General features: G+C 42.8%; 3 protein-coding genes across 6 annotated transcripts; 1 reads left to right on the top strand and 2 right to left on the bottom strand.

The window, feature by feature from the left end:
* Nucleotides 1-14143: 14143 nt before the first annotated feature.
* Nucleotides 14144-18679, bottom strand: LOC147903389 (uncharacterized). Its single transcript, XM_087371602.1, has 4 exons — nt 18548-18679; nt 18307-18424; nt 16940-18216; nt 14144-14617 (listed from the first exon to the last, which is right to left on the bottom strand). Exons 1-4 carry the CDS (start codon nt 18677-18679, stop codon nt 14144-14146), a joined length of 2001 nt encoding a protein of 666 aa, XP_087227728.1.
* A 15126-nt stretch (nt 18680-33805) lies between these two features.
* Nucleotides 33806-92746, top strand: PFC1 (Ribosomal RNA adenine dimethylase family protein). 3 transcript variants are annotated; one of them, XM_087372639.1, is made up of 10 exons: nt 33806-34167; nt 34673-34822; nt 34957-35013; nt 37565-37663; nt 53114-53209; nt 53359-53401; nt 53546-53598; nt 54608-54691; nt 77691-77801; nt 78313-78454. In XM_087372639.1, the coding sequence occupies exons 1-10, from the start codon at nt 33955-33957 to the stop codon at nt 78430-78432; spliced, it is 1026 nt and encodes a 341-aa protein (XP_087228765.1). In that variant the 5' UTR covers nt 33806-33954; the 3' UTR covers nt 78433-78454. The 3 variants fall into 3 exon arrangements, with proteins under 3 accessions (XP_087228765.1, XP_087228763.1, XP_087228764.1); XM_087372637.1 differs by having other exon boundaries at nt 53359-53443; XM_087372638.1 differs by lacking the exon at nt 78313-78454 and adding an exon at nt 92556-92746 and having other exon boundaries at nt 33808-34167; nt 53359-53443.
* A 13393-nt stretch (nt 92747-106139) lies between these two features.
* On the bottom strand, nt 106140-143534 carry LOC147903387 (uncharacterized). 2 transcript variants are annotated; one of them, XM_087373108.1, is made up of 3 exons: nt 143128-143534; nt 126922-127864; nt 106140-106767 (listed from the first exon to the last, which is right to left on the bottom strand). In XM_087373108.1, exons 2-3 carry the CDS (start codon nt 127797-127799, stop codon nt 106602-106604), a joined length of 1044 nt encoding a protein of 347 aa, XP_087229234.1. In that variant the 5' UTR covers nt 127800-127864; nt 143128-143534; the 3' UTR covers nt 106140-106601. The 2 variants fall into 2 exon arrangements, with proteins under 2 accessions (XP_087229234.1, XP_087229233.1); XM_087373107.1 differs by lacking the exon at nt 143128-143534 and adding an exon at nt 140949-141041.
* Nucleotides 143535-144179: the final 645 nt, after the last annotated feature.

The following is a 144179-nucleotide window of genomic DNA, read 5'->3' as shown; positions in this document are numbered from 1 at the left end:
AGAAGTAGACATATGCTCATGCATAAGCATGAGCATATGTCTCTTTTTTCCTCTTTTCTCTTTCCCTCTTCTTCTCTCTTTCCTTTCCCTCTTATTCTCTCTTTCCCCCTTCTCTTATACTCATGCATAAGCATAAGCATGAGCTCATGCTTATGCTTATGCTTAAGCATAAGCATGAGCATAAGAAAAGGGGACATATGCTCATGCTTATGCTTATGCATGAGCATAAGAGAAGTAGACATTCTCTTCCTCTTCTTCTCTCTTTCCCCCTTCTCTTATGCTCATGCATAAACATAAGCATGAGCATAAGAATGCTTATGCTTATGCATGAGCATAAGAGAAGTAGACATATGCTCATATGTCTCTTTTTTCCCCCTTCTCTTATTCTCTCTTTCCCCCTTCTTTCTTTCTCCCCCTCTTTCCTCTTTTCCAATCTCTCCTTCCTTTCCCTCTTCTTCTCTCTTTCTTTCCCTCTTTTTCCCTCTTTCCTTTCCCTCTTCTTCTCTCTTTCCCCCTTCTCTTATGCTCATGAATAAACATAAGCATGAGCATAAGAATGCTTATGCTTATGCGTGAGCATAAGAGTAGACATATGCTCATGCATAAGCATGAGCATATGTCTCTTTTTTCCTCTTTTCTCTTTCCCTCTTCTTCTCTCTTTCCTTTCCCTCTTTCCTTTCCCTCTTCTTCTCTCTTTCCTCCTTCTCTTATGCTCATGCATAAGCATAAGCATGAGCATAACCTTATGCTTAAGCATAAGCATGAGCATAAGAAAAGGAGACATATGCTCATGCTTATGCTTATGCATGAGCATAAGAGAAGTAGACATTCTCTTCCTCTTCTTCTCTCTTTCCCCCTTCTCTTATGCTCATGCATAAACATAAGCATGAGCATAAGAATGCTTATGCTTATGCATGAGCATAAAAGATTCCTCTTCTCTTATGCTCTTCTCTCATTTCCCTCTTCTCTTCCCTCTTCTTCAGATTCCTCTTCTTCTCTTCCCTCTCATTTCCCTCTTCTCTTCCTCTTCTTCTCTCTTTCCCCCTTCTCTTATGCTCATGCATAAACATAAGCATGAGCATAAGAATGCTTATGCTTATGCATGAGCATAAGAGAAGTAGACATATGCTCATGCAAATCCCTCTCATTTCCCTCTTCTCTTCCTCTTCTTCTCTCTTTCCCCCTTCTCTTATGCTCATGCATAAACATAAGCATGAGCATAAGAATGCTTATGCTTATGCATGAGCATAAGAGATTCCTCTTCTCATATGCTCTTATCTCATTTTCCTCTTCTCTTCCTCTTCTTCAAATTCCTCTTCCTCTTCTTCCTCCTTCTCTCCCTCTTCTTCCTCTTCCTTTCCCTCTTTCCTTTCCCTTCTCTTTCCCCCTTCTCTTATTCTCTCTTTCCCCCTTCTCTTATTCTCTCTTCTTTCTCTCTTCTTCCTCTTCTCTCCCTCTTCTTCCTCTTCTTCTCTCTTCTCCTCTTTTCCCCTCTTCTTTCCCTCTTCTTTCTCTCTTCTGTCTCTCTTCTTCCTCTTCTTTCCCTCTTCTTCCTCTTTCCTTTCCCTCTTTCCTTTCCCTCTCTTCCTCTTCTCGTCCACTTCCTCTTTTCCATCTTCTTTCTCTTCTTTCCCTCTTTCCTTTCCCTTCTCTTTCCCCCTTCTCTTATTCTCTCTTCTTTCTCTCTTCTTCCTCTTCTTCTCTCTTCTTCTCTCTTCCCCTCTCCTTTCCCTCTTCTTTCTCTCTTCTTTCTCTCTTCTTCCTCTTCTCTCCCTCTTCTTCCTGTTCTTCCTCTTCCTTTCCCTCTTCTCTCCTCTTCTTTCCCTCTTTCCTTTCCCTCTTCTTCCTCTTCTCCTCCCCCTTCTCTTTTCCCTTTTCTCACCCTCTTCTTCAGATTCCTCTTCCTCTTCTTCCTCTTCCTCTTCCTCTTCTTCCTCTTCTCTCCCTCTTTGCCTATGCCTATGCCTATGCCTATGCTTATGTTTGTTTTTTTGTTTTTTGTTTTCGTGTTTGTGTCTATGTTAGACATAGGATCACGTCGCTCATCCGACGAGTACGGATAGCCTCACAGGAGAAGAGCTCATGATCTATTTGCTCCAGAGGATTTTGATTCCTCTCAAGCGACTACCCCCAGGACTACCCCTGGTCTGACTCCTCTCGGACCTAACACTATGACTACCCCTGGTCCGACTCTCTTCCACATAGCACTGTGACTACCCCTCGGGGAACTCCTTTGCTAGCTGCGCATGGCCTTGTCGGGAGTCCCGACGAGTTTGTAGCGCAGATGAGCGATGAGGAGGCAGCGAGATTCTTCTCTCTGCTATCTCAGAGGACCTTAGCAATTCCCTCCCCTACACCGACGGCTGGCTGTACTCCCAATCGTCCTCTCGTGCCCCTTCGACCGAGGGGTCATCACCTATGCATGCCTCTCATAAGGGAAGGAAGAGTAGGAAGGGCAGCTTATGTTGTGCTGACTCAGGAGATATAGACGAGTTAGCATACTCACGTTCCTACAGGTCTCCACTTGGTCCGGAGACACAATATCAGGCAGGTCCCTTTCCCTCTCCTACTCCCCTGCTACTCCTCGCTCTAGAAGCGCTCGCACAGCTTTCACTTCTTCTGACTCTACTACAATCAGTCCTCCTTACTCATCAGGCGATCTCTCCTATCAAATCACAGCTACCGGAGAGATAATAGAAGATAGAAAGGGCAAAGCAGTGATGGCCACCATGAGGCGGTTGATGAGCCATCACTTCAAGAGCGGCATTGCTACCGATTGGCAGTATCAAGATGGCCAAAAGAAGCAGGCGGTCATCGATGAGTTAAAACAAAAATACCCTAACCTGCCAAATTGGGAGTTTAATGAGGATTATATGCGAGAGCGCATGGGTTTGGTCTTGAAGCACAGTAGATCAACCTTGCGTACTTCCATCACAAAGGGGTTGGCTAAACCCAGCTGGGTAGACAAAGCTGATTGGAAGTTCTTGAAGAAGCAGAATAGGGACCATCCCGAATTGTTCGAGGGTCAGAGGAGGGCTGCGAAGAGATGGCTGGACGTCGTAGGTACTTCGCACTTTGGTGCAGGTGGACGGATGGCGTTCGAGGCAACCGTGGTAAGTCTACTTCTTCTCATTTAATGTATTGTTCTATTTGTTTTACTACATATTACATGCACTTTAGTTAACTCTAACTCTCGTAAATTAGATCCACAGCAAGCTGCGATGGGTCATCTTCCTACAGATGCAGAGACACGACGCACATTTTGGATAAGAATGTTGAGATATCAAGCTCTATCCCCGACATATCTCCTGGATGACTATCATTTATGTCACCGCCTATGTTAGTTGTACTCGTGGTGTAGTTAGACTACCACGTATGTTTTGGTTTGGGTTCACATATGAACCACGTATTCTAGGGTTTGACATATAGGGTATTTCCCTCTTCTATTGTAATGGTTGTTGTGTGCAAAAGTGAAGAAAGGCTTCACCCTCCAACCTTGTGTCCTCTCTCTTTTGTGTGTTGTGAAGAAAGCTGAACTTGAGTCTCCTATCTCTCTCCCTTCTTCTTTACATGGTATCAGAGCCTTGTTCATGGTAAGGAGCTCAAGAAAGCAAGCCAAGTTTGTGGTGTCCTGGTAAGAGGACCAGTGTTGCTTTCCTATTTCGAGTTTGGGAGCAAATCTCTGCAGGTAGCACAGCCAGAAGTGTCTGAGTGCACTGCTTCAGATTGAGAGGCCCTTCGCGGTGTGGCGAGAGCGCAGTATATGCTGCGGGTGATGGCAAAGCCCTTGGTGACTTTATTTTTTTGATTTGAGGCCGTTTCGGGGCCCGTTTTGAAGGCAGAAGTTCTTCGCAGGCACTCAGAAAAAGGCCCTGTTTTTGCTGTGCGACCACTGCGCGCGGCCGGTCGGTGGAAAGGTGCCACAGAAATTGCATCGTATGCCTGTGCGCAGAGATATTGGGAGTTGCAGATTCATGCCTGTTGCCTGTTGATGCAAAATTGTCACTAGGAAGTGACTGTGTGGTGAAATACCACTTTCATCAGTGTTGCAGATCTGCCCCTGTGAGGTTTTTTGCAGAAGTTTTGCTATTTGTCCTTCTGAGGCATTTGCTGTGTTTACAGGTTGCTGTTGCAATTCGTGATTTGTAAAATGTCTGAGAATCTGTCTACCATTGTCAGTGAGAAGCTTGACAAGAACAACTTCCAAGCATGGAAGTTCAGGATGACAAACTTCCTTATGGGAAAGGGAGTTTGGGATTGCATCAGTGGTGAAACTACAGAACCAGTTTTGGGTGCTGCTCCCACTCCTGCTGAATTGAAGGCCTTTAAAGAATGGCATGAAAAAGCCAGAAAATGCTTGTATTGGCTGTCTGTTAGCATTTCAGATTCTATGATTGTGCACATACAGGATGTAGAGACACCTAAGGAGGCATGGGATACATTGGTGAAGCTGTATAGCACAAATACCAAAGCACAAAAGATGCAGCTAAAGCAGGAGTTGCACAATGTGCAAAGGAAAAATATGAATATAAATGAGTATTCCTTGAAGGTGAAAGGCCTTGCAAATTCTCTTGCCTCCATTGGAGCACCTGTTGATGATGAGGACTTAGTGTCCGTGACCTTGAATGGTCTTGGGAAAGATTATGCACAGTTTCGAACATCCATTGGAGTCCGTGAAACATTTCCTGATTTTCAGGAACTTATTGCTCTCTTGCTGAGTGAAGAGCAAAGGAATGGTGGTTCAGCCACCTCAACTTCTCAAGAGACTGCTTTCTACTCGAATACAGGTAGAGGCAGGGGTAGAGGAAGAGGCCGTTTTGGTGGCCGTGCAGGAAATCAGAACCAACAGCAACAACAGGAAAACCAGTCCTATGGAGGAGGACGTGGTAGTTCTAGAGGCAGGGGGAGCCAAAGAGGCCGTGGTTCATGGCAAAGGAACCAGCAAGTAAACAGCAGCACAGAAAGCTATTATTGTGGAAAGCCTGGACACAAGGAGAATACATGCTATAAAAAACAGAATGACATCAAAAGTGGGAAGTTGCAGCAAAGCAACTATGCATCATCAAGTGGGCATGGTGACGACAGAAATGAGCACCTTTTTGTGATGCAGCATATGGTTAACTCCATGTCAGGAGATGCTGCAGCTTGCAATGATGTTTGGTATGTTGATTCAGGTGCCTCTAACCACATGACCAGTCATGGTGAGTGGTTTCATGATGTTAGAAATTTGGATAAGCCAGGTTATGTTGAAACAGGTGATGATACTGCACACCCAATTACGCAGGTTGGTAAAGTGCCATTGGCTATGCAGGATGGCAAAACAAAGTACTTGGCAGAGGTACTTCATGTTCCAAAAATCACTAAGAACCTAGTTTCAGTTGGCCAGATGGTTGAGCAAGGTCAGGTTAGATTTAATCCTGATGGATGCTTCGTTGAGGACTTGAAAAATAAGTGCCGCTTGGTTGCGAAAGGCAACAAAAATGGCATAATGTTCACCTTGGATGTTGATATGCCTGAGGTGAAAGCTGCTATGTTTGCGCATGGGAGAGGTGTCATTGCAGATATTGAGATATGGCACAAGCGCATTGGGCATGTGAATATACAAAGGCTGAAATCTATGCAAACGAAAAACATTGTTGCAGGTTTGCCTAAATTCAGAGTTGAGGGAATGCAAAAGGTATGTGAAGCATGCCAAATGGGTAAGCAGGCCAAACATGCATTTCCCAAAAATGCTAAGGTGAGCAGAAGACCTTTGGAAGTGATCCATTCAGATGTTTGGACAACCAAAGCTGCTTCTATTGGTGGATGCCATTATTATGTGACGTTTATTGATGACTACACTAGGAAGGTGTGGATTTATTTTATGAAGCACAAAAGTGAAGTGTTCAGCCATTTCAAGGCTTTTAAGGCCATGGTTGAAAAAGAGAAAGGTGTGCATATTAAAGTGCTAAGATCTGATGGAGGGGGAGAGTACTTTTCAGAAGAATTTTGTGAATATCTGAAAGAACAGGGAATTCAAAGGAAGTACTCATGCAGGTCTACCCCTCAGCAGAATGGGGTTGCAGAAAGGAAGAACAGGCATATTGCAGAAGTAGGACGGGCGATCCTAAATGAGAAAAACATGCCTTATTATTTTTGGGCTCAAGCAGTAGCAACTGCTGTTTATATTATGAACAGTTTTCCCACTGCAGCTGTCCATGGCATGACACCTGAAGAAATGTATACAGGCCAAAAACCAGATATTTCTCACTTGAAGGTATTTGGTTGCATAGCGTATGTTCATGTTCCTGATGAGAAGAGAACCAAGCTGGATCCAAAGGCAGAAAAATGCATCTTTATTGGATATGCTTAGCACCAGAAAGGGTATCGCTGTTATAACCCTTCCACTCGCAAAATGCAAGTGAGCAGAGATGTTGTTTTTGATGAAATGAGCAGCTGGTATGCACCAACTGTTATGGTAGGAGATGCAGATGCAGGAAATGGGAATGCTGCAATAAATGCAAAGCAGCAATCTCAAGCCTTGAGTGGACCCAGAGAGTCCTCTACTAGTGGATCTAATGCATGGACAGGGAGATTGAGATCTAGTGAATTGTCACATGGCAGTCCTGATAGTGTTGTGCAGGTATCACATAAGGGAAAAGAAAAAGTGGACCATACTCCAGTGTTTGATGTGTCTGCTGGTAGCTCTCATGTTGATGGAGAGTCAAGCGGCTCTGAAATGAGCCTTGATGAGGAACTTGGGATTCCTTCTGTTGACCTGGTGCAAGGAAAAGCAGGCATGATTTAAAGACTCCTGCAAGTGATCCAGTTGTACGGAGGTCCACTCGTATTAAGTATCCAGTTGACAGGCTGAGATATGATGGGTATACAGCACATCACTATGCTTATATGGTCAAGGTTCTAGAGGAGCCAGAGCCCACATGTTTTGAGGATGCAGCAGGGCATAAAAATTGGGAAGCAGCTATGGATGAAGAGATGGCTGCCTTGGATGCAAACCACACTTGGGATTTGGATGCCTTTGCCTCATGATAAGAAGGCTATTGGCTGCAAGTGGGTTTACAAAGTAAAGCACAATGCTGATGGGTCTGTTAGCAGGTACAAGGCAAGATTGGTTGCCAAAGGTTTTGTGCAGACATATGGAATTGACTATGAGGAAACTTTCAGCCCAGTTGCAAGGATGGCAACCGTGAGAGCAGTAATTGCTATGGCCGCTGCAAAGGGATGGTCTTTGCATCAGATGGATGTGAAAAATGCCTTCTTGCATGGTGATTTGCAGGAAGAGGTTTATATGATGCAGCCAGAAGGTTATGAGGATAATGCACACCCCGATTTTGTATGCAGGTTGCGCAAAGCCTTGTATGGCTTAAAACAGGCGCCGAGGGCATGGTCAGACAAGATAGGGCAATATCTTGTCACTATTGGATTTCAGATTTCCAATTCAGATTTTTCACTTTATGTGAAAAGGACAAACAGAGGGATTGTGCTTATAGTCATCTATGTTGATGACTTGATTATTACAGGTGATAGTGATGCAGACATTAATGAAGTGAAGCTGCTGTTGAAGCAGAAATTTGAGATGAAGGATTTGGGAGAGCTGCGTTACTTCTTGGGCATTGAGGTTATTAGATCCCCGAGTGGGATATGGTTGTTGCAAAGGCAATACGGTTTGGACATGCTGTCCAAATATGGGATGACAGGCTGTAAGCCTATTTCTGTTCCATTGGAGCAGAATGTGAAGCTCAATGCAGAGACAGGTGAGCTTCTTGAAGATATTACTATGTACAGGCGCATAGTAGGTAGCTTGATTTACATGACTATAACCAGACCAGATTTGAGCTATGCTGTGGGGCTGGTGAGTCAGTTTATGCAGGCACCGAGGAAGCCACATTTCGATGCGGCTAGGCGCATACTGCGGTATGTGAAGTCCACATTGCATTATGGACTGCTTTATGAAGCTGGGTGTGCATTACAGGTACATGGATACACAGATGCTGACTGGGCTGGTAGTGTCTCAGACAGGAGATCTACTAGTGGTTTTATGTTTTCCCTTGGGAGTGGTGCCATCAGTTGGAGCAGCAAGAAGCAGCCAACAGTTGCCTTGTCGAGCACAGAGGCTGAGTACAGGGGTGCAGCAATGGCTGCATGTGAGGTAGCTTGGTTACGGAAGCTACTTGCAGATATGGGACAGTCAGTTCATGCAGCAGTTGTCATTCATTGTGACAACATTAGCAGCATCATGCTTGCTAATAACCCAGTTTATCATGCTAGAACGAAGCACATTGAGGTGCATTATCACTTTGTGAGAGAGAAGGTTCTAGCTGGTGAGATTGATCTTGTCTATGTCAGCACTGAGGAGCAGGTGGCTGATATCTTTACGAAGGCATTGGGTACCGAGAAGCTTCGCAGATTTAGGAGCTTGCTTGGTGTACGTGAGATGGATTTGAGCTTGAGGGGGAGTGTTGAGATATCAAGCTCTATCCCCGACATATCTCCTGGATGACTATCATTTATGTCACCGCCTATGTTAGTTGTACTCGTGGTGTAGTTAGACTACCACGTATGTTTTGGTTTGGGTTCACATATGAACCACGTATTCTAGGGTTTGACATATAGGGTATTTCCCTCTTCTATTGTAATGGTTGTTGTGTGCAAAAGTGAAGAAAGGCTTCACCCTCCAACCTTGTGTCCTCTCTCTTTTGTGTGTTGTGAAGAAAGCTGAACTTGAGTCTCCTATCTCTCTCCCTTCTTCTTTACAAAGAACAAAGCTGTGGTTTATTGAGCAAGAGGCAATGGGAGCGATGGTCGATTGGGCTGAGGTGGCTGCTTGCATGGTATAAGTTTACTCCTGCTTGTAATCTCACTTTTAAATTGTTTTATTCTTTAAGTTTCAATCTAATTTTCGATTTATATGGTTCACTCTTAGGGTCAAAGCTCAAGCATCCCATCATTGAATAGGGCCAGGGATCAGACGCACGTGACGAGGATCAGGGAGAAGGTGCAGCTCACGAGGACCAAGGAACAGGCCAACAAGATGAGGACGATTCGGATTCGGATCAGTAGTAGTAGCAGTAGTGGTAGTAGCATTTTCTTCGCCCTATATGTCATTTTGTATATCCGCTCCTTTGAGCAATTTTGTATCGCCCTTTTGAAAGGGTAATTTTGTAACAAACACTGTTGTATATGTTCGACATGTATATGCTTTTGTTACTCGATCATTTCATTTGAGCGATTTTGTATCACCCTTTTCGCAAGGGAAATTTTGTTATAGTAATTACCCTTAAAAAAAGGATTAGTGGGGCTAAACAGGGCCATAGCAAGCCCTGTTTAGCCCCACTAATCCTTTTTTTTTAGTTCTGTTAATTATCACTATATAGCAACGTTTACCAGTGTTGCTATATAGCGACGATTAATAGTGTCGCTATATAGCGATGTTTATCATCGTCGCTATATAGCGACGCTTTATAGTGACGCTTTATAGCGACGGTTCTTTCCGACGCTTTTAGCGACTTTTATAGCGACATTTGTGCCCGTGAAAAAAAAAATAATGTAAAAAGTGTCGATATTTTCATCGAAAAATGGCCTATGCCTTATAGTGTATACCAACACCTGTTGGTATTCTCGAGATGCCAAACTCGCCAAGAGAAACATCAAGATTTGACAAAGAACATTGCGCACACAAAAGAAAAGGGAATCATAGTTCATACCAAGAACAATATACAAAAAAAGTCTTGGACACTCCAGTTTTCCATGTATTTGTTGTGGCTCATTGAAATTATTCTCAAAGTTTAGAAACTAAAGACAAATATGGGAATATTCATCCAAGCTAATGGAATAAATATATCGAGCACCCAGTCATCAACTAAGTTTTTATGTTCCCTGTGCTATAAAGATGTCAAGAATGAGAAAGTGCCATTACTATTTTTAAAAAACATGCAAATGGTTGAAAAAAAAATAGTTACAAGCAGTCTCAATGGCATTGAAGCACACTTAGTCTCGATTAGAAGGAGACACCACAAGTAAAGCCCTTAGATGGAAGGACCAAGAAAATCAAAATAAGTTCTTAGATGGAACGTTACATTGTATAATTACTTTGCAAAGAATGGCTATGAAAATAGGGATGCAGTGCCTTTCAGAAAGCAAGCATCTTATGTCCAAGGAAGAATGTGATGAAGATGCCAGTTGCAATATAATCATATGGTGCTGTGGAAAATGGCACCAGTGCCATTCTCTAACCATCATTCTCTAACCATCATCTGTGACAACATTGACATACAGGGAATCATTTGAATTCTATATGAGTTGAAGTTTGGAGAATGGAACTGGCGTCATTCTCTACAATATCGTATGAATATTTGAAGAATGGCACCAATGCCATTCATGCAATTGATTTCCACCATAAGAAAAAGATTTGGCCATAAAACACTTCATTGGTTATCATCATATGGATAAGGTTTTGACCAATTGAGAGAGAGAGAGAGAGAGAGAGAGAGAGAGAGAGAGAGAAGATTATTTGAATATTTGGAGAATGGCACCAATGCCATTCATCAAATGGAGAATGGAGATTGGCAATGGTGCCATTCTCCTCAATCCACGTGTGTCATTCTCCTCAATCCAATGCCATTCATCACATGGAGAATGGAGAATGGCACTGGTGTCATTCTCCTCAATCCAACAATGGACCTAATGATGATAACAACATCCAACCATCACCCCATAATTTCCCAAACTTACCTACAAAAGGCATTGCATCCCTATTTCATAGCCATTCTTTGCAAAGTAATTATACAGTGTAAGCTACTTTAAACAAAATATACAAGATGAGAGGAACTATACTAGCACCTATTAGTATTCTTGAGATACCAAACTCACCAAGAGAAACATCAGGATTTGACAAAGAATGTTGCGCACACAAAAGAAAAAGGAATCCTAGTCCATACCAAGAACAATATACAAAAAAAGTTTTGGACACTCCAAGTTTTCCATGTATTTGTTGTGGCTCTTAGATGGAAGGACCAAGAAAATCAAAATAAGTTACAATGGCCAACCATAGTATGTCGAAAGTAAGAAAAGAATGAAGGGAGCAAGCTCTTAGATGGAAGGACCAAGAAAATCAAAATAAGTTACAATGGCCAACCATAGAATGTCGAAAGTAAGAAAAGCAAGCAAGGGTCAATCTAACTTACTGCAGCTCTGTCTTCATCTCGTGGACCATCGGCAACAATGATTTAGCCTGCCATTCCCTCGTCACTTTTGCAACTTTAATTATCACAATTGCAAGTGTTTCGATCACACTAGATATTGTCAATTTGCCAAAATTGATCATCTCAGCAACCCAAGGAATATATGTGCATGGTGTGTGATTGGGTAGCAAATAAAGATTCCCCTCAAAACTTTTTTTCTTATGATGCATGTAGTAGCATCAATAAGTAGAGAGAACCTGGAAGTTCCACCTTCCATTATCCCTCTTGGCACAATGCTTACTCCCTCTATTCTATAGAACTCCACTTCTTGGAAAGAGTTATTCAATGACCGGCTTGGAGTCTTCCTAATTGGAGAGTTTTTTAGAAAATTTTCTATGAGGTCTACTTGGAGAATCAATCACCAATGGATTTGACTTTGGACTAGGCAGAGATGCACTTTTCTCTATGTAAGAACAAGCACACACTGCAGTGGCCTGTGGAGGAAACCACAGTCATGCATGCAAGAAGCTGGAATAAAGGAGACATAGTAAGCAAAGACATGGACATCCAACAAGGAAATAGAGACAATAGCAACCGCAATGTAGGAAGAAAAAAAATTTAATGAATGTATAGTAGTCGATCAAAAATGAATCGATATATATACGATTCAATTCTACTTCTCCTGCTTCATCGTGTATCTAGTTATTTTATCATTCAATCAATATAGGATTCAATCAACTGAATCGCAAATCATTTTGCATGCCATTCAATTCAAAGAATATAGGATTCAATGTCTAAATCTTAAATTGAATCGCAAATCATTTTACGAGCTATTCAATTTGAACAACGTTTGTTTGAGAAATGGAACTGCAAGCTCGAAAAAATGCAAGTATGAAAATAATTTGTTAATGCAAATTTTTTTACATGCTACTCAATTCAGACAGCGTTTGGTCGAGAAATATAACTATAGATACAAAAAAGACACTGTAAACATGAAAGTAATTTAGTATGTACCGTTGCCACCATTAGCTTCATTGAAATCATTGTCCATATGTTCCACAACAACAAGTTTGCTTGAGATTGGTGGACCGGTGATTCTATTACTTCAGGACATACTTTAGTAAGACCTGTAGACAATGAAAGTCATGAGCCATGAATGAAGGAAGTCCAAAAGGAAGGAAGGACAAATTTGATTAAAGCAAAGATAGTGGTGTGACACCTTTCACAAAGTCTCCATGAAATCTAACGAACCCTCCATAGCGGCCATTCTCAGTATGTTGCTAATGTATATCATCACCACATGAAGATCGATGCATAACGACGAAGATCACCGCTAGTAGAGGATGAAACGTGCATGCAAATGCTTCATTTACGAGAAGGTTTGGTGTGTGGAGAAGAGAACAAAAATGGCATAAGAGAAGTTATATGGATGCTCCAACACAAGGCACATGGCAAAAAATTGGCCAATAGGAAAAATGGACTTCAGTAAAATTTTAAAAATTCATAATTTCTACTTTGGCCAATTTGAGGCATTGCTAAGGCCAAACCCATGGCAGGCCAACAAATGAGAAACATAGATGCAATTTAATGGGCATACTAATTTGGATGTTGCTTCCCAATTCTAAAGACAAATGCTCTTCTCACCTTAAAAAGTCCAAAGCAAAGACGATATGAAATCCATTCTCAATTCAAACTTGAAAAGCAATGTGATCATGATAAGTTATCTCATAAGGACAAAAGTGTTGAGTGGAAATGTTTCTACCAAATAAGTAGGACCTTTGTTAAGTGATGCAGTAAATTGATTGCAAGAAGTGCCTATGTGATCCAAAGATGCACAGTAGCTTCAAAAAATCTGCTGATATTCCCATAACCATACCATTCCTTAATTTCTTTTAAAGGGGGAAGTATATATGGGGAAAAGCCACGTCAAAGAGTTAACAGCTAATAACCACTTAGATGCCATGATGTAGTTTGTCCACGTAATGAATTGTGGTTGTAACTTGAAACTCTAGTTCTTCTTTATCTTTATGTAATGGATAATAATGGAAAGAGGGAGACTTGGAATTCTCGTATTTTTGTAGCTCTCTCTACCTTTTATCATATCTTTACAATTGCTAAGATATTGAGAAGATATTTCAATCTTGAAGAGATTGCATTATCTGTTACTTAGGATTTCAGCTTTGATTTTCATTGGAGAGGAGATGGCAACAAGGAAAATCTAACGACCACATAGATGCCACGTAATTGAGAGATGAGGGACTTTTAGTCAATAATTCTATAGAGCCTCATTTGATAAGGAAGTTTGTTAAATCACTAGTTACACCGTTGATATATTATAAAATAGTCATAACTATGTCAAATGATATCTAGATAGGGATCTAGAATATACATGTCACTCAAGCTGATGTTCATGCTTGGGAGTCTCACAAAGAAGGATGGTGGTTGTAATTTGTAATTCTTCTCCTTAATGTAATGAACAAAACAATGACATGGGGTCCTCATACTTTCATGGTTCTCTAGAACTTATTATCTACTTTACCATATCTTTACAAATGTTAAGCTGTGTGAATCTTAACTAGTGTGTGTCACTAGTATTTTGTCACTTTGCACCCAAATACTCGATCCACCCATGTGCACTAAATGCGGAACACTCGTCAAGTGTAGCATTGATCAAGAGTTTAGGAAAGGGTGCTTGCAGGAATCGACATAGAAACGACACATATTCCCCTAACGTAAAGTGCCCCGGAATGGAAATACCCATTTTGCCTTAAGCAGAAAAAACAACAGCGGTTTACAAATTGGATCCGCGCACTGATCAGAATGCCCGATCTTTTGCAGAACACTCGAACTCGATGTAAGTTTGCCGAGAGGGTGGGACACCCCACCTGCATGCATGCAGCAGCAGACGCAGCGATTGCAAAATGGCACGTTCGTCAGCAAGAGCAAAGAGCGTGAGCGATGCACTATGTGGTCATGTGTTGCTTCAGCTTCACGTAAGCAAGCAAGCCAAAGCCTGCGAGAGCACCGGAAGCCGCTGCCGCATGCAGCGCGTTCTTGGTAGAGCAAAGGTTGTAAGATTGGCCGGGGAAGATATCACAGAGGATCTTCTTGGCGTTCTTCTCGCAGAGGGAGCCGCGGTCGCGGGCCTGGCTGAGGGCGACCTCAAGGTGGGCAGCGATGTCTTTCCACTTAAGAAGCTCGTCCTCCATGTCGCGCAGGCTTTCGGAGAAACCGGAGGAGAGCTTGTGGATGTGCTGTTGGAGCTCGGAATCGAGGGACTGGAGGTCGGAGCGCTCGCTGAGCCAGGAGGAGAGCTGGGATTCAAGGGCGGGGGAGCGTGGCGAGAGCAGCTTGGGCGGAGGGGCTGAGTCTGAATTGGGCGCCGCTGCCCCCAAATGGTGGTGGTGGTGATGCTGGGCGCGCAGCTGCTTCAGATCCTGCAAACAAAACATAAGGTTTCTTAGAAGAATTCACGACAATTGGGAGATTATAATTTCATAAATTTGGATGCAATTTATAACTACGAGTCACCTCGAATTGGGATCATATGAATAAGGTTTTAGGAAATCTCAATATCTAAATGCTTTTAGAAAGTTTTCAAATTGAATCTAGGTAGCATTACATGCATCTCTCTCTCACGAACACAATGATATAAAAACAAAGAATTAAGGCCTTCAACTCAATATGAAAATCAAAATGGTACTCATAAGTGCATATCCATATACAAAAAGATATATTGTAGATCTTCCCTCTACAATATAAGAGCCTAATCAAAAAAGACGTCGTCTACGTAGTACTTCGAGAGTAGTTGGTTGACGTGTATACTTTGGACTTCCAGTGATGCGACTTGTACCTACGCAATTTATAACTATATAAAACGCAGCAGTAGTTGCTCACGCAATAGAGCATTTGCCTCTTAGAACTAGCTGCCCATGTAGACTACTTGGGCAGATATGCCTCTCGTAATGTGCCATGAGTTGTTTTTTAATTAATTATAAGATTTGCTAAAAAAGTGGACTAACCTTCCAAATTTTTCCTTCAAGTTAGAATTTAGTGAATACTCACTATGCCCCCTTGTTAGTTCTTGGAAGTTGTTCTTTTTGTTTTTAAATAGAAAAAATAAAATATTTATCATAAGTGAGAAGAATGGGTCAGCAAAGCCTTACAAATGATTTACAAGTTGGACTAGAGGGGAGATTGCACCAAAAAGAAATACTTAGGTTTTTGGCCTGCCATGGGGAGGCCTAAGTTGAGGTGACGCCCACCAAAGTGAAATTGCTTTTTTTTGTATTTCTTTTATTTTTTCTGCAATTAGTTGGCTGCTCCACCATTTCTTCTCATTTCTATTTCATCTCTCTCTCTCTCTCTCTCTCTCTCTCTCGTTCCCCCCCCCCACTCTCGATCTCCAAGCCCACATTATCGTGATGCAGCCAAGAAGCTGCACCCTTGCTCTAACTCCTTTTGGGTAGGTCTTATGAATGACAAAAGGCATTCAACTTGTTTTTATGTGTTCACATTGATGCTTTTTGTAGCTTTCTACTTTGAAGCTTTACTCCATCCTTAGCTTAAGTGGTTCTAAGCCGTGATATGTGATCAAATCTTCAGGAACTTACCTTTCTTAACATTGGATCTTTTACCTCATTTGAAATGCTTGTTGGCTATTTTGCTTTTTTTTTTGGGTAAATAATATGCCGTCTATATTAAAGGGGGTGGTAACACAAAAAAAAAAGACCTAGTATAAAAATTGGCCATGATTGGGGACAAAACCCCATAGCCTACGGTAACAACAGTCTCACATCTACTCCACCGAGAAGTTGGCTTCAACCGCGAGGATAGCCCCGTTGACCACTGCATCTACTTTCTTCGCAAATAGATCTTAACGATTGCTAGAATTGTGGATGTCCTAAAGCATGCCTGAGTCTTATGCTTAAACACCATCATATTCCTCAATTCCCACACACCCAGAAGAACGACCGCCTTGAGGTATGGCTATTTTGCATGTTAATAATTGAAAGCCTTTTTACTTTGCCAGCACTAGAACGTTTTATGAAACTCTACACTCATTACGAAACCATGTTGCACATTCTAAGCCATTAGATCAATTGGCCTATTATTAGCTACTTACAATATACTTAGCAGCTAGCTGGCCAAGCATTCTAGTTCTCCCTCTTCTCCCTTCAAGGAGAATTGGTAAAAAATCGTGTTTGAGATAGTCCTCCATTTCCATCCCTTAAGAGATTGTAGTTGTGAATAAAACTTTTACTGCAATGTTTTTGGCCTGCCTGAAAGGTAACCTTAGTAATGAAACTCATACTCAAGAAGTGAAATTAAGGTTTTTTATTTCCAACAATACTTTCTCCCACATTTGGACATATTCCTCATGCAGCTAGAGTTAACTCCCACATAACCCCCCCTCTTTCCCTAAAAATTCTCCTATTTTTTCTCCTCTCTCGCTCTCCTTCTCTCTCCTCTCTTTCGCGGCTTTGTGGATAATTTATGAGCATTCATCTTGTTTCAATATTAAGGTAAATAATTCATCTTCAATATGGAGACATCTCAATCTTGGTGGAAAACTTAAGACACTTCAATTAAACTTAAGACGTTTCAATTTTGGAGGAGAGACTACGTAAACATAGTATGATGACTAGAAAATGAACTAAGATGTTAGCACTGTATGTGTACCAGGTGGGACACCTACAACTAGTTTTACGTGGCATAGCTAGAAAGAAGAAAAAGTCAAAAAGGAAGGAAATACGTGCCTGCGTAAGGGCGCGCTCGCGTAGGCGGAGGAGCGCCATCTCCTCCAGCGCCGCTCCGCGGGCCGCCTTCTCCGCCTCCAACTCTTGCACCGCCCGCTGCAGCTGAAACCGAGCGTCCGCCGCCTCCCGCCGAAGCTCCAGCGCCGCCGCCTCCGCCCGCTCCTGCCTCTCCGCCACCTTCCGCCGTTGCTCCGCCTCCGCCGCCACCCTCTCCACCGCCGCCGCCAGCTCCGCCTCCAGCCGCCCAATCTCCGCCGCCGCCCTCTGCTTTTCCGCCCTCAACGCCGCCTGCCCCTCCTCGAACTCTTCCAAGCTCTCCAAAACCGCCGCCACCTCCCTCTCCAGCTTCATGTTTTCGCTTATCAGCCGCTTCTCTTCCTCCCTCAGCCCTTCTATTGTTCTCCTCCCCCCCTCAGCCTCCTCCGCCACCCTCGCCCTTGCTGCCTCCTCCTCCCTCACCGCCTTCCCCACTGCCTCCTTGAGCCTCTCTATCTCCGCCTCCACCACCTCCCTCTGTGCCTTCCCCGACGACACCTCGATCGCCAGCCTGCTGTTCTGCGAGTGTAGCTCCCCCATGTCGTCCTTCAGCATCCTCACCTCCGCCTCCGCATCCCTGCTTTGTGCCCTCAGCCTCGCATTCTCGTCGCCCAGTAGCCTGCTCAGATTGCACAGCCTCTGCACGTCTGAGTCCAACGCGTGCGTCCGCTTGGCCCCGCCCGGAGGTGAGATCTTCTCCACCACCGCTATGGCCGCGTCCTCCACGTCCCTTCGCGCCTTGGCCAGCGCTGCCTCCAATGCCCGCTTCTCTTTCTCCAACGCATGGTTTTCCTCCATCAAAAGCCTCTTGTCCTCCGCCAACTCTGACAACGACCTCCTAAGCGAGTCCATTCCCGGATGATTCTGGAACAATGCCAGGCTTAACGGATCGAAGAACTTGGACGTTTCGTCTGCCATCTTTGTCCTGCTAAAATCGTCCGTCTCAGGGCTAGAGCTAATGTCATATTGGCTTGCGCGAAGCTCCCGAACTTTCTCGTGGAGCGTAGCATTGTCTTCTTGCAGAATATCTAGTCGATTTACAAGGCCGTCATTCAGGTTGATAAGGCTGGCAATCCTGTCGCGCTGAGAGACCGGCTCCTCGTTATCGCTACATGAAGAGTCAGCGCTGCTGGAATTGCTGCTAGAAGTGCTGCATGTGGAAATGCTATTTGCCCTCTTGTTTGGTCCGTCTTGTATCCGGTCCCCAAAATCCCCGGGACTTCCATGACCCAACATATTGCCTGAAATGCATCGATGGGGTTGGAAATAATGAGAAAATTTCTTTTATTGATGAGGGAAGCCTCTCCTATACATGTGCCGTGATTCTTTACCTGTCTGTTTCCCGCTCCCTGTAACCCTCCCCGTATCGACGCTCAGAAACTCTAAAGGCTCAGCAATCATTATTCTTAGCTTCGGACATAGATTCAGAAATAAACCCTCCACGCAATCCTGGAATCATCCGTCTTCTTACGAACAAGAACAGCACGGAGAGAGAGAGAGAGAGAGAGAGAGAGAGAGAGAGAGAGAGAGAGAGAGAGAGAGAGAGAGTCTGCTGAGCGAGTCGCGTAAAACAGTAAGAATCAAAATGAAATCTGTAAAGAGTAAACCTATACGCTGTGGTTGCACAGAGACTCTCTGCTCGAATCGCTCCACGGAATACTCGACGAAAACGTTATTTTCGAGCGCGAGGTCAGGGTCAAGCATTGCGGCCAATTCAGGAAAATGGTTCCCCGTCAACCGCAAGCGACGGAAGGAATGTGAAAGAGAGTGCGGGTCAGCGGACCGAGCGATATGACCTGATAGGAGCCCATATTATGCAAGCAGAAGCGAGTCGACGGAGGAGAAAAGGGTGACAGTTAACAGACTCTGAGAAAAACGAAGGGAGGAACTTGGGAGAGGCGACAGTTAACGCCAACCGACATGTCCCTCCCTTGTGAAGAGATTAACGGTGCTTTAAAATATACTTTTTAAAAAATATATTATATATTATTGTATTTAAAACAAGGGTGAGGATCCACAAGGCCGTGTTTTCTTAAGGTGGCTTAATGAAGAGAATAGGGCCCAAGTTCATATTAGTAGATGGGGAAGGGGGGAAGGGGATAAGGGGCTCTCCATTTGTCCATGTAATTCTAGATAGTTTGAGATCGCGCGGGCAAGCATAAAACAACCACGGCCTCACCCTTTGCACCCAAGCATCTCCCACGAATCCGTCCTCACCGCATGCATCGATGCAAGCTGTTGCTCCCTTTGACATAGCGACTCCCTCCTATTCATATTGATCTTCCCCCCCCTTCCCTCCGTCTGCCTCTTGCACTCCCTGTCCCTTGGGCGATTAGGCAACAACAAGCGCCCCCAGCTTCCACAAAAATGACTACCCAAGCCTACCCCCACTCCACAAGTCTGCAATCGAATTCAGGTCCTTAGTCGAAACTCAAAGCCAGCATGATATCCCACAACAATTGCCCGTCCACCACCACATGGCTCTGCACCACCGCCACCACTAGACAATTGGGACATATGTCCCGCTAATGCATAGAAATGTCTTTGCAAGACGGTGTTGCATCACTGAAATGCATGAGATAAACTCAAATGTATCTAATGGATTCTATTTTGTTGCTGAGAGAGAGGGTGATACTAGCAGTGAGTTTACTTCTTTTGCATGTTACATTAATATGATCGATTTTTGGAGGGGAGGGGAGCTAAATGCGGACCCACAACTGATCCAATGCAATTTCTAAATGTGGAGTGAATTAAAGCACAAAATTATGAAGCTATTGCAACAAATCCCATGAAAATCTAATGCAGGAATGCAAAGATACTGAATTTTTCAATAAAGTAGACCCATTAAACTCTGTCAATCACGTAGAGAGAACACTCTTCCATCATTGGAGAACATCACTAAATGCAAAAATATTCATTCAATTTGGTCCTTCACATACCATGTACACTAGGGAGTGAGACTCAAGAACAATAGAGAACATGAAGAGCATGAAGCCAACATGACGTGGACAAGCTAAAAACACCATTGCATATTATTTGGGTAATATTTCCTCCTTATGAGAAACATTTGGAATCTTTGAAAGATTTTGCATAAAAAAGGGGCCTTTTTAAATAAATTTTAGAAGTGATTTACTCATGACTAAAGAACTTTCTGAAATGACCCAAAAAAACCATATTTATCCAAACTCAAATAACAAAAAAACTCCAAGAAATAACAGGGAAGTAACATGATTTTGAAAGCAAAAAGACTATATTTTAAAAATCAAACAAAATCATTAATAAATGATCATTAATAAGTAACAGCAAGCTTGTCTTCTAATACATTTTCAAAATTGACTACTCTTCATGACTTTCTAGAGCATTGGTTTCATCCCCAGATGAAGTGGAAGAAGCATCTGCCTCTGCAATATCAATAGTAACATTTAAATAAATGCCAAACATCAAGTTAAGCACTTTTAACTCGATGCAAGACATCGACTACAAGCTTGAAGGCGATGTCCAACATCATGTCAAAGCTTCAACTCGATGTTTGATGTCATTAAGTCAAAGCTTCAACTCGATGTTTGACATTTAGTTTAAGCTTGCACTCAATATCCAACATCGAGTTCAAGATTGAATGCACTATCAAATGATATGCTTCAAAGAAAAATAGATGCACTTATAATGACTTGGGGAACTACTGCTTATGAGTAAAGTTATCCTCTATTTCGATGTTTTGCATTGACACAACAAGTCACCTCTTCCAAGAAAAAAGTGGCCGTCACTATTTTGATCAAAACTTTTGACCCCAAACTTTGATTAAGGAGTTTTTTGATGTGTTGGAACTCTTGAATTTCTACCTACAACTTTGTAGAAGAGGTCGAAATCTGAATCCCTCATCTATTAGATTGAAATTTAATTTATGCAAAGGAAAAAAGCAGTAGTCACTCTTTTGATCATAACTTTTGATCCCAAACTTAGATTGAAAACCTGCTTAATGCATTAGAAATATTGAATCTATATCTACAACTTTGTAGATAAGGTCGAAATCTAAATCCATGATCTATCAAGCTGAAAATTTTATTTACGCAATCTGAGTGTCCTCTTCCAAGAAAAAAGTAGCAATCACTATTTAGATCATAACTTTTGCTCCATGATATTTTGGCTTGAAGTTGTGATTTAAACAATTGATTGCTTTAGGGGATGTCCTTAAATGAAAATCAGGTGTGAAAATACTTTATTTTTCACTTTTGCAAAACATCGAGTTGGAGGTTAACTTGATGCAAAAGTGAAAAATAAAGTACTTTCACACTCGATTTTCACTTAAAGAGAACTTTTTGGATGCTTTTTGCCATCCCCTTCTCCACCTTGTTGCACCTCTTGGTTGCAGCATCCCCCTCGCCCCTAGCTATGCCATCCCATGCCTTTCTTGGATGTGCATCCCCTCTTATTTGTTCCATCCCCTCGTCAACCCTATACTAGCCCCTTCTCACTGTCTTGCTTGCCCCTGTCCCCTACGTCCTTGCACCCGCTACGCCCCTGCTCGCCTTGTGCCCTTGTGCCCCTTCTCGCCTTGTGCCCCTAGGCCCCTGATCATCCTATGCCCATGCACCCATACCCCTTATGTACCCTAGCTACTCCTTTGATTGCTTACACCCCCACTAGTTTCATTACAATATAAGCATGGAAAACTAATAATCTCTCTTTGTAAATCAAATTTTGAAACAAAAATTACAATTGAATATTATGTTCATGCTTGAACTTGAGTTTAGACATCAAATTTAAGCTTTGACTTGATACTCAACATGAACTTCAATGTTTTACATAAAGTCTAGGCTTTAACTTGATGCAAAACATCAAATTGAACCTTTAACTTGATGTTTTACATCAAGTCCGAGCTTCAATTTGATGTTTTGCATCACGAAGTTTCAAAATTGTGATGTTTTTACATGAAGTCGAGGCTTCAACTTGATTTAAAACATCAAACTATAAGCTCCAATTTGATGTTTTGCATGGAGTTGAAGCTTCAACTCGATGCAACACATTGAAGCCCTTGTGCCCCTACTCGCCTTGCACATCTCCAACCCTACTTGCCCCTATTTCCCCTTTGCCCCTACACCCCCGTGCTCTACTCATTGTTGTGCCAGGTGCCCCTACGCCCCCTAGCGATGTTGTTGCTCAACCCCCCAATGCACCCCTCCACCCCGTGGCTGCACAACTAGTTTGATTACAATATAACCATGGAAATTGGTAATATTTCCTTGTAAATCAAATTATGATACAAAAATTAAAATTGCATATTAAGTTCATGCTTGAACTTAATCTTAGACATCAACTTTAAGTGTTAACATGATGTCAAACATCAACTTCAATGTTTCACATCAAGTCTAGGCTTCAACTTGATGCAAATCATCAAATTAAACCTTCAAGTTGATGTTTTACATCAAATTTGCATTGAATTGGAGCTTCAACCGATGCAAAACATCGAATTAATGATTCAACTTGATGTAAAACATCGAATTGAAGCTTTAAGTGCATGCCTTTTCAAGGTGATGTATCCAAAGAACAACCTGACCAACCTTTGGATGTTGAAGTTTTTATTGTAATAAACATGCTTTGAGCAGTTACTATTGATTATAATGTCTCAAAGCAGCTTTATAGTATTCTACTTTTGCATGGAACTCTTTTTCTTTGTGATTTAGCTCTTTCAAAAGTTCAACTTTAAGTACTTTAAATATCCATGTAAACTATATAGTATATTTTAGTTCATGAAAATTTATTGAATCGTGTGAAAACTTGCAAACATTGCTTTCGTTACATGGTAGTTTATACATAATAATTTACCATCATGTTTTTAAAATCAAAGCACGATGTAAAAAGCAGTTAGCTTGTGCCATATTCAATTTATTTTTGTATTTAATACTGGTGTGACATAAGGAGAGTCAAGTATTCTTACCATGAATTCAATGAGATAGATATACAACTTCATGTTATAAGTTCAATGTGGTTAATGAATACTTCAATTTTGTTTATTATTTCTTAAATTTTGTTCGTTATCGTGTAAAATGCAAAATTTTTGGGTAATTGTAAATGTTCCCCAAAGCATTTGCAATATGTTGCATATCTCTTTTATGTCAAGAGAAGTACTTTGTTGTGTCTCAAGGATGAATAAGCCAAGCCATCTTTGATGTAGCAAACAATGTAATATTTAGTAATTCAAAATTTTAACAAACTTAAATGACAAATATAAATTATGATGTATATAATAGTTTCATTCCTTATCTTTTAGAGTATGGAACTAAAATTTGAATTGCTGCACTTATCTTATGATCTTCATGATTTCAAGCATGATCATTTCATAAATTTAATAAATTTGAGGCATCATATGTGCATGTAAAAGAAACAATTAATTCAAATTGCAAGAACTTTAGAGAGAATTAAGTGTATGTACAAAGCACTAGAGCCAATTCAATAAAAAAAGTGAAAATTTTCAATAATGTTTCATTTACTCATATGTTCTAATATCTTTTAGTGTATTGAATTACATACTTTTTCATTATAGTTTCCTTGCATCCTAAAATGAGAAGTTCGAGTGTCTAGTTTTAGTTAATATTGTATATTCTATGTAATAAAGTATTTCAAGAACCTAAAATACTGTAGATCTTAGCCTTTTGATAAATTGCTATCATAAAGTTTATGCACATTTTTTAAAAACAACCGAATTTCCCCTATTTTTGAGAGAATTTTTAAGGAGAAACATTTGAAATTTCCCAAACAATCTACAATAGTGTTTAAAGAAGAGGGGGCCTAAGGGAGCTCCTAACATACTAATGGATAAAACATATAAAACGTAAATTAACACTAACGCTAAAAATAAAGTGATTGAGAACGTATTTAGCACTCTAACTACAATTAGAATCCAATGAAATCAACTTGACTAGAAGGATGAAAATAGAGGGCATCAACCCTGATTACCCAATCTCGTAGACCCTTAGCAGGGCAAAATAGGGATATAGCCCTATAAACACTCTTAAAGCAAGATCCCAAGCCTTACTCCAAATCTTCAGCAATCAAAAACAAGATCTCAGATACTACCTCTCTAAAACTATCTACCATTACTGATGCACAGGTCCTTTTGATAGTGTCACCTCGATTTCTCTTCCCATCAGCTTCCTATGCTTGAAAATCATTAAGTTTCAACAAGATTAGATAGAGTACAAAGCCTGTGTTGTAATGCTAAAGAAGGGAACCCCATTATGTCTCCCATTAAGCAATGTTGAAAACAACCTTGCAACAAAAACATATGCGACAACCCTACCCTCCTAACGGCGGCTTGAATCTTCATCCAACCCTCCGTCCCAAAGTGCACTACCAAAAAACATGAGAAACCTTACCCCTACATGAGACACAATGAGGGCCCACATTAAGGAACTTAGAGATACCCTTCCATTGAAGAGGAAGTAAGTAAACAACACTTTCCAATGAAAAATGAAAATTTTGCTAGAGTAGGTGCCTCCCGTAACCACCTTACCCTAGTTTTGGTTAATCCCAACATGCCCCATAGTTTTGGTGAATTTCAACATCCCACCATAGCTAAAAATAAAGAAGGGACAACTTATGCTTGCCCTCCTTGCGCCAAAAGTACAACATGAAGAATACGGACGTGTACATGGCACCATTGATACAGGAGCTCCAGATCCTATGGAGAGGGATATGTGCCTATGAGCTAGTCCTCTAAAGCCACTCGATGAGCTAGTCTTCTTAATTCTTCAAATTCTTTTTGCTCCTCACAGTAGCATTTGCTGCTTCATTTTAACTCCATGTGATATATGTATAGCTATACAATCAATCTCTCCTTTTTAATATCTTAGCAAAGAAAGAGGGAATCAAGCATGACAACCCAAAGGTGGAATTTAAGACCCATGCTATTCAGATTCACATTACTTTTTAGGATAACATCAATTAAAAAACTCTAACTTGTTCCCATATAGATCATTGCATCATGAGGCAACACAAAAAGTGGGTTATGGAGTACTATCGACAAAATATGGTATTCTTGTAAACGATTTCATCGAGGCACAACTTATGAATGCAAACAATCATTTGGAAAAAGGGGCGAGCATCAGGGATATACATCTCTTTTGGGATCATCATGAAGGAGGTAGAGGAAGCTGGGGCATTGTAGTGTACACCGTATAGGAAGATCAAACTTGTCCCAATGACCCCCATGGTGACCACATTCAGCTACAAAAATTGGTAAACACCTTATAATTGACTTCTCTACTATTGGCAAAGTCTAGGTCCAATAGCTCTAGAAGGACTCTTCAACAAGGTGTATATGGCAGGCATCAATGAGTTAAGAGTTATGGACATCAGAGCATTGTTTGATGGGAAAATTTTGGGAAGAATCAACCAAACAATATTCCTATGAAATGAAATCTATCACAAGATAGGTTTAACAGTTGTTATATTTCAAGGAATGAACGTGGATATAATCCACATCTTAGCATGTCAAGTCCTAGCACCTTGTCAACAAACAGGAGTCAAGGGTGCAAAAACTACTTCAAAGCAAAATTAGTCTATGTGAAGGCAAGAAGTCAAGATCTGGTGGGTCCTTCTAGATTAAAACAGAGCATGAGGGATGGATGATCTTCAATGCCTATGGAGGGGTGGATAGTATAAGCTCCAATACAATCATGATTTCTCATAGAGTTGGCAATTTGTTTGAGACTCAGTACCAAGTCTCTAAGATTGATTATGCTGGGTTGTTACATGTAGTGTTGATTTAATGGCTAATGGTATTATATAACTACATGGCTGATTATGTCTGATAGGCTCATAGGGCTGACTACAAAACTATATCAATCTTGATCTTTCTGAGTTGATCCTAGCAATCTATGTAACAATCCTCAAGGCTTTCCCACCACATTGTAGTTGATCCTCATGCAGGTCACATATAGAAGAAATAAGATTTTATCATGAGTTCAACAAAAGGATAGTTTTAAATCATGTTTTTAACCAAATTATATTTGCAAGGGGTTTCATAGAAAGTATTTTGAAAAAAGTTGCAAATTTTATATAGAACAAGGGTGTCTCTTGATCATACAATATTCACAGATAAGGATTTAACAAATAGGCCTTTATATAGGGTTAACATCTAATGACCCCAGAGAGTTGATTGTCGCCATTAAATCTTGCATCTAAGTGAGCTCGAGAGTGAAAATTTTCAATAGTTTTTGGAGCTTTCCCATCATCATGGATGACACTAAACCTAATTTAAGAGCTCAAGTGGCCTCATGGCAAGCAAGCATAGAAAGTATACTAAATTGAGAAAAATGATAATACAAAAGTAACTAAACTTGAAGAAAACAATAATTCAAATATACCAAAATGATGAAGCAGAAGGGTTGAGGAGCAAGTCATTGAGAATCAAGAGGGAAGAGTGTGGACATAGGAGGAGATTGCAATGGAAGGAAGGTGCTGGTGAAGACTTGAGGAAAGAGAGGATTAGTCCATTTCAATAAAATTGAAGTAAAAATCTGGCAGGAGTCATGTACATGGATATTTGAGGGAAACCTTAATCCACTCAACCTGAATTACGACCTCAAACTTTCAATTACCACTAATCAATTATTTCCATTCAAGGAATTAGGATAAGCTATAGAATGACTCGTCTTTTGCAACTATTCTTTAAAAGCTAGAATTCAAAAGAAACGAGGCTGTGGGTCACAAAACCAACCAATGATATGGGTCGAATAAGCACCTTTTAGTTTTAAGCATCAATTGCACATGCAAAATGGCCCACCTTGATAGATTCCATTAGTGTGCATTGCCATCTATCATTTTCATTTCCAACCCCAAAAAGGTTTCGTTGGCATAGGTTGCGACACAATGGCAAATTTTGGTCTTAGTAGTAAAACCCAACATTTAAAACGTTGTCGTAAGCTTTATCAAGCATCTAGTTGGTCAATAAAAGCAATGAAAATTTTTTGAAAAGAAGTTGAGTCAAACAAAAAATAAAGAATTGATCTGGAAAAATTTGGCAAGCGGCACCCTTATAGAAAAAAGAGAAGAAAAAACAACATGGCACAAGATCAACTTGTAACTTGAGCCCTAGTCTTGCAATAATCTACCTATTCATCCTTGCTCTCAATAGGCTCCCTAGGCTTTCCATTTCTAGCCAAATGTGAATACAACTAACACACTTGGCAAAGTAATCATGAGAAAATCCTAAAGTTCCATCTCACATGCAAGTAGTGGATTTGAAAAAAGGGAACCAAAGTGATTTGGCTCTTAGTAGTAGGTAGACCTTGGAAGACAATGCTTAATGTGTAGAAGAGGTTTGAGGTATCGAGATAGAATTGATAGATCCTTGAATTATTTACCTTTGAAGAGATAATGCCCACAAAAATGACCAAAAAAAGAGAGTGAGCTAAAATGTACCAAGGCATGCTAGTTTCCAACTTTCTATGGTAATGGCAATGTCAATCTCAAGATCCCAAAACATATCCATTCACATATTTCTAGTGGGAGATAGGATTTATTATGGAAAAGAATCCAACATGGTAATTATTATATTATACTTGCTAGGTGGCTAATTTTTTTCAAGCAAGACACTCCAAAAACAAAACTTAATCCATGTTATAAAAGAAAACACTAAGTAAAGCTATGCTGAGTCTTGACCATCTCTCTCTCTCTCTCTCTCTCTCTCTCTCTCTCTCTCTCACACACACACACACACACACACACGTGCGTGCAAGCACGTGCATGTGCACACACACATACAAATGCATTCACACATGCACACATGCACACACATGATCCATCCTAATCCCCATGGTGATGGGACTGTCAACAATCACTTTTCTACAAAAAAAAGAGAAATAACTTTAACATTTATCCTCCACACTATTATGCTTTTTCTCTTCTAAACATATAATGCAAAGTGATGAAAATCAAATTAATATATTTTCTTTTTGAAAATCAAGTATTGCAAGCATTTAATGCTTAATAAAATTAAAAGTTGGGATTTTAATTATGAAACATGTGTTCTCTTATCATCATCTATGTGGCAATTTTGTTTTCAAATTTTGTGTAGCATGTGATTGTATAAAGGATCATCCCCATCAAGCTTGAATATTTTCTAGTTTCCTCCTTGTCATTAGTTGAAGTTCTCATGTTTCAGTGGACACCTCTTGGGAGATTTTGGCTAGCATTTCCTCTTGGCACATTTGGAGAGCCAGATGTACTGAGGCCTTGGATGGCACCCAGATACACCCATCACAGGTGTTCACAGGTATTTGGACTGACACGGTTCACACTTTGATAGCCATATGGGCTAGTATGCAGGGCCCTTCATGGGCAGCCTTTTCTAGAAGGACTATATTTCTTCGAGTTTGGAGGGGTTCTCCCTTTTTCTCGAAGGTTTCTACTAGATTGAGATGGCACTATCAGCCTCAATCCTTTCTTTTTGGCTCTTGAGCTTTTCGTGCATTGCATGATGTATCCCGTATGGAGATTTCTCTAACAGTTTTTCTTTAATACTTAATAGAAGTCTCTTTTTGCAATAAAATAAAATAAAATTAGTTGAAGTTCTCATTTGACCACCATGAAGCAATAATTCTTACAAAAGAGATGCCATGTGGCTAGAGATATATTTTAAATCTCAAAGAAACATCTGTTGTACCTATAATTGTACTATAGTATGCTCTCGAATTCTCCAAAAATTTGAAGATGTGATTCCCTTACAACCCTATTATTATGAAAATGCATTTCACTCAAGGAAGAGCTACTAATCATATATCTTCTGCCTTATTGGACCAAAACCATGGACACAATCATCCATTTTGTGGCTACCTTATTGAATCAAGCCCTGAGATCACATCAAAGAGAAAATCTGCTTGGCACCTTTGCAGGAACCTATCAAATTTTCAATTGAAGATGGAGCAATATCTAAGGCGGTGTAAGAGAAGCTACATCGTTCTTTGTGCAATCTTTGGGATCGCTAGTGAATTGAAACTATGTAGGTTAGAATGTTGTTTTAGCATTGTGGTTTCCCCACCAAACCTTTTTATGATCTTTGGGATCGCTAGTGATTTGACACTATGTAGGATAGAATGTTGTTTTGGCATTGTGGTTTCCCCATCAAACCTCTTAAATGTGATCTGTTGATAGTAAAGAAGCATAATCTACCTATAGGTTTATCTAAGAGTAGTATTAGAGAAATGAAAGAAGTCTCAAATCTTGTAAGAAAAGGGCCTGTGATCATAATACAAGAAAGCTAAATGGGGAGTCAATGCTAGGCAACAAGAATGCAATTTAGTTATTGATCTATGAACTTTAAGCATTCTCTATCCGATTGACTATTAATTCTCTTTTATGACCGTTCATGCATAGCATCTATAGTTCACATGTTCTAAAATAAGTTAAATGGCATGTTATGCCAATGCCAAATGACACTACTAATTGCAACATCCTAGGGTGATGGCAATGAAATTGCAAATCCCATGGAGAGATATTGGTCATGAAAATGACTCCCCCTAGAAAAATAGTAAGTTGTAATTTACCATTAGATCCTAGTTTTCATCATGATGGTATTGTCAATCACTTTTCTACCAAAATAAGAGAGAGAAATTTTATATTTATCCTCCACAATTATGCTTTAGCACTTTTAAACTTGTAAGTTGTCATGAAAAGTGTGATGAAAAAATGAATCAATGTATTTTAATTTTTTGAATCAAGTATGACAAACAGTCTATGCATAAGAAATCAAAAGGATTGACTTTCCTTAATGAAACATGTGTTACATTGTCACAATGGCAATGTTGTTTCCAAATTTTGGTAGCATGCTCGTAGCATGTGATCATGTAAAGGAGCCTGGCACCCCATTAAAATTGAATCTAATTTAGTTTCTTCCTTTTCATCAATTGAATTTCTTATATAACGATCATGTAATTAATAATTCTCACAAAAGGGTTGCTATGTGCCTAGAGATATATTGTGAATCTCAAAGCAACATCAGTACTAACATTTTTTTTTCAAAAAGTATAACTTAATAGTATTGAGTACAGGATCTTGCAACATCCAAAGATTCAATTCCCATCATTATGAAGATGCATGGGGGTATACATAGTAATGAATACTAGAAGCACCTATGCTCACTACTTCCCCAAAAAACTCATTTACCTATACAGATGTACCTCCCTTCTAAACAACTATATCCTTTTTCCTCTATATCTCTATTCGTCCTTATTCCTCTGCTTCTTTTCCCATTGAAAGGAAGTTGAAAGCCCTTATTTTGTTCTTATAAATTTGTATATTGAACCTCAAAAGGATACTTATAAGCTTCACTTATGCTTTACATCATAACAATCCACCCTTAGTTGAACATGAGATATGTCCCATTACCCTTGTTTTATTTTTAAGGGAGTCTAACACATCTTCTGAAACATTAGATCGACATTGAGCATTCACAACTATTTCTCCATTCTCTCAACATCTACCTTCTAAACTCAAGCCTTTTAGATATAACCTACATACAGTCACATATAAGCATATGAAAAGTCATGAATGATACCTTGGGTATCAAGTGACTCTATGAGAAAGTAAAGACAACAAAGTTGAAGTGAACCTTACAGGTAATGCCAAGTACTATGACATGAAGTAATAGTGAGAACTATGTACATCATAATAACTAATAAAATATGTTAGGTTCCTATTTTCTTTGATATTTTAAAATGGAACATAATTAGAAACAATTTTCATTGTGCATTTGATTTCACCAAATGAAATTTTCTCACCAAAAGAAAATTTATCACTTATCACAAACAACTAGATAAAGAAAAACTTTAAAAAGTTGTCATAAAAATCTTTTCCTTGCAAGCTATTTCCATTCCATTCCATTATGGCCCATTGCATCTCAAATCATTTTGTGGACAATTATGCAAAAAAAAAAAGCATTTTCTCATGAACATTAAATAAACTGACTCTATGCATCATAACATGTGGATATTCTAGAATGAGACCATAGGTTTCTAGTATTGATATTTAAGCATCACTATTGGTTAATACATGAGCTTTTTAATGCCATTTGTTGTAATAATAATCTCATAACCTTGCTAAGAATTTATTTATAATACGAAATTGATTAAAAATTTTCTTGATAAAATACTTACACTTTTTAATTCTTTAGCTTGGTGATGTTGTATACTTATGTTCTTTAGAATTTTATAAGCATTGAAAAGGTTTCAAATGGGGAAAAGCCAAATTTTAAGACCACTCAATACACAAACATCCAAAATAAAATATCCCATCAATATTCATCAAGGCATTTCCAGGGGATTTGAAGGTCCCTTAATGGATATCCTCATTTTCTATCATCCCTTGCATGGTAGTTGGAACTCGTCTATGGAAATAAATCAATGACCCTTGAGGGATCAAATAAGTATCCCACATTGAATATTTGAAGTCCTTAATAGGACCTTTGGTAGGATAATAGGCCCCAATGGTTCTACATTGGTCGCTCGCTACTTTCATCTCAGGTACATTGCAACCCATAGTCTCATGGAGCTCATGCAGGTACTCAGCGCAGTGTTGACAATCATTTCATCAGATGTGTAGGATTCAACTTCATTGACGACATGCTATCCCTAGAACAAAATAGGAAATGCCCATTCAAAACTCTTGTGAAATGCTACGATGGATTTGTTATTGTTATACACGTTGATCGATTTGCTGCTAGCATAGGCTCTCTTTCCATACAAAATGTCATTATAAAGATTGAAACTCATGTTTATCAATAGCACTTGGTAGCTCTCTTTGCATACGAAATGATGTTATGAAGATTGTAGATCTGAAAACTCATGTTTACCAATAGCCCTTTTAGTATTTTGGAAATTCTTGCACGTTAACTCTATTGTTAATAGGCATTTTAGGTAGCTTTTCCTATGCTAACAAATTATTGTATTTGCTTCATAGTTGATTTTTTCCTTATCAATCAAGATTGTTTGCTACCATCCTTCATATGTTCATCATGTTTAATAGTTGTGGTGAATTACAACATCCCCCATGGTTAACTATAAAGAAAGTACATTGCCTCTCCCTTAGTGTGAAGGTCCATGGCACCTTTGAAAGCACAACCCTATTACCATTTCTTTGTGGCCACAACTCCCTCAACTTGACCTCTAATCTCAAGTACTCTCATGCTCCCCACATGCTCTCGAGTACTCTCATGCTCCCCACATGTCCCTCTCACCATTTAAATGCTCCCAAATGGCACATCCCAAGTTCTTGAAGATATGCAAGTCTAAGAGGTGATTGATTAGCAATTGACCCCTATAAGGAAGCTCATGGAAAATTGATAGCCTCTTCATCCCATTTTTTGATGCACTTTGTTAATCCAAAAAGATTCATGGGGGGGTGTTGTAATTCACCACAACTATTGAACATGATGGAGATGATATTGTAATTCACCACAACTATTGAACATGTTAAACATGATGTCTAGATTCATCCAAAAAGATTCATGGCATCGATCATGAGGCAAGATGCAATTCACGTGGCTCCTCTACAAACTATAGTAATTAATTATATATATGCTTCCATGTGCCACTATATATAGGATTCCTCAAAGTGTCATCAATGGAATTATTCTTAGTCAAGAATGACCACCAAGTATTTACTTGATCTACCTTGACGTAGCAACCCAGAGTGCCCTACTCATCTACCATGTGTCAAAAATAATGTCTTGGAATGCAATTTTCCTAGGCTCCCTTGAGTGGGAACTTGAAGCTTTTTTGTGTGTGTGGGATCTGGTCTCAAGGCTTGGCCCATTAAAGAGTACTAGGAGTGAATTTTTGGGTCAAAAAGAGCACCCAAGCAAAAGCTCCACCTACATTGGAGAAAGATTTGAGAAAAGAAATGGCTAAGAAATTATTTAACAAGCTCTACATCTAGTTAAAGGCATTAGGAGAAAAGTAAGTGAGTGAGAGTGGGAGTTTGCAAGGGATGTGATCTACATGTAAGCCTCTCACTTCTTAATACATGCACTACCAACAACGTAGGACCCATATGGACACCCATATTTTGAACAACAAAGAAATACAAGTAAGAACCACATGGACACCCATATTTTGAACAACAAAAGAAATACAAGTAGGTCCATCTAAAACAAGTATATTGACTAAATAACAATTTCCAATACCACATGTACTTTGATGAATATTCCATAGGGCACAAGAACTAACAATGGAAAGGCTAGGTTTTTCTCCCAAAGGCATCGTTAAACATGGGTTAGTCTATACAACCAATCTAGAGTTAAAACCATTGAAAAATTGTGCCTGGTGGAGCCACTAGAAAATAAAAATCCAAAAGTGGGTGAAGATGTAAAGACAATTCCTTTGGTTTACTACGTAGAGTTAAAGCCATGGAAAACTTGTACTTGCTAAAACCACTAGAAAATGACATCTGAAAGTGGATGAAGATGTAAACAAAGTGACGAGTAGATTAAAAACAACAAAAGTTGGGACTTATAAATTACAGATGTAACAATAAGAGACAAAAGCTCATTTTTAATTACATAATTAAACCCAAGGTCCCTTCTTAAAGATGAACTGGACATCAAGATGACACCAATCCTACTCAAGGCATGTCACTTGTGTTTTTGCTTAAAGACCTGCAAAATTTCAATAAGGTTTTCATTTCAAGGCATTTTAGTTATATCCTTGCTTGCAGCCTTTACATTTTAAAAATATACGATTTTAACGTCAAGGCATGTCACTTGTGTTTTTGCTTAAAAACAACCTTATTATTTTTAAATGTGAAGGTTAATTGTTCAAAATTTGTGGCATTGAATCTTACTTCTAAGAAAAATCTGAACGTGTAAATGCAAGTTAGGATGAGAAATTAGAGCAAGGAGAAAGTGGCATCTGAAGTGTTCATAATGAAATACGAATTCAAGGACATAGCTTATCTTTCACCAGCTGCCTTTGAGTGCAGGACAAATGTCTATTGCCTCCAACCCTTCCCATTGCATTGGCCTCTCCTTTTTCACAGAATTCCCGTCCCCGGCATTCAAATCCCGAGCTGCGTCTCATCTCCCGCTTTGCATTTCACGGGAAGAGTCTCCTTCAACTCCGAGCAAAAATGACGATTTCCATAGCACATTGAAGGCTCTCAAGTCCAAAAACCGGTTTCCTAAGAAATGGCTTGGCCAGGTATGTGCCAATTACACACGCAGCAGCGCGTTCCTCCTGGTTTAAAATGTATTTGCTAACGTAATATCCTCAAGGTTGTCCATTCCAAATTTTTTATATTGAGCACTCCTATATAACCCCCATTCAAGGTCTTTAGTTTGAATGTCTGTTTTACGAGTATCCTCCAAAGTACTGTTACTCTATCTCCTGCAGGATAACTCAAAATTCTAATGACCATGATTTTGTACTGTTTGGCTTCCTATCTCAGAATTCTGACTTATCAGTTTTGAGCTACGGCAGGGAATACTTTAGATCGAATTAAAATTTCTGGGCAGTGCTTCTTTGAAGTTTAGGAATCAGATAAATATTCCATTTAGATTGGGTAATTTTCACTTACTTGAATTGTTTCATGCTGGTGGATCCAAACCTTTTGTGCAAGTATTGTAAGCAATATATGATCTAGCTTTGAAGCAATACCACATTCTTCTTGCTGGCAGGGTTATGACGTACAATTGTTTGCCTGCAGCATTACATGTTGAGTCAAGAAATCAACGAGAAACTTGTGGACATAGCACAAATAGAGAAGGGTGACTTGGTTTTAGAAATTGGTCCAGGCACAGGAGCTCTCACGAGTAGTTTGGTGGAAGCTGGTGCTCATGTGATAGCTGTTGAGAAAGTAAGTTCAACATCCCAAAGTTTGGTGTATCCCTTGTGGTAAGAATGGATTTAATAAACATTCCCTGTGGTGTATGGGTAAGAGGCAACCTGGTTTTGAAATACACTGATTTATCTTGTGCCTTTGCTTAGCAGGATCCTGCTATGGTTGAACTCGTATTGGAACGATTTCAAGGTACCAGCCAAGTTGAGGTATCTATTGTATAGTATGTGCTAGTTTTTTCCTTTGCTATGACAATTTTTAGTCAATCATGATCTGACTGCAGCCTTTCCCACTGCTTCCAGGCCTTTCTTTATACTGAAACTGATGCCATCCTGAGCCCGTTCAACTTTACCGATTCCTAGCGATCATAGTGTTCCTAATATTTTTAAGACATTCATCAGTGTATTCCCTACCCGTACTCTCTAAGTAGTGCAAAGGTTTCCAAATCTTGAGTTCAATGTCTGTACGGTAGACAAAATTATTTCAGTACCGTTGGCTAAAAGTGTCGCTTATTGCTCTCAAATGCTGTTTCTTTATCCCAGGTAAATAGTGATGTCCACCCTTAACCTTTGCCAAACACTAGACAGAATGGAGTCATAGTTTTTCTCCAACAGGAGATTCTCCTTCTCAAGAAGGAGAGCAGTGAGCTGAAGCACATATTTTAGGAACTAGAGGAGAGAGTGAAAGTTGCTGAGCTCAGTTGACCTGATACATTGTTGCAAGTACATCCCAGGCATCCTTTGCAGTCTTGCATGACCGAATATGAGGCACCATTGTCCTCTTTACTGACATTGCAGTTATTGACATGGCATTTGCATTACGCCTATCCGACCTTTTTTGCTCATCCGTGGGCTGCCCAGCAGCAAGGGGGTGCTCCTTGTCATGCCAGTGTTGCAGTGCAATGGTGAGGGTTCGTTGCTCACTTTAGACAATATCTCACAATCCTTTGGCAATCAAGAATTTTCAATCGCGTGAAGCTCTAGATGGGTAGTTGGTGCCATTCAACTTATCCTGGACAGACAATGTAGTCATCGAACTGCTTGATTGGGCATCTGTGAGCAAGCTGATCTCTACACTGATGTTGCCTTGAGCTAAGAGGGTCAGCCAAGTCATGTGCGAACTGAAATTTGAGAGAAATCCAAACTCGTGTGCATGAGACACAATGTAGAGCTGAAAAATCACCAATGTGAGGGCATAACATCAAGCTTTGGTCTAGGAAAGGAAGGGTCTGTTTGGAGGTTCAATGCCCCAAAATTTGGATGCTTTTCGAGGTGCCTGTGTGCAGGACAGTTGCAGAAAGAAATGCCCACAAAATCAGCTCTAAATTTGCCTACAAAATTAACGTTTTTGCCTTGAACTTCATGGGCAACTTATTGAGCAAGAACCACACCAAAAAATGACAAAAAAGGAGCGAAGATTGTTCATTTTTGGTTGTGATTGGGCTGAAGAAGTGCCACAATTGAATTTCGCCTGCCCTAAAGTGAAAAGTGGCCATGTTATGTTGCAAAACGCCCACCAAACTGGTCTTTTTTGTTACAGGTGATCCTGAGCTGCTGCCCCAACTCAAGATCTTTGCCTCGCAAAAAAACGGCCTGTATACTGATAGATTCGGAGTATAACACTTGTCCACACCACAAATGGGCTGAGTGAAGTCAAAAGTGGGCTGCCACAAGCGAAAATGAGGTAGAAAATGAGCTGAAGAAGCCCACAGATCTGAGGCAAAAGACCATCACGAATCTGAGGCAAAAAATGATCTCATGCATCTGAGGCAAAAGACTGTCATGAAATCTGCCCATGGATGTCCATGAGAATGGTGACGAAGCTGCCCACGAAATGGATGAGGCTAAGGGCTCGGGTGACAGAGCAAGGCATGGGTGGGAGCAATAGATCTTATACCAAATGCTGGAAGTTGAATGACGAGAGTGTGCCCACACAAACGAGAGGAGCACACCTACTTCATTCAACAACTGGAATGTACAGAGTACTGAGTTATATATGAAACCCCAAATGGAACATGACTCGACTAACCTAACTATAATGGGCCTACATACCCATACGATTTCAATATTCCTACACTGTTTTATTTCTCTCTCTCCCTTGATTTTCTGTTCTTTCTTCTACCTCTGTTTCAGTACTTTCAATGCTTCAAAACAAGGAAATAGATTTCTTTTTTCAATAAAAGAATGCAAACTAAGCTCACTATGGAGCTTCTTGCATGACACACAACTCAATATGCTTACTGTTGGGCAAATACATCGAATGTATAGAAATGATGCCGTCATAATACAAGAAGAGCGAGGATAGTAGTAGGGCAAAGACACCATGAACCATCTACAATATATGATCAACTATAGTCGAAGGAACTGGTTTATACATTAAGAATGTATGGCCCTATATTTTGTTGACCATCTTTCTTAAAGCACAATGTGTGTGTCATTCACAATGTCTCACCATCAATTGTAAAAGTTATTTTTCCATGAGAGTTAGGGAGAGCTGGCAATTAGTTTGCATAGCTTCAACTGTGCTTGTGACGGCATACCGAAGTTAGTGGTTGGTCTTGGTTTCAAAGTAAGATATTTCATTGTGCTTTTAAATGAAGAATTTGGATTCATCTAGATTACATAGAACTTTAGCTTGATGGCAATGCCATTTACAGGGTTATCTGCTTGTAATACGCATGTGATTGGTGATGGACATTAGCAAGGTATTTGGCTCAAGAAAGGCTGGTTGAACTCATAATTTCTATGTTATAAATTCTAGGTAGTGCATGAAGATTTCATGAAGTGGCCTGTAAGAAATTCCATGGATCGCGTAATGGGGCTGCTTTCTGAAAATGGTGCTCCCTTGAAGTTGCCAAAGGTAATTTGTAAATCCTGTAGATGTTTTTGGATGTCTTTGTATAGGTAGCAAGAGAGGCCATTGCTTCCTACATTCTTCCACCAAAGTGAAGATAGCTGGTCATAAGTCTTTACATATTAATGGACTATGTGTTCTTGAATCACTCGTGTTTTTTCAATGTTTTCTGACTGAAAAAAGGTATTGTTTCCATCTCTGACCCATTTATTGGTGTTGGCCTTTTTGACAACTGTATAATGTGTCTGGTTTTGCAATTGAAACGGGGTCTGCTTACATTTCTGGACAAACAAGGTTTCACAGCCTTCTAGACCTAGATGGCAGCTTGTGCTTGGGTACTAATGAGAATATAAGGCTAGCTTTGCTCACTTAGTAGTTTTCTCTGTAAGCTTAGTTTTTCATATGTGTCCTCTTCTAAAGACCCTCCCTCTCTGCCTTTCGAGACATCACCTTGACATTACCTTTTGCCATACAGAAAGGATGAGGGGCTCTTGACCCATTGGCTCACAATACCTCGACATGTTGTGGCCTTGGAAAAGGACCAGATTTGTCTTGACCCGCATTAGGGCTGTTTTGTAGTCTTAGGTACTTGTGACCTTCATGAAGACATATTGCAGATGTATATCGTTACAGTGCTTGTCCTTGGGATGGGACTGTCAAACATTGCACATGCAGAAGCGTAAAACTCAAGACAGCAAGAGAGAGAAAAAGAGTGCGACTCGGAAATGAGGCAAGAAGCTCTGGTTGCAGCAGGGAAAATGCGCACAAACTCTGTATGCGTGCGCGCAGTGCTTGTGTGGAATGGGACACCTCCATTGGGGGAGGAAGGGCCTATGAATAGGGCTGCCAAATGCCGACCCAGGGGCTACCAAGTGGCGGGGTCAGTCTGTCAACTTAGATCAGGTCGGTTGACCTGACCCAGGTCAGGTTGGCTGATCCGACCTTTGTCAGCCAATTGACCCAACCGGGGCTAGCCAAGCTTGGTGGCCTGGTTAGCTACCACTAGCTGGCCCCAAGACTTGGGAAAACAGCTCCAAATACAGCCTTAAACAAGCCCCAAACTTAGAGCAAATACTACTTCTGTCCCGGGTGGGCACACCCACATAGAAGCCCTCACTCGTGAAATGCCCTAAATTCTAATACCCTCCCTGTAGCTCATATTGTACACATAGTCCGAACAAGAAGAAAGACGATGAAGATGCAACCACGGACCCTCCAGCACGTGACAGCCCGGATCCTTGAAACATAATGCCACCATGAACAGTAAGAGATCTGCTTGACTTTGATTTCCCATAGCAGTGTGCAGTGAATTCCAAGTAAAGAATGATGAGCTGTAGTACAAACCATGCCCAATATCCCCAGGTCCAGGAACACCGAACAATGAACTCGGAACACGTCGTGTCCATTGTCTCTCCTACTTCTAGGCAATGTACTTGTAAAAACATCTAGTTCATAGCTTTGTCTCCCGAGCCTTCCTTGCCTTTTTGAAATCAGTCTGAGAGAAGCTGTAGTCAGCCCGCCCTCCTTGCCACAAGCCTTCTTTGGCTGTGCCATATGGGGGCCGCATTCCTTAGTGCTAGTAAGCAAGTACAATCCAAGTATCCTAGGCAAGGGCTCCCTCGGATCATCAGACTTATAATCAGTCTCGTCTTTGTCTTTTGATTTGCTCTTGTTCTTTGATTGGCAATCTTTGGCCAGGTGATCTTTCTTCCCACAAGCTTAGCACCGGCTCCGACCTTTCTTCTGCACTGTCAAAAGTGTTCGATCACCACCCAGAGTTACCCGTAGCTTACCCTGAGAAAGTAGAACTGATTCCTTCAAGAGCAGTGAGCAGAGGTCATCGAAATCCAACTGATTTGTTGTGACCTTGCACTGTAGTACTTGAGAAATGATATCGTACTCGAGGGGAAGCTTCGTAAGGATAAGGGAAGCCAGCTGAGGAGAGGATAGGGCAACACCCATTGCCACAAGCTAATCATGGATGACTTTGGCCTTAGTAAAGAATGGCGCACTCCGGTGGAGTTTACAAACAATTAAGTTTTCAAAAACGTTTTTCAGTCCGTGTGTTGGACCCAGTGATTGGGACCACGGTTTCCAAAACCGTCTGTCCCATTGCATTCCGGACGCCTAAAAACCCCTACCTATTAGTTCTTGCACGATTTGGTGAAATATTTTCAAAGTTATAGATCTCTGTGTAGTTGATTTCGTCTCTCTGTTATGCATTTTTTCATTCTAAGGTTTTGAAACTTTAGATTTATGCCACATGGCAGTGGATAAGTATTGACTCCCATTTCTCACTCATCGGTTGGGATTTTGGAGTTCGAGCAGAAGAGAGATATTTGCAGATTGTCTTGCTGAGTCTGATTATGCAATGGTGCCCATGTTTTGAGGCGTCTCAGGTTCTATTTTAAGTAGCGGTCATTGCTGTGGGACCATGATTTCTTGAGCATACCTTATGCAGATCACTCTGGTTGCAGTTTGAGCCAGTTTGAGCCGTGTGCGCTCATTCGTGGTGTGCATTGGGTTGCAGTGGATGATTTATAGGCCATTTGGATGCATTGCGATTCTTATTGGATGTCCAAGATTGCCTTGTGGGATGCTATTTGTTATGGATGCTTTGCACATGGATGCTATTTTATGCTGAGGGACAGCTTTGACACATTGTAGTTGATGCATTGATAGTGTTATGCTCTCTTGGATGAGATATTGTTGATGCATATGCCTATGGACGGTGTTTATGCTTGAGCCATTTTGCACTCATTGGCATTTTGGATTGCCATTGCAGTTGGCATTTACTTTTCGGCCATATTTGCTTATATGGATGCATAGTACATGCACATGAGTCAGTTGTATCTTTTGATGCTTTGAGCTTTGAGTTTTGGTGATATTTCACTCTATTGTGGTATATACATTTGGGTGCACTTGGTATTTGGTGTGATTTTCTCTTGCAGGCACTAGCATTTGGGATTTTGCTTTATTTGCATCATGGCATTTTCTTCCATGTCTGAAAAGGAGTTTTTCAGCATTAAAAAGTTTGATGGGACAAACTTTTCTTTGTGGAAAGAACAAATAAGGGATGTGTTTATTCAAAAGAAGCAGATAAAATCCTTGCAAGGGATTGCAGCTAAGCCTGCAGCTATGTCCACAGATAAATGGAATGAGTTAGATGCATTGGCAAAGTCTACCATTAGACTTCATCTTGGGAAGTCAGTTTATTTCATAGTAGTCACCGAAAAGACTACGGAAGCTTTATGGAAAAAGCTGTGTGCTACATATGAGAAAGAGACTGCCTCAAACAAAGTCTGTCTCATGAAGAGATTGTTTGAGCTGCATATGAAGGAGGGAGTATCCATAGCTTTGCACTTGAATGAATTTAATATCATTTTCAGTCAGCAAGCTCAAAAGCTGAATTTCGATGCGGAAATGAGGGCAATATTTCTCTTATGCTCATTACCATCCTCATGGGTACTTTCCGTACTGCTATCAATAACTCTGCACCTGGTGGAGTATTGAACTTTGATGATGTGGTTGGTAGCTTGTTGGCTGAGGAGATTAGACGGAAGTCAATGGAAGGCAACAAGCAGGATGTAGCCTTAAATGTACAAAGGGACAGATCACAGTCCAGGGGAAAATTTCAAGAAAGAGGGAAGTCCCGTAGCAAGTTCAGGACACGGAACATTGAGTGTCACTATTATGGCAAGAAGGGCCACATAAAAAAGGATTGCTACAAGCTTAAAAGAGAGCAAAAGGATAAGAAAAAGAATGCAAATTGGGGTGCAAATCAGAAGGAAGAGAGTCCAAGGGAGGACAAAGGAGGGAGTATCCATAGCTTTGCACTTGAATGAATTTAGTATCATTTTCAGTCAGCTTCAAGCTTAAAAGCTGAATTTCGATGCAGAAATGAGGGCAATATTTCTCTTATGCTCATTACCATCCTCATGGGATACTTTCCGTACTGCTATCAGTAACTCTGCACCTGGTGGAGTATTGAACTTTGATGATGTGATTGGTAGCTTGTTGGCCGAGGAGATTAGACGGAAGTCAATGGAAGGCAACAAGCAGGATGCAACCTTAAATGTACAGAGGGGCAGATCACAGTCCAGGGGAAAGTTTCAAGAAAGAGGGATGTCCCGTAGCAAGTTCAGGACACGGAACATTGAGTGTCACTATTGTGGTAAGAAGTGCCACATGAAAAAGGATTGCTACAAGCTTAAAAGAGAGCAAAAGGATAAGAAAAAGAATGCAAATTGGGGTGCAAATCAGAAGGAAGAGAGTTCAAGGGAGGACAAAGAAAAAGTGAAGATCGAGGAGATCAATGCAGTCACACATGATAGTGACAATGACATTCTCCTCATGTCTAGTTTATCTACAGAGTTGCTTATCACTTCAGATGATGCATATTCCCAGGATTGGATTTTGGATTCTGGTGCTTCATTCCATGTTACTCCCCATAGGGTTCTCCACTTATGACAGTGGAAAGACAGGTTGTGTGCATCTTGGAAATGACTATGCATGTGACATAGTGAGAGTAGGTGACATAAAGTTTCCTTTTGCAAATGGGTGTGCTTTTATTTTAAAAAATGTGAGATACGTGCCTAAGCTGACCAAGAGTCTCATTTCAACAGGTCAGCTAGATGATGCTAGTTTTCAGACCATCTTTGGTTCTGGGAGTTGGAAAATTCAGAAGTGGTCTATGCTTTTGGCCAGGGGTGCCAAGTGTGGGACTTTGTATCCCTTACATGTATTAGGGGTGTTTGATCATGTTGTTGCAATAACCGAGCAGCTAAGCACTTCTTTATGGCATTGCCGGTTGGGCCATATGAGCCAAAATGGGATGAAACTCTTATGCCATTTGGGTTATGTACCGCATTTGAGTTTCTCTGATTTTGAATTTTGTGAGCACTGTCTCTATGGGAAGCATACTAAATCAGTCCATAAAAGAAGGGGAAAGAAAGAGTTTGAAAAGCTTGATTTAGTGCATTCAGATGTATGTGGTTCCATGTCTACACGGTCATTAGGCGGGATTGAATACTATGTGACATTCATTGATGATGCAACTAGGAAAGTGTGGGCTTATGCTATAGCTCGGAAGATGATGTGTTTCAAGTATTTCAAAAATGGCTGGCCTTGGTTGAGAATCAGTCAGGTAGAACGCTTAAATGCCTACGGACTGACAATGGTGGAGAGTATCTCTCTCATGACTTTCAGCATTTTTGTGATACACGTGGGATTAAGAGGGAGCTCACATCCCCTCGTACTCCAGAGCAAAATCCAGTTGCATAAAAGATGAACCGTACAATTCAAGAAAGGTTGCAATATATGCTTTCCAATGCAAGTCTTTCTGGTGGTTTTTGGGCTGAGGCAATGAAGACTGCAGTGCATGTGATCAATAGATCACCTAGTAAGAGTTTGGATGGTGGTATTCCTGAAGAGGCATGGAGTTGCAAGAAGCCCTCTTACTCTCATTTGAGTATATTTGGGTATGAGGCATATGCACATGTGTCAAAAGAGCTTCGAAAGAAGCTAGATCCTAAGTCTAGGAAATGCATCTTTTTGGGTTATGGTGAAAGTGGAGAGATGGGCTATCGTCTCTGGGATCCAGAAGCAAAGAAGATCATACGCAGCCATGATGTAGCCTTCAATGAAAAGAAGATGCATAAGGCACCCATGAGGGATGTGGAAATGAGGAGAATCACTTTCCAAGACGTGAATCCACCTGCATATGTTGATAGACAGCAAGCTGTCCATGCACCAAATGTGCAAGAAATGGTACCACTAAGTACTTCCACATGTATACAATCAAGGGTAGATGATGGATCATCTATTGGTGGAAATGGTGAGCCAAATGTGGCTGATATATGCAGGTGGGACAACAAGCTGAAATGCCCTTGAGAAGATCATCTAGAGTGTCTAGACCGCCTGATAGGCTTGTTTCAGGGGTAGACTATGTGATGCTTACTGATTGCGGGGAGCCTTCTTGCTACAGAGAGGCTATGATGCACGAGGATCAACACAAGTGGGAGTATGCTATGCAATTAGAGATGAGTTCACTTATGAAGAATAAGACTTGAGACTTGGTTTCTTTGCCACATGGAAAGAAAGCATTGCCATGTAAATGGGTCTACAAAATGAAGGTCACAGGTGATGATGTGCCTAGGTACAAGGCCCGTTTGGTCGCTAAAGGGTTCAAGCAAGAGAAGGGTGTGGACTTTGATGAGATATTCTCTCCGGTTGTGAAGATGACCACACTTAGATGCATGCTTGGACTAGTGGCAGCAGAGGATATGGAGCTTATGCAGATGGATGTCAAGATAGCTTTCTTGCATGGGGATTTGCATGAGGAAATTTACATGGTGTAGTGGGAAGGCTTTGAAGAAAAGGACAAAGAGCATTTAGTTTACAAGCTGAAGAAGAGTCTCTATGGTCTTAAGCAAGCGCCTAGAGAATGGTATCAGAAGTTTGATGCTTTCATTCGGTCCCAACGTTTTAGAAGGAGTGAAATTGATCATTGCCTCTACACTAAAAGGGCTAAGGATAATAGCATGATACTCCTTGCACTATATGTGGATGATATGCTATTGGCTAGCAAGAATACTTATTAGCTAGATGCATTAAAGGCCAAGTTGCATGAGGCCTTTGATATGAAGGATTTGGGACTTGCAGGTCATATTCTTGGTATGCGCATCACGCATAATCAAAGTAGGAAACTCCTTTGGCTTTCACAGAAGGAGTATGTTACAAAAGTATTGCAGCGTTTCAATATGGAGGGGGGGAAGGCAGTGAGTACTCCATTGCCTCCATATGTGAAAGTGAGTCATACAGATAGTCCCAAATCAGATGAGGAGAGGTCCATGATGGCCAAGGTTCCTTATGCATCAGCGGTTGGGAGTCTTATGTATGCTATGATAGCTATTAGACCAGACATTGCATTTGCAGTGGGAGGTTTTAGCCGGTATATGGCTAATCCAGGAAAGAGGCATTGGGAGGCAGTTAAGTGCATCATGAGGTATATGAAGGGTACCAAGGAGATGTGCATCTGCTTCGGTAGAGGAGACATGCATGTACTTGGGTACACAGATTCAGACTATGCAGGACATGTAAATAGTAAGAGATCCACTTCTGGTTGTGTGTTCACCTTTGCAGGTGGTGCAGTGTCGTGGATGTCTCGTGCACAGAAGTGCGTTGCTTTGTCTACCACATAGGCTGAGTATGTTGCAGCCACAGAGGGTTGCAAGGAGGCTACATGGCTTGATCGGCTAGTGGGAGATTTTGGGGATTCATACAGGTGTATCGACATTGCATAGTAATTCCATGAGTGCTATTCAGCTAGCACAGAATCCGGTCTTTCATGCAAAGACCAAACACATTGAGGTCAGGTACCATTTCATCAAGGAGGTACTTGAGGACAAGCGCATAGACCTTGTCAAGGTTCATAGAGATGATAACCCTGCAGATATGCTGACGAAGAGTCTACCTAGTCAGCAGTTTGAGTATTGTTGTGTATTGATGGGCATTGGATAGTCTGCTCACTGATTGTTCTCCCTTAAAGGCACATTGTCCTTTAAGTGGGAGGTTGTGGGGGTTAAATGTCACTGTGCCTTTACCTCGGTTATGTACAATACTCAAACACATATATAAATGAATGAAAAAGAAGATTAGGGTGTTTTGCACCCACCAAAAACTTGAGAGCAATCTCACTAGCTTAGTTGAGCCGGCTGATTGATCCAACCAAGGTTAGCCAAACTTGGTGGCTTGGTTAGCCCTAGCTAGCTGGCCCCAAGCCCTAAGAAAACAGCCCCAGATACAGCCTCAAATAGGCCCCAAGCTTAGAGAAAATACTACTCTTGTCCAGGCAGGCACACCCACATAGAAGCCCTCACTGATGAGATGCCCTAAATTCTAACAAGTATAGCCTCTGAGCAAGATTCACCAAATTTGCATGCTGTCCTTAGCCATATCCACATGCTGCCCATGTGGAAGCCCTTAGCTCTTCTCCATGTGCTCATGTGGCACCCTCTATCTGCCCACATGGCACCTCTCATATCCATATCACAAGCGTCAGGCCCCTAGGTTCTCATATGGGGGCTCATAGGAGATATTGACCACCCCTTGTGAGCCATTGAACCTTCTATCCCAACACCAGCTCTCAATAACACACTGTGGGCTGATTCCCATTTTATAAAAGAGATGTTTCATCAGCTCTCATTCGGAATCTCTTAGGAACATGCCAAAGGCATCGTCTTATCCAGCGCCAATCTCTTGCAGCTGTTGTACCTCCATATCCTCTCCTCAATATACATAAACAATTGAAACCAATGCAGAATTCTGGTACCATCATAGTAACATGTGCTAATGGCATTGCCTATCAGCAGTGATCACTTGTAATCCCTTTATCAATACCAAGATCAGCATTCTAGAGCCAATTATTGGAATTTTGGGGCACCCTGAAGGGCTGGAAACCCTAATGGCCAGCAGATTCAGGCTTCTGGAACAAAAATCGCAGTAGAATCTCTCCCGTATGACACTCACACGTGCCAACGTTGCAAGACTGATGCTGGAACAAATCGCAATTTGGTCTGGAAGGAGAAAAAACGATTTGCAGCGTAGAAAGAGCTTCGAGAAGGGTTAAGAGAGAACAAAACACAGCACTAGGGCCCACAAATAAGGGCTGGACCCCCCCGAAGGTCTTTACTGCCACAAAAAATACTTTGTACAATTGGCTCTAAGAAGAGCATGAAGTTGAGTACATTCTCAATACATCTGGGAGGCCTAGGGCCTTACTTTTATAGACTAGGCCTAGCAAAAAGCTAGGACGTGCTTTCTAAAAGCTTCTTTTACAGAAAAGCCAAGCTTTTAGGCTCTTCTTCCTATATTGGAGGCTTTAGGCACCTTTTTTGTCTTGTGGGCCCTCTTTTTAAAGAGGCGACCCCTTGTCCTTGCTTTAGAGCTTTGTGGGACCTACTTTTTGTGCTTTTTGTTAGAATTATTATCATATTCTAGGCAGTGGCCAATGTATTTTAAAGTCCTCTTGTTTTCACAAAGCCAATGTCATAGTAGGCACTTTCGAGGACATTTGCTCTCTCTAATGGTGTAATAGTCAAGTGATGGAAATTTACTTTCACACAGACTTGTTTGCTTTAGAAAGTTGTAATACACAAGAAATGGAACTACAGTTCCACAAAGAATTTTCAGTTCTCTAATGTAATGGAGAAGGGATCAAAATGTATTTCTCTCTCTCTTACACAGACACACTGTGTGTGTGTGTGTGTGTACACATAGCTCTTTTCCCTGCTCCGCTCTCTCTCTCTCTCTCTCTCTCTATGCAGTTGTTGCAGCAGCTAGATCCCCCCCTCTCTTTGTCTCCAGCTCCACCTCCCTCGTTAGGTGCACTTTTCCCTCATTGAGGTTTTTCCCTCTAACCAGAGTCCAATCTCTAACTACAATTAGTGGGTAGGATAGGGTTTTGTCACTTAGACAAAACCCCTCACTCTTTCTTTGTACTCACTTCATTCCACTATTCTATTGAGTACACTTACGTTTGCTCACTCTCATTCTTGCTCATTGCTCTCCATTTGATCACATTTGGTATCAGAGCAGGTTCATCGTGCCCGTCTTCCTGCCACCATCCCGCTCTGTCCTCCAGCTCCAGCTCGTGACCTGCAGCCTCCATTCCGTACAGTCCATGCAGCCCCTCCATGTGGGGGGCCGCATTCTTCAGTGCTAGTAAGCAAGCACAATCCGAGTATCCTAGGCAAGGGCTCCCTCGGATCATCAGAATTATCATCAGTCTCGTCATCGTCTTTTGATTTGCCCTTGTTCTTCGACTGGCAATGTTTAGCCAAGTGATCTCTCTTGCCACAAGCTTAGCACTGGCTCTGTCCTTTCTTCTGCACTGTCGAGAGTGCTCGATCACCACCCGGAGTTTACCCTGAGAAAGTAGAATTGATTCCTCCAAGAGCAGCAAGCAGAGGTCATCGAAATCCAATTGATTTGTTGTGACCTTGCATTGTAGTACTTGAGAAATGATATCGTACTCGAGGGGAAGCTTCGTAAGGATAAGGGAAGCCAACTGAGGAGAGGATAAGGCATTACCCATTGCCAAAAGCTAATCATGGGTGACTTTGGCCTTAGTAAAGAATGGCTGCATGATGCTCTTGTAGAAAACCCAAGATGTAGAGCTGACCTTGCAAAGTGACAACCCACATAGAGGAACCTTGGGCATAGGGATCCTCCACCTTAGACCACACTTTGGAGGCACTAGTCAAGGTTTGTCTTCTTTGTAATGGTCCGTACCCATGCCGAGTGTCCCTTGGAGTCACTGTCCTCCCAATCCTGTAGTTCCTCAAGGAAAGCTTCTTCCCGGTCAGCATCCCAACAGATCGAGGCCTTTGGACTTTCGGGTTTCTCTATACCCTTGAATGATTTCCTAGAGGCCATCATGAATGAACCAATCTCGATCTAGACGCTTGCAGAAGTCGCTTCTCTAGGTCCCAGCTCTGACAACACAGCTCGCTCTAATACCATGTCAAATGTTGCACATGCGGAAGCGTAAAACTTGAGACAGCACGAGAGAGGAAGAATGAGACTCAGAAATGAGGCAAGAAGCTCTGGCTACAGTAGGGAAACTGTGCACAAACAGTGTGTGCGTGTGTGTGGAATGGGATACCTTCATTGGGGGAGGAAGGCCCTAGAAATAGGGCTGCCAAATGGACGACCCAGGGACTGCTAAGTGGCTGAGCCAGGGTAAGTCAGATTAGGTTGATTGATCAAGATCCTAGTAGGTCTAGGTTGGCTGAGCCGGCTGATTGATCCAACCAGGGTTAGCCAAACTTGGTGGCCTGGTTAGCCCTAGCTAGCTGGCCCCAAGCCCGAAGAAAACAGCCCCAGATACAACCTCAAATAGGCCCCAAGCTCAGAGAAAATACTACTCTTGTCCAGGGCAGGCACACCCACATAGAAGCCCTCACTAATGAGATGCCCTAAATTCTACCAAGTATAGCCTCTGAGCAAGATTCACCAAATTTGCATGCTGTCCCTAGCCATATCCACATGCTGCCCATGTGGAAGTCCTTAGCTCTTCTCCATGTGCTCATGTGGCACCCTCTATATCTGCCCACATGGCACCTCTCGTATCCATATCACAAGCGTCAGGCCCCTAGGTTCTCATATGGGGGCTCACAGGAGATATTGACCCCTTGTGAGCGATTGAACCTTCTATCCCAACACCAGCTCTCAATGACACACTGTGGGCTGATTCCCACTTTATAAAAGAGATGTTTCATCAGCTCTCATTCGGAATCTCTTAGGAACATGCCAAAGGCATCGTCTTATCCAGCGCCAATCTCTTACAGCTGTTGTACCTCCATATCCTCTCCTCAATATAGATAAACAATTGGAACCAATGCAGAATTCTGGTACCATCATAGTAACATGTGCTAATGGCATTGCCTATCAGCCGTGATCACGTGTAATCCCTTTATCAATACCAAGATCAGCATTCTAGAGCCAATTATTGGAATTCTGGGACACCTGGAAGGGCTGGAAACCCTAATCGCCAGCAGATTCAGGCTTCTGGAACAAAAATCGCAGTAGAATCTCTCCGGTATGATACTCACACGTGCGAACGTTGCAAGACTATGATGCTGGAACAAATCGCAATTTGGTCTGGAAGGAGAAGAAACGATTTGCAGCGTAGAAAGAGCTTCGGGAAGGGTTGAGAAAGAACAAAACACAGCACTAGGGCCGACCAATAAGGGCTGGACCCCCCCGAAGGTCTTTACTGCCATAGAAAATACTTTGTGTAATTGGCTCTGAGAAGAGCATGAAGTTGAGTACATTCTCAATACATCTGGGGGCCTAGGGCCACAAAGAATTTTCAGTTCTCTAATGTAATGGAGAAGGGATCAAAATATATTTCTCTCTCTTACACAGACACACTTTGTGTGTGTGTGTGTGTACACATGGCTCTTTTCCCTGCTTCGCTCTCTCTCTCTCTCTCTCTCTCTCTCTTTCTCTCTCTCTCTCTCTATGCAGTTGTTCCAGCAGCTAGACCCCCCCTCTCTCTCTGTCTCTAGCTCCACCTCCCCCGTTAGGGGAACTTTTCAGAGCAATGAGCAAGAGTGAGAGTGAGCAAACGTAAGTGTAACTCAATAGAATAGTGGAGTGAAGTGAGTACAAAGAAAGAGTGAGGGGTTTTGTCTAAGTGACAAAACTCTATCCTATCCACTAACTGTAGTTAGGGATTCGACTTTGGTTAGGGGGGAAAACCTCAATGAGGCCTGTTTACATTTGGTATCAGAGCAGGTTCACCTTGCCCGTCTTCCTGCCACCATCCCACTCTGTCCTCCAACTCCAGCTCATGACCTACAGCCTCCATTCCGTACAGTCCATATGGGGGGCCGCATTCCTCAGTGCTAGTAAGCAAGTACGATCCGAGTATCCTAGGCAAGGGCTCCGTCGGATCATCAGAATTATCATCAGTCTCGTCCTTGTCTTTTGATTTGCCCTTGTTCTTCGACTGGTAATCTTTGGCCAGGTGGTCTCTCTTCCCACAAGCTTAGCACCGGCTCCGTCCTTTCTTTTGCACTGTCGAAAGTGGTTGATCACCATGCGGAGTTACCCGTAGCTTACCCTGAGAAAGTAGAACTGATTCCTCCAAGAGCAACGAGGAGAGGTCATCAAAATCCAACTGATTTGTTGTGACCTTGCACCGTAGTACTTGAGAAATGATATCGTACTCGAGGGGAAGCTTCGTAAGGAGGGAAGCCAGCTGAGGAGAGGATAAGGCAACACCGATTGCCAAAAGCTAATCATGGATGACTTTGGCCTTAGTAAAGAATGGCTGAATGAGGCTCCTGCAAGAAACTCAAGATTGTAGAGCTGACCTTGCAACCTTGCAAAGTGACAGCCCACATAGGGGAACCCTGGGCATAGGGATCCTCCAACTTAGACCACACTTCGGAGGCACTAGTCAAGGTTTGCCTTCTTTGTAGGTTTGTACCAATGCCGAGTGTCCCTTGGAGTCACGGTCCTCCCAATCCTGTAGTTCCTCAAGGAAAGCTTCTTCCCGGTCAACATCCCAATGGATCGAGCTCTTTGGACTTTCGGGTTTCTCTGTACCCTTGAATGATTTCCTAGAGGCTATCATGAATGAACCAAACTCGATCTAGACGCTTGCAGAAGTCGCTTCTCTAGGTCCCAGCTTTGACAACATAGCTCGCTCTAATACCATGTCAGAATGAGACAGCACGAGAGAGGAAGAATGAGACTCAGAAATGAGGCAAGAAGCTCTGGCTAAGTAGGGAAATTGTGCACAAACGGTGTGTGCGTGCGTGTGGAATGGGACACCTTCATTGGGGGAGGAAGGCCCTAGAAATAGGGCTGCCAAATGGACGACCCAGGGGCTGCTAAGTGGCCGACCTAGGGTAAGTTAGATTAGGTTGATTGACCAAGATCCTAGTAGGTCTACGTTGGCTGAGCCGGCTGATTCATCCACACAGGGTTAGCCAAACTTGGAGGATCGGTTAGCCCTAGCTGGCTGGCCCCAAGCCCTTAATAAAACAGCCCCAGATACAGCCTCAAACAAGCCCCAAGCTTATAGAAAATACTACTCTTGTCTAGGGCAGGCACACCCACATAGAAGCCCTCACTGATGAGATGCACTAAATTCTAACAGGGTAGCCTCAGCCTCTTCAGGGATCTAGTGAGGATTCACCTCCTCTAGGTAGTCTAGCCTTCTAGTTTTGCAATGAGGTTTCAGCCCTTTCATATAGTTGTATTCAGCCCTTTGGGCATTCATTATTCAGTTGTATTTGAGGTCCACTACATTCTCTACCTCTGATTCTCTCATTCACATCTACAGCTCACTTTGTGTATTGAGTGCATCATCTTGCAGTTGCAGTTAGTATTGAGCAAGAGAGAGAGTGAGGATAGTCTATCTCCCGCTACAGGGGTCCAAGAGAAGCTGCTAGTCAAACCTTTGTCAATATCAAGATCAGCCTTTTGGAGCCTATCGTTGGAATTATTGCTGATCTTAGCATTGTGAGATTCCCTCCCACTCTAAGGAGATCTTGGCGGAAAGATGAACCAGTGCAGAGTGTATCATAGCTTTCCTTTGATCATGACATTAGGCTTAAGTTGGCTTTACTAGCCTTCCCAAGTGGGATGTAAGTTTCAAACCTTGTGATTGAGATGGTGGCTTGTCACCCACTTCCTCTGGTGCATTTATGTCTTTAGAAGTATTAAAAAGTCTCTTTGTTCTAAGAAATCTTACCAATCAAGGCAATTACACCTAGACAAAAGATTTTGAAACACATTACCAGGCAAAATACACATCTTCTAGTGCATTTCTCATTTCTAAAGCAGATACAAAATATGTTGGTATAAAATGCTCATCACCGTATGGGTTATGAACAATGATGTCGAAAAGCCAGGTATGGTGCCTGCCCTACAATTCATTATTACCAATAGATGTAGCTTGATTATCACAAGCCATTCTATTTCTAATTAGCATTCGCTTTTCAGGATTCAAAATATGTACTCTATGGACTTGTAGGTTGTGATTGAAAGTTTTGAAGAACGCTTTGAAAACATTTTCATATCCTTGGCATCACTAAGTTAAGCCAGCACAAACATTGTTAACTATAGCTGGAGCTGGATGTTTTGCATATAAGAACAAATAGATTATGGGGTGAGCTACTGTTTTAAAAGCGTGGGTTGATTGTCCCATGATTGGAGCCTTTTCTAATACCTCAAAGTTCTGGTGTGATGTGTACAAACAAGCTGTGGATCAATAATGAGTTACGTTGCATACTCCAAAGCAGATTCTGCATACTCATTTTCGGTTGTGACAAGATGCACAAACGATTTACACTCCAGATGGGACTTTCTGTCCCTTCTAGTCTTATCTAATCCTTTGAAGCTCTGATATGGTGTTTACACATACCAACTGCCAAACATATTCGATCTGGAAAGGCCAAGGGCCCACCGTAGATCTCCAATTGCAGGCTGTGCAATATGCCGATCCAATTTGACATGTACTGACAGGCCTTTGATGCAAGATATGAGTTATGGCATGTCTCCAAAAAAGCATTTGCTTACTTATTTGGTATAAAGTGATCTGCAAATGATCATCATGTCTTGATGGTCGTTTTCTTTGTTGATTTTGGTCATTGGTAAACTCATATCTGCAAATGATCATAATGTCTTGATGGTTGTTTTCTTGGTTGAGTTTGGTCATTGATTTGAAGTTGTCAATGTCTTGCCAAAACATGATTTCAAACCATGAGGATCTCTGTGTAAATCTTTTCCTAAATGCTTGTTTTTTTCTTCCTGAAATCTTATCTCATATTTTCTCATTTTGATGCGGTGATAGGTATTTTTAAGGTTTCTTTCTTTGCACTTTTACAGACTTGGGTTTTCCTTTGAGTCTTGACAGTCATTGTTAGTGTGGAATAGGTGGTCTCCAATCTTCCATTCAACATAACCACCTCTGTCATCAAACGAATCCTTCCAATGGGTGATCTCTTCTCTCATATGGTTCTTTTAATACAGGTATCTTTTTATTGAAGGTTGCTTGAGGAATAAACTTGATTTATGAAAGTTTCAATCATCAGTCGTAGTGCTATTGTACTGGTTATGGACTGCAAGCTTTGAAGTTGGATAATCTCTCTGCATGTACACTGATTATAGGTTTATAATAGGATGAAACAGCCTCCAGGTTGGTTGATGCTTCTCCACACATGAGTGAGTATCGACCGATGAGTCTTTTTGTTCACTTTTTCTCAGGTGGGCTTCACAAAAGTTTTGTGTGTGATTTGAAAATTTTCAGTGGTATTTCTTCTCATTGGTAGCATAAATTTGTTTTGACCTCTGATTGTGTGTATGCAGATCCAAAGTACAAACTGAAAGTTGAGCGCAGTAACTTTTTTCCTCGTCCTCATGTATGGCATTTCTAAGGGCTGATTAGCTGGATCCCTTTTTGTAATTCAATGAAGTGCTACCTTTGGAAAGATGCTTCAAATTGAACTGCTATCTTGAAAGATTAATTAAAATTCAATTGCATATGAGCTGAACTGTGGTAAAAATGTATGCCTGTTTTGAGTGCTTATTATGGCTTTGCCCCATTTTGTTGTCTCTTTCTAATTGTGGGAGAGTAAATTTGTTGGCACTGCATTAGGGAGAGATATTGTGGGTGCGCTGTAATTTTTGATTTTCTCCCTTGTCATGCAACTAAGAATATGAATATTTTTAGTGCTAGCTTTGCTGTGTGCTGAACAAGCCTGACTGTTTTGTGTCCTTGTTGGCTTGGAAAATCAGCATCTTCCAACTTAAATATGCTCTACCTCTCTGCCAATGATTCTTGATGTTGAAACGTTAGGCAGTGCACTTGAGCATCCATGGTCTCTTGTTTTACTTGGTGGATCGCCATTTGAAAGCTCACTGATCATATTGTCCGTGCTTTCAAAATTTCTTGGCTTGGTGGATATTCATTCTTAATCCCTCAATCCCCTCAAACCTCTGTGTTTTAAAAACCCATGTGTTGAGTGAACCCAGCAGCTTTGGTTTGCCATTTAATCTAGCATCTTGACCTGTTGACTTTTTAGGCATTTTTGTGTCCACATTAGCTCCACACGTTATTTACTCTAATGACAAACATTTGACTCATAAATTTGATTTTCAGTACAATCCTGACACATTACATTTACCTGCACTGTACATTGGTAGTCTTTCACAACTAGCAAGGAATTTCATCTTTGTATTCTTATTTTCTTAGCTAGAAACACATATTCTGGGCATATTGAATCTTTTCCAAGTGCCTCTTTTTTTCCATGATTTTGTCAGAATGTAACAGGACTTTATTAGTTACATGAAGACATGAACTCCTATAGTGTTCCTAAAAAAGGTCTCTGCTTATTGGAGGTGACATGAAGTTATTACCTTTAATATCAGGTGGATGCCGCAGTTGTTTCATTCAGGATCAAACAGGCGTTGGAGTACCCTTCTGTCAATTCTGCAAAATCGTTTTTTACAGTAGTAAGTTTCTTTCCCCCTTAAAGTGAAGACTCTGTATACAAAGGATATGTGCCTTTGAGGTGCACTTTGAACCTGAACTTCGCAATGCTGAGCTGCCCAGGCTTTCTAAGAACTTGAAAAAATTATAGGACGGCCAGTTTAATGAATAGCCCTTTTGAGTGATTTCAAGAGAGGATATAGATAGCTGTCCTTAAACAAAGGCAAATCGGATGTTCATGCTCTACTTTGGTCTCTTCTTTTCAGGTTTTTTGTTGTGAAAAGTTGTGAAAATGAGATTGGATAGGTGTGTGGCCACTCTATTTGTAGACATAGCGTAGTCTTTCTTTTAACCTCGGTTGATACATAGGGAGATCTTTCTGCTTTTTTAAAACACCAATTGAAGGTTGCTCATTTGCTTTACACTACTGGCACCCTTACCAATGTTCTTTTGGAACTCCTTTGTTAGCAACCTCTCGAATGTGGCAGGGCAGTACAGAGGCCAAAATGCAGCATATCGTACTCCTAGGTGTGCATGCCATCACAAAGGTTGGCTTGCGTTGCTTAGAGGCTTGAATGTATCTAGTGTATTCATCCATGAAGGAATAGATGGCATGCCCTGCCACAGTCTCCAAGACAACTGTCAGTAAAAGGAATTGAAATTGGTCAATCTTGGTGTTTGACATTAAGACTTCTTTAATCAACACAAACCCTTAGCCTGCCACTTTGGTTCTTGGAGAGAATGACTATGTTGCTGACTCATTCTGTAGAGTATATTCGATTTATGAGGCCTGCCTGCTCCATCTTCAATATGTTAGCCTTTATTGCTTTGAATTCATTCTGAAGGACCCTTCTACCGCTGGCATGGCATCAGGGTACAAGTTAATACAGTGTTTCGCAACCCAATTGGGACACACTTGAGGTCCTTGCAAGGTGATGCGAAATATCCTTGAGCTCTCTGAATAAATTCTCAGCCTGCCTCTGCTGGATGCGCACACTCCCAAGTAGTCAACATTATATTTTTGGTCTGCATTACAGTACTAATGCCTTGGTATATCCATTCTTCACCATTGAAGATGGATCAAAGTCACCATGCAGCATGCCTATCATCAAGGGGTGATTTTTTTGGTCATGTTTTCTTGCGAAGCTGCTAGGTCTCTCTAAATGCTCCAAAGAGGGAACATGTGCCAAATGTTTGGGCTGAATGAGCGTAGCTGTAGCAGGGAGATAAGCTGACTGACTCTCTCTCCTGTCAATACTAACTGAACTGCAAGAATGATGCACTCTATACGCAAGCGATGCTGTGGATGTGAGTGAGAGAATCGGAGGGAGAGAATGTAGCAGGTCTCTGAAGAGGGAAAAGAAGGGAAGAATCCCTCACTACAAAACTGTAAAGGAACAGGTAGTGAAGAGAGGAGGTGAATCTCACTGCTGATCCCTGTGGGCCAAGGGCTACTATGCTGGTCTGCTGCTGGGGCTCTTTGGCCGGTATTGCTGGGCAGTTGAAGGCCTAAGGCTGGATGAAGAATGAGGGCCAAGGGGCTGCCTTTTATAGGCCCCCTTGGGCCCTGGAAAAAACCCACTGCTGCACCTTGCTCCTTCAACTGCCAGTCTGCCCACTGACCCCTGCACAATCAGTGACCTACCACGTGACTGCTGACGCCACCTGCTGACATGGTGCGTCTGTTGATGTCATCGCCTGTGCATTGCTGTTGACCTGGCCTGTCTGCTGCCTGCATGGCAATCCTGCTCTGACATGGCTGTCAGCATGGCAGCTGATGTGGCTGCATGCGTTGGCTGTTGACGTGGCAGTCTAGCATGTCCATGGGCTGTGGATGCCCGTGACATCCCCTTCTGTTGAAACTCGAACTAGGGTAGGGAAAAGGCCTCCTTGTACGGTGTGAGGAGGTTTGAATAACCTGTGAAGAAATCCTCTTCGACCCATGGTGCTTCATGGATGCCCCTGTGCTTAAACTTGACTGCATACAACCGTTGTTGATTGCCTGTCCCTCTTTTGAACCGACGAAGTAAGATCTGTTTAGGTTCAACGACCTCGGCCTCATGAACAACTTCAGGTTTCTCCACATGTGGTACTGCTGTAAGTGCCGGACCCACATACGGTTTGAGCCATGACACATGAAAAACTGGATGCATGGTCCATGTCGAAGGTACCTGCAACTTCATGTCCACATCATTCACTACTTGGACTATTGGAAAGGGGACAAAGCTTTGATGAGAAGTCTGCTTAAGGCATTTCTTCCTGATCTGAAGAGGGATCCACTGCCCTTCCTTGTAACTCACGTCACGCTTGTGCTTGTTGGCCTGCATTAACACTTTAGAATGTCGAACGATAATTGGTTCTGTCTCGCCGTCTGATTGCAGATGAAAGCTGCTGGAGAAACTGAGTTTTGTACCAAAGTTGTCGAACAGGGCTCTCCAAAAGTGACCTCTGAATTTGGAATCCTTGTCCGATACAATGATATGGGGCATGCCACACATGGGATACCACCATCTGGCGATCGGACGACTGAGCGGCGGGTATGGTCTGAAGCCACCGCAAGGCCTAATAATGTGGGTGGATTGTGAAATCCTGGCCCTATAAAAAATGCTTCCATGTCTTGAGGGCAGCGTACACTAAGTATCTTGTCTCTATTGGAATCAACTTGCGTCCCTCAAATGCGACTGGGTGACCGTTCTGCTCCAGAATTGCTCCAATGGCATGATCGGCATCGGTCTGTACATCGAAGGTTGATCCCATTGTGCCAATGCTAAGCATGACGCTCGAAGGACCACTCGACCGAAGCATGAGGGCCAACAATGATGGTCTCTTTGTGTCCCGGGAACCATAAACTGCATCTCATCTTTCACACATGCATGCGAGCGGCGCATATTCACTGCATTTATTTTCTATTTATCAATGCATCTTTCTCTCTCGAGGCATACACATCGATAGGTATTCGATGCCTGGCATTTTCAACCGCTAAAAGCCACAAGTCAAGGCACTTCTCTATAGTTCTCTCTTCCTCAAGTAATAAACCATGGCCCAAAAGGCACAGCCGAAGGGTATAGACCTGTAGCCTACCTCTACCAAGGTGGGGCCCATACCCACCAACACGAAAGGGAATTTCACAGCAATTTGTGCCTATGCCAGACAATAAATTCAACTAGTCAAGGAGTGCCGATAGCTGAAGATGTAGCTTTCCTACATACCCAGTAAGTAATTCAGACATCCTAAGCTCTTCAGTTGGGCAAAGGCTGAAAGGGCTGCTGGAGTAAAGGTGACAGGTTGCTTCCTGGCTTTACTCCCTGTAAAAGGTCGGTGATGAGAACTGCAATTTCTGCCAAGTCCTTGATATGCTTCTTGTATGGCTGGGAAATGCGCATAAACATCCGAACCTCCTGAGTGTGGTAGGCACCTCCCACTCCAATATATCGTTCACCTTGGTTGGGTCTAGGATAACACCTGTCGGAGTGATGATGTACCCCAAGTAATGTACTTCCTCCAAGAAGAAACTGTTTTGATGTACAACTGGTTGTCCTTCAAAGTTGGAACGTGCTGAATGTGCTTCACATGTTGCGTTGGATCCTTCAAGAAAATCAGAATGTCATCTAAAAACACAAAGACACTCTTACCGATCAAAGGTTTGAAGATCCACAACATCATACAGTTGAAGGACGCGGGTGCCCTTGTGAGATCGAGGGGCATTGTCACGGACTCATATCGGGCTTTCTCCGTGCGGAAGGCCGTCTTCTGTATATCCAGCTCGTGAATCTGGATCTGGTGGTGCCCACTCTTCAGATCAAATCTTTGAGAACATTTTGACTCCGTTCAGGCACTCCAAGATGTAGACGATCCTCTGCATGGGGAACTTGCTCTTGATGGTCAGCTTGTTTAGTGCGCGGTAATCGACACACGTCCCAGCTGAGTTGTCCTTGACGAAAAGGCTCGGAGTTGCATATGGTGAATTACTGGGTCGAATAAAACCACTACGTAGCAACTCCTCTAACTGTTGCTCAAGCTCCTCTTCCATCATCTTATTGAGACGGTAAAGATGCTTACTAGGGGGTAAGATCTAGAAACAAGCTCAAGATGATGGTCCTTCGGGGTAAAGTTGGAGGAAGGCTCGATGTGAAGAAAATGTCCTGGTACTACTGAAGCAAAGCTTCCTGTTCGGGATTCCTGGCTAGAACTTATGTACTGGTCGAGTTGATGTAGACTATGTATGCCTCATCTTCCTTTTGGAACTCGCGTTCCATCTGGATTGCAGAAATCAAAGGGCTAGGCAAATTGTTCTTGAGCCAAGAGATGAGCTTACCCCCGTGATCTGGAATTTTGAGGTCCAAACCCTGGTTCTGATCGTTTGGATGAACTTGAAACTGGTGCCACTATCGGGCCCCCAAGATGATGTCCATTGCTTGAGTTGGTGCTACTCTGACAGTACGGGTATCTAGATGCCCACCCTCCTATCTTCCGAGTGGTTGCTGTGGCTACCATGTGGCTCTCCACCTGCTGTTCTGTGAATGCCCCATTCAAAGCTATGGTATGTGAGGGGTGAGAGACAACCTAGCTCGCTGAGCGGCTTTGGTAGAAATGATGTCCTCGGAACTCCCTGATTTTGCGAGAATAAGTACTTGATTTGGCCATAGACCTAGAACATAGTGGGAAATTGTTGAGATTCCCCCTTTCAATCTTCTCTATAACCACTGAGGAAGTCTTGGCCGGAGTCAAATCTGTACAAGAACCACCTGACGTGGCTCCATCTGCCTGAAGCTTCTTAAAATGCGGGCAATCTTGCTTCTTGGGGGCTCATGGGCGGTTTTCTTTGCCATAGGTAGCTTGGGTTGCTGCATCCAAGTACCCTCGTTGCTATCCTTTGCAGTCGAGTTTTTCTTCTGTTGCCCATTGCCAGATTTCTTCCCACCATCAAGGACAACGGTATCCGGGGGTTTCTTACTATTGACCCGTTTGGCTCCTTGACCCTTGTGCATGAGCTCAAAGTTCTGAGCAAGCTCGTATGCCATAGTCACGTGGCCGAAAACTACGGACGTACCATTGAATGTCGGAATGCAGCCCATGAAGGAACTTGCTCAGCTTTGACTTTACTCCAGCTGCAATTGTACGAACAACTGAGTGAATTTATCGGCATAATGATTCACCGTCTTGGTGTCCCGCTTGGCGTAGCTCGTAGAACTGACTCTGAATTCTGTGATTGGAGGTCTTTCATGAATTTCGTCCATTTGTAAAGAGGTGTCTCCTCGTCTGCATCATAGGGGTCCTTCTGTCACTTGAGCCACCAGGTGACCGCCTTGCCTGTAAGGTGCATGGATGCTAGGATTCACCACACGTCGTCGTTTGTAGGCACTACTGAAAAATAACTGCCAAATTAATTGAGCCACGAAGTCAACACTAAAGGTTCTTGCTTACCACCTTGCCGCGTGAAGTTGAGCTTCACCGGAAAAGAAGGCTTGACTGGCGGTGGGAGTCTCCTTTTCCTCCCCCAATGGTTGGAGTAGAGAAATGAGGAGAATGTGTGTCCTTTCTCTGAGCAAGAAATCCTTCGGATCGCGGACCTCAAGGGGCAAGATAGGCGGCTGTCGCTCGATCTCCTCCTTGCAATATGTGCTAGCTCTAATGAGATATGTTGCTAGATGCCACTAAGCCCTCATTAAACTCTTCTTTGGCATGTGGCCCTACCCAATGAGGGGGCCATGTGTAAAAATCCATGTTTGAGAAGGTTGCCACTGCCCTCCTGTCTTTGGGTAACTTTGAAGGCGGCCTTGCTCCAGAAGGATCTTCCAACCTAGGATAAGGTCCTGCAACATACATATAGATAGATAGATTGGCAGATAGAGGATCAATGTGTGCCAAAGTGATGGAGGATCACTGGTTGCCAAGCCACTCTAGCCTTTGTCACATGTGCCATCTAGTCATGTTTAAGAAAATTGTACCACCCGCCAAAGTTGATCCATGCTTCCTTTGTGAAAGCAGTGACAAGCTGCTATGTACCAAGCCAGAGCAAACAAAACCTAGTTGACCACAATGCTCAACTCACAAGGGAGATTATGGTAGAGATCTGATGCAAAAGGTTCCAGTGCACTCTCTCTAGAGCCAAGGCCATCTGTTGCTTTGCGGAGTTATATCAATCCCAATCTAGCAACCGAGATGTTATGGAGTATGGGAGAGAGCCCTCTATATCTATAAGAAAACCGACTAACTTTTCTAGTTAACTCTGGTTATAGAAGGCAAACATCAGACATCTAGCAAGAGTCTCACCCTCTCTAGGCTATAGAGTAATCCTTCACAAAGATGGCAATGTCATCTACAATGTTTTTCTTTTTGGATGCAATCTATAGCCAAAGATTGCAACCCTCCACCTCATACAATCTATAGCCAAAGATTGCAACCCTCCACCTCATGCAATCTATATCCAAACATTGTAATGTTTTTTTTTTTGGAGGACACCTGCCAAAGATCAACGGCCTTCTCTAAGGCTCTTTCCCTATTTGTATAAAGAATATATATATATTTCCTAAGGCATATTTTAGGCGACCACCTAGTCCCCAAACATTGATCACATTTTTAGGTGACCACTATATGTCATGAGGGAAGGAATCTTAGCCCAAATTCCTAGGTATATTCTCTTCAAAAAATTTCGATAGCAAATTTTCTACCATTAGCCAATCGCTCATTTGCAAACTCTTAGAGGAACTTCTCCACCTTGTTTGGTTGGAAGGGACATCGAGGAGTCTTGCCTCTTATGATTGGAGAAAATATGCCAAGGCTGCTATGACAAAGAGGAACAAGAAAGGGTCTAGTATTCAGCTTAGTGTGTGAGAAAGAAAGAAAGAAGTTCAAAATATATTAGTGCTCGAAAATCTGAATGGTCTATGAGACTAGAAAAAACCACATACAATGGGGAAAACTTGAAAGGGTGGGGCCACTAAGCGAGCATTCACACTCAAGATGAATAAATATCTCAAAACCCATGGAAAAAGAGAGTAGAATCGTGGCATCAATGTGACGGTCCTTTGTTTGAGGAACTAGATCCACCGACCGGCTAAGAATGGATAGGATGGTCTCAGCTAACAAAGGCTCCGGTGGAGGCCGGTATTGCTGAGAAATTAAACCTGTGATAGAGCGTTGCTATTGATTAATTTGCGTGGCCGCCTCGTAGTAGCTCTCTGTATGATAAGTGTTTTTTTTTTTGGCAAATAAAGGAACCTTCTATTAATGCTTGAAAGACTTCATACAAAACTGTCTGATAAGTGCTAATGTCACTCCGGTTGGTTGTGTTCCCATAACAACGAACATGGAGGGAAGATCCCAAAGTCTCATATGTGTAATGTGTTGGTGGGTCTAGGGTATTGTCAAAAGATCGTTTGGGCAGTCATGGTGTTCTACGACAGGGTCTCAGGCAAGGTTCGGATATAGGAGATTGGGAGCACTATTGGGGTCAGAAACATGGTTGTCCGCTATCACCAACGCTGTTTGGCCTCTACATTGGCAAGCTTGAGACCTTCATCGGACACCGGGGGGGCAAGCTTGCTTTCTTGTTGGCTTCTTGATCTAGATTCTCCTCTATGCAGATGATGCGGTCTTACTCTTCCTTCTCAGCTAAGGGCTTCCAACGACACATGGATGTACTCCATACCTTATGCAAGACATAAGATATGAAGGTCAACCTTGGTAAAACCAAGGTTATGATCTTCAACACATTCCAGGCAGCCATGCACATTGAACATCTCACATTGGACGGACTAGTGGTGGAGGTCGTGGCATCTTACACATACCGGGGAGTTCTTTTCTTTTCACATGCGACCAGCGATAGACTTGAGCGGCAGTGCTGGTGTGTCATTTCCCTGTCTGGCCTGATTTTCACGTGTGACTAGCGATAGACTTTAGCGCCAGTCCCCATTTATACAAACCTTGGCTGCTGCATTGGTAAGCAAGAGTTTGACATATGACACATAAGTAGGCCCTAGACCCATCTCTTGCAGAGCTGGGATTAAAATATTTCCATTTGGCCCTTGTCAAAGTGAACTTTAAGGAAGCGTATAACTTAATTTGTATCCTTTGCATACTCACATCCTTCCCGTAAATTTACAATGGCTTTAAGTAGGTGTCTGCCTGTAATGAACCCTTTTTTGCTCTTGAAGAATCCAAGTGTCCATTCTCCTTTGTACCCTAGTGCTAGAGTTTTGGCATATATCTATAGCTGCAGGTCAACATAGTGAGTGGTCTCCAAATTTTATCTCCCTCTTGTTGCTTTCCTCAGGAATGAGCTTGATTAGGCCTCCATTTACAGGACAAGGTAGTTGATGCTCTAGGGATACTCTCTTGCCAAAACGGGCCCTACAAGATTCCAAGAGACCATGTAAATCTTTATGGAACCCCATCCTCCTCAGGAGTCTTTCCATCAGCCATCACGTCAACAGCCTCTTCCAACTCCTTTTTGGGTTAAGGGTTCAAGTAAGAAATTTTCAAAGTTTCTGAAATGTCGTTGTTCTAGCCAACTAACATGTTCTCCTTGCTCTTATCACCTCATCATTTGTCTCCGTAGAAGTAGAAAGTAAGTTCTAAAATATTGATGTATTAACTGCATGTTCTTTCAGAGGATGAGACTAGAGTTGAGTCACTTCTTGAAAGGAGAGGGATTTCCTTATTAATTTTCTTTCTCCTGATGATCTTAAATGTTTCGCTTATTGGTCTGTCAATCTTTCCTAGCCACCAGTCCCTGAAGTAGATTTTGCTCTCATTTAGTTTGATTTGTTCTTGAATTCTAAACTCTAGTAATTAGATCTCCTTGTCTTGCGAATGCCCCCGAATCTTCAATAGTGAGCCTGATGTGATCCATTCTTTTGGACCTAATTTTGGCTCTGTTTTTTCTAGCCTTCCTGAGCAAGGGTGTTTTCAACTGCAAACTGCCAAGAAACAGAGGCTGGTCTGAGTTGCAACAAAGGCTTCTCTCCACACAACTGCTATCTAGTCCTGAATATGTTTTAGCTGAAGGATATGTGAAGGGTACCATAGGATATGGGATCACATACTACACAGGGGTTGACTTCTTTGGATAGTGTGATTCTTATGGGGTTGGATACGGGGACACTCCACATTCCACAAGTCAGTATGAAGCAACCAGCGGTCACTCTTTCATCTATGAGAATGGAGCCTGCATGGCATCATAGCAGTCCTTGTGGCTTAGGTGGATCCTTGAAGACGTGAGGTTCTATAAGAAGAAGCGGTGGAGCACGAAACACATCAGGTTTGACTACAAAAGATGAATAATGGATGAGCTGATCAAGCTCACCTATTGTCCTATTAAAGAAAATGTTGCAGACCTATTTCCATGAGTAGATGGAGCATCTCATTCAATGCTTGGACCACACTGAGTTAGTGAGAGGGGGTGTTAGAGATCATTGAACCGACATGTAAACCTCCATATGAGGAGGACAAAGGGGCAGTAAATTGCAACTGCTGCAGTCCCCAGACAGAGGCGGGTGGTCAATGTCACGATCTGTGAGGTATTCCTTTCTCTATATCTAGACTTATGGATGGTTTGATGAATGGACACTTGTGGAAGGGTATGCCCTTTCGACGGGACACTTCCTATGAGGCACAACCCTTTCACAAGAGACATTCTATTGAAGAGACACTCCTATTGTAATGCACCCTCTCATCAAGGGTCACACCCTTCACAAGGGGTACACACCTCTTCATGCACATACACTTTGGAGTACACACCTTTTCATGTGTGACTCTTCACTCTCTATATAAGAGAGGCCTAATTGTATGGATGACACACTACAGATACACTACAAACACTCAAGCAATACAATTATTCCTTGTTCTCTGCTATTTCAGTCTCCTTTCTATTCCTTAGCACATTTCTAAATATAGTAAATCTAGGATTTCTTACAGTGGTATCAGAGCAAATTTCGCTCCTGCCTGTAGGAAATGCCCCCCACCTTCTAGCGCCGATCTGATACATTTCTTTCTGCTAGAAGGATATCCGTGCACGTTGTGCATGGAAGAGATGGAGAGAATGAGTGTAAAAATTTTTAGCGCCTACCCTGCCTAAAGTCATCAATGGCCTCTCCATCTCCCACACATCACGAGTTGATGTGAATGGACACGATAAAAATCGTGTCTTTTCATGTGCTTGGGCTGTCCCAAAACCAAGGGACGCACCTTTTCCACCATCGGACACACCTTTTGATGAAGAGTTTTGACTCCTCACCAAGGGACACACCCCATCGTGGAAAAAAGGACACACCTCTTCATGTGGGGACACCCCTTTTGAAAACAGGGTCACGCCCCTTCATGAAAAGGTACACCTATTCCAAGGGTCACACCCCTTAGAATAGGCACACCTTTTGGCACCAAGCACCTTATATAAAAGGGTGCTAAAAAGGAAAACCCAGCCCCATACCTTAGGTCTTACCCTAGACTACCCACGGGTTCACACTTTAATTTTTGGCAACCACCCAACCTAGGCAGCCACACACAAAATGATGATTCACGTTTGACGCCGTACGGAAATTCGTCATTTTGGCTCGCCTCCCTACGCAGCCCTCTTTCCATGCCATACGCAGTCCCCCCCCCAGCCGGTTTGCTGCCCTGGGTTCCTGCCAGTCCTGCAGCGCCAGATCACTGCCTTGGCTATCGCGATTCAGCCTTGGAAGCCCGCAGCCTGTTTCGCCATAAGCAAGCAGCCTGCCCCCTTTTTTGCCACCATACCTGCCTTTTTGCTCAGCAGCGGTTCAGCCCCTCTATCGCGATGCAGACAGCTTATGAAAAGCGCCCTGTTGCTGCCTTCCAATCCTGACCAGCCAGGCTGAGATCTGCTCCTCGCACCCCACAGGCACTTTTCCTCTGAAATCAACGCAGGAAATCTGCCTTTTCTGCACCCAGCCTCTGCCAACGCCGCTATCTGCCTCGAAAGTCTTACCAGGCACCTATTTCTGGTTCACACAGCCACGTGGATTTGCAAGGACAGCAACATGGACCTCCGGACAGTGATCTGCAGGCCTTTTCTACGCAACTAATTGGCAGATTAAATCTATGCGAGGTGGATTCTTTCCATTCTATTTCTAAGGATTCTCTTTCATATTGTCATTTGATGCTTATTATCAAATTACAGCAAATGAAAGCCGCTTCCTTAAAGCATGGAAACCCCTGGTAATTCACCCGTCCCTTCAAGGACATCTCAGGCATCATCTACCACACAATATCGTGTTCAGATTGCACAACCAGCCCATTTCGGAGCTTTGGCATCGTGAGTCTTCTGTGTCACGTGCCCTCCTAGTGATTTGGACCACATCCTATACCTTGTGCGTGAGGCACCTCAGTTACATTACTTCCTCAGCATAGTCCAGGTTGTGTTCCACGAGACACGAAGATACCCAGAACCCGATATTCCTTACGAGTTTGCTGTCCATCTTTGGAGAGACTTTTACCCCTCAGCTTCAACATCTCCAGGGTACTCTCGACCTCCTTCAGCTCCCAGATATCCTCCTATACAAGTTGTACCTTCCCCAAGACATTATTTACACTCTGAAGGCACTCCTTCTCCTGGATATCCTCCACTTCCGACAGCAGCTCCTTATCCCTTCTCAGATCCGTGGACTCTGCAACCTACCCCTGTACTCTCACGAGCAGTAACACCAATTTCGGCATCACCAGTGTTATCTCAGACAGGACCTCTTTTATCAGATTTCCACACCTGGTTCCATCCTGCTTCTCCTGCCCCCTCCAACATGAGCAACCTCAGGGAGCAGCCCGAATCTTCTTCCAGGAATGGTACAAACTAGAGCGCAGGTTCGTGCTTTTCTCACGGGGACCTCAGATATGTCGCAACGCTTGCATGCAGCCTCTCCGGAGATAAGCGACTCAAGTCCAAAAAAGACCCCTGAAGTCAACTTAGAAGGCAAAGCACTACTTCAACTTCAAATTTCCCCATCTCCGACTTGCTCCAGAAAGTCCAACAACTCGAAGATTCTCGCAGTACCACACATACAGAGGATGACGTGACGCAACCAGACGACTATGTGGACTCGTTCCCACCAGAGGTAGAAAACACTGAACTCCGTGCCCTCTACCGTTTACTCCAAGCTTCCAAAACTAAAAGACTTGACATTAAACTTCCAGAAGCCTACACTGGTCAACGAAATCGCCGAACAGTTGACCAATGGCTTGCAAAACTGCGCATGTACTTTGATACTGTTGACCTCACTGAAGGCAAAAAGATTGCCTTGGTAGCCTCCCTCCTCAAGGATACAGCTTTCCTATGGTGGCAACGACGCTTAAAGGACGGCAAAAGTGTGTTAACTTGGGAACGTTTGGAACACGTGCTCCGTAAGCAGTTCGTACCTGCCAATGTGGACTTTCAAGCACGTTCAAAACTCCGGCAGTTGGAGCAAACAGGCTCCCTGTCTTCCTACATCTCTCAGTTCACCACATTGGTGCTGGAGATTGATGGTTTAACTGATGATGATCGCCTTCATGCTTTCATCTCAGGCCTAAATCCCTCGTTACACATTGATGTCCTTAAAGCAAACATCACCACCACAGCTGGCGCTATTGCTTACGCAGAGCGCATAACAGATTTCCAAAACACAGGGAAGCAGAGTGCTAATAGAACACAGAACTCTACTATGGCCAAAGGTGCTCGCCCTCAAGATAACCCCAGGTTTAGAAAAAACTCGGGTAATCAAGGTCAACGACAGTCTCAAGATCCCCACAAGTCTCAGAAATCATATGCTGGATTCCGACAGAAGCACCCCTCCAAGGATCGCGCCTCTTCTTCTTCACAAAGTCATCACCGTCATCCCCAACATAAAGGTGCGGCCATTGACAAGAAGAACAACTCTAGCACAAAAGGACTTTGTACCATCTGTACAGGCGACCATAGATGGTTCGATTGTCCCAAGCGACCAAAGCAAAATTCCAATATGGAACCTAGCACTTCCCAAACAGAAGATGCTACCCCAGCACAAGACAAGAAAGGCAAAGCTGTTCGAATGGCAAATACCATCCACCTGAGCCTTGCCAGCAACCCCGAACCTTCCCTGGCCACTCAAGTATTTTGTGTTCAAGGATCGATTCGTGGAACAACGGTCACTATCCTCATCGACAGTGGCTGCTCTCATAACTTCCTAGCTAGTTTTATGGTCGACAAACTTCGGTTGATCACCAGTCCTAGTCTCATGGACTATCAGATTGAACTCGCAAATGGAACTACCTTCTTGTGCAACACCAGGATCAAAAACTTGTCTTTTCGCATCCAACATTATACGGACAAGTTGAACTTCGACATCATGTCTCTTTCTCGGTACGATAGATAAGAGTGGCTCTACGACTATGATCCATCAATCAATTTTCGCAGCTATACTATCCAGTTTGTCCACCAGGGAAAACTTATTGAGCTAATTGGTTCTAGGGACTCTCCTTCAACCCCAGTTGCCTCTACCCTACAAGTAAAGAAGTGGGTTCGTAAACGTCAAGTAAAGACTTCACTTCTGTTGGTTACGGCAGTAGAGGAGACACCAATAAAGGATCCTCTTGAATACCTCAACCAACCTTTTTTCCAACCCTACCTGGATATTTTTCCACAAGAATTGCCAAAGCAGTTACCACCTCGACGACCAGTGGCTCACTCAATCGAACTTATTCCGGGCAGTAATCCACCGTCGAAACCTCCTTATCGGGTTTCTTACACTCAAAATGAAGAAATCCAAAGATAGGTGACCGAACTACTCGACAAAGGTCACATTCGGCCCAGTCGTAGCCCTTTCGGATCTTCTGTACTACTTGTGGAAAAAAAGAATAGGTCAATGCGCCTCTGCATCGACTACCGCGCCCTCAACAAGCTCACTATAAAAAACAAGTATCCATTGTCTCGCATCGATGACCTCTTCGATCAACTTCTACACGCAACACAATTCTCAAAGATTGATCTTCGTTCAGGTTATCATCAAATTCGCATACGAGAAGGCGATGAGTACAAGACAGCTTTTTGAACAAAGTATGGACACTATGAATGTTTGGTCATGCCTTTTGGGTTAAACAATGCCCCGGCCACATTTATGACACTAATGAACGACATCTTCAGGCCTTTCCTCGATAAGTTCGTCATCGTTTACCTCGATGACATCCTCATTTTCAGCAGATCCCTACATGAGCACAAACAACATCTTCACCAAGTTTTTGAAGTTCTCCGCTCAAATTCTCTCTACATCAACATTGAGAAGAGTGAGTTCTTCAAGACCCAACTCGAATATTTGGGACATGTTATTTCAGCTCAAGGCATCTCTGTGGATCCCAAGAAGGTCGAGGTCATCCGAAACTGGCCTTCTCCTAAGAATGTTCATGATGTCCTAGATTTACTATATTTAGAAATGTGCTAAGGAACAAAAAGGAGACTGAAATAGCAGAGAACAAGGAATAATTGTATTGCTTGAGTGTCTGTAGTGTATCTATAGTGTGTCATCCATACAATTGGGCCTCTCTTATATAGAGAGTGAAGAGTCACACATGAAAAGGTGTGTACTTCAAAGTGTATGTGCATGAAGAGGTGTGTACCCCTTGTGAAGGGTGTGACCCTTGATGAGAGGGTGCATTACAATAGGAGTGTCTCTTCAATAGAATGTCTCTTGTGAAAGGGTTGTGCCTCATAGGAAGTGTCCCGCCGAAAGGGCATACCCTTCCACAAGAGAAAAGAATACGTCACAGATCGTGACATCCCCTCCCACTCAAAACCATCCATAAGTCTAGATATAGAGAAAGGAATACGTCACAGATCGTGACATCCCCTCCCATTCAAAATAAGACCCTGGTGGAGATAATGAATTGATGTAGAAAATATCACGTTGAATTCTGAAAATACTGCTGTAAAATGTCAGGGTACTGCTGTAAGTCTTCATCAGATTGCCAAGTAGCGTCGGAGTTGTCCAGATCTCGCCAAAGAACAAGGAATTCTGTGATAAGTCGATGTCGAGTCTCTCGCTATCGATGGTCCAGAATACGCTCAGGAATAAGGAGAACATAATCGTCTTCGATTTCTGGGACATAATCACCTGCAGGAGAAACTGCTTCATCGCCTGGAATGTACGTCTTTAGCCAAGAAATATGAAATGTCGGATGGATTTTACCCCACGATGGTGGTAATTCCAATTTGTAACTTAAAGGTGAATTTTTCTTGATGATCCGGAAAGGTCCATAGTATCTTGGTCGCAACTTATGAAACACAGACTTAACCGTCTTATAGCGATGTGGGGCTACAAATAATAGCACCATGTCACCAGTGTCGAATTCCAGGTGACGTCTATGTTTGTTGGCAGACCGTTGATACGGCTCTTGCGCTTTTCGCATATGATCCCTAACTTGGAGTAGAATGTCTTGCATTTCTTGAACCAGTTGATCAGCTAGAGCCACTCAATGTTGAAGTACAAAATTTGTTGGTACGATCGGAGTGTGTCCATAAGCTGCTTGGAATGGAGTCATGCTGATGGCACTATGGAAAGAGTTATTATAAGCAAACTCAAGGAGTGGTAGATACTCTTCCGAAGCTGCTAGGCGTGACTGAATATAATGTCGAAGCATTTCTTTCAGAACTTGGTTGACTCTTTCAGTCTGGCCATCTGATTTTGGGTGATAGGCTGAACTGAACAGTAGAGTTGTACCCAAAGATTCGAACAATGAAATCCAAAAGTGACTGGTAAACTTAGGATCTTTGTCGGATATGATATTCTTGGGTAATCCATGGTATCGGAAGATGTGTTGTATGAAGAGTTTGGCGATGTCCGGAGCCTGTGCACTGCTTTTGCAAGCAACAAAGTGTGCCATTTTGGACAATCAATCAACAATTACCATAATCTGAGTGTTACCTCTGGAGGATCGTGGTAGTGTTGTAATGAAATCCATGGAAATACTTTCCCACCTTTTAGTTGGAACTGGAAGAGGCTGAAGAAGTCCTGTTGGAAGTCGTCGGCTTGCTTTCATTTGTTGACAAGATAAGCAAGATGTAATCATTTTGATGACGTCGCTTTTCATCTGAGGCCAGTAGTATGTTGCACTGAGTAACCTATAAGTCTTGTTGATGCCTGGATGGGCAGCATAAGGAACTACATGATGCTCTTTTAACAAAAGACGTCGAACATCCTTGTCATGTGGTACCCAGACGCGATCTTGATAATACAGAAGGTCGTCCGTATGAGAATAGGATGAGAAAATCTTCTGTTCAGAAGTCGAAGGTTGATCTTTTGAAAGAACTTGTATTGATGTGCCGAAGTCTTTATCATTGAAATACTTCCCTTTGAATGAATTCAGAACATCCATAGATAATGTAGAGATTACCATAGCTGATGCTAGAGTTAACCTGCTGAGAGCATCTGCAACTACATTGCGTAGTCCTGGAATGTACTCAATGGTCATGTGAAAGTTGGCCAGAAACTCAACCCAGCGTGCTTGTCGAGCGTTCGTGATTGGCTGAGTAAAGATATACTTTAAAGAGTGATGGTCTGTCTTGACCACCGAGTCGGCTCCCATGAGATAATGTTTCCAAGAGCGATAAGCATGTACAACAGCAAGAAACTCCTCATCATAAACCGGGTATCGGGTTTGGATATCATAATGTTTATGGCTGTCAAAAGCAATAACTCTGCCTTCTTGCATCAAGACTGCTCCTGTAGCGATGTCAGAAGCGTCGGTCATGACCTCAAATGGAAGGTGGGTCAGCAATAGCCATAACTGGTGTGGTAGTGAGTGCTTGCTTGAGTTGTTGGAAACTATACTCTGTTTCGGGAAGCCACTGAAAAACTACTTACAGTAGTACCTTGACATTTTACAGCAGTATTTTCAGAATTTACCGTGATATTTTCTACATCAGTTCATTATCTCCACCAGGGTCTTATTTTGAGTGGGAGAGGATGTCACGATCTGTGACGTATTCCTTTCTCTATATCTAGACTTATGGATGGTTTGATGAATGGACACTTGTGGAAGGGTATGCCCTTTGGACGGGACACTTCCTATGAGGCACAACCCTTTCACAAGAGACATTCTATTGAAGAGACACTCCTATTGTAATGCACCCTCTCATCAAGGGTCACACCCTTCACAAGGGGTACACATCTCTTCATGCACATACACTTTGGAGTACACACCTTTTCATGTGTGACTCTTCACTCTGTATATAAGAGAGGCCCAACTGTATGGATGACACACTACAGATACACTATAGACACTCAAGCAATACAATCATTCCTTGTTCTCTGCTATTTCATTCTCCTTTCTGTTCCTCAGCACATTTCTAAATATAGTAAATCTAGGATTTCTTACAGTCAATGATATCTTGCCGTGGCTAGTTCTCTCTCTCTCTTTCTAGCATGGGTTAGGATGCTCGCTTAGTAGCTCCGCCCTTTTGCTCATTGTATCGGGTTTTCTATTAGTCTCATAGACCCATCGGTCTTTAGTAGACTTTATTAAAGTTTCTTTCTTTCTTTCTTTCTTTCTTTCACACACACACATACACAGACACACACACACACACTCTCTCTCTCTCTCTCTTTCTCATGGTATTAGGCCATGGGGGGTGGCCTTGGCGTGGTCCTAACCCCCTCGTGATACCTTGGAACTAATGTGGGTAAGGAGGGGTATTTGAGGCTCCTTGGTGCGTAGATGACACGTGGATTTTGAGGGCTACAAATCCCATAAGCAAGTGTGTTAGTGAAAGGACCTTGAATATAGTATGGTGGTGAAACCCCTCTCCAATGTCATTCCAGCTTTTTTTGGACCTTGAGAGGGCATGCGTGGTTAGGATGGGACCCTCATACTCAGCGCCTCCGTGGCTGCCATGTGGCAGCATCTGGCAGTGGCAGGCAGTTTTCTATCAGTGACAATGGTAAAAGAGAACGATTGGGAGAAGCTTCATGGAGTAATCAGCATCAAAATTTTAGGTGGTCTCAGAGATTTTTAAAGGAATTATTTGCTCCCATGTAATCATACAAGTGAAGAATGAGACACTCATATAGGGTGTTTATCTTATCCATATAGGTAACTTAGTATAGCTGCTTATGCTTGGGCACTGATGATGACATAAGTGTTGCTTTGCTTGCTAAGTATGTCTTCCTTTTGTTTTTTATAAATGTTTTTGTTTACCTCGTTTTTCTTCTCTTTCATTTTCTCTTTTATTTTTTGTGTAGTTTTTTGATCTTTAGAACAACAAAAAATCTAAATTTGTATGATTGGACTTATTCTAGTCTTACAAAGGTATATTTTTCTATCACCTTAGCGGACATGCAAATTCTTTGAATTTTCGTCCAAGTGGTGATCAGCTGTACTACATCGTTTTATCTCACGCGGGTGCAGAAGCCCCAACAGCTAAACTTATTCTCGTTTATTCTTATTATTATTCTTTTCTTTTTGTTTAATAATTTCTCTTTTGATTTTTATATTTTTTTAAATTTTTATTTCTTTAAAAAGTGTGCTTTTGCGTTTTGTTTTAGTTGCTCTCCTTAATCGCCAGTTTGGGGGTATATTGGCTTAGTGATACATGCTATGATGAATTCGCCTTTTGGAAACCAACAGGGTGATCTCCTGGGATGTCATCTGGCTCCTATGACATTCCCTTGTAGTAGTAAGGGAGGAGTTACCTTGGGACGAGTAACGACTATGCAAACAAGCCCCCTCTTAAATACTAGTCTCGCTCCTGCTAGATTTACTCGTTACCTTGGAAACTGCCTTGGGATGGGCAGGGAGAGTGCAAGCAAGTTCCCCATACGTTGGATTGTTTGACCTCACCGAACAACATTGGAAATACTAGCGATGGTCTTGTCTCTTTGGTAGGTGATTCAGTTGGGTCTAGCTCGGTAAATCAAAACAAAAAAGTTAGAAGAAACATATATAGAGAAAGGTTTAACTTTTTAGCCTGGTCAAAGATGAATAATCTTCATGGTTTTGGGGAAGGTAACATTAATTGGTGTAACTTTAAGGCTTTATTAGTTAGCACTCATTATACTAATAATAAAATTCTTAATAAACTAAGACGTCTTAGAAACAAGCATCTCAAGACTTCTGTTTCTATTAGTCCTATTCATGCCAGGCAAGTAATTTATGTTGTCTATAACATACATAGTAGTAATATGCTTTATGTAGGACAAACCTATAGGACAGCTTTTATTCGTTTTCAAGAACATGTTAGGGAAGCTAGAAAAGTTCATAGGGTGAATTCCTTAATTGAGAATTCAAAACCCTTATATGCGGCAATGGCAAAGCTTGGTTTCGAATCTTTTCGTTGCTTTCCCATTGAGCATATAGAGGGCCATTTTAATAATGCCAAGGATTTTTACAAGGCTGCTCATCCTCATGAATTGTTTTGGTTGAGAACTTTACACACTTTGTTCCCAAGAGGTTTTAATTTGGAAGGAAAATCAACTCTTCGTAAAAATAAAAGAACCTCTAAAAAGAACCCTTTGATGTGGAGAACTCATATCAAGCCCTTTAACATTCCTCAATACCAACATAGTCATACATCTAACATCGTATGGAAACCTAAAGTTATGTTACGGGATTGTCCTAGCTCTCCTGCAATCTCACATGTTCGTGAGTTGCCTCCCTCACTTTCTCTTCCTCCACTTCCTCCTTCTTTAGTTCCTTTAACTTCCTCAGTACCAAGAGAGTTTTTGCTTCTCGAGACTATAAAAGAAGACTACTCTACCTAGAGAGATTAATGTCTCTGGTCTTTTTTCAATAAAAGTTTTTGAAAAATATAATGTCAAAGTTCTTTTTAAACTTCAATACTCCTTGGAAAACTTCTCTTTTGAGGATTTGAATTTAAATTAGCTCCAATATATACAACTTAAAACTTTGTTGGATCGCTTCTTAAAAGTAAAAGCTTCCTTTCAAAGCAAAGAAGTCTATCTAAATAAGGAAATTTGTATTTTTACTTCTCCCTCACTTGACAAGGTAGGCTTAAACTCAATTTTGAAGTCTCTTGAAGTAATGGATTCTCTCCCTCATTTTGTGAGAAGAATTTGGAAGCATCCAGTAGTAGCTTGGAAGTATGTAAAAACTTTAGAACAAAAGGCTTTCAACTATGGAGAGATAGGTAAAAGGCTTTCGGAGCATTCAAAATCTTCTATCCTTAGAGAACCTTATTGTTGTAAAAGTAAGAGATTCCAAAGCTTTATTGATGCTGATTTAGGAGATGTAGTCACAATTGATACCTCAATTTTGCTTTCTAGTAACTTAAGAGACCTTTTCATGAAAAGCACGAAATTTTGATTGTACTTTTTTAAAGAGTCCTGCCTTTTGAAAGCTATCGATAAGGGAATCTCAAAGTTTGTTTTGCAATTAGAAGAATGTTTAGGAGTTTAAAATATCTTATGAGAATGGAAAGGGAAGATTTTGAAGAAAGTTGCTTTGAAACTAGAAGAAGTCCCTTCGATTAATTGCTCAAAGCAAAGTAACCATCTTTCTAAAGAAGATGAAACTCTTCTTCGAAAATTCCATAGGAATTTTGTCATTTCTTATATGGACAAATGTTCCAATAACTTTGTTTTTATTTGCAAAAAGTTTTACTTAGAGTGTATTTTGAGAGAAGTGAACTCGTCTGCCCAAACTTACGCCCCTGCCTTAGTTTCTCAAAAGGATTTGATCTCAAAACATCATAGTTTTTGCAAGTCTTCTGGGTTTGTTTGCAATCCAAGTATACCTTTTCTTTGTGCTACTTGGAAGTTTCACAAAACTTCAAAAAAGCCAAGATTTATTGCAGCTGCTTGTGAGACTACTTTGACGGATGTCTCTAAATGGCTAAGCTATTGCTTCAAAGCCATGCTGCCTATTGTCCATGAACTTTGGAGGGACTTATTAAAAGAGGCAGATGTCCCCGTTCACTCAAGTTGGATTTTAAATGACTCTGTAGGAGTGGTTCTTGTTGTAAAATTTTTAATTCCTCTCGAAGCATTCAGGAAAAAGAGTCTCCTGTTCTCCTTCAAACCTATGATTTTACCACGCTTTACACAAAGATCGAGCTGGAAGACCTGAAGTTTAGAATAAAAAAGCTAGTGGCTGAAGTTTTCAAGCTGAGATTTGGCAAAGATGCAAAGTGCTAAAAGTTGAGAAAACAGCCTTATGCTTTGACTTTTTGTGGCTAAAAAATAAAGATCATGACATAGGTTCTGGAAAGAAAAGATACATAAAGGTAGTAAGTGTGGAAGATGTTTGCTCTTGGATAGATTTTCTTTTAGATAATCTTTAAATCACAATAGGTGATTCTTTCTTTCAACAAATTATAGGAATCCCCATGGGCACTAATTGTGCTGTCTTTTTAGCAAGCTTTTATCTTTTCACTTATGAATTTGAGTTTATGCAACGCCTTATTTCTATCAATACGTGCCCATCATTTTATATAAGCTTATGCCCTATCATTTTACATAAGCTTAGCCAAGTTAGGCTTTTTATAGATTATTTATTTGTACTAGATGTTTCCAACTTTCAAGACTTTATGTACAAAGACGCTAGTGCTTTTGGAGAAGGAATCTATCCTGGTGACTCTTGTGAATTGAACTGCACTTCAAGAGGGGATTCTTGTGTTTTCTTAGGTCTTAGACTTTCTCAATCTACCATAGGATTAGAGGTTGATATATACAATAAACGTGAACAACCTGAATATAGTGGTTTACACATTATAAAAATGCCTCACATTGACTCAAACATTTATGATTTGGCAAAATATGGAGTCATTTCTTTCCAATTTCATAGTTTTTCCTACCTTTGTCTAACTAAGGAGTCTTTTATCACTCAATGTAGTAATTTGATCACTTCACTATTACACAAGAGGTATAATTAAAGGAAAATAATGAAAAAAGTATGCACAATCTTAGATATGAAGTCTTTTATCTATGGTGTATCGGCCTTGGTCGTGTTTAGAAGGATTGAACATAAGCTGAAAACAAAAAGCGGGGAGCTAAATAGCCCGTTTTTCTTTTAGTTTTAAAAGAGAGTTTGTTTGAGTATGCTTGTGCTTTCTAAGCTAGAAATGTATTTTTGCCTCTTTGTAGGAAACGATACATAAGTGTTAAGGGCCATTTAGCTTTTTATGTTTTAAATAAGAGAGAGAGAGAGAGAGAGAGAGAGAGAGAGCGATATTCTAGCTTTTTGGAAGATTTTGTTTCTTGACTTGCTTGTTTATTTTTGCTTAGTCATCTGCTTCCTTTCTTCTTTATTTTTTGTTTTCTCTCTCTTTTGTTTATTTGACGTATTTTAGTCCGCACTAGGTTTGCCCAAGAGACTCCGCGGATCTTTAGAAACCCAATATAGCTGCTTATGCTTGGGCACTGATGACGACATAAGTGTTGCTTTGCTTGCTAAGTATGTCTTCCTTTTGTTTTTCATAAATGTTTTTGTTTACCTCGTTTTTCTTCTCTTTCATTTTCTCTTTTATTTTCTATGTAGTTTTTTGATCTTTAGAACAACAAAAAGTCTAAATTTGTATGATTGGACTTATTCTAGTCTTACAAAGGTATATATAACTTAGTATAGAATGTACATATCATCTTGAGACTGTGTATTGTTTGGATCTAGCTTGCTGCCTTAAAAATAGTGTCCTTGTTGGTAATTTATTTTTTCAAACTGCAACTACATGTCAGGATCCTTGAAGTATTTTTTTAAGTTTGACAGTCAAATTTTCATTTTTTAAATTTAGGAACTCAAGTTGTAAAATCTTCGAAATGACTATGTAATGTACTGTCAGAAGGATATTCTGGAAGGATGAGACATGAAGATGTGGCTTAAGTCTCTCAGAATGACACCATCACGAACACACTTTTGTGATGTTGTGACCTCACTTTGAATCACATTCCCATACAATTAGTCCATTAAAATGTTCTACTACTAATTTCCTTGTACTACTTGTCCAAAGAAAGGAACACAGTGTTAACCCCACATTAGTTAATTGGAAATGAGAGAAAGATTAAAGTTCATACCTCTATTTGCAGCGTTCACCCTGTGGATTTGATTATGTAGGTAAATTCTGCATTTGGTGGAAAACGAAAAATGATACGAAATTCGCTGCAGCATCTTTATGTCTCCACAGATGTGCAGAAGGCATTGAAGTCATTGGAGCTTCCTGAAAGCGTAAGTTTGCTCAAACGTCCTTCTTTTACTCTGGGTGTTGCCTCGTAAGAGTCTCTCATATAGGGGTTGTAAAGCTTGTGGAAAGTGACACCTGGAAGGGGAAATGTGAAAAAATATAGGAAAAGCACTGGACATCCAGGCCAATGCAAAATGACGTGAATCTCCATTTTGTGACGTAATTATGTGCAAGTTTATGATTCGTTTATGTGACCCTTTGCAGTCAGAAAGATGCATGTGTTTTTGAATAATGCTGTGTGTAGATGGCTCCTATTACTGTAGTATATGATTCATTTACGTGACCTTTGCAGCCAAAAAGATGCATGTGTTTTTGAATAATGTAGTGTGTAGATGGCTCCTATTACTGTATTATAGGCATACTTGACTGTCCATACAACACAATTTGCTAGGTGGTCATCAAACCCAGAAGCAAAAAGAACTTTAAGAAGATCCAAACAGTCTTACAGGTTTAGATTTTGGGACAATGTTTCAAGTAAGTCAGGATTTTTGGCAGGGATGGCAGAGAGTGACCGTGACACTGCTACATGGCACTTTATGTCCACTCTGCTGCCCCAAGATTCCCTCAGATGATGTAAAATCACATCCGTCTCAGATCTCCTATCCATGTTGGTAATGCACTCGAGTAGTTCCTCTTAAGCAGCAATGATTGAAGGGGCAAATTGATGTGTGTGTGTGTGTGCCTATGGGCTTGGAGTCCTATGCAAGAAGTGTGTGAGTGTAGGTGTGCTAGAAGGTTCTAGTTAGGTGTGTCAGGTTGGTGTGAAGTGAGTGATCATAGGAGGTGATTGATTGAGATAATCTGGGAGATGATTGTGGATCTGGGATCTACCTACATGGAGGCAGTTGCCTATATATGTAACCACTCTATGAATAAACATTTTACATTTGTGTCTCATTGTTTCTATATGGATTTACACGTGGTATCAGAGCTTGGTTAGAATCTGAGTGCAAAGAATGAGATTCTTAGAAGATTCCAACTAGATTCCTCCTTCTTCAATGCCTCCATGTCTTTCCTTCTTCTTCCTTGAGCTTTGACAGCTCTGTTCTCTCCATCCACACAATATCTTGAGAAGCCCTTTCAGCCAGAGGTTCCCTCCTTTTGGGCGACCCTTCTGACCAGTGGGATCTTAGAAATACGTCGCCATGAGGACACACTGTCTCTCTTTCCGTGCCACTTCTGCAATGCTGCTCACCTCAGTCAACAATCTTGTAATTCCTCTCAGAGGAAGTTGGGCGACACCAAGAGCTATCTAAAGCACAAATCTGAAGGCAAATGCTTCAGTAATTGAGGCATATAGACGAAAAAACCAGTCGACATCGGAGCTTCTGGCTATGGTGATGCGATGCGACATTTCGCCCAAGCTTCGTACTGGGTCCTCTCTAGTCCTATATCTTTGATTGCGCAACAAAAGCCCTCAAAGAGCTGCTCTCGTCTGGTTGAATTTCATCCTCCAAGTTTACATGTACTATGCAAGTATTTCTAGTATATTTTTTTGGAGTTTTTATGCTACACTAAATGCTTGAGAAGTAAAACACTCAGTTCAGAGATTATCCTTCCAAAAATCAGTTCAAAGTATGTCATTTCAGTTCAGAGAATGTTAGTTCAGTTGGTGCTAATCTCTTGACAACATGCCATTCTCAAGTTCTCAAAGCTGTTCCAAAATCAAGAAGACTACAAAGACAAAATACAAGATGAAGAAGACTCCAGTTAAGAGGTTGTGGGAGAAGCCAATTGGTTATGATTATGCCAAACAATTAGGTTTTTCAGAATTCTTATCTTGCAATTTGCATCTATATGGTGAAGGTGATTTTTTTGTTCAGAAAGATTAACCTTTTGTAAAGGGATAAGACAATGCCATTAATTTGGTAAGACCTTCCTACATGGCTTCCAAACTGAAAATAGATAAGTTTGAAGGAGAGGGGTTCCACACTTGGCAAACAAAACCGAAGTTTATTCTCATGAAAAAGGGAATATGGAAGGTAGTAGATGGCAAAGAAACTAAACCTACAACTAGAGAAGGAGAAGCTTCATGGCTTCCAAAAGATGAAAAAGCTCTTGCTATCATTGCTCTTGGTCTGAGTGATTCCTTTATTCATCACATTGATAGATGTGAGACTGCTCATGCTACATGGACTCATCTTGAGCATGTGTTTGGAGCACAGGGAAGATGCTCTAAGTATAGCTTGCTTATCAAGTTCTTTGACTTAAGATTGGATAGGGGGGAGTCCATCTCTTCACATCTAAATTCAATGAAGAGCATTTTGACACAGTTATCTGGCATCAAGTTTAATCTTGATGAAGATATTGTAATTGCCATCTTACTTAGAAGTCTCAATGAAGAATATGGCATTATTGTAACCACACTCACAAATATTCCAGAGATAAGTCTGGTAGAAATTGAAGCATCACTCTTGGAGGAGGAGAGAAAGATCAAACAAAGAAGTGATTACAAAGAAGGGGCATATTTGGCTAGAAGCAACTTAAGCAACTTCAAAGGAAAGAGCAAAATGCAACTTTTGTGGCAAACCTGGACACTTTGAAAAGGAATGTTATGCCAAAAAGAGATGTTAAGCCAATCTTGTTGAGGAAGCAAAAACTGAAGAAGAAGAAGAACCAGAGAATATCAAAACTCAAGCTCTCACTGCTTACAACACCCAAGTCAAATCTGACAAGGATAAGGATCCATATGTTTTTTGAGTTATGTGTGTATGAGGTCAATAATGGTTCTTTGCCATGGATAGTCTATCCTTAAATGATTGTTAGTCTTTTGAGATTTTTCCTTGTTGGACTCATTGGGCTTTACATACATAGTCTATGTCCATCTCCCAGTTGTAAACCAAGAATCCTATGAGTGAGTCACAGGTTGGGGCCATGAGTCACATACAATTTAGTGCACATATCGAGTTCGATAGCGTACCCATTTGGCCCAATCGCCCAGGGGGGGATCATCCTCTTGCTACCATATGGCATCCTGCTCTAGCAATGCATCAGGAATTGGCACCCCGTTCTGAGGGAGTCCTCGTGGGGGCTACTTCAGGTCAAGCGCAATCACGCAGTGCTCAGACATCCTCGTGCCTAGCAACATGCTCATGGCTCTTTGTGCATAGCCCAATCCCCCGCATAAAATCAATGGTCTTTTGAGGAGCGTGTCATGACGCCATTGGTTGAAGGAGCGACGAAGGCTATGTCTAGAGAACTTTGCCTCTCACTAGGGATCCCGCCCACTAACCACACAAAGATAAGATGCTCCCATTTGTTGTACTTTGTCAAAGGAATCATCGAGAAGGAGGTTTCCTTGTGCTGTTCCTCCTCGAAACTCTAGGTTGTTGAAGTCTCCTCGAACAATCCAAGAGTCTCCAAAAGACGTTTCCAAAAACGTGCATGTTGCTAGACGACATGCGGCTGCATAAATGCTGATTCTAAATTTTGGAATCTCCCATCCTTAAGCCTATCCACATAGCCTATCCTCTTATGAGCTCACCCTGATTAGAGTACCTATGGGGCCAAGGCCTAGGCTATTGAAATGCACACCTCCGCTCTTGCCTATAGCTAGAGACCATATCTCCCGACCTCTCTTTGAGAGAAGATGGCACCGTCATCTAACATCCAAAATTGAAAACATATGCTCTTGTATCATAAGAAGGTCAATTGGCCATCTCACCAAGGCTTGCTGTAACTTTTGTACTGTTGTGGCTGCTGACGTGCAAGATCGTGTAGGCCATGCATATCCTAACTCACCATGGTCCGACTCATTGGGGGAGGGGGGGGGTGAGCGCTCTCCTATGAGTGGAAGCTTGTGTGATAGTGGTGAATTTCTAGAACTTTGGTGGGGGTTTGGAGAGGGAGTAGTCTGTGTCTATGTGATGGCGTGCCATAGGCATGAATAGCTCAATGCCCAACTTTAGGGCCCATTGCATTAAGAAAGAGGTCTCTCTCTCCTAGCTTGCTAACGCATTGGTTTACCAGCCAGTGTGTAACTTGTTGGAGCTATTTATTAACCGAATCGGATCATAACGATTGCTAAACCTAAGCCTTGTCCGTCTTTTGAAAAAGTGAGCTAAAAGGTTTGGTTTCACATCATTAATTTGAGGAGGGGGGGTTTTCACGGCTCCTCTCTTGTGGCCTGCAAAATGAAAGCTAAGAAGGGACGAGAAGTGCTCCCAACCGCTCCAACAGTACCTCCTTTGTGAGGCTACAAGAGAAAACTGAAATCTCTAGCGCGATGGGGTAATCCTCTAGAATGTCGATATGTATAGTTCTAGGGACCCAACTGCCAGAACTCTCTGGAGGAGGTGCCCTGGCGAGGCTTTGGCCTCGTGGACCGAGAGAAATGGGGGGGAGTCTCTTAGTCGGCACCATGCAAGCCTTGACTTGGACGATGAAGGGGTGGGCTAGCACTGATATGGGAAAGCCGAGCTTTGGCTAGAGTGAGCCGATGGCCTAGGCAAGCAAGGGTGGAGAAGGCAAAAGAGGGGAGGGAGGTGGAAGTCGGAGCTGGGGGGGGAGGAAGGAATAATTGGAAGGAAGGTCGTGAGGGTGATCACTGCTATGTTGAAGAGGTAGGGGGAGGTGGCAGAAGAGGAGAGGGAGTGAGTAGTGGGAGAAGTAGAAAAGGGTGGTGGGGCATTGAGAATGGGGGCGGAGGGGGTCTAGAGGCTGGGGGTGGAGGGGGTCTAGAGGCTTTGTTGTTGGGGGGGGGAGAGGGATGATGGTAATAGGAGGAACAATGTAATGAAGAGGGAAAAAGGGCTATTTTAGAGCCCTTTAGAGGCCTTTTAGGTGGGAAGTGTGGAGGGACTATATAAATCTCCATCCCCCACTCAGTGTACACTTTTTGGATGTGACATCTAATCCTATCTACTTCCTCCTCCTTCCTCCTACATGCTGCATCCACTCTCTCTCCCAATCCCCCTCTATCTCTCTCTCTTCCACTCACACTTCTCTCTCTCTCTCTCTCTCTCTCTCTCTCTCTCTTCCTCTCCCTCTACCCCTTTCCTCTCTTCTCCCTCCTTCTCCTTCTCCCCCTTCCTCTTTCTCCCTTCTGCGCAATTCTATCCCCCTTCCTCCAATCTGCCCTTGCCTCCTTTGCCACATTGGTATTAGAGCCCAAGCCCCTGGCACCTTTCTACCTCGTTTCTGCTAATCGTTGTACCATTGTTGGGCTCTTTCATTAGTTTCATGAGTGGTGAATTGTGTTGCTTTTGACTGAGCAAAGAGCAGCCGACTGAGCTGGGACAGCGGAATTGATATGTGCTTTGACCGACAAAGGAATCCAATGATTTGACGTCAAAGACAGCAACAATCTAGACGTGAGCGGGTGACGAGACAACTGCGTGTTGGGGTAGAAATGTGTACATAAGGCTGACGGGATTCCCCAAACTATCGGGACATCGTTTTCTTATACACTAGATGCACAACAGTAGCATCTGCCATGCAACCTTTCACTCTGATCATGTGTTTCCCGCAAAGCCATTGTGGAGTTAGTGCCCTCCAAAAGCACGGATTCTTTCTGCAATCCCGTCTAAAGGACACTTGCGCCAAGACAACTAGCGGCAAACGCCCACTCTTCACCCCTCAAATAACACACAGGAGGGAAATGGAAGAGAAGAGGTGAACGACACCCATAAAGGAATTGCAACGGACAAGTCCATTCAACAATACGCCGCACTATGAGGCATCGTTGAAATTCTGTAGATGCCTGTCCCGTCATAAATTTTGTCGTCACCCTCTCGTCCCCCTGCCACCAGTGTTAGGCCTCGCCGCTATCCATCCATATGTTGCTGTCCGTCCCCTTAGGTCTTTCTTAGGTTAGTCGAACTGGGGTTTAGCAGGTAGCTAGATTAGTTAGGTCAGCGTTAGGCCTCGTAGCCATCATCGTTGTGTGTCCCCTTAAGTCTTTCTTAGGTTAGTCGAATTGGGGGTTAGTAGGTAGTTAGATTAGTTAGGTCAGTGTTAAATATGCTTTTAGATACCTTACGCTCTTACCGGGCTTTGCCTGAAGATGTATGTGATGAGATGCCTTTTCCTCAGCATGTGAGCCTTACGTGTGAGGATGCTCAATATTTTGGTGGGTACAACAAGAACTAATGCAGCCAAGGATGTGAAGGATAAGCTCTTAGTCCAAGAGTGTGCTCAAAGCGAGAAATTCCATGCATACTCTTCATAAGGACAGCCATCTTATCTTCATCATCAGGGACACTTTTCAAACTTGAGAGTTGCTGAACAAGAGATTGAAACTGGGCTGGATGATCACTGAACTCATCACTCTCTTCCATTTTCAGATCATAGAATTTGAGCTTCAAAAAGACTTTAGAGTGGTGATTTTATTACCAAAGGTCTTGAGGCGACTCTAAATTTGCTTAGCTGTTGACTTGAAATCCACATGGTGGATGAGAGAGTTAGCTATGCAAAGACCAATGAGGGCAATGGCCTTAGCATGCTGCTTCTTCCAAATCCTTTGCTGTTGTTGATCAATTAACTCAACCTGGTCATCCTCAACAACATCCTAAACTCCTTCACGCATAAGGAGAAGCTGCATTTTGGTTTGCCATGTGGGAAAACCTTCCCCCTTAAACTCCGCCATGAGGATAGAACTGGAAGACAAGGAGGTCATGATCGAAAATAGCTTCGTGAGAGTGGACAGCAGCCTGAAATGGATAACCAGCCTTATATAGGCTACTCACTCACACATTAGCACCTAGTGCATATGGGATAAGTCTCATGATGACACGTGGCACTCACACAAGACACACACACATAGACTAGTACTAGATCACCTAGTAGTGCACACCAACACTTCATACTAACACACTCTTTGACTATGATATCTCCAACAAGGAGGAGGTCGGGAGTTGGGCTTTTGGATGAGACTCATAGCATGTCAAACTGGTCAGAGCCCAAGTCATGTATTAAATGCGCTTGTGTAGGGTCATGCTCGGGGGGGGGGGGGGGGGGGGGGCGGGGGGGGATTAGATTTTGAAAGACTAAGGTGTGATGTAAATAAAAAAAGAGAGAAAATTGATTGGGGGGATAGGATAGAATATTCTTGAGAGCGTGGAAAAAGGAAGGGTCGAACACGCTGGAGGTTTTTGGGAGGGCAGGATCATGTTGATTGCACATAAGGTAGATTTCGTGTGAATGTACGTGTGTATAGTTTTTGGGCAATGGATGGAGGTGTGTCGATCTCTTCCCTCCTTCACCCTTGCTTGCATCCTGTGAACGAAGCTCTAAAACCCAAAAAACTGGTGAATGACCTAAATTGTCTCCGAGGTATTGTAGCCCATTCACAATATTATACAGGATTGATGAGATTTCTTACAAGTGAGCCTTACCAGAAAGATGTAGAATGCATTCAGTATTTCATGCCAGTCGTTACAAAAAGCAATTGCTTGGAGAAGAATCTCTCAGAGATTTAATTGACCCTAGTGCTTTCACTTGAACCGGAAAGAATTCCTGATATTAAAGACAGGTGTACACACGATAGGATTATTCAAGAATATTTAGTAAAGTGGAAAGATAGTTCTTACGAAAATGCTCCATGGGAAAGTGAAGGAAAACTCAACCGTTAGATTAATTATAGTATGGTTGACACTTGACAAGAGGCTATGCGTAGGTAGGAGCCTTCTAGGGTCAAGGGGGCCAACACGCAGGAGAAGAGTAGTAACGTAAATACACAACCAGTGTACTGAAAAAAGAAAAACAAAAAAAATGTCGACCTGCTTGTGTGTTGAATTTGCTGGGAGACAAATTGCCTTTGTGCACCTGTGTTTGTTCAATTGTAGAGAGGGAGTCGCAGGTCAGATGGAGTATTGAGATGTTGGGATTTAACATGGGGCAGGGGGTGGGATGGGTAGGGGGAAGAGGGCTTTATATAGGCCCCTGCTCCCAGGTCTGTTAGCTGACTAGATAGCCAATCAATCTGGTTGGCTGGTCGACCTGCTGTTGGTCGACTGGCCCTGCTGCCTATATGCCGGGTACTTTCGCAGACAAAGGGGGCTGCTCCTGTGCTTCTACTGCACCGAAACAAGGGCAAACACCCTTCTCAAAACAGGCTCTTAAAAGAGCACAAATCTCCCTTTTTCAGGTGCCTGCCCAAAAATTAGGCCATAATAACACCTCAAATAATCATCCGTGGGCAAGCCTAATGTCCCCTGACGGGGCTCACATGCAGGCGCAACCCTTAACGGAATATTTCGATACCCCCTGTCAGTGCCTGGCTGTGGGGCCAATAACCACACGCCGAAGAAGATACTCCAGCTGCTTCTGAGAAAGCGTCTTTTTAAGGTCAGCTACGTTCTCCTTTGTCGAACAATGAAAAAGCTCCACCACCTCATCCTCAATCAGCTTCCGGATGAAATTACAGTCCACTTCAATATGCCTCGTGCGATAGTGGAACACTGGATTGTGCAATAGCGATGCAACTTTCGTCTCACTCTCGACTGATGAAGGATCATCTTGAGTGTCTCCCAAATCTGTTAACAAATTCCTGAGCTAGACAGCCTTGCATGAAGCCACTCTCACTGCTTTGTTACTACTTGTGTCGACAAGAGAGCCACCATCTGCTATTTCTTGCTTGACCAAGAAATGAGACCTGGTCCAAGCAAGAAACAATAACTTGTAGTATACTAGCGTGAATCAATGTCTCCACTCCAATCTGAGGCACTCTATACTTAAAGATCAGTTTCCCTTAAATACTGGAGAACACTGCAACTGCAAAAGAAATGTCAGGGCATATGTTGGTGAGATAAAGAAGGCATCCCACCAATTGATGATACAATGTACCATCAACCAAGCGGAAAGGATCATTTTTGGAAAGTCTACTCCCTAGATCCATTGGAGTAATTGATGGACTGCTCTCAAGTCCTCCAAGAAATACTTGTGTTGATTGAGAAAGCTCCATCAGCTGTCCTTTGAATCTTCCTACCAAGGAAGTAGTGAGGCTCTCCTAGATCCGTCATCTCAAACTCATTTTGAAGCATGACTGTGTATCTCTTACCACATTACAATGATTTCTAGAGATTTAAGGTCATCAACATCAACTCATTGAGCATGATAAGACCATCTTGTACCAATGTGTAGAGGTTGGCATCTTAAGAACTGTCTGTGAGCCCCATAGTTCCTTCTTTAACTTGTACACCAATTACTTCCCCTTAACCTGAAAGTGTGGAGGCTGCTCAACATAGACATCCTCCTGTAACTGGCCATTGAGAAATGCAGACTATGAACTTCCTATTAGCTGGTCGTGGAACAAAGTTCCAAGACTTACTCATACCTTTTGCTTGCTTTGTTATTTGTTCTTGGGGGTTTGAAGGGGAATCGATTCTTGAGTCGTCCTTCGTTATTATGACTGATTCAGCTTCTTATTTGGAACTCTGTCTACTTTCGCCTTTCTCAATCCTTTCTTCTTCGTTGTCTTCGGGAAATTTTGTACTCGAGTTTGAACTTTCCACTCTTTTCTCATTTCTTTCATTCATCTATTTCATCAAATCTTCTCTTTGCTGTTGGCATGTTCTTGCTCTACTTGTTCTCTCATCTTCTTATACACCTGACATACATATTCTTTATTGATTGATTCCATTACCTCAATGATCAGAATTCTCATTGCTTACGAACATTCTTTCATCCAATCCCTGTAATCATGTATTTCATCACGAGTTTTTGATTGATTTTTTATCTAGGCTGTCGTTCCTAGGAACATCTGAATCATCTCTTTTCTTTCTTCGTCCACTCCTTCAAACACTTTCTATGACAAGGTATTTTTTGTGCGTATTCGATTCATAGGTCTTTGACACTTTGTACTTTGATTGTATTTGAACACTAGCTTTGCTTTATTTTGTATCTCCGCATTGATGCATTGTTGTAATTCTTCAGGTAAGTCTTGGAACATTTCATTACCGCCTTCCATTCACTACTTTCTCTATGTGACAATGTTGCAAAGCTTCCGTCCTCTTTTAATTTTCTTTCCTCATGAGCACATCTAGTGCATCCGCAACACTATTGCACAATTTGATGCCGAAGAACTTTGCCTAGCTCTACTTCACCAAGCATTAAGGCCTTGGCATTTGCTTAATCTCTCTCTAACCTATAGACAGCTCTAGGTTCTACAAAGAAAGTAACTTTATCTAAATGTGCCCTTCGTCATTTGACAACTATAGGATCATGACATTTCTTCAAATGTCTAAGATAATCTACTCTATCTTTTCATAACTTCGTCTCTTCGGTTTTCCATTATGCACAGTGATGCAGATTTAAAGCTAGGATGCTCAACGAAAATAAATGACGACACAACACTATATTCATAGAAAGACTAAGAAACATTCCTTGGGTATTGCATTATCACAACATGTACAAATTGGTTGCTTTCTCCTTTAAACACTATTTTGTTGTCACTCCTTGTCTTCTCCTTCGATCTTTGTCTATGTGTCGTATCTTTTTGTGTCAAGAAAGAGAATCCAACCATCTTAGACTAGTTCCATTTTCCAATCGTATTTTCGTTCATAAGTCTATTAGTTATTCGGGAGCCTTTACACTTGTCCTTGTCGGAATAATGGTTCTTCGTTTTGTTGTTTGATTAGCAATCCTTGGCCTTCGACCCTTCACCCTTCGTTTGTTGAACTAGTTTGGCAGTTCAACAATCTTCCCAGTTTGTTTCCTGGTGCTCTTTTGTCTTAAGACTACTCTAGTCTTCACCCATGACCATTCCCTTCCATGGGTGGGATATCTCGTTTCTCTCAGTTTGTCTGTTTGTTTTTGGCTTTAGACAATTGATGAATATAAACGCTGACACAACACTATACTAATAGAAAAATTGCGAAACATCCCTTTGGTATTTCACCTTGACACTACCCACACATTTGGCTATGTACACCTTTACGACTCTCAAATCATTGTTTGTGTGTTGTATCTCTCGTTGAGAGAGAGAGAGAGAGAGAGATTTTATTAAACTTTGCTAAAGACGGATGGGTCTATGAGATTTAAGAAAAACCTGATATAGTGAGCAAAAGAATGGAGCTATTAACCCATGCTAGAAAACTGTGTAGACATAGTCAGTGACATCATAATACATGCCCACAAAAAACCTAAGCAGCCATCCTAGCATCATCATCACAGTTTGATCCAATCATAGTGCACAGAAACGGCATTTCTGGGCACTTGAAACGGTTTGCCATTTCCGAAACCAAAAATAGCATTTCGAGTAGGCTCTTTTTTTTTTTGGGGGGGGGGGGGGGGGGGGGGGTTTGTGCTTTTGCCGTGCCTCTGGAATTTATCCAAGGAAATGTATATATAGAGCAGCAATGTAAGAGCTTGTAGACACCAATGCTGAGCTATAGAAGCAAAAGTACACACACACACACACACACACACACACACACACACACGCACGCACACACGCATGCACACATGCCTCAACCACAGAGTAAGAAGTTAGAACCCCATCGGCGGGTAGGCTGGTTTTTGCCCTCCCTTTCCAGCCTCTCCTCTTGCTCTCCCTCTCATCCTACAAGCCCCCTCTCAGCCCGCTACCCCTCCTTGCTCTCCTCTCTAGCATATTCTCCTTGCTCTCCTCAGCCCTTGCCCTCTCCTCTCCTCTCCTCTCCTCCTTGTTCTCCTCTCCAACCTCTCCTTCTTGCTCTCCTCAGCCGTTGCCCTCTTCTCCTTTCTCTCCTGAGCCCTTACCCTCTCCTTTCCTCCTTGTTGTCCTCTTAGGCCTTGTTGTATGACACATGTATTAATAATAATTACATATAAAAAATATATTTTATTAACCTTATAAATCAAAACTCCATGTCCACCGTTTCTTCTGGTGATCGAAACTCCAAAACACAGTTTCTTACTCGTTTTTGTCTCCCTATTTTCGAAACTCTTGGGAACTATGGATCCAATACAATAAAGAACATCAAGATACACCCGACGGTGGATTAGGTAGTGTAGACAGGAACCTAGTAATCGATCGTTGTTTGCAATCTGGATGAGTAACTTGTCGTGTCCTCGTGGTCGCTACTCAACGTATGACGAGTGCCACTATAACCTAGTCGGTTGTTGCATCCCAAGCCTGAAGAGAGATGTCAGTGAATGTGATCTATGCGTCTATCCTCTGCTTGGTGTGTCGCGTCTCGGTCCTAGGATATCTCCTCTTCTACTAATCGTGATAGCAACCTGCCCTTCGTGGAAGAACTCTATGATCGTACTTTAGGATGGGTCGGTCATGGTCCCCTGCTCCTGTCTCCTCGATCTGATGAGATGCTCTCTATGTCGGACTGCCTCCTGAATAAAAGCTACTAGGCATCTCTGTTCTGGGTATAGGAGTCGTCAGGAGAGGCCCTTGAACCCGTCTCTGAAAAAGGAAATGGTATCGTCCACGAATCTCATAGTAGACTGGGCAACAGAAAAGAAAGTGCTCCCCTAACTCCACGTCATGGCGCTCACACAAAGTGCAGATGGGACTCTTCCTAGATATCCCCTCTGCACGCGTGCTCTTGATACGAAGCCGGTGTGACGACACACGTATCTGTCTAAGAGCAAGAGTGAGTGTGGTAGGTGGATCTGGGTGCATCCTGGTGGAATGATGAAACCTTCTGCTGAAATGTGCAAGTAGTGGTCGCGATAGAAGCTAAGCTTCACAGGGAGCTCTGCCTGTGCTAGCTAGGTCCTGAATGTGTGCAGTTGTGGGAGATCCTCCCGGTGGATTGGGTTGAATTCGTTGCCCTGGAATGGGACAAATGGAGCGTCAATGCTGTATTGGAAGGGTGACATCGTGTCTATGGAAACCCAATCTCTCAAACCACCTGCATGTGCTTGCGTACCAACATCTCTGATAACCCTGAGCTGCTAGTGCCATACAAGATGCTAGTGCCAACCAAGGTAACTTGCGTCGCCTTGTGGTACATGAGCAGTATGCACGCATTCGGAAGAGATAAGTGATAGTCTGGAATGCCACATCTAACTACAGAGGAGATGCCTCGAACTCAGCCTGGATGATCTGATGAGGGGCAAGTGGCTGTTGTGTATCATCTGTGAGAGAAGGAGAACCTGTAATCTCTCCACTCAAGCCCACTCTGCCAGAGAGGTCTGGTCCCCAAGAAGTGCTACCGTACATGCCCGCGGGTCGGACGAAGGAGTTGAAAAGAAGAACCTTGGTCTGTGGGTCCTGAAAGTGCGAGTGGAAGCACCGTCTCTCTAGTCGGGCCAATGAAGCGTAATCTCTACTTAGGTAGGTCTTGAAACAGAACCCCCAAGTATGTGTAGGATGAAACGATCTCAATTGGTGCCTCGTCAAAAGTAAACTGCTCTCTGTGTGCGGTTGCTTTGGAGGTGTTGAACATCATAACCTTGGCTTTAACCAAGTTGACCCTCAAGCCAGTAGTGCATCTAAATATCTCTAGAGCCCCTCAGTAGACAAGGAGAATAGCACCACATCATCAGCGTACAAAAGGATCTGGAGCAAGTAACCGGCGAGAGAACAACCAACACCTCCCAGTTTCCTCATAAAAGACTCTATAGAGGCCAAACAAGGTCAGTGAGAGTAGGCAACCTTGTTTGACCCCAATGAAGCTCACGATCTCATCCGTTCATCCTTGTGTGAGTTTGTGGAGAGAGAGAGAGAGAGAGAGAGAGTCAATCCTTCTTTTGCTTTTGACCTCGGTCGATATGTTGTATCTCGAGTCCAACCTTCTTAGACCATTGTTTTGTCCTTCTTGGTCTTCCAACCGTCTTTCGATTTTGCATAGTTATTTGGAGGTCGTCACAACCACCCTTGCTCGAATAATGTCTTCACCCTTCATTTGTTGAAATAGTCTGGGGGTTCATAGTCTTCCAAGTTTGTCTTCCCTGCGCTCGTCTTATACTACTTGCTTCAGCCCACTACGGCTTGTATGAGTCATTTGGTGGTTGTACTTTGTCTCATAGGCCTAATATATCTTTCTCTCTCTCTCTACACACTCACACGCACGTGCGCACGCACGCGCACACACACACATGTAGTACGTACGTACGTACCATATGTATGGATCCCTCGTGGTCTTCCTACCACAGGTTCTTCTTTGCCGGTTGCAAAGATTTCTTGGTTGGAGTCTTCTCTTGGTTTGTCAGCCTTAAAGAGACATTTACTGCTTCCTAGAATTTTCTTTAAGTTTGCTCATTCTTCTCATTGAGGAGTCCGGGTAGTTTCGAGTCTGTTACTTGCCCTTGTTGGTTCTCTAGCTTTTAGACTGGCTGCATCATCTTGGGAGTTTTTTGCATGGCAACGTCTTGGTTGTCCATGTCTGCTTGGCCACATTTGAAGAAAGTGGCATGTTGAGATGCATATCGTTGCCTTATTCTCACTCATCGCTCATGAGCAAGATGCATTTTCAGAATTATAGTGGCATGAATTTGCTTCTCCGTCCATTTATTTGTGCTCAAGTAATCTAATGTGTGCCATCATACAATGGCATGTGACCTATACTTGAAACCTTTATTTTATGTATGTTTAAATGTTTTTTGAATATATTTGTTTATTACAAGTGTCTTGTTTTTTAGAGTCTTAAGAAAATGCCCGTCTCAATCATAGCTAATGAGCTATGTTTAGCATGTCTTAACAATCATGATATATACTTGTGCCTAGATGGAAGCATTTCTAGGTCTCCTAGCCTTAAGGATGAATATATCAAAATTTTCCTTATAAGGAAGTAGCATGTGTCTCTATATATTTTACTCTTGCCTTCATACTAGCTCAAGTGTTCATGTTTTTGTTGCAGGCAAGGCCAGGCGAACTTTCTCTTGATCAATTTGTTGCATTGTACAATGCTCTTTCCCTCTGTAGCACAGTGAGATGATTTTTTTTTACACGACACAAAGAAAGTAATCTCAACACTCCGTCAATATACTATCGCTCAAATTGTGTGACTTGATTTTTGAGCTACACTTCACACCATTGAGTATAATCAAAAGAGGGTTCACCTTCACATGCAATGCTATTATAGATACATCTTAGCCAACAAAAGTGGCGTATCATTGGCATCAATAGTTAGTCATAAGGCTATTAGGGGTACACATATCACAAAGCATATCTTAGGCAAACAAGAGGATTTGTAGTATCTGTCTATGAGACGGTCAACATATTAGTAATTAGCAATGAGGTAGGTGGTGCTCTAAAGGTATCATACAATCACTCTAGCAAATTAGAATCCACCATACCTAGCCATTGCAACAGCTCTCTAGCGTTGTTCCTCTTAGAGTCAGGTATCTTGCCATCATTGGAGGATGAGAGGCTTCAACTAGAGGACCCACTAGCAGAGGATAACGGTAGTGGGAAAGTTGGGCAAGCGTTGGGCTATCCACCTAGGTACCAAGAGGGACTTTGTATTGTCGTGGCTCTAGTTGTGGGATGTCCCTTTGTTAGAAAGGTGCAATGGGACCTTGGAGAGTCATCTTTGCCTATCTAGATTAGAAATTCTATGTGGACAATCGTGTTGCCCTTCTTCTATTAGACCACTTGCATTTTGATAGGGCTTCAACAAGCGGCTTCTCTTTACATGAGAGGAATTAGCTTGAGGGGTAGGTATTGCACATAGTCATATCCAATTGATGGTCACTTATTTGGACCTATTACAAGCCACAAAAGATTTGCTATGCCTTCTAGTTGGTGGCACATTGAGGGCTTTATGACTTGAGCAGATGAGGGATGCTACATGTCCTTGTCACACTATAGAAGTTCAGGAGTTGGTTGTACGTCGCTAATGGAGTTGCTGTTGGGATCATGGAGCTAATATGTCCACTTAAAGAACCTCTCTCAAGTTTACAATGCACATGGAGTGGTCACTTTGGAGATGAAATCTTGGCTCATAGAGGGTACATCCCTTGCGTATCTAGTATGTGTAGAGTTAGCTGCATGCTAGGAGGCCCAAGATGTCACACCGATTTGCAAGAATACCCCTCAAGGCAAAGGATGATGTCATACTTAGGTCAGCATTACAAGTCCATACTCGGGTTGGATGATTGTCTTGTGATCAATTGATGCATGTTCCATATGAGCAACCTTGAACACGTGTGGAAATTTATCTCATCTAGACCTTAGACTAGATTGATGACCTCTTTGTCATTTGGTAATCTCACCACTTAGTGTTTACTTCTTGATTGTTTTCCTTATACTTGGAAATTAAAATAGCTTGAATTTCTAATGATGTCCTTTGAGCTAAATGACTACATAGGTCTAATCTAGAAAGACAATTCTTCATATGACATTTTAATTAATGGCATGTCCTTTGCACTTAGAAATTATGGTGGCCACTCTATAATAATGTCATTTGGTCTAGATCACTACATAGGCATCATAGTATTTTGAGGTTAGCAATAGTCCAATAATGTCATTTGGTCTAGATCACTACATAGGCATCATAGTATTGTGAGGTTACCAATGGTCTAATTCATAATTTACAAATTGAAATTTGTGTTCTTGATTGTTTCATTTCTTTCATTTTTTCAGATCATTGCCCCTCTCGCCCCCTACCTGTTCCTTATGAAAGCTTGTCCATATTTGAGTTCAAAAGGTACTACTACACATAATGAGGGTCTTAAAGTACATCTATAAACCTCTCTTCAAATTAGTCATCTCTCAAGTACATCTATGTATTTCACATCAAATTAGATTTGGGCTAAACAAGAACAAGAAAGACTACTTGGTCTATCAAAATGAAAAGAGAACAAGAAAAGATATTTGATGTCACGTGGACCTACTAGGTTGACAACACATGTTTCCTATATTTCATGCACTTGCCACATCTCCCCTCCCTCTCGACCAACACTCACGCACGCACGCGAGCATATGCGTACACAAATGCGTATCCTTTTCAAACATGCACGCATGCACGCGGGCATATCCATCCACACACATACATACCCTTTTCAAACAGTCTAGGAACCACATGTAACTCATTGAAGGGTGAGAAATAGGCATAAAAGACTAATGTGATCATAACTTGGACGAGTCTTACTTCAAGACTAGTTTTCCTCCTAATATTCTTGGCGATTAGGCTAGGAAAAAATTAGCCTTTGGGTCCAAATTTACGTTATGTTTAAAAGTTTAGTTTTTTTCTACTTGCATGCTCGAACTTGTGCATGCACTCATGCATGCATTCGAGCATGAGCATGCCCATGAAAATGTGTGTTTGAGCATGTGCAAGGCCACATGCATTTGTGACAAAATATCAAAAGAGGGGAGAGGAGAAGAGTGGAGATGAGGATAGCACACCTAGAGAGCACACCACAAATGACTAACTGTACACTAGATTTAGTTGAAAATGTAGAATATATACAAACTCTTTTATTTAACCCTTTTCTTTATAGCATTGGGTTAGTGCTATGCATATATGAAACACATGATGTTGGGATGGTTTCTCAACACCATCTTTTAAGACCAACATCATGAAGTAGGCCTTCTCTCAAGATGATGATTATGAGGAATCGAAGAAGGATTGATCATTATATTTCATCACACCCCACTAATGGGAATCTCCTTCCTCTGTGTCAAACCAAAAGCTTGTCGGTGTGTCTCGAAAAGCTATTTGCCAAGTGGTTTGTTAAAGATGTCTGCAACATGTTCCTTGCTATCACAATGTTGTAGTGTAATGTCACCAAGTAACACTCTTTCTCTGATAAAGTGCTCTTTGACAATGCTTGAGCCGATTGATTATCAGAGTATATTGTTGTTGGCTTTGATTTATTAAAGTAATCTATTTCTAACAATAGTCTTCTGAGCCATATAGCCTGACATGCACTTGGAGTGAGTGTTCTATATTTTGCTTCAGTTGAAGACAAAGAAACAATTGGCTGTTTGTTTGATAACCATGATATAGCACCTTAACCATGGAAATATGCATATTCCTATGTGGATCTCTCAGTGTCATGATCTCCGGCATAGTCATTATCACAGTATCATGACTTCCTTTGTATTCTATTCTAAACTGTCTTGTACCTCTGATGTATCTCAAGACTCTTTTGAGTGGCTGTAATCTTGCAATATGCCATATGAAACTTCTTCAGGAGGCTGTCAAAATATTTTAGCTGACTCATGAAGGTGCTATGTGTGTTTCTCCAGAACAGAATACCAAGATACTAGTGTAGAAGTCCAAGATCTTTCATGTCGAACTCTGCAGATAATTCTTGTTTTAGACTTTTGATGAAGCTATCATTGCTTCCAGTTATAATCATATCATCTACGTATAGAAGTGTAATAGTAATGTCTTCCCCTTGAACTTTGTAGTAGAGAGTATGATCTGCATTGGATTTCACATATTCTAAATTAGCAAAATATTTATCGATTCTGCTATATCAACTTTTGGGTGCTTGCTTTAAGCTGTAGAGACTTTTCTTGAGATGGCAAACCTGATTCTCTTTTTTTTGGTTCAACATAACCTGCTGGTTGTTGCATGTAGACTTCCTCATCTAAGTAACCATTGAGAAAAGCATTCTTGATATTGAGCTGGTACACAGTCCATCTGCTGAGTGTCGCTAATGATGTCAAGAACCCTATGGAATCCATCTTTGCTATTGGAGGCAATCGATTGCCATGTCAACATTTCCAAGTCAACTAGATACATCATTAGTTTGACTGTTCAAGGTACCACATCATCAGGCCATGTCATCAAGCCACATCATCAAGTCCATCTCAACAGTGGCACCTCAGCACACTACTCCACTAGCACACCTCTTGGCAAACACACCCCTGAATGTGACTCTGAGTGCCATATCATCATTTTACATCCTTTTTAGTCCTCCACCTAGAGTAAGCCGTATCTCTTAATCTAGGAAGAGTTTGAGGGCGCTCCAACAAGGGAAAACACTGGATTTTTTGTGCTCTACGTGCTCATCACATCAGACAAACATTTCACTGTAAGTATCACACACTTTTGGGCCTCAGCAGTAGTAGCGAGACGACGACAAATCCACTTCCTTCACGCACATCAGCCTCTACATCGACGAATCTGACCCAGCACCTAAAACGAACAAAGAAAATGAATTATTTGCTGCTTTTACATCGCTCGATGGTTGATCTAGATCTAGACTAGAGTAGATTAGATCATCCTTACACGAGAGAATCCACAAAAGCCAATCAAAGCCATGCCAAAAATTCCTAAATAGTTCCTACTCGGAGTCAGTTCCTTCACTCACATGCGGCTTCACATCATTACATTTCATAAATCCGACATTCCATAGTTCAGTAAGCAGACTTCAAAGTAGTCATAGGCATTGACCGATTCATCAGAGGGCAGATTGCACATGATTTGATTTTTCACACACACGCCATCATTGTAAATCCTTGTAACTTGGCTATTTTTCAGCATTGTGTACTTTATTCAAGTCTTGTAAAGCCTCTTGGCTATTCTCGGCATCCTTTGCCATAAGCCTTGTAACAGATTGCATTATATATTATAGTTCTATCTTCACTGATAGTTTAGACTTCACTTGATACAGTTAGTGTTTTGCAGTTGATTCTGATAGTGATTTCATAGACACTTTGAGCACACTTTCTTGCACCATGTCTACGACTAGCAACCTCAATTTGGAGGCATCTGCTAAGCTGGACAACTCCAATTATGCTTACAGCATATGGAAATACCGAAAGGAGACCATTCTTGTACTTCAAGATAAATGCGAGTATGTCGATGGTTCTATACCTAGACCATTGGACGATCCAACCAGCGGTAGCTCTACTCCACCTGTTGCCATAGCACTAGTAGCAGTAGGATCTACATCGAGATCTACAACTGCACCAATAGTGATTGCACCTGTAGCAAATCCTCCCATTTCCCGAGTACAAGCAGAATGTGCATATACTTTGATCAAGCAGAATGTGCAAGATGACATGCTAGGATAGGTCAACATAGTCAATACATCAAAAGAAGCATGGGATATGTTCACAGCTCTTTATGAGTCCAAGAACACTTCCAGGATTCTCACACCAAGAAACCAAATCAACCAAATCTTCTGCAACAGTTGGAAAACCGATCATGCTCACGTACTCAGGATCAAAGATTACAACAATCAACTCAGCAGGAGCGACCATGAATCCTGCAGAAATGGTTTAAGTCATCTTGAATAGACTAGGAGAGGAATATGAGAATTTAGTCCACAGTATTGCCATTCAATGAAAAATTCCAACACTTGAAGATCTACATTCAGTTTTACTTGGTGAAGAACTCAAGACTCAAGCCATTCATGCACATGCAAAGGTCATTCCAATGATCAAGCATTTATAGCTTCAGATAAAAGCAAAGACAGATCACTTCAGCAAAGTGGTCATCATCAACAATAAAGTCATCAGCAAAGTCAGCATCAGCATCATCCTCAACAACATCAGCATCAAAATCCAAGACGAAACTATTCCAATAGAGGAAGATTCCAAGGACGAGGGAATGCATCCACCAATGTGTCAAACATTTAGTGCAACTACTGTCAAAAGTTTGGACACTATGAAAGAGATTACCGCAAGAAGCAGTACGACCAAGGCAGCCAATTCAGCAGCAAGCGAGGGAATTTTTGAGGAAGAGGAAATCATTGCGGTGGACATAAATGTCATATTCATTATGCCAATGAACCAGAGAATATGTTTCTTCCAAGCGAGAAGATGCAAAAAACTGATATAGTGTATTTTGACATTGATTGCAATTCAAAAGGAAAATGCAGTTACCAAGTCAACCAAGTAGATCAAGATCCTTGGTACATCGACAATTGTGCATCATCTCACATAAGAAACTATCATGAATGGTTCACATAAATGAAACCATTAGAAGGACTGAAAAACATTATCTATACTACAGATAACACATGAAATCCAGTTCAAGGAAAAGGCATTGTACCTATGAACAATTTCACTGGTACGAAAGGATTGGTGAAAGATGTACTGTATGTTCCGAAGCTCAGCAAGAACCTCTTGTCAGTTTGTCAAATGACGAAACACAACTATCGAGTCATCTTCGATGAAGATGAATGCACGATCAGAGATAAATCCAAAGGATATTAGCTAGTAGGAAAAACAATCAAGTAAGGACACTTGTTCAAAATGCTAGCTTTAGTACTAGATTTGCATGCCATGTCAGCTCAACACTTTTCCTTTTGCGAGCGTGTGCACATTCTTCCTAGATTGCAAGTTACGGCTTGTCGAAGTTTTTATGATGAAAGAGTGGGCATGATAAGGTGGCACAAGAGTCACATGCTGCTTACAAACCAATGCTTAGCAAGGTACTGTGTGCTTAGTATGGAACTTTGGTTGCCCTCCAGTGCTGAAGCTTGGAGCTTGGAGGTCCATTCGTAAAGCCAGTTTGTTGGCTGGAGCCTCTATAGACACTGACTCATAGAGGGTGCTAGCTCTGTATAAGTGGCCACCCGAAAGCTCACGGGCATAGTTGATGGAGTTGTAGATGTAGCCAAGTCGTGATAGACTAGCTCGTTGTAGGAGAAGCCAATCGGTTTGTCTGTTGTTGAGTTGGCTGGTGACAACGCTGGATAGCTAGAGGCATGGAGGCTCTTAGCGGTGGTTGTGTCATCCAAGAGAGTTGGCCATTGAAGGCACATGGAGCTCGTACGGTTGTAGTAGAGGCTTGCCTTGCATGGAGTTCACCTTTGATAGGAGGGGTTGTAGGATAGGACTTTAGGTCACAAGCTTGTAGTAGATGTCGTGCTTGCAAGTAGTTCTCATCAGGAGATCGATGGGATGCTCTGTTAGGCCATGTGCTAGCTAGTATCCAAGAGCTGCAAGCTCTAGTGAAAGCTTTCGGGTCATGAGCGACGTAGTTGCTCACCTTGTTGTTGATGCGCTATTGCCTGGAGGCTTGTAGAAGGCTTTGCGACAAGCTTGTTTGCTATTGTATGAGCTGCTTGGCTCGTAGTTGTAGTGCCAGATCTTTAGTAGTCAGCACCTTTGTAAGCTTGATAGACTCAAGCTCTTAGATTGAGTGTAGAAGAAGCTCTTTCTCTTGGTTTTCTCAATAGATAGATTGAACTACTCAAGAAAATGAATGAATAGAATTGAACACTCAATGAACGAATGGGAATTTTCTTTTAGGGGATGGAATCCTCTCTATGGAAGTGAGTGGAAGGAACTCATGATCACTCAAGAGAACTTTCAATCTCTCAATGACTCTCACGCTCTCACACACAGATCACCATGTCTCAGCGGAAGACAGGGATGCTCTGATACCATGACAAAATATGAAGAGGGGAGAGGAGTAGAATGGAGATGAGGAGAGAGGGCACAGCTTGAGAGCACACCACAAATGACTAATTGTACATTAGATTTAGTTGAAAATGTAGAATATATACAAACAACTTTAGGGTTAGGGTTAGGGCATCTAACCCTTTCCTTTATAGCACTCTATTGGGTTAGTGCCATGCACGTATCTAACACATTATGTTGAGATGGTTTCTCAACAATTTGTGCATGCATGTGCACACAGAATCTCTCTCTCTCTCTCTCTCTCTCTCTCTCTCTCTCTCTCTCTGTCTCTCTTTCTCTCTCTCTGTCTCTCTCTCTCTCTCTCTCTCTCTCTCTCTCACTCACACACACACACACACACACACGCACGCATGCATGCATGTTTGCATGTGCTTGTGCATACATACACATGGGTGTGCATAGTCACACACACAAGCACACAAACCAGCATATGCAAAGGCTAGAATACCTTTTTAGACATTGTGGGAAACCCTAACTCTTGTAAGTCATAATTGAAGGATGTGTGAAGGGACCATCTTTACCATAGTTTGATGAAATTAGCACACTTAGAAGGATCTATTCCAAATTATAATAATCACCGTTTACATAATTAATGGATCATTACTCATTTCTTTGTATGGAATTGATGGTATTGCAAATGGGACATGTGCACAAACATAGTATGATACAAGGTGATGTTGCTTGCGTTATGTTTAGAAGTGCAAAGATGAAGTTCTAAAGAGGAATATATGAGGACAAGATAGAAGGGGATTAAAATGGAAAAGAGAGTTGGGACAAGGAAGATACAAACAATAATAGCAAACGATTTGTAATGGCATCACTAGTTGAACCAAATAGAGTGATTCACCATAGAATGGCATGTGTCTGACGCTAGGTAGGATACTTATTTTTGAAAATCAAATGATTATGAAGAGTTTTTGCAATAGAGATTTGTTTGTCCTTAATCAATGCAAAGATGTCCAATTTATAGGAGATTGACAAAAGTGACATGTGAGATGAATGAAGAGGAGAAATAATCACAAATACTATTTTTGGATTTTCTAAATACAGTTATGCTTCTAGCTAGATACAAAGTGACATGCTTTGTAGGATCATGGATGTGAGTAGTGTACACCAATGAGAGAGTAATGGAAGGCAAAGAGTTCTCATGCCTTTTTCATTGGGAGAAAAACATGCATCATTACACCAAAAAGTATTCCGACCCCTTGTTGTTGTGGTTGACCCTTATGCCAATACACTACATATTAGAGTAGTTGAACAATTCAGCACTTCTCTCATTTCTTATGACTCAATTGCGGTGCACCTTACTGCAACATGCTTCTAGGAACTATGGACAATCCAAAAAAATTGTGCACAGTAAGACAGGCTCATGTCCATCAATTTCAAAGTTCTAAGTGCTAACGCTATGATGTATAACGTTTTCGTGACATAGTTTGTTATGAAATGTCTTGCTAGGATTTAAAACTCTAGTGGCTTGAATGCATAAAGTGGTTTCTAGATATGCCCAATAATCTTTCGTGATTAAGAAATTAGTAAACCACCTTTCGACCCTCATGCTATGATGTATAACGTTTCATGACATAGTTTGTGATGAAATGTCTCGCTAGGATTTAGAAATCTCGTGGCTTGGATGTATAAAGTGGTTTTTAGATATGCCCAATAATCTTTCGTGATTAAGAAATTAGTAAACCACCTTTCAACCCTCATTAATGGCTATCCCAGAGAACCAGATCTTTATGTTTTTATACCAATCCTTGAGTATAATTTCAAGACAATTATGACACAATAAGGCCCAAGTAGTGGGACATTTTGAATTTAATAATTCTCTAGCTTTTCTACAATTATTTTCATACATGATGACTAAAAAGCCCCAACTCCTTAATTACTTTACCCAATGATTCGATAATATACTCTCCTATCTTTGCATGTCCACTTGTATCGATGGAATGATGGAAAGATTTTACTTTGAAGGTGATGAACAATCATTATAATTAGAGTTCTCTTCGACATGTTTTTCCATTTTTCACTCGCAAGCTATCTTGTCCATGCCATCATAGACAACTTGATGCATGTCTACTTTCATCTTGTCATAATACATGTCCAACATGTCATTTTGCATGTTATTGTAAGATGGCATAGTAAAGCTAGCACCCACTCTTACACAACATAAGACATTTCCTTTTTCCAATAGCAGGTTTGCACCATGTTCAAAGGATAGCCGATGCATGTGTTTTGAAAGATCCTTCCAAGGATAGTTGATGGATTTGTGCACGTGGATGGGATACACGATTACATTATCCATGTTCCATAGATGCATTCATGCAACTCGATGTCTTTTTGGCTGCGGCCAAGGGAGTGCAATCGAGGACATCTTGTGGACAAAGCATCTAAAGAAATAGATATCTCAATCTAGGATTCTCCAAATGTGGTATAATTCATCCACCCTTTGGAATGCTCCATGTACTATATCATCCACCATGCTATTTACATTTCTTCATACTACCCCATGCAACCTCCTTGGCTCATGGCACATTACACATTTTGATTTGCTTTATTGGTGGATCTCCAAAAGTGCATACAAATTCTTGTGCCTGATTTTTGTGAGCTCTCTTCCATAAGATTCCACTTATTACGAGTTTTAGTTGGAGTCACCTATTGGCACACATTGTCTGGTGCATCACCCTGTCTCTATGGAGGCATGATTGCTATCAAAATAGCAAAAAGAAAATACAAAAACAATATTAAAATTTTAAAAAAATAGTATGAAATATTTGCCAAACAACTTTTGATTCAAGACGTTCATGATCCAAACTTTGTTTTTAATCCTATATCATTTTCAACCTATGGTAAAGCCCTATGGATCACAGATAAAGCTGACTTTATTTGCGATACTTTCTACATCTTATACATTTATAACCTCTCTCTTGTCACATCCTAGGCAAGCCAGATAGACCTTAAGATAGAGAAACCATTCAATTGTATCCTCCCCTCTGACATAATAGCATTAATACATAGAAGGATGTAAAGCAAACCGATGTGAATCACTCTTCGAAAGCAGATGACCCAAGCAAACGTGGATAGCTATCAGGGAAAATGGACTCCACAAGCCTTCTCCCTTTCAACAATTAATTAAGGGGTGAGAAAGCTAGCTAGATTCATCCATTACTAATACATAGAAGGATGTATAGTGACCCAATGTGAATCACAGTTGAGAAAGGAGCTGACCCAAGCAAACGTGGATAGTTACCATGGAAAAGATGTATTGCATAAATGCACTTGATGAAACTATTTTTGTGTTTTCTTATAAAGTCCAATTATCAAGCATATGTCATGGGATTGTGTTGCATCTGTATACATAACAACCACGTATAGCAGATCAACATACTCCGTGGTGATTTATAAAGAGACTCCTTAGATTGACTCAAAGTACACGTATGTGTTTTAATGAAAGAGGATGTATTTTTCCTTAGCTATACAACTTGGAACATATACTCATGGAGCTTCCTACTCATTGCATGCCTTGTATGCCAAAGTATAGAAACCTAGTTAATGCGCATTGCCTTGTTATTTATATGGAATTTACATTTTCACAGTACTATGATATTATCTTTAGTTTAAATGAAAGAGCATAATTTCTAAAACTTGAAACCTGTATGGTTGTGAAATGTACTCTCCCTTAGCTAGATAATGTGAACCTATAATATATAAGGCTCATATAGCCACATGCCTCTCATATGGCTAAAATATGCAAACCTAATTAATGCACATTTCCTTGTTATTTTCATTACCACTGAATGCGATTCAATTTCCTGTGCAATTTCAATGAAGAAGTATCACTATATTATCCTTACACGCATCTAATTGAATTTGGAAGCAAACAATACTTGCAAACTTGCAAGCATAACCTACAAAAAAGGCTAATGCACACAAATTAAGAGTATCGTGGTGAAATTTGAGTGCTTAGAGGAATAAGGGACCATTGTTATGTCAATGGATAAGTCATAGTAGACAACTATATCAACACTCTAAAATCAATTGAAGTAATCTAGGCCCCTTTCCGAATCCAAAAAGATGTGGACATATGGTAAGAGCAAGCCATGCATCAATGTCATGCATCATTAATGTGGCATGCTTCAATTTATACAATTCATAGCACAATATCTTTAAATTGATCATACAATGTGAACAAAGTAGAAAATTTGACAAAACCAAGTGTGAATGAGACCATCGACCCCTTGAAACCTACCACCAATGTTCTAGAGACTGTCTCCTTCAAATCTAGCAAAGTCCATCAAGCAAGAATAGCAAAAGTACCTAAGATTGGGAATATTTCAAGAACAAGGGAATCATCCAAAATGTGGCAAGGGATGCAAGGCTCTTAAGTTGTTCTATGTGAGAGTCACAAACAATAAATTGCAATAAGTTCACGTACACAACAATCTTCAATATCGTTAATCTTAGGACAAAACTACGGAAGTGTAGACAATCTTCTAGCCAAAGTTCAAAGCGTATGCAAGTCTACATCACAAGCAAAAGTGCTTGAGCTAGAGACAAAGGGTACTGAAGAGCTATCACAATTATGAAAAGAATACTTTGTGGTGGCTACCACAAGAAAACTAGCAAAGCTTGTATGTTGTATTTTTTTCAATCATTTCATTATGTAGCAACTCAATTTTGATTACACTGATTTAACTAAGGTTTCATACAACCAATCTCATTCATTTAATTTTCTAGTTTTGATGAGCAATGACCTGTATGATGTGCTAGTGTCGGATCTCATCTAAAACTTAACTCCCTTTTAGGTTCGAATCACCACTTGAATGGGTTGCATGGGGGTGTGATTACGTTGAAGAATACATGCAAGTCAAATCCGTAATATGATACAAAAGACAATGCAATCAATATGATCCTTAATCGAAGAAATATATATGCCCCCCCCCCCCCCCTCTCTCTCTCTCTCTCTCTCTCTCTCTCTCTCTCTCTCTCCGTCTGTATAAGCTGTCCTTCCCCACCAAGTTTTGTAAAACCGACATGGGTCTTGGTGGCTAATGTTCATGTCGTGGTGTGTGTGTTATCGACTCGGATGAGTCAATTTGGTGCCTTGGCATTGTTGTTACAAATTAGAGAAACCTCTCTTTGTATGTATAAGCCATATCCTTCCCCACGAGTTTTGTGCGTGCGTGCGTGCGTGCGTGTGTGTGTTTGATTCCTAGGAATCACTTCGGATGAGTCAATTCAGAGAGAGACACTCCATACATATTGCTTCCATTAAATTTATATAACGTATCAATTACATAACAATGCGCTGTTGAAGCATAAAGGCTATATACAAGTAGCAATTGCCATAATGATGCATTGTTGACACACGAACCAAAGACTTTGAAAATAGTCACCCGCTTCAAAAGGACTAGCACAATCCCCACCACCCACACACCTACTGACCCCATGAATACAATGGCGAGAACATGTGCAAGATCCCTTATCCCCTAGAAAACACCCCTGCTATTGCATACGATACCCATGCACACACACATGTGCATTCACACGCAAGAGAGATCTTTTAAAACCCAAGGGGGGAAAGAGGTAAAGAGAAGGATGCCCGAGTGGGTTCAAACAGGTAAGCAAAGATTGTACCAACAAACTTACATACTGCAGATCAAATAACATGAACCATGTACTATTTGCATGAGTGACATTACACAAAAACTCACACAGATTAGCAGATGGGGGACCTGGATACTGGAACATTTCTCTGAAGGAACCCCCACACACAGGTCTACCGACAGAGTGCCATATCAGTCAGAGGGTCAACATTGTGCAATGCAGAATAGCTTGACAGACAAACACCACAAGTATACCACACCATGCTTACGAAGTTCAATTTCTAAGCAAGGTTGAAAACTTTATGCTTGACCGCTATCTGTGAAATATTCAGGAGTACCTTATGGGATGTCAAGCAGCCAGATTTGCAATCAGACAATAGCTCACACCTGATATAAAAGTAATTTTTTACCAAACAATATCAGAACACATACAAAACCAATCCTTGATTCAAAAGGAGTGAAGCATCTGGTGGCTTTGCGCCTACATTAAACATAAGATCCTTGATTCAAAAGGAGTGAAGCATCTGGTGGCTTTGCGCCTACATTAAACATAAGAAAATGTAGGTGCGCATTTGCAGAGCCATATTTTCCCTTGTGGCCTTTGCATCATACTTCTAGATCAAACATAAAAGAACATCTGTGTAGCCATATTTTCCCGCACAAGTTCCAACATGCAAATGAAAGTGACGACAATCAGTGGACCTTCAAGTGGTATATGACCTTTCTCAGGTCATTACCTTAAAGGCGTTTCATGTTTCTTCACAAGCATCTACATTACAGCTGTTCCTGAGCAGAAATGTCTCAATCAAGCGTTCATTGGCTAAGCAACAATTAGCTCCCAATACATTTCATACATAGCAGTATCTTCCTTACAAGAAAGAAACGACATGAATTAAAAACTAAGCACTTCAGAAATGCTGCAAGAACCATTGCTTTTTATGTGCCATTGCAGTAGCTGCTTTCCTGCATCATGATTGCTTGAATAGCAACCTGACCTGTTGTTTCATGGCTGCCAATTCTGCCTCCTTCAAATCAAGCTGGGCCCTTAACCCATCATTTTCAGTAAGGAGTTCAGCAACTTCTGCTTCTCGCTTACGCTTCCCAGCTTCCAGACTAAGAACATGGGCAGTAAGCCTGTAAAGTAAGGGAAAATGTTTTGTAACTTTATTTTTAAAAGTATATCATTACTTTTTAATAAAAACTGTAGTATGGAACAAACTCTGGAACCACCACCCTTAAATTGATCAAAAAAACGCACAAAGTGATTTTAAAATGACCTTTTCGAAAGAGAGTTGAGAAGGACGTCTAAGATACCTGAAGCAGAGCCGGTACTTGACTACTGTTGCACGCATTAATTATACGCTAAAAGACAATACATATTGGCAAACCAAATTCAAGATACCCAGCTAGCTGGAGGCTAAGCCCCATCTCATAAGACTACTTCAAAACCGCTCCCATTTCTTAAGAAAAATGCTTATGATGTTTAGATTACATAGTTAATGCACATCTCCAACTACTACACCACAAAATGAAGTGACTCATCCCAATCAACAAGTTTACCAATGTCCACTCAAGGTCCTAAAATGGTAGATACTCTACTATGGCATAACCCAACATTGACGCCTAGTTCCATATGCAACTACAACAGCAATTCTGCCGCATTTCCTGAATCATATAAATGTGACGTGTGTGTTGGAGCTTTAACATGGAATCAAGATGGATCAAGAGATATATCTAGATGAATCCAGGAACCTGCCCAAACTCATCGTCAAAAAGTCAAGATGGATCAAGAGATCACTATAGTTAAAGCAAAGGGAGGTTCAAGCGGCGATTCTTCTTCTCAGTCACCATAATTTCTAAATGAGCTAGTCAAACCAACATGCATAACAAAGGAGCTAAGTCCGTTCAAGATAATGTGGTTATAGCAGCTCACAGTGAAATGGATTGAAGGTACAAGGAGGCTAGGAGCATGGGCCATGAAGGTAAAAAGGAAATCTAAGGAGCAAAAAAAGAGGAAAAGGAAAGCATTCAAGGTCAGAGTGGGAGGCCCAGCCTGAGACTCCAATGCGAGGGCATGGGCACAACCCAAGAAAGATCTCATAATGAAAGACCCCTTTGAATGGGCGAGGTGTGGACAGAAGGATGAAGATGTGCCAGGATGGTGGTCTCAATAGGCAAGCATTTGCCCACCCTCTCAAGCTGTTTCAATTTACAAACAAGCTTTTTCAAACATGATGTGTACTGACACAAGTACAACTCCAAAAAAGATCAAGAGTATTAGATTATCTCGTCACATCACACACACAGTCCATACCATTAAAAGTTTCAAAGTTGATGCTAAGATGCTAGAATTTGATCATAGATCGATATATTTCTCAATGGATGTGGCATGAAAAAAGGCTGAGGTAACAAGATCTTGCAAGATAACCCCTTGTCTAGAGATAGACTACAACAAATCCAACATATACAAGATAGCATCGAAGAGATCTTAAATATTGTGACAAGCGAAATAGTCGCACAGAGATGAACCAAAAACTAGTAAAAGTGTTGCTAAGAACAGCAATGCCTAAAACTAGTACGGAGAGATGTTAAGGAATGCCATACAACATCTGGTACAATGTGGAATGCAAAACAACGTGAAACATATGGAGACTTACATAGGACGAGGAAAATAGGCAAGAAAAATTGTCTTGTCTTTCTTGCGGCTCTAGAGGAGTAGATTTCGATCTCTGGAGATCTTGCCATTTTCTGAGAAAGATCCTTTTTTCTATCTTCCCTCACCGTGCAGTATTACAGTATTATTGACACGTATTAGGTGAGGATGAAGAGTCATTCTTCAAATATACTACTTAGCCTGAGCTTCAAATAACGTATTCAATATGTACTTAATAACTGAGTCATCAAGATGAGTAATTTCCTTTTCAAAAGACTCGACTTTGGGCTCAATCTACGGAATTCACTACAAGGAATTCCAAGAGTAGGATCCTCTTGTGAAGGTTCTAGACTATGCACTCAAGATTGGACCATAGCTGGAATCCAGGATCTGGATTTTGTTCCATAATTGGCCTCTTTTTTGGCCCGGACTGTCCTGGACTTAGTTTCCATTGTCACAGATCTGGATTGGATGGCTGCAGGTCTCAACGTTGTTAGATTCTGAAAAGAACCTTCAATATTTGACTGGTCTCTTTGTTCGAGTGAACTGCAAATGGCTTACTAGTGTGGCAACTCCGACGAAGTCTCTGACTAGTACGATTAAACCTTCCACTACCCAAAATGATTACAAAGCCTGCACTCCGAATCTACTCAGCTGATTATGCCCATCTCCTGACGCATTCACAAACGGACATTAGACTCAGCCTACAGCCACCATTGTCGCACGATATCACCTACACGCTGTGGGCCACTTGGGAGTCAGTCACTAAGAGAATTAGTTAGACTGCCGAAAGGGCGGAGCGCTTCTGCAAGGAATGGTCTGCAGACATTTTTAACTGTCATGGATCAAGAAATCCACTGGTTGTATAGCACCCCACCCTGGTTATTGGCACCAGTTTCCAGGACACTCCAGGGAGTGAGTCAAGGTTCTGAGGAGCACGTTGCATAGCAGCCAGCTGCCCCCTTTTGATTGGTCCGATGGATTGCTGAACTGCATCATTCTCACAAATTTTCCAATAGACATTCGCAGCATCAAGCTAGTCTGTTGTTGCATGAACGATTGTTAGATTTTCCAGCCTTGTCAAGGATGCAGAAAGGAGACGACTTAAAAGAGGAACTGCTTCAATGCTAAGGGGAGTAGCTTCTAGATCTTTCTATCGATTGGTTGGAGGGGTCCACCCCATTTGCTGCCTAAAGTGGCTATGCTGCCCCACCTTACAATCATTCGTTTTCTCATTATATATAATATTTTTTCTCATTTCATATCCTGAAGCAAAATTTCTTTGCCTTTGCTCCTTGTTTTGTGAGGTTGATTGGATCTTTTAACAGCCATGACAATTCACAGATTAGCGTCTTCTTACACTTTCCAAGACTTAATCTTAATTTCAGTTACCACAATGAATTTCATTACTACCAGGGCTCCCAAATAGCATCTGGCCAGTCATGTCGTGGGAACCATACTTTCACAAAAGTCTCAAAATCCGTCTTCAGCAGTAACTCGGAATTATAGAATTCCTGATCCAAAACTTATCCAACAAAACTTGGTACAGCAGTTGATGATGATCTTCACTGCATGGCTTTGTTGAATGGTGGCACCTGCACTTGCCAGGACACGGTTTATGCTACAACCCATTTACAGCTTCACCAAGCCTGGGACACCTTGCTTACAAAAGCTGATGGGAAACTGATCAATAGATATGCAAATTGTAGCGCTTATGACTGTCCCACCTTGCTTACAAAAGCTGATCGCAAACTGATCAATAGATATGCAAATTGTAGCATTTATAACTGTCCTACCTTGTTTACAAAAGCTGATAGGAAACTGATCAATAGATATGCAAATTGTAGCGTTTATAACTTACAGGTGGGAGATTGGGCAACTTAAATCAGTCAAAACTGTTTAATTTGCGCTAAATTAGCATATGGTCCAAGCATTATTGCTCCAATTTTCAGAGACATGGACAAGGATTATGCAGCAATTTTCCAGAAACCTCTGGAGATCAATTTTTGCACTATATTAATATATGGTCCAAGCATTTATTGCTCCAATTTTCAGAGACAATGGACAAGTTTTTATGCAGTAAATTTCCAGAAAAGGACTTTGATACCAAATGAAACAGAACTACTACTACTAACTGGAACAGCACAAGAAATAGAGAGAAGGTAAAAGAGGACACTCCTACTTGGTGAGAGGGTATGTGGCCAATGGTAGCTCACATAAGGCCAGCTAGTATTAGCTATTATTCCTTCTTGTATGTTCAACCACAAAGAGAGAGGGAGAATACTTTGAAAGTACAAGCAAAGATAATTGTCAATGATAAAATGTCCTGCCAAGTACCTCTGAAGCCCTTCTTATGTCATTCAAGTGAGAGGGCCAGCATTGTTTGTACATACATGGGATAAATGAGCTGCCCTTGGTATGCTCAAATTAAATTCCCAAATAACTACAAAAATACATGAGTATTAAAAGAACTGACATATTACAATGAAGCCCCTTGATGGACAAAATAGGAGTCCACTACTGAACCTAACATTTGATGCACAAGTATTTCTTTGTGATTTTGTTCATGTTGATGAAAGTTCTTTACATCCGTTTGAAAATAAGTATGAGGAGGTTCAATTTTACTTCTAAGAATTTGCTGATTATTTTCCTGTTGATCCGTAAATCATAGGATAGAGTTGGTGCCAAGAGCTGATCCAGAAGAAATTAAAGTTACTCTAAAATGGCCAAGTCTGGCCACTATAGAAGAGTTGCGAAAATTGCTTAGTCTCTCAGGCTTTAGAGGTGATTTCTCAAGAATTATGCAAGAGTTGAGGTACCTATGATGGATCAACTTAAGTAAAAGGGAACTACCTTTAGCTCAATTGAGGAGGCTGAAAGAAGTTTCATTTTATCAAACAGTTGATGGCAGTATAGATCCAAATGAACCTTTCATACTTGAAACAGAAAGAGTGGAGGAAGCCATGTTAATCCAAAGCAAATAACTAGTAGCTTTTTGGATGTAAAAAGCTATATTTCGTACAACTAAACTATTTGGCACATAAGAAAGAAGTATATGCCATTATTCATGCTTTGAAAACATGGAAGCACAATTTGTATGGTGCTCAGCTTGAAAGCTCTTTAACCAACAGGGTGCCAAGTCGTTAAGTTAAAGACCAAAAGGCCAGATGGGCAGAAGGGTATCCAATTGAGATATCGTCAAGGAAAGGTAGCCAGCCAGACCCATGGTTAATGCGTGGAATTTCACAAAGCAAATTGAGGTTCAGAACAACTTTAGAAGAGACAAGACCAGCACAAAGACGTCAGTCTTACCTTTCATCCAACCAAAATGGATGCAAACAAGAGACACATGAGTACGTGTTGAGACTACTTGGTATGAGAGCAAAGCTGTAGTCAAGCAATTGGACATTGAAGGGGGTGTTGAGGAATCAATGCTCCACCCTCTACACATCTCGATCGTGTATGCTGGTATGCAATTTGTTAATGCAGAGTTCTTCATGCAAACCCTACCCATGGATTGAGATCCAGTTCCCACCTGGACCAAGACATCCTAGGTCCCCCACCAGATGCTTGGGACTCCCTATTGGCTCAAATACACAGCATCCGGGCCTGTCAAGCAGAGCTAACACATTACACCCAGGAGCACGCCCGATACACCCAAGAGCACGCCCGCATTATACACGAGCAGGGCACCCTTATCCAGGGACTCAGGCACGACATCACACAGCTTCGAGAGGAGCTCGAGACCCTCAGAGCAGCGCTTGGAGGGACCCCAGTCACAGAGATGGAGGCACAGATAGCCACGATACAGTCGGCTATAGCAGAGACGACTAGATGGGTGGACGTGGCGAAACGGGAGCCCGCAAAGGCAACCGTTTCAGCCGCCATACAGGAGCAGCAGTAGAGGGCTTCGAAGGCCCTCAACATCCAAATACGAGGGATCACGCAAGACAGCACCAGCACCACTGCGACGCCCATGGAGACGACGATCACCTTTGTGACCACTACCATGGGGTTCCCCGACGCATAGAGGGAGCATGGCGTGTTGGGAGAGATCCCAACCGAGAGCAGCCCCTAGTCATTCGCTTCAGAGATTCACATGCTCGACTAGCGACACTCCAACGCCGAGCCGCTCTACGAGAGCATCCCACCCTCTTCATGGACGAGGATTTGACACCACTACAGATTGAGAAGCGACGGGTTCTTCTGCAGCAACGGAATGTTGCCCGCAAGGAGGGGAAATGGGCCGTGGTCCGAGATGATAGGTTGTTGACCGACACCCGTTGGGCTCCCACCCGTACCCCTTAGGGGGACCGGGCCTATGAGACTCAGGTTTCCGAGACCCTAGATTGCACCATTTGGAACTATAATGGTACCTTATGGTCAGACCCAAGGAACTTCTCGGAGTCTTATACAGGACGAGACATAGTCTTTTACACGGAGAGACACCAGAGCCCAGAGCGTCCACTACCGATAGTCAGTGGCTACACATGGGAGTCAGCCTTCAGGGATGAGACGAGGGATACAGGAGGAGTCCGAGGATCAGGCGAAGTCGCAGTATTGTACAGGTCTTCCCTCGCTGGAGCCATCTCCATTGAGAGGAAGGACGCACACTCCCGATTCATGTGGATCCGGATCCGAAGCACAGACACCTGTGACCTTTTCATAGCAATATGCTACTTCCCGCCAGACACATCCCACTTCGCCAAAGTGGCATGAGAGGAGGGTGAGACATCGCCATATGCACCCTTACATCAGGATATCCCAGACATTTCAGCCCACGGGGAAGTTCTTGTTGGGGACTTCAATGCCAGGACAAGCACGCGCCACGCACCACTCCTGGGCTTCCGAGACGACTCTATCATGCTACCAGACATTGACCTAGATGGAGCAGGTATGACCAGGACCTCGTCGAACCGACACGGGCTTGTTACACCATATGGACACGCACTCCTTGATCTGGGCAAGATGCATGATCTCATCATCTACAACGGGCTTGACCTATGGCCCTCCTCAGGTGGATTTACTTGCTTCCCACACGGGGAGGGCACTAGTGTAGTGGATTACATCATGGGATCCCCTACCTTCACTTCATGTATCACCAACTTCACCGTAGCACCACTCCCTCCAAGAGCTGATCACACATACCTCTTCTTCACTATCGCCACCCCACGCTTAGCCACACCACATAGGAAGCACGACACCTACCACGACATACACTTTGATCACACCTCTCACCGGCCTACTCTGGACAGCTAAACAGACTCCTAACCTACATCAATCACATACCACTCATAGAGGACCGTGCTGCCCTGATTAGTCGCACACTCCATGAGGCTGCCCTCCAAATCTTTCCCCGCACCACACGGTCCACTAGACCACCACCTCTTGGTTATGTACCCTGCAACGATTGGTACGATGCGGAGTGCAAGGCTTATCGCCGACAGCTCCGACTTGAAACCAAATGTCACCTCCCGAACACACCAGACACGGTACGCAAGTACCAACGTCTCGTACGTCGGAAGAAGCACGCATTTCTTCGTCGAAATGAGGGAGAGCTACTGCACATCTTATACAGCAACAACTCTAAGGATTTTTTGTGAAGATTCCTTGAGCATAGGTCTCCATCACCCCTCACCGACACGAGAGTCTGGCACACGTATGCACACCATCTTTATGATGTCCCACACCAGCCCACTCCAATTCTCATACACACACGTTGCCCCACCACTTGCACGTTGTTCACCAGAGGGGGAGTCAAGGACGCGACATTGAAACTGCACAATGGCCGAGCTAAGGATCACGAGGGGCTATGCACTGAGTTTATCGCATATGGGATCAACACGTTAGCCCCGATCCTAGCAAAGCTATTCAATGACGCTGTTTGCCTTGGCTTCCCCCGCACCTGGACACTCAACACCATCACCCCCATCCACAAGGCAGGGGATCCCATGGACCCGAGTAGCTACAAGACTATCATGATTGGACATGTGATGTCCAAGATCTATGCAGCTGTATTGGATGCGTCGGTCAACCTGTTCGCAGAGATGAGAGGGCTTAGAGCAGAGGGTAAGGCCGGTCTCAGGCGAGACCATGGGACTATGGATCACATACTCACACTTAGGAGTGTCATTGAGGAGGCCAAATCACGGAAGGAGAGGGTATATTGCTGTTTTGTGGATTTTCGCAAAGCCTTTGACACAGTACCTCGAGCTCGCCTCATCACACGCCTACAGACACTGGGATTTGATCAGGAGATCATCTGGGCAGTCATGGCACTGTATGAGAGAGTCTCAGGCCGAGTTCGGACAGGCGCAGGTTGGACAGATGAGATCTTGAGTACCATAGGAGTCAAACAGGGTTGTCCCTTATCACCGACCCTGTTTGGCCTCTACATCGATGAGCTTGAGACTTTCATGGGGGCGTTCGGAGGGACCGCTTGCTCACTTGCCAGGAGCATCATCAGAATTCTTCTTTATGCAGATGACGTGGCACTCTTGTCGTCCACACCCGAGGGGCTCCAACAACACCTGGATGCACTGCAGGCTTTTTGTTTATCCCATGATTTGGAGGTCAACCTTGGCAAGACCATGGTCATGATCTTTAACACCTCTCAAGCAAACAGCAATTTACTTTTACTTTCGGTGGGTCACCAGTTGAGATCGTATCCTCATACACTTACTTAGGGGTCATCTTCTCCAGCCCGATCTTCACGATGAGACCAGTGATGCAGGCTAGACTAAGCAGGGGATACCCCTCACTGGCTCGGCTAGAGAGACAATGCTTCCACTCCCACTTCCAGGACCCTCGGACCAAGGCTCTTCTCTTCGACTCCTTGGTCCGACCAGCCGGTATGTATGGCAGCCCTACATCATTCAGGCCGAGTTTGGTGCTTCTCCACTCCAGCTAGATGCAGCCTTTCAGACCATTATATATCTACACCGGGTTAGATCATATGGGGACTGCACATCAGAGAGACAGAGGTTGCCATGTTTGGCTCTCGATTCCTCCATGAGGTTGGCAGTAGAGGGAGACGAGCGATGCTGGTATGCACGGACTCACAGATGGTTTGTGAGACTAGGGTTCCACATCGATAGATTACCTCCTTTTCAGTACAGTTTAGATGCCCCTCCGGTAAGTCCAGGAGACCGAGACGTACAGCACCCCTTGACGGGCACCAGCGTCCCATCACCGGCTATGCACCAGCTAGGGCGACATGACATACGGAGGATTCCGCTCCACTCCAGTCCTTTTCTTTTCATTGTTACATCCAGATGTATTTGATTTGATTATGTATGATCAAACTTAGGATTCAGCATGGGTGATGATGCTCATTTCAGTAGCTCCACCCTTACTGTGATTTGTATCAGGTTTTCTTTCAGTCTCATAGACCCATCGGTCTCCCGAAGACTCTAATAAAATTTCTTTCTTTCTTTCCTTCTCATGGCAAAGATGAGTTTCAGCCAGCTCTGAATCTGAAATAGTATATGCCTCAATAGAAAGTGCAGTTGAATGATAATCAAGGTGATAAAGCCCCTTTTGCAAAGTGCAAGTGAGAACTATGGCATTGTCATCACCAAGATCATATACGAGGCATCTGTAGTCATCAAAAAACACTATGAAACCTGAAGTGGCAATTGCTGAAATTGAAATCAAGTTGACTTCAATTCCAGGCACAAAAAGAACATTGGTCAAAGTGACAGGATGGTCTGATATGGATGTGAGCTGCACATCTCCAATTCCTTTTACAGAATAAGAAGCATTATTGGCACATGTGACAATCCCCCCTCGAGGTGCATCAGCTAAGGAATGAAACAACTATTTGCTTGGAAGCACCGCTATCAAAATACCAAGACTGAGCATCATTAGCAGAAAAGAATGCATCAACTTTGGAAGGATCAAAAGAACAATGGACAGCCCATGCCCACTCATCCTGGACAGCATGTGCATGCGAGGCATCTACTGGCTCATGTGTGTGTGTGTCCTAGCAAACTATCTATCCTACTACACTACTAGACTAATTTACAATATTTAAGTAAACCAAATGCAATAAAATACCATTGCCCTTCTCAAATAACAAGTGGGCGTAATCCATTATTATTCAACCTCTTCAAGCTGAGTGTCAACGTGGTAGTCAACTCAAATACTCATATTCATATTAGTAAACTATACAAAATATAAAACGAATTAAACGAATTAAGACTAGTCTCCAGCAAATAGTTCATTCCTGTTTTACAATGGTTAGAGATAATCCGCCATAGAGTACTACTCGAAGTTGCCGACACTATATCGAGAGTCCATCAAATCACGCCAAAGATCTCATAATGCAAATCCGATGGAGAGGTATGTCGACTCAGTTGGCATCATCACAATACAAGAAATTTAGAACATCTCATTCATGTTGCAGAAGACAAGCTTCAATGCCAGCGTACAGTTGTTATCCATATCACCCTATATAGATTAGCATTAATCAAATCTTGAAATACTCTTATTTCAAAGATAATTAAAGGTCATTAGTCAATTTTGGAATTCCAATATTCCAAAAATAGTAAGAGGTTGTCATTTCCAACTTAAAAAAGGAATACAATAGACATGGTTAAGTTATGTGGTTAGTTAACTATACCACCTCAGCCAACTAAGCACACAGTCCCTTCACCAGCACACTTTCCATGCAGCATGTGAATTCCTGTGCCACATCATCAAAGGCCACCTCTTCTTCATAAAACTTCGACAAGCCGTAACTTCCAATCCAGGAAGAATTTGCACACACTCTAAAAAGGAAAAGTGATCGCCTTTTGGAGCTCTACGCGCCTATTAAGTCAGAATCATTGTATGCAATTAAAGTTTCTTCAACTGGTAAGACCTTTGCAATGGCGAGCACCCCAACTGTTGAGAAGTTCACTGGGGAAGGATTTCATACTTGGTCTACACATATCTCTTGATGTATCAAAAGCTTTGGAAGACCATAAATGAAGACATACCCACTGCACAAAATGACGCCTGGAAGGAAAAAGACGAAGCAGCATTATCACTCATTTATTTGCACTTGGGTCCAAACATAATTCATCATATAGACTCCAAGGATCATGCCAAAGATCCATGGGATGAGTTGAAAAAACCAAGAAATTCATCTTAAGATTGAATTCTATGGTTTGCACATGAGCTTCAATGAGTTGATGGCACAATTTGTCAACAAAATCAAAAGCATTATGACCCAACTAGAAGGCATAAATGCAAAAATGTGTATTTGCAATCCTCCTTCAAAGCATGCTCGCAGAGTACAATACACTGACAACCACTTTGAAGAATCTCCCAGATCCAGAGATTGAGAAATGTGTATCCTCTCTTCTTGAAAAAGAAAGAGAGCATAAGGCATCGACATCGACATCTGATGAAGTGGTGCCTATTGATAAAGTGCTGGTCCCATCTGATTTGCTCCAGAGTAGGAGTAGCGACAGGAGTACTAGAGGAAGAAGAATCAGGAGGATTCCGCCCACCAGCAGTAGGGGCAGCCACTTGAACATTGGCTGGCCTCAAATCAATACCTGAAACAATATTCTAAAAGTTTCTTGCAACTAGAATATGCTTCATAAGGTAGGACCACATAGGATAGTTGGTGCCATCCAACTTATCATCTTCACGGAGAACGCCAAATAAATCACCATTGTTGCCAGCCATTGTAAATAGCAAAGTAAAAGTGCACTGACCAAGTGATGCAAAAATACCCTCAAGCTTTCAATTGCAAAGAAGTTGTCCTGCAAATTCGCCCAATGCAAATCTGAGTTGAATCAAAGGAAGATCACTGCAAATAGAAGCTAAGGCAAAAGCCCCACAATTTCAAAGGGCAAAATGGCCAAAAAGAGGGCAAATGTGGAAAAGCCCCAAATTAAGCTGCAACTTTGCAAATGTGACCAAATGTCCTGCAATGTCCTGCAATTTCTTGTCAATTTCACTAAAAACTGTCAATTTCAGATCAAAGTATGTAAATGTCACTACTATTTGAGCAAATGTGGCAAAATAACCTGCAAATCTGATAATATCCTGCAATCTGCCTGCAATAGACCCAAAAGCCCCAATTTCAGAGGGGACTTCTACTCAAGGTAAATGCGCCAGCCCGCAATTTCTTGTCTCCTACAAATTTGTAGCCCAAATGCAAAAGCCCCAATTTCTAGAAGGGCAAAAAATGCAAAATCTGTGCAATCTTCGTGTAATGTCTGTCAGTTTATACAAAATGTCCCAAATTGTGTTTGCGCAGGTGTCTAACACAGACTGTACGGACTGCAGGGCGATTGTGACATGGGAATTGTATGGACGATTTCAGGTACATACGATGGCACTTGTACGTTGACGTAGGTACTTACATTGACGACGTGCGGCAGATGAGTGGCACCACAGGCGCATCGTACGGTAAAATGTAAGTTGTACGGCAGCGCAAAGTTGTGCGGTTGTCCAGACAAGCTGATGCAGGTACGGTTGTACAGGCGAGGTGTCTACGCAGCACAACAGTCTGGGATTTGAACCAACAAACAGAGTAAGGTTTGGGTAGCTCCATAGGCAATGCGGGATAGTCTCCAGGACACCATCGGAGCAACAATGGCACTGCCCCTCCACTCGCATCTGCTCCAACCACGGTCCAATGGGCAAGCCTCCGTGGGCGGCCAACCAAAAGAAGTATGGGGTCTTCCTCGGCCGCAAGCTAGACCACAACCGCATCCAGAACCTGGAGCGCACATCTCGAGGCACTCTTTGGGTCCATCTGAAGCCTCCTACCAATCCATGTGGTGTAGGAAAAGAAGGGCACCTCATCCACCTACTCAGCTAGGCCGCCCCTGGAGGGCCAAAACCACTATCCCGGATCCCACTGGACGTCCCTCACGGGTCTACCCTCCCACAACCAAAGGCGCCATCTAGAGGCATCCTGCTCTGAGATACTGGGAGGGTCAATGTGCCACTCCTTCCCCAAACGTCTTACCACTCTGATCATCTGCCAATGTATCCCATCGAGACTCCCATCCATCTCAGGGTCCCTCTCAGTGAGTGGCTGAAGTAGGCCTCCAGGTCCTACACAGAAGAAGCCGGGGTGCGTGCTGCCGTGCTGCATCAACATCCTCAAGGGAACACCAATACGAGAAAACTGCCCCAACCATCTGCTCTCTCCAAACATGAAGTCCTTCCCACCAGGACTCAGGAATGGCTAAGTCAATCTCGCCCATCCGCTGCCCTGCCCCTCGTAGATGCGCTAGGGCGTCAAGCCTCGTTTTTGTCTCCATAGGTAGTCTGCTCCAACGGCCAAAGAACCCTGCTGGACCACTGTCCCATTGTGCCCAACCAATGTGAGTCCGTTGTCCGAGCATACGTCCCTCCTGATCTCTGATCTCTGGGTGCCACATAAGGGACTGGCGCTCAAAGTCCTCTCCGCATCTGATCGGAGCACGGATGAGACCCCCTGCCAATCTCTGTCATACCCTGTGAAGACTCCTCATCAGGGGGGAACCCTTCCCCGTAAGGGAGGCCTCTAAGAAGATCCATCTATGTGAAGGCTGCCTCTGTCCCCCAACGCGTGGAGTGTTCCTCAGAAGCCCTCGCTCTAAGAGGAGCTTCCAAGGCTCTGCACCTGGGGTGAGGCCACGAACCACCAACTTGCCCAAAAGGGCCCTGCTCTGCATCTCCGGATCAATGATACCCAAGCGTGCGGCATGATCACTGTCTGCCAAGCTACTTGGGCCTTGGTGTTCCTCATGCTGTCTGAACTTGCCCAAAGGAAGTTCCGTACCAACTGTCGGAGCTGCCCAATGCATCCTCTGTGAAAACACCAACAGGAGGCGATATACCAGGCCGTGGCAAGAAGGACCTCATTTGCCACTAAGGCGTGACCTACTAGGGAGAGTTTGGCCGAGCTCCAATAGAGAAGCTTGCGCCGAACACTCTCAAGGACCGGACAATCTGCTGCTCTGCTGTAATGTCAATATCCACTTGGCATCCGATATATCTCGCTGTCTGGCTCCACAGTATCCATCTGAAGCCAAAGTCACTCCCCCACTCACAGATCTAATGTGTCTCCTCAAAGCCTGTGAAGAAACCTATAGATTTCTTCCAGTTGATCCGTGCCCCCGAGGCCTCACAGTAAATAGCCAAGGCGCCTCTGACTCTCTCCAAACTCGTTGTGGTTCCCTCAACATACAAGGCCGTGTCATCTGCAAACTCCGAGTCAAGTAGCTCCTCCTCCTGTCTGATTGGGAGCCTCAACCCTGTGAGACCCACCACCTGTGATCTCAAATAGTAGCCCAAAGCCTCTGCCACAAACAAGAAGAGGAAGGGAGCAAGTGGGCAGCCCTGGCGGACCGAGTGAGAGAGAGGAAAGGCCTCGCCTATGTGTCCTCCGATAAGCATCTGACTAGAGCTCCCTGCATATAGCGCTGAAATTCCTCTGACCCATCTGTCTAAGAAACCCAATCTCCTCATAGTGCCCTCTAAGAAAGACTACTTCACCCTATCGTAGGCCTTCTCAAAGTCCAAGAGAAGGATGGCCAGCGACTATGACTCCTCCCTGGACCAATCCACTGCCTCCCATAACGTGAAGATGTTGTCCAGGATGCTGCGCTCTTGGACAAACCCGTCTGTGTGTCATGGATGATGTCGGTAAGATGGAGCCGTAACCGCAAACTCAAGACCTTGGCGAGGATCTTGTACGCAGTATCAAGCAGAGTGATCGGCCTCCACTGTCGGATGTTTGACCTATCTCCCCCTTTCGGAAGCAAATAAATCCACCCCCCGCTCAAAGACTGACGGAGAAGGCCTGTGTCAAAAATCTCCTCACAAGCTAGACGGAAACAGGTAGAGATAATCTCCCAGAAGTTCAGGAAGAAGGCCGGAGTCAAGCCATCCTCACCCGAGCACTTTTGGGTCAGGAGAGCCTTGAGGGCTTCCCAGAGCTCCTCATCTGTGAAAGGCTCCTCAAGTCTACTGCATAAGTCCTGCGAGACTACTGTCGGAACGTGATCCCAAACTAGCTCTCGGGCCACAAGACCAGTTGGGGTCATCCTCTCCGTCTGAAAGAGCTGGCTGTAAAAACTAGTGGTCATGTCCAAAATCTCATGCGGGTCAATGTGCATGATGCCCTGCGAGTCCCGTAGACGTTGTAGCTGTGTGCCTGCCGATCAGGGCCCAGTGGTCTGAAAGAACTACTTCGTCATCCTGTCCCCCTGCTGCGCCCATCGGGCCTAGGAGGAATGATAGGAGAACTCATCCCGCCGCACCTCCGTGTCCTGAAGCTCAAGATGAGCGCTCTCAAATCTGTCACTAAGCCACTGAGAAACTGGATCCTGCTCCCTAAGCCTCTCGATGGAGGCAAGGTCTCTCCTCAAAGCCCGCTCACGCTCCTGAAGGGTCCTCCTCCGCCTAAGGGCATGAGCCTACAGCTCCTCACTGCTCCTCTAAATCGCATCGACCACCCACACAGCCCAGCCCTCACATGGTGCCGTCTCTGACTGCTCCCAAATCCCTGCCATGGCCTGTTGAATCTCCTCGTCCTGCAGGAGGTCCTCTGAAATGTAGACCCCCTTCTGGAGGAGACCTCAGTGGGGCTGATCCAAGTGAAGTACCGCTGGAGAGTGGTATGACATCGTGGTACCTGCCAGAATCCCCATATATCCGCCTCTGTGTAGTGTCCAGTCCCCAACATAGAAACGGTCTAATCTCTCTAGCAATCCATCGCGTCTCCTCTGTCCAAAGGAGAAGAGAAGGCTGCCAGGTGTCCTCTTGAAATCTGGCTCTCTCCACGGGTCTCTGCCACTAATCATGAAAATGAACTACTCCCAGAAACTCCAGGTTGTTGAAGTCACCTCCAACAATCCAAGGGTCTACATCCGGAAGACACTCTGACAGCCTCCTCCAAAAGGTCGGGCGGTGCTGTCTACACGCTGGGGCATACACGTTCAAGATCCCAACCCTGGACTCTCCCGTCCGAACTCCCATCCCAACTGCCCGTCTTGGAATGAGCACTTCCTAATCGTAGACCTATGAAGCCAAAGTCTGTGAGACTGAGATGTTGACCCCTTCGCTCCATCCTACCGCAAGGGACCACTCCTCTAGACCTCTCCCTGGAAGAAGGTGATGGTGTCGTCTGATGTCTAAAGCTGAAAACATGTGCTCTTGAATCATAAGGATGTCCACTGCCCGTCCTACCACTGCCCTCTGCAACTCCTGCCGGAGTATCAGGTACTGCGGCTGGCTACGAGCACGATCGTGGAGCCCGTGTTCGTTCCAACTCACTATGATCCAACTCATGAGGACGGGGGAGTAGGAAACAAGGCTCTCCTGTGCGTGGGTGCCTGTCCCAGAAAGACTGCCTTGTGTGATTTTGCCGAGGGTTTAGAGAGCGAGTAGTCAGTGTCTGTGCGTCGCCGTACTAGGGTGGATACCGGCTCAATACCGATCTTCCGTGTCCACTTCATCATGAAGGAGGCTTTCACCCCAAACAGCTCCACACACTTCTAGAAGGGCTAGAAGTGTGCATGCTTCGCCTTTGCCTCCAGCGGCAATCTGATAACTCCTATCACCAAACCACACACCGGCTCCTCGCACGTGAAGCTCAACTGAAAGTTCACCTCCGCACCATGGGCGTACCAAATGTCTAGTCCATGTGGCCCCATCCACTCGTCCATCATGAGTGTAATCTGATTCCCCAAAATAGCATCGAACACCTCCGAGGACCATTTCTCCAACCCTGTGGAGGCAAACGAAAATCTCCAAATGGGGTGTGTCGGAGATCCCACTGCACTAATCAAACCCCCCTTTCGGGGCTGAAGGACCATGAGCGTTGCCTCCAACGGTAGAGGATATGAGTCCGGAATCTCCAGATAGTTCCAGGGTCCTAACCTCCAGAAGTCCCGCGGTAAGGGATGCCCAAGCTGGAGGTTGGGAGCCGCTGACTGGGAAGACGAGCCTCGTCCCTCAGGATCCCTCCCTGAACGGACCTGCTGCTGCGATGAGGAAGCAGAAGGGGGAGTCATCGTTCCCTTGCCAACTGATAGGGGTGTCGAAGCGGAAGAACCTGTTGCTGAAGTGGAGAGGGGGACGGTGAGAGAGGGAGCGATAGGAACGCGGGGGGTAGAGGGAGGGGGGCGGGTGGTGAGGGTGACCATAGAAGGGGAGGCTAAGGGGGAGAGAGGGGCGGAGGGAACCCTGGAGAGGGAGGGGGAAGTGCAGAGCAAGAGGGGGAAGGGGAGGCTAAGGGGGGGAGAAGAAGGGATAAGGACAACCTCAAGCCCCCCTGCTGATCAGGCTCGCCAGGGCTCTAGATCGGCTCCTCCGCGACCCCCGTCGGGCTAGCGTCTACGGCTTCCTCCATCGCCGCATCTGAAGCTCCTGGGGCTCACTGCAGCTCCAAGGGTGGGTGCGGAGGCTGAACCTCCGAAGCTAGAGGACCATCTGGATGGGCATTCGCCCCTACCGCTAGAGGAGGTGGCTCCTGCTGTTCCTCCTTTGAGGCCTCTCGGTCAACCCTGTCCCTCTCTCTGCGATTGGCCCCCTGCCTACGACGCTTGCCAACTTGCTTGCTTGGTTTCTTTTTCTTTTTAACCTGGGTCCAGTCCCCTTCTGAGGGGTAACCCAAGGGTTCTGAGACTCCTGCTGCTCTTGCCTGAGAGGACGCTGGGCTTGGGCCTGCTGACTCTGTCTACTTTGCGGAGGGAGGGGGGAGGCGCACGAGAAAGGCCACGGGGGCAATCTCTGGCGAGGTGACCCATCTGTTTGCACCGAAGACACTGGCCTGGTAACCCAAAAATCTCCATCCTCTGGCGAAGTGTGCCCCTCTCAAGGGTCTCGAAAAGAATCGACTCTGGGAGGGACTCTGGGCTCTCAACCACCAGTCTGATCCTGGGGACTCCATCATCTGCTAGAATTGAGGCGGCCGACTCTAACGGGGACTCCAGCACTGTGCCAAATGCCCGACCAATGGAAGGGAGGATGGCTCGATACTCCTTGGGGAGCCCTGGGAAGCGGAGTGTAACCGGAAAACGTGGAACATCATGGTGTGTCGTATCCATGTCCTCCATTGTGAACCCATGATACCAAGGAAAGAGGTAAACAAGATGTGGGCCAAGGAGGATGGGACTCTACTCCACAAGTGTCGAGGCAGTGTCGAGGGAGCTCAACTGAATGAGAAAAACGCCTCGTCCATAGATGGTGACCTCCTGGATGTAGTCTCCCTCTAATGCCAAGCTCACCTGGATCCACTCTCGCACCTATCTCCGTGTAGGCGTGAGGCCCACAATTCTGCCCACAAGCGCCTTGTCTTGTAGGGACTGAACTGCCCGCTGTACCTGTTGCTTGTCAACTGGGGAAAGAAGAACCTTAACGGCCATGGGGTTCAAGGGTGCTGCCAATCAGCCCCTCTGGCCAAACCAAGGGTCACCACCAAGGTTTTATTTCGCCTTAACAAGCGCAAATGCTCCCGCTGCAGGGAGGAAGAAGAAAAAAGAAGAAAAGCACCAGAGGGGGAGGCAAAGACGAGGCGGGGTGAAGGGGAGGTAAGGACAGAAGAGGGCAAGGAGGGAAGAAGGCGGAGAACGGGGGGGGGGGGGGGGGGGGGGGGGGGGGGGGGGCGAGAAGGCGAGGAGGGAGAGAAGGCGGAAAGGAAAGGGCAAAGAGGAGGCGAGAGAGGGGAGCCGGCAGGGGGGGAGGACAAGAGAAGGTGGAGAAGGTGGAGGGGGGAGGTGGTAGGGGCGGCAGGAGTGGGCAGAGGGTGGGAGGAGATGGGGAGGGGAGGGCGGAGAAGGTAGAGGAGGAGGTCGGGGGAGGAGGAGGCGGAAGAGACGGGGGAGAAGGGGAGCGATGGTGGAGGAGGAGGCGAGGGAGGCTGCGGGAAGGAGGAGATGGCGAGGAGGAGGCAGCAGGAGCAGCCAGGTGCAGCAGTCCTTCACCAAGACCTAGTTAGTATCATCCTCATGTCCTTTTAAATCTGTCACATTTACCATTCTACCCTATGGAAGAAGACCTTAATGAGCCCTGGTTCCACACATCACGAAAGAACATATATCCGAAATTTATTGTATTATATATACCTAGATGAATCCAGGAACATTCCCAAACTCATCCTCTAAAAACACAATATAGTGCAGTTTCAATCTCACAATAGTCACTCATAAGATTGAAAACCATAAACTCCATCACGAATAGCAGGGACTAGCTACTATGACATCCCACTGACGTCATCAGCGCCCAACAGTGGGGGTAGACCATAGTATAAAAATATGCTCTCGCACATACAAATCCACACACCCACACATACTTGAGCATCCATTTCTTGTATTATATATTCTACATGTTGCACAAGGTTATGGGCTTCTACATGTTACATGAGGACACACCCAACTCATCATGTACAAGCAAACCAGGAATTCCAGAGCACACTATACCTATTCCCGAGTCTCTGTCCAGTGTTGTATGATATGTTCTACGTGTTGCACAAGGATATGGGCTTTTACATGTGGACACACCAAACTCATCATGTACAAGCAAAACAGGAAGTGCAGAGCACTCCGGAGTGGCTGTCCAGTGTCCAATGTACTTTTATTGTGCAGAAAAATTCCTGGCTTCTCTCTACGTGCATGTTTAAAAACTTTAATTGCAGAACATACATGAGTCCTTCCATAGTGTAACAGTCATGTCAGGTAAAAGCAGATGCACTGAATCCAACACCTAACTAGAGTTTTGGCAGCTATCTACCTATACTTATTACTTGGTAGACTATATTTTCATCACACAGACAGCGTGTACTTGAATAGATACTGTTTACACTTGTCTGAAGGTTCGGGTTCAGGATGCATGGTGGCTGGCTCTTCGTCAATCCTTTTTCATACACGTTCTCACAGCTACTAATATTTGACAATTGATCTAGGAATAGTTTGCCCCTATAAATTTAGGATAAGAACTAACAATTCAATTTGTAATTCCCTTCGTTGCTTGCTCCACAATATTTAAATCCCTGAAAGGTTGCCCAGTTGAGCTGCTGCTCTCCCATCTTTACTTTAGTAACGGGTCCCAATTCTTTTGCTCTCTTTTTCATCTCTTCATGTCTATCATGCAGAGTTTTGAAGCTCTTCTATTTTCGAATTTGAGAATGTGGCGACAAATTACACTATGTAATGTGCATATTCAAATGCTAATTTCCAGCTAGGACAACCCGTACACATCTTATAATCAAAGTTACAACTACTCAATAATCCAGCCCCTACTAAACATATAGGTAGGTAGATACAGGAACCTGTCCACCATCAGCATGTCAAAGCGGTATTAGTTAGCATCATATTTCAAAATGTCCCATTCTCTATAAATCTGGACTTTGGTCTGGTTTCATATTATATTTGTCTTGCAATCCACGGCAAAGCTCAGTTGCGTGGGAGAGGAGTGATAGGAGGAAGTGAGACCTTTGCTTGGGCCTGAGAAGGAATTTATTAGAAGTCAATAACACCCACAGGATCAGGAAAACTTCCTCAGTAAGCAGACCAATATCAATGGCCAACCATCCAAATACAAGGATACACCAGCATGACACTGAGTACACAAATTTGATATATGAACTTTCATTGCTAGATAAAAATCTGACATGTCTTTCCAAAAAAAAAAGAACTTACCTTTCAGAAATGCTCTCCATTTCTTGAACACGCTTCTCAAGAGTCACAATCGTCTCTCTTGCAGTGATAAGACTATCTATGCTTGACCTTAAAACTCCAAAATCGTGTCTCACTTTTGAAAGCTCCTGCTCATTTTCAGCAGCACGCTGCCTTTGCCTTGAGGTTTCTTGTTCCATATCCTCAAGCTTTGACTGCATTTCTTTCAGAACACCACTTGTGCCAATTGCCACTTTCTCCATTTCTTGCACCCTAGTCCACATACTTTCCAGCTGTAAAGTCTTCTTCCGGACCTCATCTTGACTGGATTTTGTCCTCTCTTTCTCAGCATCCATCTCTGCCTCTGCAATAATTGCCCTCTTCAGTAGCACTTCCATTACATCTGTAACCTGCATGACTGCTCTGGCAATGCGCTCAATGTACTCGCCATCCTCCTGATCTTGAGAGCCGTGCTTCTCAGTACTTTCAGCTCCCGGACTTGTGTCAGTGCTAAGACCTGATAGCTCTGGATAGGAAGGCTTCATATCCTTCTTCCATTGTGTCATCGGCACTCCTCGCTTGTCTACCAGGCCGACTCCTTCCTGCCGTTTAATACCACATGAAGTATGTGCAAACCGTGGGATAGCCATAATCCTTGCCTTTGATTTAAGATAGGAGAGAAGAGTATCAGCTGTTTTAACCCTTCGCCTTAGAAGATCTACCTCTCTTTTGCCGCTCTTTTCAGCAGTAGCAAGAGAAGCTTTCAGTTCAAGCAATTCTGACTCAAGAAGAGCCTCTCTAGCCTGACTCCGTAGTATGTCATGTTGCCATAGCTTCTCCAAATGCTTGATCTGAGTTCGCAAAACCCCTGTCTCATTTTCAGCACTTGCCACACTCTCCATGATCCTTACAAGCCACAAACCTTGTACTACATGAGCTCTTACAGAAGACTTTGAGATCAGAACACCTGGCGTATCACAGAGTATTAAAAAGTAAGCTTCTGTCTTTTTTTAAAGCACCAAGTCCAAGCATGTAGCAATTAATAGGATAAGAACCTTGATGCTGTGGTAACATTCCCTTTTCCTGAATGAAATGAATCCTCCACAGCCCCCCCCCCCCCCCCCCCTCACACACACACACGTGTGTGTGTGTGTGTGTGTGTTGGGGGTGGTTTGGGGGGGGGGGGGGGGGGAGAGAGAAAAGGGGGGGACTGTGTGTGTGTGTGTGTGTGTGTGTGTGTTGGAAGAAAAGAGTCTCTCAGTAACTGGCTGAAACAAAACCCATGTATATGACAATGGGCCAGAGAAACAACATCTTTTGGCTGAAACAAAACCCATGTATATGACAATGGGCCAGAGAAACAACATCTCCTTTTGTATAGATGGCTACAAGTCAAGAAACCAGAGAGTTTAATTGGGAATTAAAACTTCCTCTACATAAAAATGGGAGAATTGCAATGATTTTAATGGTGGAAAGGAGACAACATGCTACCAATCCTCTTAGTGAAAACAGGAACACTTGACAGTTAAAAGATTGTGCCAGTAACATATTCCAATGATAGTAAGACAAGGATTAGAAAATGGGAGGCAGGTGAGATATGAGAGGCAGATGATGGGGAAATGGGACAACAAAAGTCAACCAAGATTTGATGACTACATAAACTCAGAATTTCCCACAGCAACCCCCAGTCGACCGTTTTGAGCGGACTGGGTCGGTCACCCAATTGGGTCTAACAGCAACAATCACGAGAATCCAAGTTCACAATCACCACCAAAAATACCTGGAAACCATGAAGGCATCCATAGGCTTGTGATGTGCTGCACAAGCAACAGTCTAGGAGATAGATTCCTAGTTCAGCATAGAGCAAATAGGGCTCATCTGAAATGGCTGTTATTAAATGTTATTCAAAGTTATGGGTACAAGGTACAGCAGGCCCCTTTTATAGGCATAGGCATGCACACATCAACTTACCATTTTGCTTAGGGGATGGCTGTCCTAAGATGCCACGTGGCAGTAGCAGACCATCCTACTAAAAGTAGGACTATTTACAAAGCCAATTAAAGGTTAATTAGGCCAAAAATTAACTAAGTAAATTGGCCATTGTTACAGTCCACCCTGCCCAAATGAAATTTTTCCTCAAATTTGCATTGCTGCTGTAACAAGGCATTACAACAACAGAATGAGGAAATGAAGCTAATATCTGGCCATAAAATGCATGTAACAGTGAATCCAGTGATTATTTTCTGCTGCAGCTGTCAACAGTCCCAACTAGCGCATGCTAAACTGTAACATGGCTCTTTCTCGCTGCTATGTTTTTTTATCATTATTTTTACTTTCTTGAGATTTCATTTTTACTGACCACACGTGTGTATCCTTCTATGTGAGTTCTTGTGTCAGGATTTCACATCCCGTCCAGGCATCTTCTGCTACCATGTGAGTACCATGTGCACATCTTCATCGGCAGTTCAGAGTACTCTCTTTACATGCCTGATCACCATGCATTGCTATCTCCAATATAGCACTTGTCACCTTCAGTGTGACCCTTTCCAGACATCAAAGCTCTTACCGCCTTCAGTGCGGCTGTATCACCTTCAGTGTGATCTACCATCTCCAATACGGTCTATACTCTACCATCTCCAGCATGGCATGTCTCTGTGATCTACAGTATGGCCTATGTTTACCATCTTCAATATGGTCTTTTGATACCGTCTTCAGCACGGTCTCTCTCTTTGCCATCTTCAGCATGGCCATCGATCTTCGGTATCCATCATAGTCACATCCAATGACAGGATGTTGGAAGCTAGTGTATATGGTGGACTTCACACCAGTGAAGTTAGGAATCAAATGACTATCTTACCAGATCACCCTCCCCCTAGTATTAAATTACCAACATGCCGTACGAGACTAATGACGCTTCGCACATCCACAAGGGTTCTCCATACCCGATTGTGCTACTCCTAATACCTTCAATGGCTTTGGGGGTGATCCTTGGTGTGTTAGGCTATGATGCTTAGTCAATGGGGCAGATCTAGATCACATAGTCTTGTGAGTTGGAAATGTCTCAAAAACCAGTCCATGAGTATCTACTTTCTAGGGCTTTCCGAGAGCTAAAAGATAGTTCCAATTTGGTAGAATTCTGAGTTTTCTAGAGCTAAATTTGAGCCATTTAAGTTCAAGGGTTAATTGAGTCCTAGGCCCCTAGATTAATTAATTATTGTCTATGGGTAGAGTGGTATAAAATAAAAAGTTAAATTATTTTATTTTCTTGATTTTCTAGTATTTAAGCTTTATTCTATTTAGAGTCTAACTTTTCTGCTTTGGCTTTTTCTCCAAGCTTTTCTTATTCTTGTAAAGCTTTTTCTATTCTCAACCCTAGCTTTTGAGTTTAGGGAGGACTAGGAGCTCAAGCTCTGAATGAATCCTAGAAGAAGGCTGGCCCTTAATTTATAGAAGAGCTCTCATTGAACTTGCTACTTCACCACACGAACCAGAATGAATTTTAGATAGACAAGAAAAAAGAACAAGACATACCATATACCAAGAATGTATGGTTAAGTGGAAAGATAGACCTGAAGAGAGTTCAACGTGGGAAAGGGTAAGAAATCTCCAGAGTAGGTTTCCCAATTTTATTTTCGAACGCTTCAGCCTCTCCTGCCTGCTGCACATCCATCGCATATTTTCACCCGCACCTCCTGTTGCTGCACATCACCTATTCCTCCCACCTCTCTTGTTGCTATTCATCACACCATTCCCAGCCATCCTTGCCAAAAAATTTTGGGGTATTGTCTCAAGATCGGGCCTCCGACCTTCCTTTGTGCCTTCCACTCCGGCTCCTTCTATAGCTAGTGCAGCTGTTACAGCCACCTCTCGATGTACTCACTCTTCTACTACTACTCCAGCCCCCCCTCCCACACCCGACCAGGCCAGATGGGATGGTAGAGATGCCCAAGCACATTCTATCATTGCTTTTACAGTCAAGAGATACATCATTCCTCACATTCGGTCTTCTAACACATCGAAGGCTGCGTGGGACATCTTGGCTAACCTTTACCAGGTTCGCTCTTACATAGGCAATCGGAGAATGTCAAGATGGAAGAGGGGGACAGCATGGATGCATACATCAAAAAAATCAAGGATTTTCAAGAGCAGCTCATTAATGTGGATAAAATTATTCTAGATGCTCAGGTAGTGTCCACGACACTTAATGGACTTCATGAGTCCTACCAAGGGGTTGCTACTACATTGAGGTTGGTTGCCATGGGCTACCAGCTTGTTTCCCTTTTCTTGCAGGAGGAGCAGAGTCACTGTCTCTCAAGTTGCAAATCGGTCTTTTGTCGCTAATCACAAAAATAAGGGAAAGAACGGGCAAAATTACAGCAAACCAAAGCCTTTTGGAGGCTCATCTACTACTAGACACTCATCTAATTCTACCCCGTCTGATGCAAAGAAGAAAAACAGCAAACGCTATAATTATTGCAAGAAGCTAGGACATGACATTTTTGAATGTCGCAATCGCATCGCTTCTGAAAACAAAAAACAGCAAAAGGGATTTGTTGTCACTACTATTGCTGCTGCCCCCGATCATGGTCATGAGGCAACCACCATTGCTCACCACGGGTGGGCTTTCACGGTGACATGCCAATACCATCCACAAAAGCATGCTACATCCTTGTCTGTCTTAGATTCCAAGTCACATTGGTGCTTCGACAATGGTGCTTCCAAGCACATCACTTCTTGCAGATCACTCTTTCAAACATTGGGGGCTGCTCCACATGGTGGCACAGTGACATGTGCCAACAATACATCATATCCCATGAAAGGGATTGGCCAGGTCGAGGTCACTTCAGTTTCAGGTGATACGGTCACGCTCATGGACGTTTTGTTTGTCCCAAGTATCAAGAAGAACCTCATCTCCATTGCAGCCTATCCTTGAATGGATTTCGAGTTCTCTTTGATGGTTATCGATGTGCCATGTATGACAACCGGTACGATGAAAGCATAGTACTTAAATGACACGACCCCGCAAGATCTGACCCTATCACTGACCTAGAATCTTGTCCTCAATCCAACTAGAATCATAACGCAGGTGCCTCGAACCTCCCGACCACCCCCGAGTCCGTGGCTAAAGCTCGACTCATCCATGGATGCGTCAATTTTACGAGCAAAAATGTATGAGCAGGTTTATCCGAGCGTGTTTTTCAAGAGATTTTTAAAATGTTTTTCTTTAGGAAACATGGTTTTTACACTTTTATTTTCACTAGAACTAGATCCCTTTATCATAAAAATATACAGACTAGTCACTCATTCATTTTTACACAACATAATTTTCTTATTTAGAGACATCCCTTTGTACCCCTGTTATTACCTTAAAAAAGTGTTGATTCCTTTAAGAAACATTCCTCACAATCACTCTCAATATAATAATACTATGCATATATAATTACTTATTAACACATTTATATCATATGGCAATATCTTGTTAGTGTTTTTATAGCATATTTATGGACATGTTTCTAAAGAAGTTTAAATTACTATAAATAAGTATTAACTTGGGCTTATATATCACTCTCATAAAATACATGTAATATTTAATACTATATATGAAAGATTTTCCAAAATATAACTCCATGGATGTGCTCAAATGGGGTGTTCCGATCAAATTGAGTGGTTGAATGACTATATTTGGACATTGGATATGAAAGTTATGTCACTTTTAAAAGTGCTGTCCAAGGTAGTTTCGCCAGCGAAACTACCTTGGGAGACTTGCTTCAAAGGGGTTTCGCTGGCGAAACTACCTGGATGGCTTGCTTCAATGAGTTTTCTTTGAAGAAACTCTTTCATGAAGATAGGTTGAGAGAAGGTTTTCAATGTCACCCCCTATTAAGTAAAAGTTGTAAGAAGGATCATAAGGGAATTTTTATAGAGAAGTCTACTCTACATGTGGGTTTCTTCAAAAGCCATCCCATTATGCTCTCACCATTCCTACAGATTCACCTAAAGATTTTTGTATAAAATAGGCATTGCTATAATACTTTGCATATTTCTAAGTGAAACTATGTTTTCTTCTGATCGATTTTTGCCATATTTATGCATAGTTGGAAGTTTTTTTTTTCCTTCGCTCGGACGCTCGGAAGATTTCGCTCAGAAAATGCTCGTCCCCCTCATCCATAGACCCGTATCTAACCCAGGCGTCCCATACCACCTGAGCCCGTCCAAAGCACCTTCGATACACCACCTATGATCCTCCATGTAGATGGCCACAGTCCTGGCCTGGGTCCAAGCCCCATCCATCAGTTGAGGAGAGCTCAACTGAACTACACAATAGCACTGGCCCTCCCTCTATATAGAAGGAGACCCACTATAGATAGCACAATGCTATGAATAGCTCCATATAAAGCGAGCACTATATATGAATCAATCTCTATATATAGCAATCTCGGCTATAAATAGCCATCCAACCCTATGCTATCCCGTAACCCACGTTCACCTGCTATCCAACCCTAGGTACACCATGCACATGACATACTCCCCTTCCTCTAAGAACTCACTCCTGAGTTCACCAAAAAGCCCGAAAACTCTCTATGAAGATGAGTCAATGCCAATAACTATACTCTGACTATCAGTTTGAGTGTGCTATACTTTCCATGAGATTCAAATCAAAGAGAATCTAAGGCCAAAGCCACAAGCTTTGATAACCAACCCAAGGACAGTAAATCTCTCAATCTCAACAAGGTTACGTATCATCGAGCATTCTCCTCAAGGAATTAAGTAACGCCTAAATCCACAAAGTTAGTTCCGTTGACATATCCGTACACAAGCATGGTAAAATCCGTACCTGAAGGTAAATGATTCTATCAACCTTATCTATTGAGTTCTAACTCAGAATTCGCGAAAAATATTCATCATGCTGAATACCCTTGAACTCAAAATTCTTAGGTTGAGATAAAGGAATCATTGTTCAAACAACCCCATCAATTGAGCCCCTCAAGGTCAATTTCTGGGTTGCAACTCTATCAACCCTAATGTCTTGAATTACTTAGTATTCAGAAAATCCCTCAACGGAATACCCTTGTAATTCAAATTCTTGGGTTCAAATACATGACAGACTGTCCATCGCATAACAATTAGGTATCCGTTCATAACTCATGATGGGAGAATCTTCATGGAAGTATCAATGGGCAAAATTCTGACCAAAGATATGGTCCCTTGATCTATCCTCGAAATGCCCCTACATGAGGATAATCAGTAAAAATTCAGTTGGCTATATCTAGTCAATGGTACTATTCTAGACATGTATATAGTCAACCATCATAGGAATAACATCCTATGTGATCCAAAGACTACGGAAATATACAATCCGAAATCTCTTAAAACAAGATATATCCTGTATAAACTTGTGCACAGTAAACCGCTCCTATCACAAGATCATCCAGTTCTTAGGATCCATGAGAGCAGATATAGAAGGTGTCTATCCTTGATCACATGACTTCAATTATTCCCCCACTACCTGGCCCATCCCACACGCCCAAGGTGGGAGATAGTATCTTCCATGCGTGCATATTATATCAATACATTTAATTGGGTGTAACAACCTTGGCCTCATTTCCACACAAATCGAAACCCATTTCCACATAAATTGAAACCGAATCCCCACAGTCAAGATAGGATGACTCACCTCCTTGGACCTTTCCCAATTTTATAATGGTCCAATCATATCGCCCCTGTCTCTGATGCCCGAATCTCCTAGACAAGCCTTCTCTAGCTTATGAACACCCTCTCTTTCCTCCCGCTTCCCAACTACAACAAATCTAGGTTTCTAGGGTAGGAATCTCATCCTTGAGAACCTAGAGCAAATTCTTTCCCTAACCAGCCCACTCTTCCCCACACAGCCAATCACATCAACAACCCAAGCGTGGGAAGTTATAGGTAAGAAACAACACATGCTCATATCTCTTACTGAAACATCAAATCTTCTCATCACCTACCCTTCTCAGGGAGTCTCGATTTCCAAACACATAGCAACCGAGAGAGAGCACACAGCCTATGGACGTCTATTTCTTCCACAACTCTCCCAATCATAAGCGTGCATCATCAACCAACAATTCAGCCCATACATGAGTGGAAATTCAGATTTGCAAGAGCAATCTCAAAAAACGTACCTCGAGGACATCTTTTATGCATACCTCGCGTTGGATTCAATTGTGATAGGACAGCTCTGATACCAAATGGCACGACCCCGCAAGATCTGACCCTATCAATGACCTAGACTCTCGTCCTCAATCCAACCAGAATCATAACACAGGTGCCTCAATCCTCCCGACCACCCCTGAGCACATGGGCTACAGCTCGACTCATCCATAGGCCCGTATCTAACCCAAGCGTCCCATACCACATGAGCCCATCCAGAGGACCTTCGATACACCACCTATGATCCGCCATGTAGATGGCCAGAGTCCCGGCCTCGGTCCAAGTCCCATCCATCAATTGAGGAGCGCTCAACTGAACTACACAATAGCACTGGCCCTCCCTCTATATAGAAGAAAACCCGCTATAGATAGCACAATGCTATGAATACCTCCCTCCATATAAAGCGAGCACTATATATGAATCAATCTCTATATGTAGCAATCTCGGATAAATATAGCCATCCAGCCCTGTGCTATCCCGTAACTCACGTTCACCTGCTATCCAACCCTAGGTACACCATGCACATGACATACTGGGTCACTTCCTTCTGAGCTATATCATCTTGATGTTTATAACAAACAGCTTGCTATAGAGGCAAATTTGGTGGCTGAATCTGTAATTTCAGATTCACACTTATGGCATGCGAGGTTGGGTCACCTCAACTACTGAAGCTTGGTTAACATGCATTCACAGGACATGGTATCCCACCCATGCATGCACCAGTTAAACATGTTTGTGAGGTATGCTTGTTGGGCAAAATGCACCGTTTCTCATTTCAAAAGGATGGGACAGTTGGTACATCCAGGAAGCTTCACCTTGTGCATAGTGATGTGAGCGGGCCGATGCGGACAGCATCTCTTGGGGGCTACCTTTACTTTTGTACCTTTGTGGATGACCACACCAGATTCACTTGGATATATGGCATGAAGGCCAAATCTGATGTGTTCTCATGCTTTAGACATTGGCTTGCCATGGCTGAAAACGAATCTGGGAACAAGCTCCTTACCCTACGCACTAGCAGAGGGGGAGGGGTACATGTCCTGTGAATTCTCTAATTTTTTGGCAGCTCGGGGTATTATTCATCAATATATTGTGCCTTATAATCCACAGCTGAGAGCCTTATACTCACAATTTTCATTGTGAAGTAAAATCTGACCCGAGGGGGGGGGGGGGGTCTAGCCGAGCAAGAAGTTAGTCATCATTTCTACCGGTGAATTGTAAAACGTGACCAAACATCGTCAGTGAATTGTGTTGGAGATTGGATTGTATTAGTATCAGAGCAAGGCTTGCTCTTTTCTTCAACACAGCATGGTCCTACCATGGTCTGGACCCTTCCCGGCCATCAACTACAAGCGCAGTTAGGATGAAGAGTCAGAAGGCTAAGAGTGTAACGTTGACGCTTGTTTGTGTATCTCTATGGGAGCTGCGAATAGCTTGCGGTGGAATGGAAAAGTGGAGTTAACTGGAATGAACCGATTGATCGAGCACTAGACTGTGCCAATCCTCAACAGGATTTGGAAAGATATGATTGCATAAGTGCATGGCAGACTGTCATTCGGGTTATGCGTACAAACATGTCATTGTGGGTATTGGGTTCCAAACATATGCAATAGCCGATGAACCAATTGCTGGAGCTGTGCACTAGCGATTGGAGTTTAAGGCACATACGTTACCAGAGATATATATAGACGCAAAAAAGTTGCCACACTGGAAAAAATCCCGCTAAAGTTAATCGGTAAGAACGCAAGCTCGCGATGTGGTCTAGTAACCCAACATAGTAAAGTAAATCTATTGATGATTGTAGCAAATCGTACAGCAATTCAACTAAAAGGGCGCTAATCATCAATTCTTATCTATGGTGACGTAGCTGGCTCTGATATCTTTGTCAAAGGACACCCCCATCATCACACTTTGACATTCTCTTGTAGGTTGGGGCCATGTGTTGCATCAGACCACAGTCAGGGTTTGGCCCACACCTGCAACAAGCCCTTTTTTTGGGGGGGGAAGGGGGGGGTCCTAGAAGACAGCAGACCTGAGTGCTTTACTGCCCAAAAATGGCAGGTCCAAAATGCTAAGTCAGGGAGATTCTAGTGTCTAAGAAGAGTTGGGAGATTATGCCTTGAGCACGAGCAGACAGAAAGTTTTGGCACGAGGGGGAAATTTTGCCAAAGCAAACTCTAAGATGCAATATACCTCTTGTTGAGGCATTCTTCAACTTGGACTGAAAAGATTGTGTGATTTGGGCTGACGAGTTATAGACCAGGGTTGCACTGATGACCTCACAGGATCCTGCTAGTTCAACTCATGAGGGGATTGAAGACACTGATAAGGTCCGGCAAGAAGAAGGCATGCAGCCTGATAAAGAAAACTCCTATAGGCAGTTGCTTGTGCAGCTAGAACAGGCAAAAAGGGATCCTTTGTTTTGCATATTAGAACATCCCCTTCCAAAGGAAGGGCCAAGGAAGGAGCAACCCAGAAGGAGATTAGCAGGAATAGTCATCTTCTCTTCTTCCTCAGATGATGCATCCAGGAAGAGTAAGAAGCCTCGCCATGAGGGCAAGAAAAAGAGGAAAAGAGATGATCATGAAGAGAGATCTCATTCGAAGAAGAAGAGGACCAGGTATCATTATAGATCCTCAAGTCCTTCTTCCTCTTCTTCCAGTTCTACCTCTTCATCTTCATCTACTTCCTGAGTCACTTGTGTCCAAGGCTAAAAAGAAAGGGGTGATTAAGCACAAGCGAGCTGCAGCAAAGGCCTGTAAGCTTAAAGAGTTTGAAGAAGGTGGTAAATCTGTCAAATTTGTCACCTTTAATGGCCAGTATGGTCATACAGAGAAGGCTATGTAGTTTATCAGGCAGTTTGATGCCGCATTTGGTATAGAAAACTTTTTGGAGCCTTCCAAATTGCGAGAGAATTTGTATCCAAATAAAACGAGATAGAAACCCTAGTGTCATTATTTGGATTGGCACATGTACCACGGAAATAACAAAGACGGACCTAGAAGGCATAGCACCCAAGCTAGAGCATGGTCAGCTTGCATTTGACAGAGACAGCCAATGCATGGTGGAATGCCAAAACTATAGATGGCTCAGCGCCAAAGAAATGGAAGGGTCTTCAAGAAAGCCATCTATAAACAGTTTATGCCCAAACAATTCAGAGACTATATCCTCCTTGGTTGGGAGAGCTTGCATATGGATGCAAGGGACACAGTGGCTGCCTATAATCAGAAGTTTTGGGATGCCTATTTGCAGGTCGCTCCCTTTAAAAAGATCTCCAAGAGAACCCAACTCAGGAGGTACAAGGCTGGTCTCAATCCGAGGATACAGGCTGTGGTTAATACCCAACGTCTAAAAGGCATACATAATATAATGCACTCAGCCAATCATATGCACATGCAAGACCCTACCACTCTACCATCTTCGGAGGCAAGGACAAGAACCAGGTAGTTTTGAGGATGTGCAAGGCAACCTGATTTTTCCATGTCTAAAAGAAAGAGTTCCCTAAGGCTGAGAAAAAGGGATTTCAGCCAAAGAAGCCGAGGGGTACTGAGCTTACAAGGGCAAGTCCCAGTTTATACCTGAACAGATTGCTGTTTTTTGCAAAGAGGGGAATTGTTTCTGATGCGGCATGTGGCTGCCCAGTGCCCTGAGAGGCCTTCGTTCTCAAAGGAGCAGAAACAGCCACAAGGACCTCCGAGGCCAATGGCGGGAGGAGTCCTGCATGTTTTGGGATGAGTTAGTGACCCTGAAGCGAGAGAGCTATGCCTTCAAAGACTAGCAGGCACTCATTTTGTTTGACCCAGGGGCAACATATAATTTTATATCAAAGGACTTAGCTCTTAGACTAGGTGTTAAGACTAAAGACTTGGGCAAGGCCCTAGATGCCGATCTCATGTTTCATGGGGCCACTATGCAGATGGATTTCCTCCTACTGGGCATGGGATGCACCCTTATCTTGCAAGGCTTCTCTTTGATACCCTAACTACTCACCACCTCAATTCAAAACTTGTTATCATGTGCAGGACATGATACAAAGAGCCCGCCCATGTGGATTTTTTATATGAATCCTAGCACTACAACGCCAATAAGGAAAGATGTCACTGAGAATGTAAAAGGTGAGGCATGCTTCTTGCATTACAAATATCAATTCATTGTTTTGGCCTTTGGATGGAGGTGGATGGTGAATGGATCAAAGGCCTAGGATGCTCAATGGTGGGAGACTTAAGGGAGGCACCTTTGGTGGGTCCAAACTGGCAAACTTTGACAAATAGGAGGGGTATTGAAGAGGGAGAAGGCGCCTTTAGTTATGGATGATGGATCGTATCTTCAGTCCTTACGAGCATTTCACTAGTACCTTCTTTGATGACATCATAGCCTTTTCCAAGTCTGAAGAACACAAGGAACACTGTATTATTGTCTTTCAAGAGCTGCGTAATCATCAGCTCTATGCCAATAGCAAGAAGAGTGAATTTTTCATGAAAGAGATCCATTATTTGGGACATACCATTTCCAAGAATGAAATTCAAATGGATCTTGCCGAAATTCAAGCCATTTAAGAATGACCTGAGCTAAAAAGTGTTCATGAAGCACACATCTTTCTGGGTCTGTTCTCGTACAACAGAAGGTTTATCAGGCATATTGCTGATATAGCTGCTCCACTTCAAGACTTGACCAAAAAGAATGCAGCCTTCAGGTGGCATGAGGCACAAAAGACAGCATTTAATACTCAAAAGCAAGTTGACGACAGAACTAATTCTTGTAGTCCCCAATTTATACAAGTTTTTTGATGTGGATTGTGATGCTTGCAGCGAATGTGTTGGGGCTGCACTCCATCAGGATGGCCATGTAGTGGCTTATGAAAGCTGGAGACTACATGATGCTGAGAAGTACCTGGGAATCTTTGAGAAAAAATTGCTAGCTATGATTCATTAATACATGGAAGCACTATCTATTGGATACGTCTTGACACAGACTAAGCTCTCAGATAAGCACATGAAATGGGCAAATATGCTGTCAATGTATCATTTTCAGATTGTCCATACACTCGAAGCTTAGAATAGAGTAGCCGATGCCTTGTCTAGAGGACCCCAGTCAATAATGTGACCATTGCTTATCATAGGGATCTTGAAGAAATGAGAGAACAGTATGTCAGCAACCCAGACTTTGGAGAGATAATGCAACAAATGCAAGAGGGGTAATCAACAAGTCAAAATTCCATAAAAGATGGCTATTTCATGAAGGATGGTTGCCTATATATCACCCGATATATGAGCCAAAAGATTTTAGAGGAACGCCATGCACCTCCATATGCTGAGCATAGGGGAATTGCAGCTACTACTCAAGCTTTGGAGGTTATTTTATTGTCCAGCCATGTGTAAAGACATACACAAGGTTGTTACAAAATGCCTTACTTGTCAAAAGGTCAAGTATGATAGATGGAAGGCACCTGGCCTATTGATGCCTCTTCCTGTGCCTCAGTCACCATGGGAAAGCATAGCAATGGACTTCATTTTTTATTTGTCATGATCAAAGACTGGAAATGATGAGATATAGACTGTTATTGACAGATTCAGCAAGTAGGCTCATTTCATTCCAATACGGAAGACAATCCAGGCAAATCATATGGCTAAAGTTTTCCTAGCTCAAATTTTCACGCACCATGGAATGCCTAAGTCCATTGTTGACAAAGACCCCAAGATGACTAGCCTATTATGAAGAGCCTTATTTGATAATATGGGGACGAAACTGAATTTTTCTTCTTCTTTCCATTCCCAAACAGATGGTCCAAGTGAAATAGCAATTCAACAATGCCTGATCTTTCGAAATGCTACCTGGCTGACCAAAAATCAGATTGGGAAAAGTACCTTCCACTAGTGGAGTTTGCATACAATAATATAGTTCGTACGTCCACAAGTAAAGGTCCGTTTGAGGTCATATATGGAAAAGTGATTCTACCACCAATCTTGAGAACCAAAGACGAGATATTGCAGCTGAACAGTATGGTAGAGACTCCAAACGGCATTCAGCCAATGCAGACAGCAGTCTTTAGGAGGAAAAAAAGAACACTGAATAAGTCCATTGCTAGCGACAAAGATCCCAGGATGACCAGCCTATTCTGAAGAGCCTTATTTGATAATATGGGGACGAATCAGAATTTTTCTTCTTCTTTCCATTCCCAAACAGATGATCAAAGTGAAGTAGCAATTCAACAATGCTAGATCTTTTGAAATGCTACGTGGCTGACCAAAAATCAGATTGGGAAAACTACCTTACACTCGTGAAGTTTGCATACAATAATACAGTTCTTACGTCCACAAGTAAAGCTCCATTGGAGGTCATATATGGAAAAGTGATTCTGCCATCAATCCTGAGGACCAAAGACGAGATATTTGCAGCTGATCAGTATGCCAAAGACTCCAAACAACATTCAGCCAAGTGCGGACAGCAATAGAGAGGTCTCAGGAGAGAAAAAAGAACACTGCAAATACGCATGGAAGGAAGCTAGACCTCAACAGGGGCGATTGGATACTTTTGAAATTTAAGAAAGCCAGGCTTCATAACCTTAAGGGCAAAGAGAGAGTGTATGCCAAACTGTCTACCACCCTTTCCGAGTCACAGATGCAATTAATGATGTGGCATACAGATTACAATTGCCAGACCAATGGAAAATTCATAATGCTATTCATCTGGTACGCAAGGTGTAAAGTTCAAGAATTATTCGGCCCCCTTGTCCTCCTGTGTTGAGGCTCGCATGTGGGGAGTTGACCCATCTATTCCAACATAGCTGCCCTGCCATAGCAGTCCTAGGCAGAGCATGACTGTCGTCTTTGGACTGAACACAGGTGACAGCAGTTGCTCCTAAGTTAGCTCAAACTCGCTCTGGTAGCATTCAAGCCATGGCCGCAAGAAAGAAAAAGAGATGGCTCTCCATCCCCCCCCCTCTATTCACACCAGAATGAGTTGCAAAAGAAGTGCATCAACTCTGGAAAAACAATACATAAGTGGACAGATTGGATGCCAGGATAAGGGCCCTGTATAGCTGTCTCTAAAGATGCATGGGCTACGAGGTGATGCCAGGCCCATGTCACCTGCCTCAAGTTCCATACAAGAGTATGGCCTGCTATGCTCAGAGCTAATAGCTACCCAGGCATCTCTTCTTGAGACACGGGCTACAACCAGATTCCTTTTCAACAGCAAGCCTCCAAGAGCTGCACGGCTCCTCAAACTTCTGGGAGCTGCTGCATGGAACTCTATAGAGGCAGCAAAGTCACCTCGAAGTAAGCACCCAAGATGCACGGCTTGGTTGGACACCCATGGGCAGAACCTTGAGATGACCATCTCCTTCTGCCACCAAATTGTGTTTACTAAACTGGGTGCACAGCACTCACAATGCCACCACTTGTTCTCCCAGGTCATTATGAAATACCACCTGATGTGGCCCCACGGCTAAAAAGTCGTTTCAGCCCATTTAATTTTCATCCCTTCCCAGAACAACGCTCTGCATTTTTAAACATTCTGGCATCAGGGTATTGTAAAATAGTCGATGTACCATGTTGTAGTGACCCCACAATGTTGCTGGACGCTCTCTCGTAAAGAACCTTAAGGAATTCCCGCAGGATTGACACCCTAAACGCTTGAAGGCACTATGGAATTTATTTATGATGACCAGGTGCGATTTTTAAAATGCGGATACCGTATGCCCGCCGACAAAATTCTCTTTTAGTTCACCTTGGCAATACGTCTCTCTCTCTCTCTCTCTCTCTCTCTCTCCAACACACACACACACACACACACACACACAGAGCAGCCGTCAGGTATGATTACGAACAAATAAGCGACTGTCTTGATCCATATGGATATAAAATAAAACTTACAGGAAAATGTTAAATTTCGGGTTTTACCACCAGCAGAATTATATTCGCTTTGCGAATTCCAAAAGGAGATGAAAGAAGCAACGCTCAGACTTGGGGTACAATCATCACGTAAAAGGATGAAAGACCCACGCGACAAAACGGGAGAGAAGAACGAAGCCGCAGTACTGACCGGCGGCCCGCGAATCAGTTGTGCGAAAAAAACAGCAACTGCGCCGGCAAAAGGAAGACGTCCATGGAAGCCGACGGAGCACGCTGCATGATCACCAAGGAAGGAGGGGAAGGAAGGAAGGAAGGAAGGAAGGAAGGAGGGGCAAAAGGGAGGAAAGGAAAGAGCTAAGGATGGCAAATTCGGAATTGTTGTGAAGGGAAAGGGATCTGGAGCGCCATAGCCATAGCCATAACCATTGAAGCTTTGAGCCCTGGCTCTATATAATATATTTCGCTCTTCTTCTTCTTCCCTCTTTTACCTCCTTGTATCCCATTGCCAACCTTACCTTTTATTTCATTTCCCCCACAAGCCACTTCTCCCTTTGCTTGGACTAGTCTCTTCACATCATCGCCTCCCCACCAATTAAGAACACCTCCTCACCTTCCTCGCTCACACAGATGAATCGGCCAGCTACCCAACTCGTTTTCCCGGCCCAACGGCAAGTTGCCAAGTGGTCGGAGATGGAGGAGCTGCAATGTAGACTAGGACAGAGATCTGGCCACTCTGCAGGCTGAACACTCACCTATGGTTCCTTTACCCTCCTACTTCCTTTCAATGCCTTTTGTGTGCTCTCAGCTCCTCTTCATGCAAGCCCAGCTCTTCCAACTGGTCCCCACATAGAGAAAGTTTTCAGTAATTCCAAGGTAACAAGTGTGGACTCTAAAACAAGCATGTTTTTTAGTGTGGTTTTACTTATCTTTGTAATCACTTGTCAAGGCTCTAAAGTGTGTCATAACAACACCATGCAAAAGGATTAAAGTGAAGGGGGAGGGTGAAGGGGCAAGGGAATGAGGAGGATTAAAAAAGATTAGGGCGAAAAAAGGGAGCCACATGGGCTAGGAGGGGGGAAGGGGGCTAGGAGGGGGGCGGGGGGGAGGCAGGTAGGGGAATGAGGAGGATTAAAGGGGATTATGGTTAGGTGAAAGATTAGGGCTTCCCTTTACCCTCCCTCTCATTCACACTATTGCTCCATGGTTTGTTTCACATAACTCCCAATTCAAGCTACGACTCCC

The sequence above is a fragment of the Dipteris shenzhenensis genome, chromosome 3, assembly GCF_047967505.1.
Source record: "Dipteris shenzhenensis isolate YYH24624 ecotype China chromosome 3, Dip_SZ_1.0, whole genome shotgun sequence".
Classification (NCBI taxonomy): domain Eukaryota; kingdom Viridiplantae; phylum Streptophyta; class Polypodiopsida; order Gleicheniales; family Dipteridaceae; genus Dipteris; species Dipteris shenzhenensis.
This window is presented reverse-complemented; position numbering and strand designations above follow the sequence as displayed.

Excerpts from the sequence above, each read along its gene's own strand:
- PFC1 (XM_087372637.1), top strand. The coding sequence starts at position 33,955 with ATGTCTATTGCCTCCAACCCTTCCCATTGCATTGGCCTCTCCTTTTTC. Across the intron at positions 34,168-34,672 it reads CTAAGAAATGGCTTGGCCAG|CATTACATGTTGAGTCAAGA; the intron begins GTATGTGCCAAT and ends GTTTGCCTGCAG. Across the intron at positions 35,014-37,564 it reads AAGGTACCAGCCAAGTTGAG|GTAGTGCATGAAGATTTCAT; the intron begins GTATCTATTGTA and ends TATAAATTCTAG.
- LOC147903389 (XM_087371602.1), bottom strand. The coding sequence starts at position 18,679 with ATGCTTGACCCTGACCTCGCGCTCGAAAATAACGTTTTCGTCGAGTAT. Across the intron at positions 18,425-18,547 it reads ATTTCATTTTGATTCTTACT|GATTGCGTGGAGGGTTTATT; the intron begins GTTTTACGCGAC and ends GGATGATTCCAG. Across the intron at positions 14,618-16,939 it reads GCGAGCGCGCCCTTACGCAG|GATCTGAAGCAGCTGCGCGC; the intron begins GCACGTATTTCC and ends TTTTGTTTGCAG.
- LOC147903387 (XM_087373107.1), bottom strand. The coding sequence starts at position 140,970 with ATGCAAACTCCACTAGTGGAAG. Across the intron at positions 127,865-140,948 it reads GCAAACTCCACTAGTGGAAG|GTGTTCTGATCTCAAAGTCT; the intron begins GTACTTTTCCCA and ends GTGATACGCCAG. Across the intron at positions 106,768-126,921 it reads ATGGAGAGCATTTCTGAAAG|GCTTACTGCCCATGTTCTTA; the intron begins GTAAGTTCTTTT and ends CTTACTTTACAG.